General features: G+C 47.0%; 1 protein-coding gene and 2 long non-coding RNA genes across 4 annotated transcripts in view; 1 reads left to right on the top strand and 2 right to left on the bottom strand.

Annotated features, from left to right (window-relative positions):
* Nucleotides 1-33,375: 33,375 nt before the first annotated feature.
* Nucleotides 33,376-102,694, bottom strand: Rgs9 (regulator of G protein signaling 9). 2 transcript variants are annotated; one of them, XM_048446077.3, is made up of 19 exons: nt 102,483-102,694; nt 87,941-88,037; nt 83,527-83,577; nt 82,258-82,364; nt 82,040-82,091; nt 81,739-81,797; nt 79,441-79,517; nt 75,881-75,962; nt 67,734-67,805; nt 59,810-59,839; nt 58,829-58,890; nt 57,938-58,051; nt 56,332-56,447; nt 50,847-50,934; nt 48,422-48,560; nt 46,322-46,407; nt 43,533-43,650; nt 35,082-35,566; nt 33,376-33,785 (listed from the first exon to the last, which is right to left on the bottom strand). In XM_048446077.3, exons 1-19 carry the CDS (start codon nt 102,537-102,539, stop codon nt 33,635-33,637), a joined length of 2,043 nt encoding a protein of 680 aa, XP_048302034.1. In that variant the 5' UTR covers nt 102,540-102,694; the 3' UTR covers nt 33,376-33,634. The 2 variants fall into 2 exon arrangements, with proteins under 2 accessions (XP_048302034.1, XP_048302035.1); XM_048446078.3 differs by having other exon boundaries at nt 67,743-67,805; nt 102,483-102,693.
* Nucleotides 102,695-116,352: 13,658 nt separating this feature from the next.
* Nucleotides 116,353-132,157, bottom strand: LOC125408044 (uncharacterized). Its single transcript, XR_007234345.3, has 4 exons — nt 128,761-132,157; nt 119,903-120,045; nt 119,667-119,789; nt 116,353-116,978 (listed from the first exon to the last, which is right to left on the bottom strand). It is a non-coding gene; the product is annotated as an uncharacterized LOC125408044 (long non-coding RNA).
* Nucleotides 132,158-142,165: 10,008 nt separating this feature from the next.
* LOC125407848 (uncharacterized) overlaps nt 142,166-144,179 on the top strand; it is a 2,556-nt gene continuing 542 nt past the window's right edge. The window contains exon 1 of the long non-coding RNA XR_015003871.1: nt 142,166-142,448. This is a non-coding gene — a long non-coding RNA (uncharacterized LOC125407848). The remainder of the gene's footprint in view (nt 142,449-144,179) is intronic.

The raw sequence follows: 144,179 nt of genomic DNA, 5'->3' as shown, positions 1-144,179 counted from the left end.
CCTCAGGGTCGTCACGACAAATCAGAGCAGTGTTGTATAAAGTTCCCCAAGTCAACCAAAGCCGGTGTTCTGTCCCCAGCATCTGCTCAGGACCTCCCAGGCCCACTAGCTGGTGGATGACAGGCAGGTAGCATACTTCCCTACAGACCACTCCAAGGACTGACCTGTCAACCCTCAAAACCAGGGAGGGGGCTCTTTACTGGGAGGGTGGTCTGAGAGGGGTTAGCGGACACCTGCTCAGAGTGCCAGGATGCAGGCATCTGTGTAAACGTGCCTCCGTCCTATGCCCATGGCCCGGCAGGGCGATGAGTGAAGCCATTACAAGACATCTCACAGTTCGGCTGACTTCTAAGTCAAAAAGACCTGGGTGGCGCAGCGTAGGGCAGAGTTGATTATTGTGGCAAGCTGATCTGTGGGTTGTCAGGGAGCAAATGCTACACATTTGTCAGTCCGACCAAGAGAAGACAGGAGAGTCGCTAAGAAGACAAGCTACCCAACTGCACCGACTTCTGCAGCACAAGACACCCCCCTCCTGGTGTCTGGAGGGACTGCGCCCTACGCAGCAGCCTCAGAGCTCCCTGGCCTGAAGGGGTCCCTGGCGAACGTCCCTTCATAGATGCCCTGACTCTATTGCAAATGGAATGAGAAGACAGAGCTCGGGGCCAAGTACCTTAACCATTATCCATTGCATTTGCGATTTCTGCTTTGCCTGTGAAGGGGTCCATTCACCACTCCTTTGTAGCTAAGAGCAGAGACTCCTCATTCTTGTAAGATTTACGGGACCTGGCTGTAATGAGGTTCCCTTCTGGTGGGAGCTGGAGTGAGACAACGCTGGCCTACTAAGTTGCATGGGAGAGATGGAGAGAGACAAGAAAAGCCCTCCTTGGGGATGCTTTTGTGTTAGGAAATGAAGAACCCTTAGTCTTCGTTCAGGGAGTGTGAGGGTCCTTCGTGTTGGAGCGAGAGATGGTTTTGGGTAAAATGCTTTCTGTGCAGCAGTGAGGATCCGAGTTCAAGCCCCAAGAGCCCGCTTAAAGTTGGTGTGGCTCACCCGAAATCACAAAGCTGGGTGTGATACCCTGCAACTAGAATTCCAATATTTCTATGGTAATGTGGGGACAAGTTTAGGGGACTCCCCAGAAGCATGGAAGCCCCCTAGCCTGTCATACAGTGACAAACTGTTTCAAAGTGGACTGACCCCCAAAATTATCCTCTGACCTCCATGGTTTCATGGTGGTATGTACATGCCCACATTCACACACACACACACACACACACACACACACTTCATTTGGATCTGCTTAGGTAAAGCAGAAATCACTTGGCCCTGAACTACATCTTCCCATTCCATTTGCAATAGAGTCCAGGCATCTATGGAGTTCGCTTTCTTCTCTCTCAATACAGTGACATTGTCACGTGACACTTCATTGAAAATCTTAAAACCCAGAGGTCACCCGAACCCGGCTTAAAAGCAGAAGACATTACTTTGTCTCCGAACAGGGCATATTTGGAATATTAACATGAATTATTGGGTGACAGACTTGCCTTCTTGGCAAGGGCAGACAGAGTGTTTGAAGGGAGGTCTCACTTTAACTTTTGACGAGTGTTAGGAAGGGTTACTCTGCATTTGAGAGACCAAAAGAATAAAAGTCAGCTTCTATGTCAGAGCAAGGAGAGAGGACAAAGAGACAACACTGGATTCTGAAAGAAAGTGTCTCACTTGATCTCTGCCTCTGCTGAGGGCTCTCTCTCTCTCTCTCTCTCTCTCTCTCTCTCTCTCTCTCTCAAAACAAGGAAGGAGTGTCAGGGAAGTCCCTAGATAATTTAGTGATACCCACACCTTGATGAAGGTACCCACGAGTCTTGCAAGCAATTCTCATTTCAATGAGAAGGAAAGGTAAGAGGGCGGGGGATACCTGAACAACTGCCGTTACCTGGCATGAGGGTTGGCTTTTCAGCGTCAACTTGACTCAACCTAAAAGCAATGGAAAAGAAAGCCATGATTGAGGAGCTTTCTAGATCAAGCTGTCAGTAGGGGATCATCTTGATTTTAAATTGATGTGGGAAGACCCAGCCCACTGTGGGCACATCATTCCCTAGGGAGGGGTCCTGAACTGTGTAAGGGAGGAGAGAGCAAGCAAGCAGAGGGCCCTCACACATTTATCTTTGCTTTTGGCGGTTTATATGATGCAATTGGCTGCTTGTGGCTCCTGCCATTGACTTCTCTGCTGTGATAAATGAAAACCTGGAGTTGTTAGCGAGATGTGGTAGTTTGAATGTAACTGATTCCCATAATCTCACAGTGAATGGCACTTTTAGGAGCTGTGGCCTTGTTGAAGTAGGTGTAGCCTGGCTGGAGAAAGTGTGTCACTATGGGGATAGTCTTTGAGGCCTCTTGCTCAAACTTCCCTCATTGTGACTTCCAGACCATTTCCTGTTGCCTGCAATATGTAGGACTCTCGGCTCCAGCTCCAGCACCATGTCTGCTTGCACTCGGCCATGTCCCAACGCGATGATGATGGACCAAACCTCCAAACTGTAAGCAAGCAATCCCAATTAAATGTTTTCCTTTATAAGAGTTGCCATGGTCATGGTGTCTCTCCACAGCAATAGAAACCCTCACTAATACACCAGAGAAGCCCTTTGCTTTCCTAAGTTGCCTTTGCTCTGAGGGTTTTACCACAGCAACAGGATTGAAGCTGGAACAGCTGGCTTGGAAAACCCACAGGGGACTGTCATCAGGTGGAATCTAGACCCACACTCGGAGTGAGCGAGTGGAGGAGAGACATCTTCAAGAAGCTTGCCCTGATACCCGTGTCCACTCATAGACACTGGGCTCTCACCACCCGGAAGAAAAGGAGGAGAGAAAAGCAAGGCACTAACAGTACACAGGTGCCACCTGCCTGAAACTTGGCACTGAGTTCTCCCCCGACCGTTGTCACAGGTGTGGATAGGGGAGTTCAGGGGAGCAAAGTCCTCTGGCGAACAGAGAGGACCTACATCCAGCCAGAGATTCTGGGACTCGCATTCTTTCTCTTCATACAGAAAAAGCAGAATGTGTTCTTCTGGCAAAATGGGGGAAAGAAACAAGAGGCAGTTCATGAGCCTGGGAGCTAGCCTGGCATACACGGTGGTGAACAGGAGACCGTGTCTGTGTCCGGCAAGGTAGAAGACAAGGACTGACACGGGAGGTTGTCCTCTCTGTCACGGCATGTGTGCACCTGCATTCTAACACAAACATGGGCACTGGTGTGTGCATGCGTGTGAGCATGCACACGCACATGCACACACACATGGGGGGATGAGGATTTCTCTATAAGATGTCTAGAAACATGAAAGCCACCCAGCCAGGAAAGAGATGGCAAAGCATAAATCTGGGCCAAGAACATGATTGACAAACCTGGGCAGGTTCTGTCTAAATGGGATGATTAAGGAAGATGCTAGAGCGGCCAAGACTGAGTCTTGATGCTTCTTAGGCCCTGCTGATGGTCTAAAGCCACAACCCAAATCCCTCTCCATGGCTTCTTAAAACCAGTCCATAATTCACATTCCATCTAATTCAGCTGTTGAAAGTGTACAGTTCCCTGTGGAGTGCATTCAGGAGGTTGTGAGATTTCCGATAATGACAGGACCTTTTTATGGCTCCCAAAAGACATCCCATATCTATTAGACGTCAGCATACCTCATCCGCAACCCCACAGTCCTTGGAAACTACCAATCCCCTTTAAGTCCCTAGGGATTTGCTGCTCTTGACCTTCCCTATAACTGTGCATGTTTGCAGTTGATTGTGTCTGTTTTTTTTCTGTTTAACTTTTCATAAGGTTTTCAAGGTTCACCCGAGTAGTACAAAAGTACTCTCTCTCTCTCTCTCTCTCTCTCTCTCTCTCTCTCTCTCCCCCCACCCCCTGTCTGTCTCTTCCCCCCCCCCCGTGTGTGTGTGTGTGTGTGCACGCGCGCGCGCATGTTTGTGCCGGAGTGCTGGCACACGCCTTCCATGGACAGAGGACAACCTCCAGGAGAGCCTCAGTCCTTGCCTTTTTGACACGGGGTCTCTAGTTTACCACTCTTTACACCAGTCTAGCTTACAGGCTCATGAGCTTCGAGGGGTTCCCCCGGCTCCTCCCCCACTCCCCATAGAGGCACATGCAGTTTTATGTAAGCTCTGGGGATCTAAACCCAGGACCTCACATTCGAATGGCATGCATTTTACCCGCTGAGCCATCTCCTCAGCCCCATTTGCGTTTTCTTTCTAGGACTTAAATATATCTCATTATAGACATTACTACATCTTTTTAATTCCGCAGATGATGGATATTTGAAATTCAATTGTTCTTCGAGGCAGTGGTCTCACAGAGGCTAATGAACACCAGTCGGGCCCTGACTCACAGAGACTGGTGAATGGCAGAAGGGCCTCTAGGTGAGTCAACACAGTAGGTGAGCATTTTGTGCTGGTCTGACTTTATTACATAAGCACACGATGGTTTTCAAGTACATGTAGATATAGTAATAAGTAAGTCCATTTACCAATCTGTAAGATGCCATAGGAACCTTCTGGTAATTCAAAACCTGTTCTCATGTGGAAAAATTCAGAAGATCACTGCATTAGAGTCTTCCCATAGGAAAAGAATGGGAGAGAAAGGTATTAAATGTGGTCACCAGATACTGGTTTGATATAAATCAAGCCTGCAGACAGAGGTGCTGTATGCTGCATACTGGTTGGCATTCTGAGGTGGGATTCCCCTCTGTATGCTGTGAATATGTTTTATTACCATTGGCTAATAAAGAAGTTTCTTTGACCTATGTCAGGACAGAATATAGCAAAACGGAAAATCCAAGCAGAGATAGAAGAGGAAAGAAGGCAGAGTCAGGGAGACTCCAGGTAGCTGCCAAAGGAGAAAGACGCTGGACCCTTGCCAGTAGGCCACAACCTTGTGGTGATACACAGATGAATAGAGATGGGTTAATTTAAGATGTAAGAGCTAGCTAGAAATACGCCTTGGTCATCATCCAAGCAGTGTTGTAGTGAATACAGTTTCCGTGTAATTATTTGGGTCTGAGCGCCTGGGAACAAGAGAGCAGTCTCCATTTACAATGTTCAGGTCTTCTGCAACCAGGCAGACCTACTGCAGCTGCCTTGGTGCATTCCTAGTGCAGCAGTTTAACCTGATCCTATGCTCATGGACCCCCAGACATGAAGGGACAACCTCCACTCTGACCTTAATTTCTTTTCCAGTGTGGCGATAAAAGACCCAAGCGAGAGCAACTTAAAGGAGAAAGGGTTTATTTGGTCAACAGCTCCAGGTTACAGTCCTTCGCTGCAGGAAGGCAGGAACTTGAAGGCGCTAGTCGCATTACGTCCACAGTCAGCAGCAGAGTGCAATGCAGTCATCCATGCTTGCTTGAGCTCACCTCACTTTCTTCTTTTCCGTACAGTTCAGGATACCCTGCCTAGGGAATGTGCCGCCTACAGGGATGAGTGTTCCCATCCCAATAAACACAATCAAGTTAATCCCCCAAAGACACGTCCACAGGCCAACCTGGTCTATACAATCCCTCATGGAGAATTTCTTTGCAGGTGATTCTAGACTGTTAAGCTGACAGTCAAAACTAACCATCATAGCTGCCGCCTCTTCTGAACATGTAGAGAGTCAACACCCCTCAAAATATCTACTTTACTGATTGTGTTGATAGCAATTATTTTATGTATTATATATAAATGGTATGCATGTGTGCTTGCATATGTGGAGTTGTGTGTGTGTGTGTGTGTGTGTGTGTGTGTACATGTGTATGGAGGCCAGAGGTTGGTATCAGGTTTCTTTCTAGACTGTTCCCCATTTCACTCATTAAGGCAAGGTCTTCAGTTGAGGCTGGAGCTCACTAATACAGCTAATCTGGCTAGCCCATCTTCTCTGGGGAACCCCATCTCCAATTCCTGAGTGTTGGGATTACAGATAGGCCACCACACCCACTTGGCATTATGTGAACGACAAAACAAGAAAATAATCAATGGTTGCAACTTGGGGAACAACAGGTGAGTGACCTGACACCTGCCTGTTGGACAACTGAAGGGTCTGGCTGATGAGCAGTCCCAAAGACAAGGTCTGGCGGTGTCTCAGATCCAAGACCCCATGGCCACCTTGATCATGTGGGATCAGAAAACCAATACTTGTACCCCCCAACCCCAACTGCAAAGCAAATCCTATACATCTGCCCTGGCAAAGCCCTGACAAGCAGCTGGTAACAGCAAAAATAAAAATTAGCTGAGCAGTTACATTAGCCTGCTCTGATTTGAGCCTCAATGGGGTTTGGTCCCCAAACCTGGTTTTGAATGTCTGTGTATTGTATGTTTTTAAGCAAGAAAGGAAAAGGGTTAGGGGTGGTATGGAAACACACACACACACACACACACACACACACACACACGACATCTCATTACCTCATCTGTAGATGCCATCCTCAGAGTAAAAGTCACCCAGGGATATTCCCCTCTGCCTCCTTTCCTTCACTCCCTTTCTCCTCTCTCCCCTCTTTCCCACCACTTTGTCTTCTCCATGCGCCCCTTGAGTCCACCTGGCCTGGGTCCCGCCCCTGCAGTCTGGGCCTACAGCTGCCTGCAGAGCAGAGAGGGCCAACTCCATCCCATGTCACCCCCTGGGCAGTCCCTTGGCAAAGATTTGAAACATTTCTATTTAAATGACATTTGAACAAACGCGGAGGGGTTCAGCTCTACTTCAATCAAATGCCGTGGGATCCAGTTGGGAGCCTGGTCCCTGTGGACAGTGTGCGGGGAGTTCCTTGTGTTTTCTGATTTGAATTGCTTTGTTCTCCTTCCAGCAAGGGGGAAAGAGGGGGATACATTTGGCCGAAAATGAAACATTTCCCTTTTAAGTCACAAACTTGAACATGGCTTGGAGGAAAGAGTTTAAGATCCGTAATCCCTAGTCCTGAGCAGAGCAGAAACACGCCTGCCATTTCCTCTCTGGAAGGGAGAAGCCAGGGAAACAGCTCCTGGGTAGAGCAGCCTGGAGCCCTCAGGGAAGCTGTATTTCACAAGCTTGGGTGGGGGGGGAGCATTGCTCGGAAACCACATTCTGCAAAGCAGCTGGACCCGGTTCCTTTGGAAGTTCACGCAGAGCTGTGTTGTCTTCCAACCGCTGGGAAATGGAAGAGAGGAAGAGGGAGGAAGCAGGAGAGGCTGGGGCGGGGGGGGGGGGAGAGAGAAAGAAACGGAAAGGAGGAGGGAGGGAGAAAAAGGAAGAGGAACAACAGAGGCAGAGGAGGAAGCCAGAGTGAGTCAGAGCGGCAGAGACTGGATACTTTCTCATTATTACGTGAGCGGCAGAGACTGGATACTTTCTCATTATTATGTCACATTCCTGACAAAAGTCAGCTTGAAGGAAGTGTAGGCTTGGGCTCATAGTTTGAGGGGATTCTGTCAATCCTGGCATCCTGGTGGGAAGGCATGGCTGCAGGGGCAGTTGGCAGCTGGTCGCATTGCCTCTGCAGTCAGGAAACAGCCAGAGAGGAACGCTGGTGCTCTGTTTCCCCTTCCCCCTCCCCTCCCCTCCCTTTATTCAGCACCAGGACCCCAGCCTATGAGGTGGTGCAGCACACACTCAGGCGCCATCTTCCCTCTTCAGTTAAGCCTCTCTGGAAATAGTCTAGCGGGCACACCCCCAGGTGTGTCTCCTAAATTTATGCAAGTTGTTGAAGATTAGCTGTTGAGGAAGGAAATCCCAGGCAGCTGTCCTGTGCCCTGTCACCTCTCTCCCTACTTCCCGCACCCCAGTGGGCACCCAGAGTGCTCATTACTACGCCGCCGGCTCCTTCTGGTCTCAGTTGCATCAGCTGCCTATACCTGGAGGCTCTGCCCATGATCCTCTTGGTCCAGGACCATCAGCCACCACAGCGCTAGTGATTCAGGTACCACCTCAGGAGTGAAGAGAATGGCAGGTCTTTAAGAAAAATCCCAAAGTTTGGATTTTTAGGAGAAAATTGAACCAGGTCACCCTCTGCGGTTTTCGCCATGCTGAAACTGATTTGAATCATCAAGTAATGGTGTCCAAAGGAATATGCTTCAGTAACTCAGCTGGATCCCATCACTTTGCAAACGATAAAGGGGGCACCTGGATGGACCTGATCTTCTACACAGAAAAGTGACCTTTTAGTTTGACCTTGTAGCCTAACCCTGTCTCTTAGGAAACCTTATATTTAGCCCTTAAATGGATGTATGTATGTATGTATGGATGGATGGATGGATGATGCATGGATGGATGTATGGATGTATGGATGGATGGATGATGCATGAATGGATGTATGGATGTATGGATGGATGCATGAGTGGATACATGGATGCATGGATGGATGCATGGATGCATGGAAGAAAACACCATTCAACTAGACAACTATTTTCTGTCCTTCTCAGGCTCCAAATCTGCTAGCCCTACCTTCCCCTTCCTATGGTGAATCTACCTACCAGTATGCCTTAGTAGGAAGGGCCTTTGCAAAATGATTAGTGTTGAAGGAAGCTGCTAGTTAGTTCCTGGCCACCTAGCCCCGAAATAATCACACAGAAACTGTATTAATTAAATCACTGCTTGGCTCATTCGCTCTAGCTTCTTATTGGCTAACTCTTATATATTAATTTAACCCATTTCTATTAAATGTGTGTATTGCCACGTGGCTGTGGCTTACCAGCTAAAGTTCTGGCATCTGTCTCTGGTGGGGCTACATGGTTCTCTCTCGTCTCTGCCTCCTTTCTCCTAGCATTCAGTTTAGTTTTCCCCACCTACCTAAGTTCTGCCCTACTATAGGTACAAAGTAGTTTCTTTATTCATTAATGGTAGTCACAGCATAAAGAGGGGTATCCTACATCAGATTAGATCATGAGCAGGGAGCCCTGATGAATCCTCAAAGAACAACTCTGCCCCTTCTGCTTCCACCATTGAAGGACAAACTTGAGACCACCATCCAGGAAGCAGACAGTAGGGTTGACACCTAATCTTCTGGTGCTACAACTTGCATAGCATCCAGAAGTGTGGAACATAGTGGTATTCACAAGCCACACAGTGTGCAGTATTTTCTTGTAGCAGCCTGAAATGCTCTAAGACAAGGGGATGATAGAGTTGGCCAGAATTTGTGGTAGTGAGGATCAGGCTGTGTCCCACCGCCTGGCTAGATTAGCCCTGACATAATTACACAGAAACTGTATTGATTTAAACACTGCCTGGCCCATTATATCTAGCCTCTTCTTGGCTAATTCTCATATCTTGATTAACCTCTTTCCATTAATGTGTATTGCTACTTGACTGTGGCTTACCAGCATGAGTCTAACCAGGGTCCGTCTTGGGCAGGAGAATCATGGCATCTGCCACACTTCCCTTCTTCCCAGCATTCTGTTCTGTCTACTCTACCCACCTAAGGGGTGCCCTATCAAAAAGCCAAGGTAGTATCTTTATTCAACTAATGAAATCAACACATAGAAAGAAGACCCTCCTACACCAAGAATTAACTGTCAGAAATGAAACAGAATCAACTCAGGATGCCCCATCTAAAATCTCACTAAACCATAACTCTCTTTCTTTAGGGCCCAGTCTTGATTCACTTTGTGCACTCAGAGGAGGAACATACAGTTTCTGCAAGGATTTCACGTGCTTAGAACCTTGGAAAAATTTCCAAGGAGAACTTTGCAACTTCTGATTAGGTGTCTTCACATTCATGTTTATGTGTGCAACAAGGTGTATTAATCAGAACACTTATGTTTATCAGAGACTTACAGCTTACCTGAAGCCCCGTAAGAATTTGTTGCTATACATAACCCAAAAGTCCAGGGGTAAATTTGGATCTGTGTATAGCTGAAATCAAATCTATGAATAGCACAGAAGCTAACTCTCAGGGATGGGTAGAAAAAGAGAGTTTGACCAGCGCCCGGCCTTTTTCAAGTGTGGAACTATCCCACTGAAGTTGATTGGTATGTAAAACAAATGCATGCTAATAAAAAATTAAACAGCAAACTCTGAGGACTGGAGAAGCAGTCCATTGGATAAAGATACTGACTGCTCAGCCAGGGGAATTGGGTCTGATTCTCAGCACCCACATAGTGACCACAGTTGCCTGTAATTCCAATTCTAGGGGATTCAATACCTTCAGTATTCTGACCTCCTTGGGCTCCAGACCTCCAAGGGCTACACAGATTTACATGCAGGCAAAACACATGCATACACAAAATAAAATACAGTTTTTAAAAAACTTAAAGAGAAAACTCTGTCTGCCCCTCCACCAAGTTTGCTCCTCTCAGCTTGGGGTATTAAGCACACAGCCCTGAAAAGATGCTGCATAGCAAATAGCACTGAGCATTTGGTCCTCTCAGCCAATGGCTGCAGTGAAAAGTATAGAAGTCTTTCCCAGTGGCTCTCAGCTGAAGTCTCACCACTGACTCTATAGGCCTGGCTTGTGTCAGGTGCCTATTCCTGAACCAATAACTACAAGGGGGAAAGTGGAAGGAGTATTCTGATTGGTTAGGTCAGATCAGTGGCAATGGTTGATCAAGAATGAACAGGGAGTAATTATAAGATTGAGAAAGGGAAGATGCATCATCCAGAAGGGAACACTTTCTGGCTGCTGCAGCCACTTACGTGTTCTACAAATTCTCCCTGTGTATGTTCGCCTTCACAAAAACCATCAGGACTTAGGAACACCATGAGTGAAGAGAGCTGAGGCTCTAACTCAGTGGTAAAATAATTCCTTAGCACACATGTGGCTTTGGCTTCAAATGCACACACACCATCTACCAGGAAGGTGAAAAGTTCTACATACTGAAAATTGACAGAGGATGTTAAAGATAACACAAGAAATAGAAAAATTGTTCATGTTGACAGCCTGGAACACTTAATATTGTTGACATGTCCACACTGCCACTCCCTGTCAAAATTCCAATAGCATCTTCCATAGAAGTAAAAAAAAAAAAAGGCAACTGTAGGATTTGATCATAACCGGAAAAATCCTGACTAGTCACAGCAATCTAGATTAAAAAGAACAAAGCTGATAATTCCATACTAACTGATCTCAGAATCTACTAGAAAACTATAGTAAGCAAAGATCACGCTTAGTGGCCCACCATCACTAGGTGACAATGCCCTGTTGCTGAAGATAACGCACATTTTGGATTGCAGGACATAGGGGAATCAAGCTGGAACTGACGTGGAGACTTCTTCCCCACAGTGCCAGAGGTGCGATAAAGCCTGGTAGGAGCTAAGTTATCGATGGTCGCGTCCAGGGGTAGACCATTCTAGTTTTCTATATGTTGCTGCAGTAAACACTGTGAGCAGAAGCAACCCGGACAGGAAAAGAGAAATTACAGTCTATCACTAAGGAATATCGTGGCGGGAACCCGGGCAGAGTCAGGAACTGAAGTAGAGATATCTTGGTTACGTTTTCGTTGCTGTGATAAAATACTATGACTTCGTAGAAGGAAAAGTTTATTCCAGCTTACATTTCCCAGAGAAAGACAAGGAGAGAGGAAGAGAGACGGGGCAGGGGGGAGGGAGAGGGACAGGGTCAGGGAGAGGGAGAAAGAGAATAAAGGAAGGGAGGGTGTGGCAGCAGGCAGCTGGAGCAGGAAGCTGAGAGATAACATCTTCACTGTATATGAGAAACAGAGAGGAGATATAGAAGTAGAGTGATGTTATAAACTTTCCAAGCTCTCCTGTGGTGATATGCTTCCTCTAGCAAGACTGGACTTCTAAAGGTTCCATAACACCCCCCCCCCCCCACCAAGAGCATCACCAACCTGATGTTCAAAGCCTGAGCCTATGGGTCACATTCCTCATCCAAACCACTAGAAGAGACTGTGGAGGAACACTGCTTACTGGTTTGCTAGCTCTAGCTCAATCTTAGCTAGATTTTTATAGATATTTAACTCAGAACTACTTGCCTGTGGAATAGTTCCACCCATAGTGTGCTGGGCCTTCCCACATTAATTATCTGATATTTCTCCACAGACCTGGCCACAAGCAATTCTGTAATTGAGAGTTCCTCTTCCTAAATGGTGCTAGGTTGTATCAAGATGACAATAAAAATAAGTGCATGGACCTTGCATGCTACAATATCAACCTTCCAAGCAATATGTGGCCAATTGATGCAATAATGGTGAGGTTGTTATGGGGATAACAAATGGCTTCTGATTGACTCTGAGGCCTGTTAGATAAGATAGGTGAGGCCTAATACTGTAAACCTGGCCAATCAACCACGACTAGGGAGGCCATAGCCCCAAGGGGAACACTTATTACTGTTGTTCTTATAAACAAGCTTGTCAAACTGATTTTTAAATATGTATGTTCACAGGCTAGAGAAATGGCTCATTCATTAAGAGAATTTCCTTTTTCTTCCAAAGGACCCAAGTTTTCTTTTCAGTAAGCACATTGATCGGGTCACAAACACCTGTAACTCCAGCTCCCTCCTCTGGCCTGCACAGGAATGTACACATATGTGGCATACACTCCTAGAGACAAACATATGAATGAAGAAGCTAAGTAAGCAAACATGTATGGTCATACCAATATATTAGTGCTGCACTCAGTCTTGGAGAGAGGAATTTCCTTTTGCTGCAGACAACAGCTAAAACAGACTTGTAAATGGGCAAAGTTCTGAGAATAAGTGACTGTCGAGTACTCAGTCCTAAACGAAACACATCAATACTCCCACTGCACCCCCAATACTCAGGGAACATCTTAGAAGAGGGGACAGAAAGAACGTAAGAGTCATAAGAGCCAGAGGATGGGAGGGTGCTGGGGAGTGCACTCTTTTAAACAGGGCAAGGCTGATGCACTTCATGAACTCGCAGCAGCTGTGGATACCTGCATAAGACCTGTCTAAGATTAAGTCATCCACAGAAGACAACTTCCTAAATATAACCCCAGCAGCACAGACACTGAGAGAAACAATTAATAAATAGAACCTCCTGAAACTGAAAAGCTTCTGTAAAGCAAAGGACATGGTCAACAAGACAAAAACTACAGCCTACAGAATGGGAAAAGATCTTCGCCGACCCCACATCAGACAGAGGTCTGATCTCCAAAATATACAAAGAACTCAAGAAATTGGTCATCAAACGAACAAATAATCCAATTTAAAAAGTGGAATACAGACCTAAACAGAGAACTCTCAACAGAAGAATCTAAAATGGATGAAAGACACTTAAGGAAATGCTCAACATCCTTAGTCATCAGAGGAATGCAAATCAAAACAACTCTGAGATTCCATTGTACACCTGTAAGAATGGCCAAGATCAAAAACACTGATGACAACTTATGCTGGAGAGGTTGTGGGGTAAAAGGAACACTCCTGCATTGCTGGTGGGAGTGCAAGCTGGTACAGCACCTTTGAATGTCAGTGTGGCGATATTTCTCAGAAAATTAGGAAACAACCTTCCTCAAGACCCAGTAATACCACTTTTGGGTATATATCCAAAGGATGTTCAATCGTGCCACAAGGACATGTGCTCAACTATGTTCATAGCAGCATTGTTTGTCATAGCCAGAACCTAGAAACAACCTAAATGCCCCTCGACCAAAGAATGGATAAGGAAACTGTGTTACATTTACACAATGGAGTACTTACTACACAGCATAAAAAAAATAATGACAACTTGAATTTTGCAGGCAAATGGATGGAGCTAGAAAACATCATTTTGAGTGAGGTAACCCAGACCCAGAAAGACAATTATCGTATGTACTCACTCACAAGTGGTTTTTAAACATAAAGAAAATAAACAGCCTATAATTCACAATCCCAGAGAACCTAGATAACAATGAGGACTCTAAGAGAGACAGACATGGATCTAACCTACATGGGAAGTAGAAAAAGACAAGATCTCCTGAGTAGATTGGGAGCATGGGGACCTTGGGAGAGGGCTGAAGGGGAGGAGAGACAGGGAAAGGAGCAGAGAAAACTGTAGAGTTAAATAAAAATCAATTAAAAATATATTTAAAAAGGTTAAGCCATCAACATCCTAGCATGGATGGAAGAGGGGCTCTTGAGGCTGCCCTCTACATGAGGAGATATTGGCAGCTGGTAGCTACCGAGGAAGGGAGAATAACCCCTCAGTTAGGTTTTCCTAGGGGAATGCCTCTGGTAGGTTATCCATGCCTTCATAGAGAGTTCCAGAGAGTTCCAGACCTACATGCAGGCAGGCAGCACTCACTGCAAAAGAGCACGTGAAGGTGGGAAGTTTGTCAGGGCATCTAGAGGGAGGGGGCTTAGGAGTGGGTACGATAAAGATACATGACACACATGAAGGAATTGTCAAAAATAGATGAAAAAGGAAACTTTAAACAAAGCAGCATGGTATTGACATAGAAAAAGATGCATGAACTAATGGAACAGAACAGGGACACAGGAGCCAGTTCATGCATATATGATTAACTGATTTTTTTCTTCATAGGTTCTGGAGAGCATTTTGTTGTCTTCTTTCTGAAACAGGGTCTCACACTGCAGCTCAGGCTGATCTGGAACTCACTATGTAGTCTAGGCTGACCTTGAACTCATGATGATATGCTTGTCTCGGCCTTCCAACTGATTTTTGACAAGTCTGCCAAGAACATACAGTGATAAAGGATAATATGCTGATTGATTGGATATGCACATACTCATTTAAGGTTTTATACACTTGCTGAAATCGAGGCTTAAGAGAGAAATAGAAAGGTGTGACCAATGGGATGGGGGCAGCCATGGAAAGACACACAATGAGAGTGCTTGCCTCTTGCAAGCAGAGCAGATCCGAGAAATTGCTGCTACCAAGAAACCTTCCGTAATGCTGTTATTTTGTTCTAGAATTACTTCCCAAGCTGTCTCAGGCTTTATGTGGATGCAGTTGTCCACACCTTGGTGCCATTCTGTAACATGAGGGCCAGACTTGTTGGGGTTTATGTTCTACCCAGTTCCCACAGCCAGTAAGCCCCCAAAGAAAATCACACAGAGAGTCTACATTAATGATAAACTGATTGACCCATTAGCTCAAGCTTCTTATTAACTCTTGTAACTTATATTAACCCATTGTTCTTATCTATGTTAGCCACATGGCTCAGTACCTTCTTCAGCAGGGCAGGTTACAACCTGCTTCTTCAATGATCTGGGCAGAACTGGGAGGAATGGGCTTCCTTCTTCCCAGAATTATCCTGTTCTCATCGCCCCACCTCTACTTCCTGTCTGGTTGACCTGCCTATACTTCCTGCCTGGCCAATCAGTGTTTATTTAAAACATGATTGACAGAATACAAACAATTCTCCCGCACCACTAATCTAAAGTATTAGACGTCAGGGTCATGGCTACTTTTTAAAGAGAAACATTATTGGCTGAGGACCCAAAAGAGCTGGGAACCCTTTACAAGAAAGAATTCTCTTTGTAGCAAACCCACCAAGCTGTACCCCGGTTGCTCTGTGCTCTTTTTTTTTTTAATCTATGTCAGACTTCAATTCAAATGTCCCTTTAAAAAATACTGCCTGTTCAGAAAGTACACTGAGCACATCAATGTTGCTGTGGTTTGTGTGCCTTTGCCTTTTAACGACACTTCCGTTCTTTCAGAAAACGGTCCTTTCATTGTGACATCAATGTCATCCATCAGGCACGGCTGTCTTTCCCGCCCTACAGACAGCTGTATCCTCCAGCCCCATGCTGACCAGCCCTTTGTGTGCATTCTGTTGTTTACCGGCAGGGCCAGCTCTGCTCATTTGCAGCCGCTAACCCCTTCCCCAGTTGCTCCAGCTAGTTTGTGCTTAGCAGATAAAGTTCGGCTGATAAACAGTGGATGAAACAGAAAGATCACAGGACTCCAAATCTCACACCTCCTGACTCTCCACCCTGGATCGGTTGTTTGACTTTTTTGAGTCTCCAATTTTTTTTTTCTCTATAGAATACAGTAACGACCTTACCTATCCCATCTGACGAGTCCTTAATAAACATGAGTTAGCGTTGCTACTGCCATTGTTAACAGAGTTGGAAGAGGAGAAAGATCTCAAATGAGCCGTTTTCCTCCAACTTCAAAATTAGTGTTTTATTGAGAATAAATAAATAAACAAACAACAAACAAACAACCCTAAATACACATGAAAGAAACCAGAGCCAAGGAAACTGCTCAGTTAATAAAGTGTTTGCCTCACAAACATAGAGGTTTGAGCCCAATCCCTAGGACCTATGGACATATTGAGGAAGGTGGTCCACACTCCTAGCCCGGGTGCTCGGGAAGTAGAGGCAGGAAGATCCACGGAGGACACTGAGCAGCCATACCTGCCAAATGATGAGCTTCGAGGTCATGAGAGCGACCTTGTCTCAAAAGAGGTGGATGGAGGCTGGAGAGATGGTTCAGCCACTAAAAACATTTGCTGCTCTTCCAAAGAACTTTGGTTTGGTTTCGAGCTCCTGGCTCACAACCATCTGTGTCTATAATTCCAGGTAAACAATACCCTCTTCTGACCTGCAAGCCCCAGGCACATAAAATATTAAAAAAAAAAAAGAGTGAGCAATGTTCTAGTATAGCACCCAAGGTTGTCCTCAGGCCTACACACATATGTGCATTCACACTTCACACACATGTGCGCCTGCATGTATACACATTTGTACACACACACACACACACACCATTGGTTACTTTTTTTCTCTCACGTATGTATGTGGCAAGAAAATAAATCCTGGAGAAAAGTTGCATGACATTAACATATGAAAGGAACCAGTTGGTGGAGAAAGGCTGGATGCCCTTCCCCACAAGGGCTTCATATGACAAACAGAGCATGCCTAGACAAGCAGATGCTATGCAAATGAGGGAACGGCGGATACTATGCCAATGTCCAATAACTGATCGTGTGGTTCATGACCCAATGCCTTTGGGGCTTTCCCACTTACCTACTCTCAATCTCAGGTTTCCCTTTTTTGATAAACTGTCTCTCTTCCTACTCCTAACCATGGGTCCCTGGGGCAGTTCTTCACTGTGGGACACAAAACCCTGCATATTTCAGCATCCAGAACTCACAGCCACACTTCTAACAAGTATGTATGTGTGTGGCATGCATATATGAACGAGTGCATTTGCACATATGTGGGAGCACATCAACACATACGTACAGGTGTTTCTCGAGGCCCCAGGCTGACATGGGGAGTTTTCCTCCATGGTTCTACACCTTACTCTTTGAGGCAGGGTCTCTCAGTTGAACCAGAGCTCACTCACACTGACTTAAGTAGCTAGACCATTTGCCCTGAGCTTTCTCTTCCTCTGCCATCCAAGAAGCAGAATTATAGGCTGCCGCACACCCACCCGGCATTATGTGGGGGCCTGGGAGCCAAACTCAGGTCCTCACGCTTGCTCAGGAAGCACCTTATCCACTCAGCCACACTGTCATCACAAAGCTCCTGGGCCTACTTTTTTCATCCAGTAATGCATTATGGGTCCATCCCTGTGTCATCCCAGAATCTTTATTAACTGCATATCCATGCCCTTTCGCTGTGCACGAGAAATACTTGTTCCCAAAGCTCTGTGGCTATAAACAGCACAGCAACACACATCCCTGCTCCAGCCATCCAGAATGTCACTGGGCTTCGCTTTGAAAGAACTCAGCAAGATTGTATATGGAAAGTGTCCAGAAAGGACACGACAGACCCGATGATGGAGACGGCTAAGATGGAGAATAAAAACAACAGGACCTGTTTTATTTCGTTCTTGAGCCAGAATTAGACCAGGTTAGAGCCTGCAATTCACCACATCGCTGAGACTAGTTTTGATTGATTTCTTTATTCTACTGCCTCTACCTCCTGAATTCTGGGACAGCAGGAGCGTACCACTGTTCCCAGGCGACAGCAGAACGTCTTAGAAATGCATGCTTTCCTCGAGATAAAACTTCAGGTTTACACTTTGCAAATTTCTAGTCATCTGGTAAATAATTCACTTTGCCCTCAGCACCACCCTGCCCAGATCCCTTCTGCGGGCTGACACGCCATCTCCCAGCTGCTGTATGTGCTGTCTGCAAAAGGCTCAGGGCTGCCCGACTGTTGTGTTTAAAACTGGCATTGGCCTAAAGAACCACTTAGGTAGGACATATCTGAAATGTTACACATGTGTGCACGCACAGGCACGCACACGCGCGCACACACACACACACACAAAGCTCCAGTAGCCACAGGCATCAGATGATTGGTATAGAGTACATAAGACAGCCCCCTTCCAAGGGGATCACTATTCATTGTAAAACTCCCATGCAGCCGGGGAAGGATCTGACATCACTGGATGCCTCTCTTAGTTGGGTCCTCTGTTTATCCCACTTCTTTCGTGTCTATAGAGGTTTCTTGCCCAGAGTTGCTCTCAAACCATTTGCATGAAAGTCCCTGTTTTGAGTGAGTGACTCCACCCTCAGAATATGAAGTGTATGAGGCTACAATGATGCCCCTTGTTCCTCGTGTCAAGCAATACAGACCAGTAGCTTGGGGGTGAGATGCTATAACATGGAGTTATCAGTCCCACCACACCCTGCTTAAAACACCCTCGGACGTACATGCTTCAGATTTCTTCCTCCAGCAAAATCGGAGCTTGGGAGGGAGCCACACAATCACCGATAGTAATCCAACGCTGAAAGGGAAGTGTGCCACTCCATGACCCAGCACAGAGAGGAGCCAAGCCACCTAAAGAGGCCCCAGGGAAGCCGGGGTGACTTGCAGGGCTGGCAGGTTAGAGGCAAACCAATATCATCAGGACAAAGTCCAGAGCAGGGCCAAGGAGAAAAGCGAATGGCCTGACCTGGTTCACGGGCATCGGCTGGACAAGGACACTCATTGATACGAGAGCCACCTGATGCTTGCCCGGTACAAATCATAATAATCAAAACACCTGGTACCGCCTTTGGGCGGAGACGCCAATGTCTTTAATCTCTCCCCTTTCTTCCTCTCGCTTCTCCCCTTGATGACTGAAGTACCCACTCTGTGGGGCCTTCTGCTAGAGCCACACGGGTAATAGTGACAAGACTTTGATGTCCCCCTCATTCAACAGAATGTTGTTTAGTTCAAAGTGAGGAACAGAGGCGATTCTTTGCTTTTAAATTATTAGCTCCCTAAGTCTTCTGTAATGATATAGTTTGACTGAAGTGTACAGTTTATTAACTACATAAAGACGACATTATCAGAGCAGAGGAAGGCCGCTGCGAGTTTTGCCTTTCAGCCTAGCAGCAGGGGTTCCTGATACTTTGATCTCAATCAATGCTAAATGTCTTTGTGAGATAGAGGGAGCAGGCTGAAATTATCTTTGGCAGGGCGGCAGCATCAATTATTCAAGCCCTTTTCCTTATGAATTAAAGTGTTCTTCAACTTCTACCCCACTTGTAGGCTTGGGTGGTTTTTTTTTTTTTTTCCTTTTTATTGTTGTTTTTCCAGTTAGGAAAGGCACTTGGAATAAATCTCCGGGCAATCGCTAATCATACTCCGGCTGACCTTTGAAAGCCCACATCTCCTCCTCCTCCCTAATTGCTCTCTCCGCCCTCAATCCCCGGCCCTGATCTTCTCCGAGGTGACCCAAAGGACTGTTCAGAGAAAAGAGCACCATTGTTTCCGTTGGGCTTCGTGCCAAAATGGTCAGCGGAGACCAATGAAGCAGCCCCTTGACAAGAAGTGTCAGTATGAAACTCAATGAAGCAGCGGCGCCCACACGCCATGCCGCTGGAAGGCTTTCCGGCTGCCCCCAGCAGCTCGCTGTGGATCCCCGTCAACGGCTCCGCTCTCAGATTGTCCGTGTGGTCCTGAGCGTGGTACCTTCTAGGTTGTCGTCTTGAAACTACAAACACCCTAGAGTGAATCTTTAAAACAAACTAGGAGGTTATATTAGGGAAAGGAAGAAGCGGGGCGGAGGTGGTAGGAGAGGAGGGGAGGGGGGAAAGGGGAAAGGAAAGAGAGACCAGAGTGCATTTGATGCTTAGCCATTCCTAGGAGCAGGGACCTGCTCCTAGAACCCTCTGGGATATCCAAATCTACGAATGTTTGAGTCCCATATATACTTGATATGATTCCAATTTTGTTTTAGATTTGTAAGGACTCGTTCTGAGCTGTGTTCCCTAAATGAAGTAGTGAATTGTCAGAGCCTGCATACATCCTTCCAAAACCTCAAGCAAGCCTAACCCATCTCTAGGTAACTTGGTAAAATAATGACTTTATTTATTCTTTATAAATTTCAGACAATGTACTTTGATCATATTTATTTCCCTCCCCAACTCTTTCCAGATCTTTTCCCACTCCTCTATCAGCCTAAGTTTATTTGCTGTCCTCTTTTCACAGAATCATCATCATCATCATCATCATCATCATCATCATCATCCATAGGGTCCAGTGTGTGTTGCCTGACTCCTCCAGAGAGCATGAGGCCTGCCCAGGGTCACTGTATTCCCTCTCCAATGAAGAGAACTGATTTTTTTCCCCTCTCCCAGCAGGTGTCAGTTGTGAACAGCTTCATGACTAAGGGTGGGATTTCACAAGTCCCCACCTTTCCCCATGCTGGGATCTCATCTGTCTTCAGCTAGTTCAGGTCTTGTGCATGCTGTCATGGTCTCTGTGAGTTCATCTGCCCTGTTATATCTGGAAAGCAATGTTTTCACCCATGCTTCTGGCTCTTACATCTTGGTTGCTTCTAATATCCAGTACCATATAAACACAGCATGCATAGCTTGTCCTCCACATTGTTTAGGGTGTAATGACCAGGAGGGAAATTCTGTACGTGTTCAATACAGGCACAGCTGTCTTCCGAGTGGTCTCCAGTTTGGGAGCAGTTGAATCTACAGACGCAACATTGGCAGACAGAGTTGCCTGAGCTGGGCTAAGAACGGGTCACTGACGTTTTCACTCTGGATCACGAATCTTATCCTGTCCCTTGCCCTTACATGTGTGGGGAGCAGCCCGAGAAGATACTAAAGTGTGGGTGTGGCACGGGACTGGAGGAGATGAAGCAAGAAGGGAGGAAAGGCAGCAGAGAGGGTACTGTTAGAGACGAGGCTCACCAGGGACTCTTTCTGAGACTGTGGGACGCATGTCAGGACTGTCTTGTTGGAGGCGAGAATGTCGAAGTATTGCTCCTCAAACTCCATCATCTGTCGAGTCTAATCTAGTCTAGGTTCCAATGCTTGACATCGCAAGAACCAAATGCACACACATGGCCAGAGACTGCCCTTGGGCGGGAAGACAGGGTCCAAAGCATCCCTGCCACAGTGCAGGGGAGTGTCTACTGAGGGGACACAGATGGGACACCTACAGCACTGTTGCTGTCACATGATTTCATACCAAAGGCAGCAAACAATAAACTCTCCCTCCCCTCTGAACTGTGGATGTGACTAGCTGCTTCAAGTTCCTTCCACAGTGACTGCCCCGCCAAGATGCACTGTAACCTCGAACTTGGGACTAAAATAAGCCCTTTCTTTCCCTTGCTCGCTTTCGTTGGGGCATTTTATCACCAGCGGCTGATAAGACAACTGGGACACTACCTGTCAGTCACTTAGAAGCCATCCCAGTAATCACATGTGATGTCTTGTTTTTCCCGGTGCACGTAATTAAAACACATTTCTATGTTTACTTTATAATTACCCCAGCCTGTAAGCATAGTGACGCTCATCCACATGGGGAGCCATTTGTTGAGAGTTCATGTTAGGTGTATGTAGCATGTACAGAATCAAAAAGAGCGTATTGGGGGTGGGGGGGTCCTGTCCCTGATTGCCAGTATCTACTGATGATCTTGGAGCGTATCCTCTGCTGCTAAGTGAGGTTTGCTGCAGTTGCCAAGGAGTTTGCTTATGGAAGTTTGTCACACACGTTTTCGAACCCCAAGTGAATCTCAGATGCCCCCAAGCGGCCCTCACACTCACCTTGTTCACTCTGGCTCCTGCTCAACTACAAGACTCTACTTATCTCCTCTCTCCCCACGCCATCAGCCATTCTTCCTTTACACCTCCTCCCCGAGGAAATAGAACACCGGAAGAGAGTTCTCCCGGGATACTGCTATAGCATCATGTGGCTCTCTGCAGAGGTGCCTGTGAGTTCTGCCTCCTCGATTCTCACTGAGAACAGTCTCTCTGGGCTCCAGCAAGGCCCACTTCCCCTGCTGCAGCAGGTCTCATTCCCCTCCTGTATCTTCTTCTTATGCCTAATTATTGGATCTTTCCCACCAAATTAGAAGCTTCTTGAACGTTTTCTTGATGCACCATCTTCTGTTTCTCCCTCACTCTCTTAAGAACAAAAGTCCTCTGGGCTATTTCATGTCTCTTCTGCTGCCACTGAATTGCCATTATCAAGGTCACCAATGCCCTCTTTGTCGCCAACCCATGGTGAATGGGTCCATACCTTACCTGACCAAGCAAAAGCACTGGACAGGCCTGATGGCATAGCTCAGTTGGTAGAATACCTATCCATAATGAAGAGAGCCCTGGGCCAATCCCTAACTGTGGTGGTTGCACACTTATAACCCCAACACACAGGAGGTCAGAAGATCAGAAGTTCAAAGTCAGTGGTTATGGAGTGAGTTGGAGGCCAACCTGGGATATATGAGACCCTGCCTTAAAAAAATGAAAATAATTTTTTAAAAAAGGAAGCGCATTGAACACAACCATCACTACCTCCTCTATGAAACACTACCTTCGGGAACTTCCAGCACACTGTTCTTGTGGCTCTGCTCCTCATCTACCAATGTCCCTTGTCAATATTCTTTGCTAGTGATCCCTGGTCTCTGCAGAGTGTCTCAGGGCATCCTTGGAGACCCTTTGTCCAATCAATACTCGCTTGGTGATCCTGTCCACGTGTGGGAAATTCCCAGACTTTTAATTCAAGTGCAAAGCACACCTCTGAGCCCTGGCCTGACACTAACTCCCCTCCTGAGTGTCTACTACAGACCCACGTGTGACACAAAACTCCTGATCTTACCTTTCCAATAAGTGCTCTTTCTGACGCACCCCCACATGTCAAAAAGGGCCAAGTCATCACGAGTTTGCTTCTCTGATCCTCCCCAAACTGTGAAGTTACTCTTCAGCCTTCCTTGTGCTCATATCCCATAGACAACTCACCAAGGGATAGCTTTGGATTTAACAACAAAACAAAGATCTGGGGCACCAACTCAGTTGGGAAACTGACCCAGCACATGCATGAAGAGTTCAATGTTGAGTTCAATACCCTATAACCCGTGTAAAAAGCCCAGTGTGGTGAAGCATGCTTGTAATCCCAGTGCATGAGTAGAGGAGATAAGCGGATCCTTAGGGAGCCTAGACAGGCAACCTGGCCTATTTAGCAAACTTCAAGCTGATGAGAGACCCTCTCTTGAAGAACAAGATGGGGAACAACTGAGAATTGAGCACATGTACACACGCGTGCCCCCCTCCCACACACACCCTGCCCCTTCACTTACCTGGCTGCCACCTCTCAGTTCTAACACACCATCGTTTCCCATTCTGGTATTTGGTTTGATCCCTGTTTCCACTCTGTCTTCACAATCCAGGTCAGCTTGCATGACTTTCTCCATGGCTTCCCTCTCCTCAGATCCAGAATATCTTTCCTCAAACGGGTCATCTAGGAGATGTCTTCCCAGGTCCGTCAACCAGAATCATCATGCACACCCCTAGCTCTCTCAGATCCCCTTCTGATATTTACTTTAAGTCAGTACTTGGTGTTCTGGAAATTGCAGAGGGGTCTTTTTTCTTGCCATGCCCATGTCTAATAGATCGAACGCATCCCAGGAAGGGGTACCATTTTTCACTTTGTACAAAGGCTGTGGGAGGAGACAGCAAGTTAAGTGACAGGAAGACTGAGTGTGCACAACCAGCCGCCTTTCCCACCTTTGCTCCCCTTGACTCCCCTCCCCACTGGAGATGAGTGTCCGTGCAGGAAGGGGGCAGTTCTTGGAGGAATCTTTATGAGTTTCTAGAGTTCATCTCTTGCGTTCTTCACCATGGCCTTCCCCTTCAGCTTCTTCTAGGTCTGATTTCTATGCGTGGTCTCCTCTTTCCTATTACTCAACTCCCCTATAACCTTCCAAGACTTCTCTATTCCTTATGTCCTTCAGTGTCCCTCAAGGCCCTCCCGTCTCCAGCCCAGTGTTCCTTCCTGGGAACCAACTCAGTGTTTCCCAGCACAAGACCATGAATGTGTCTCCCTAACTTTTTTCTCTTCTATAGTGATATTTACTTGTATTTAGTACATAAAGTTTGTCTGAAGATCAGATAGTACAACACCCACCCTGGTCAGCCTTACAGACCAGGCAGTGGTGGCACACGCCTTTAATCCCAGTAGCCATACTAGTTTTCCACAGAAACTGGGCAGCAGTGGTGCACGCCTTTAATCCCAGCCCTAGAGAGGAATATAAAACTGGAGGAGACAGCTCTCAGACACAGTCTCATTCTGAGATTCCTGGAGGCAGGATGGCCATTTTGGACTGAGGTAGAGGTAAGAGCCAGTGGCTGACTGTTTTGCTTCTCTGACCTTCAGGTTGAATCCCGATATCTGTCTCTGGGTTTTTATTAACCGTGCTACATTCCCCTTCATTTTCTTCATCCCTTGGAATGGCAGTGCCACACTCCCTAATGGACCAGACCTCAGTCTTCCCTCCCACTGACATCTCTCTCTTTCCTGTGAGTCCTGTTGGCACAGCCCACACTGTGGTCCCTAATCGCTGGCCTCTTTTCTTTCCAATTCCAGAGCTGTCAAGTCTTCCTAGTCCCTTCTGTCTTTGGTTCTATGGGGGGCTTTGAGTCTACTGCCTCTTCATGTCTCCGTCCAGCCCTCATTCTCATTCCCCTAAAGTCTGGCTCCAAAGCCCCCTTGTGGCTCCTTGTCATCTGTCAAACTCAGCCTCTTCAGTTCTGAGATCACCTCAATGATTGCATTCTCTCCTACCATCCTGGTAATGCGCCGGCTTCCTCATGTTCTCGAATACACTCTGCCCTGTAGCTGACCACAGCCACACCACACCTACTTATTCTAGGTAACTGGAATGCCTCCCTCTCTTCTCGATGTCATTTATGTTTCGACCTAAATGTGCCTATGAAGACTCAGCCACACCGGAGCATTGGATCCTCACTCCGAGTTGTTATATTTTCCAGCAAATGATCACAGTCTGCACTGTATCATTCCAGAACACACTTTAGTTCCCTTGGCGACTGGGGAAGTCCTTGAGAGTTGGGTTGGGGTCATGAGAGCCGTTTGCATCTCCCACCATGATCACACAGTGTGCCCTTAACTAATGGGTATTGAATGGATGGATGAATCAGTGTGTGTGTGTGTGTGTGTGTGTGTGTGTGTGTGTGTGTGAGAGAGAGAGAGAGAGAGAGAGAGAGAGAGAGAGAGAGAGAGAGAGATGTGTACTTGTGTATGCACATGTTCATTATGTAGAAACCAGAGGCTGACACTGGTTAGCTTCCTCAGTCTCTCCACTTCCCCTTTGCCTCTTTTATTCAGCATGTAATGCAATTCACTGATTCTTCCAGACTGGCAGGCTAGCAAGCACCAGGGTCATACCTGTCTCTGCCTCCCCCGTGTCTGTATTACGGATGCCATCTCACCCAGCTTTTTACCTTGGTGCTGTGACTCTGAACTCGGTGACTGAGCCTTCTCTCCATGGCGGGTCAACAATTAGTGATTCTGAGACTTGCTGAGCCAACCCACACGCATTATAAACCCCTCGTTTCCTTCACACTGCTCCGCACAACCCACACAGACATCTCATCGGAGCTTGTCTCTCGTCTGTGTGTGCACATCTCATTACAGAGCCATCTGACCTCCCTTTCTTCACCCCTGATTTGCTTGCCCTCAAGGGTTTTGAGCTAACTCCTTCAGACTAGAATCTCAGGGCTGAGACACTTCTGAGGGTCTCCTCTGTCTGCCCGTCCTCAGCTTTCTGCTTCTGGGACCGATCCTCAGGCCCTGGAGCAAAGGCAAAAAGCTTGGTCCCAAGGCAGTGTCCCCTCAGAAGCAGCCAGAGAGCAAAAGAAACCCCTCCTTTCCTGAGATCAAAGCTTCCTACGACAGGATCACCATGGCCGAATGCCATGCTGCCATGGCAACATGAATTTTAAGCAGTAACCAAAGGAACAGGTCCCTTCTATCTCAGCAGCCCTCAGAACCAGCCTCTCCAGGTGGGACTCCCCACAAGAAGGGACAGGGTGGGCCCGAGGCATCTGAAGCATTTTCTGAGGGCAGGCCAGCTCACCTCATGGCTGACATCTGAAGCCTGACTGGATAGGGGAAAGGTTTCTTCTTTATGTCTCCAGAGACACACTATTACTAGGGACAAGACAGGGACACCAACAGTCTCAGAGGCAGGACCCCAATAAGGAGACTGATGGTAGAGGTCCCACCTCTCTCCCCTCAGAAACAGGCTCTCCTGTGTCCGTGGGGTCTTCAAAGTCTCTCACCTCAAGGAGTCCACACTCTCTCGAGGAGCTGGACAATGTAACTGGCATAACAAAGGTTCTCTGCCTGGCTGTGGAGTTGGGTACTGGGATCAACGATGACAGTGACTCCTAACACTCACCCAGAGCCTTGGTGGGCTCAGATGCCCTTGTGATCCGAGTGTAAAATGCCCCCCACAGGCTCATGTGTTTGAACACTTGGCCCCCTGATGGCAGCACCATAAGAAGCTGATGTAAGCTTGAGGAGGCGGAGCCTTGCTGGAGGAAGTACGTCACTAGGAGTAGGTAGGCTGGGAGATTTTGTAGCCTGGCCCCCGTTCTTGTTCACGCCATTTCCCTGGGGGAATGAAATACAACCAGCCAGCTCCCTGCTGCAGCTGCCATACCTGGCCTGCCTGTTACCACGTCTTCCATCCGTGATGGAACTCTCTGTAAACCAATGAAACGCCCTACTCCCCACCCCACCCCCACCTCACCCTCACTCTACCCCCACCCCTGCTAAGTCGCTTCTTGTATTTTGCCATCGTAACAAAGAAGAAACTAACGCAGAGGCCCAGAGGATACACACAGAGTCATATGGCCAAAAGTCTCTCTGGTTGTCTGCACCCTCCATGTCCTCCTAAGGCTAAGAATTGACAGGGGACCAGGATTCTAACGTTGTTGGCTTCTACAGGGGCATGCCCAAGCCCGGGTTTTTGCATGCTACAGTAGATGCTGGTGCATTGTCAATGTTGTAGTGACAGTTCTGACCAAGCTGTAAGATACCAGTTACCCTCACATCTGTCTTTGGGAGAATGTTAGTATAGATTTCCAAAGAGGCAATTTGCCGTGGTGGCTTGGTTAAAACAAGCAGGACTTTTGATAACTCTTGATCCTTTTTTCTTAGTTTCTGTCCTGGGAAGATAAAGAAGCATGCACGGAGATGTTCACTGCTGCATTATTAGTTTCCATGAAAATTTGGGAGCAATTCAGCACTCGCCTTCGAGAGGATGATGAATTGGTGCCACGTGAACATTGTGTTCATTTCCCAGAAGCGCCCTAAGAAAGTGCCACATAGGAGGTGGCATAAAACAACAGGAAGTTATTCTGGAAGATGAGAGAAATCAAAGTGTCCATTGTGCACAGCCTCCTGGCCAGTGTGTGTCTCTGTCTTCCTCCCTCCTAACAAGGCTGCTGGCCTTAGTCTGATGACCCGCCCTAAACCAGAATGGCTCAGGGCTCACAACAGACCTTGGTCTGTTGGCTCACCCTAGTCTAATATGACTCTTGGCTCACTACAATCACTTGTAGGAATTTTATTTTTTGAGATAGTGTTTTGCCCATGTAGCCCCGGCTGGCTTGGTACTTGTTAGGTAACCCAGACTGGCCTCAAATTCATGGCAACCCTTCTGCCTCAGTTTCCCAAGTACTAGGAATACAGCCATGAATCGCGGTTAGAGGAAAGATTTCAGTGGAGCCCTCTGAAACGTTTCAGGGATTAGACAGGGGCGGGGGTGTCCACAGAGAGCAGTAGAACCAGAGGTGATTTAGGAAGGGGAGAGCGCGTCCAATTGAAGGAAATGGCTTAAAGCTCAGAGAGAAAGTTCGAGGCTCAAGAGCACCCTTGCCTCTCAGACTGTGCCCTTTATGGCTCATGTGTATAGTGCCCCAGCCATTTCTGCACCAACTCTATTACATGCCAGTCTTGGGAGGGGAGGGTTTTCCAGTTTTGTTTCTTTTATATGAGAGTTTTACCCTCACTTGACAGCCTGTTTTTCTGTCATACCGCCATGATCAGTTTAGGAAATCGTTTTTTAAAAAAAGATTTGTTTTTATTTTATTTCTCTCTCCCCACCTCTGTGTGAGTGTGTGTGTGTGTGTGTGTGTGTGTGTGTGTGTGTGTACTCTATGTGTGCACATAGCCTGAGAAGCCATCAGAGGGTGTTGGATCCCCCGGAGCTGGGGTTACAGGTAGTTATAAACTTCCATTGGAGAATTTCTACTATTGGTGAGTAGAGGGGTCATGGCTGCAGCATAAGACCATAGGGTGGTGATGCTGTTGTCCCACACTATAGTGAGAAATAAACACATCTGCATAGGAATTCATGAGGGGTTCTTGCAATGAGCTTACAGGCTGTTTGGTCAGCTCCCTAACTCCCCGAGATCGAGTCCCGCAAGACAAGATTGCTTGGTAATTCCCCACCGGCAGAGATGAGGGACTAGAAGCCAGAAGGTGGACTACTAACAACTGTTCTTTCCTACACATTCTGTGCAGACAGATGCTGTCATCTGCCCAGGACTAGACCACATAACGTCATGGTCACATCAGCTGAATCCCAGGTCACCTCATCTCCCATGTCATCAGTGAGTTTCTAGACTCCTATCTCGGGATCACCAAGTGCATGTAGGAGCCCAGCATCATCACCGAGAGTGACTGCTATCTTTCAGGATACTCTTGTCTCTCTAGGGAATATATGAATCTTTCTCCTTTTACTGCTGCCTAGGGCTCTGCACAGCGTCACTGCTGAAGCCAATACCAGCTAGGCTCACAGCCATAGCCTCCCACACATGAGACACATCGGCACTCCATGTGTGCACAGACAAGAAAGCCTATGTACACAAGCCTCCCCTGTGTAGGGGCTTGGCAGGGGCTCTGAATTCTCCTCCTTAAGAACAGAATAAACCTGTGCTCCCCAACCCTCTCTTATACAGGGAGTTCCTCCCATCAGCTGAAAAGCATGTTTTTCCACTCTTATTGCCCTATGCCGGCCTGGCTGCCTGGTTATCCCAGTCCCCCAGCTTCCCTTCCCAATAGAAGAGCTTGTAAAACCCTCAGGCTTGGAAGTCAACCATGAAGGAGACTCTGTAGGTCTTCAGTCCAAGGCATTCAGGCTGGACACAAAGAAATGTTACCCATCTCTCCAAGGCTGGGCTGCTACCGGGGAAAGATGGAGGGAGTTTTCTTTCTGCTGGAGATTTTCCAGCCCTCAACTCTCATCCAGTGCCACTAGGGATGGAATCTCTTCCCCCGATACTCTATGTCCCAGCGGTAAGGAAGCCCTGCCGGGGCTGGACCAAACCCAATGAACAGCTTCCTCTAATGGATTTCCCTCTGCAGCTGGTGGCAAGGGCTCTAGTGAGAGAGGACAAAGGTGGCAGGGTACACAGCAGAGGCCATTCCTCTCATTGTCCCTCCTCTGAAGAGGACAGACAACTCTTCATCCCTCACCCTCCATTTCCAGCACAGAGCTCTGAACAGGAGAGAGAAAAATCCCAGCTACCTCTCTTCGGGAATCTGTGAGCCAGAGACTCCCTCTTCTGGTGAGCTGTGAAGACGGACACCACTATGGCAGGCTGGGCTTCTGAGTCAAAAGTATTCAAGTGTCCCCAATCCCCTCACCCTCCCCAGACAACCCAGAGAGCCCAAAATATAGCCACCACAGGCTCCCTGAATTCCGCTTATTTCTAGCGAACAAGCACACCATCCACTCAACTCAAGGAATTCACAGTTTTATATGGACCATCCAAAGGTCCCATTCCCAGAAGGCAAAGGGACAATTGCTTTAGGGCCCCCTTGAGAAACTTGCTGTGTTTGTAAGTTGTCAAGAGAGGGACAACAAGCATCTCTCTAGGGCTCTGGCACATGGGGTTACATACTGAGCTCTGCCTCTGCCTCTCCTGCTGGGACCTGAAAACTAAGCACACACAGGAGGTGCCAGCAGACACCTGTCCCCTAATGGCAGTAGCCACTTGTCCCCTAATGAGCAGGCCTAGCCACGACAGAAGTCTAGAGTTACGCACAAACTCATTCATGGAGAAAGGTGAATCACCCTCTCTTACGTTTGCTGAGAAGACCATTTATATACCTCCCAGCAATCTTCTACACCTCCAAGCAACCCAGTGACACACCACAGCTCACGGATGAGCAAGGTGAAGCAATGTCCCAAGCTGGGAAGAAGTCAGACCTTGTGCTCCATCAGAGACTCACAGGTCCCACATCCCCAGCTGGCTCCAGAGCAAGAACAGCGACTGGGAGGACCCAGGTGCATGCTCTCTGCGCGATTCCCGCCGGACACAGAGGAAGTTGGACTCCCCCATTCTTGTGGTGTGAGTTTCCCATTACAACCATTAAAAATATAATTGCTATTCTTAGGCTGGCCTGGTTATTTACCATATCAAGCTAACTCGCTACAAGCAATTCCAAGAGGGATCAGGGGGAGACCCTCACTTGGGGTTTGGCATCTGACAGGTTTTTATGCAAACAAAGTTAGTGAAAACCCAGGTATGCTGGTCAGAATTTTGTTAACTTGACACAAGCTAGCAGTCCCCGAGTTTCTTCCCTTCCTTTGACTCTACTTGCCCTCAAACTCCTGTCTTTGGGTCGCTACATGTGTGAGATGGAAACTCTTTATACTTGAACCACCTCCTACTTCCTAAGGTCTGTTTATGACTGAACTCTAGATCAGTCTATACCGGCACAATCAGTAGATTCTGGAGCCTTCTGTCATTGGTTCTGGGAATCCGGATGAGCTTAGTTCTTTTCGGGATCATGAGGCCTTAAAAGTGTTGCCCTATGCGCACAGATATCCAAACCCAAACTCGAGATTTCCCTTGTTTCTGGACACACTGGTTGGTGGTAGACTACGGGTCTGGATTGGCCTCACCGGTAATCTCATTTTAAGGTAGTCCTGCAAATAAAGGCATCAAATAAACCAGCCCTCACCCCCTTTACCTTCAGAGGGACACCCAGACTATTTCAGAGACAGTAGATGATAAGTAACTGCCGCGTGGGCCCGGTGGTGTAGATTTAGCAGAATCTAAAAAGAGAAACACTCCCGAAGAGATGAAGCATTGATGGTTGCCCTACAAGGACTGGCAAGCCCAAGTTTTGCTCACATGCGGGCCCAATATTCATCTTTAAAAGTGTATGCATGGAGAGATTACTGAGCATTCCCACCAGTATTTATGCCCTATATATAGTAAACTGTCAGAGGCTAAAAGCAAGTCAGGGGTGCGTCTCTGCTAACTGAATTCTGAGGCCCTTAAGAGTTAAAAGAGAAGACTATAAGAAGTGATTTGATAAACCACAGACAGTTTCTTCTCCTTCAAGGACTTTCTATGTGAGGTCAAGAGCTGCTCTATTCAGCACTTAGTTCTCAGTCTCTGTCCGGCCCCCAAGTTTCTTTCTTTTCATTTTTTTCTTTTCTGTTGGTGAAAATCAGAAAAAGGAGATATATTCAATATGGACACACTGGGAAGAGGGACAAAGAGATTGTGCTGTGGTGTCCCCTCCTCACTTCCCAACAAGAACCAAGATGTGTCAGTAGTGGTGCCCCTGGTAATTTGGACAGATAGTCTTTTGTTATGAGCGCTGAGCATTATGGGATATTAAGCAGCATCCCTGGCCTTTTCTTTGCCTATTAGCTGTCAGTAGCAACGCCCACTCCCCACTCCAATCTTGACCTTCAGAATTGTTTCTAGGCACTGTCCAACATCCAATGGAGCGGGGAGCAAAACGGATCTGATTGGGCACCATTAGATGAATCCACAGAGCTGGTACGGTGCCAGATACCTAGTAGGAACTTAGTTAATAAGTACCTGCTGGGCGAGTACATGGAGGGAGAGGTAGGCAGAGCAATCTAAGAGTCACACCTCTGGTCTGGTGCAGTAGAAGAGAAAAACTGAGTGTTTCGCACTCCTGCTACAAGGAATGGATGGTTGAGACCTGTTGCTGCAGCTCAGAACCCTCCAGCCACCCTGCAGCTTCCAGCCAAGAACCACGCACAGGTGAGGACTCATACAGGACCATTCTTCGGCCCTATATGACTTCTCTAACAACGATTTTGACTCGAGGGTGCCCTACAGATGACCTATCCAAAACATTTTTTTTTCTTTTGGTTTTTCAAGAGAGAGAGAGTTTCTTTGTCTAATATCCCTGGCTTTCCTGAAACTAACTCTTGTAGACCAGGCTAGCCTCGAACTCACAGAGATCCACCTGTCTCTGCCTCCTGAGTGCTGGGATTAAAGGTGTGCACCACCACCACCCAGCCCCAAAAACATTCTTGAAATTGACCTATCCCCCACATCAGGACCAGTAGCCCCAGATCCATTCTGGGATGGTTAACCTGCAATATCAACCTGAGGGAAAGATGGGAGTATCCATGAGAGGAGTTCATGTTCAATAAATAAATAGTTAAAGAAAGTTTAACTGAATGAGGAAGAGCAAGGGCAATGCTGCTCCATAGTTTGGGATCCCGGACTAAATAAAGAATGTGAGCTGAATACTGCCATCCAGACCTCTCTGCTCTCTGGTTTCCGACTATAGACACAATGTGACCAGTTGCCTTAAACTCTTGCCACCACGATCTCTCCACCACGACCAGCTGCATCCACAAACTATGAGGCAAAATAACCCCTTCCTTCCTTAAGTTGCTTTGATCGGGTGTTTAGTCGATAATAAGAACAGCAATTATGGGCTAGGGAGAAGGATGGCTCAATGGTAAGAGGCCTTGCTGCTCTTTCAGAGGACCTAAGTCTGATTCCCAGCACTCATGTCAGATGGCTCACCAACACCCATAACTCCAGATACAGTGGATCCAGCACTCTCTTCTGGGCTCCTCAGGCATGTGCACTCATGTCCCACACACATATACACACATAATTTTAAGAAAGGAAGGGAGGAAGGGAGGGAGGGAGGACTGATTTATTACATCTGCTTCAACCTCCCTAAACAAACCCTATATTGTGAACAGAATTCAGTGTTCCACGTGACCCTTGTTCTTATTTATTGTCCTTTCTATGCAGGGCCCCTCTGGGGGACTGCCACGCACATTGATTAATGAAATCGTCATGTTCAAGCCAGTTTAGACAGAGGGAAACCCTATGAAGGGGCTCAGTGCCCCCTTGGCCCCCAAAACTAAGGACACGAGTTTAACTCACAAGTAATAGTTAGGAATAGTAACAAGCCCAGGCACACGCCAGTACCACAACCCAAGAGAATCTTTCAAATGACCCTTTTATTGGTTTTAAGGCAGCAAGGGATATCTTCTGGCCCACATGCCTTTCTGGCCAAGCAAGGGAAAGTCAGGAAAGGGGAAAGGTGGCCATTGGGAGTTGGTCAGAGCACATGTCCCTGCACTCCGCCCTGTCTGCTCCTTCCAGTCCTCCAATACCACTCTAATGCACTTGGGTCGGAGCAAGTGTGCCCCAGGTCTGATGGTCTATGCCAGGACTGTCTTTCCAGCCCCAGGATCTGCTCAGCCTGCCTTTCCCTCAGCCAGGCTCTCCCAAGGGCAAATGACTTCCTTTTCCGTGGTCTGGTCACCAGACTCTCCTGCCCCGGTGTCATCGGAGTCCATCAGGCAGGGCCCACTGTCAGTAGGCATTTCCATTTTGATCTGGAAGAAGCTGTGGACACAAATGCAAGTGAAGAGAAAGAAAGGGTGGGCAATCCCCACATGATCCCAACAGTCTCAAAACTAGCATGCCTGGGGCACTGGCCCACAGTGACAGGCACAGCCACAGGCTCTGGAGACTCCTTTGACTGGGACCTAGCTTTTTCTGTGGAGTGAAAGACGATCCCAAATATGCTTTATTTTTGATTTTAAGTCTTTATCTGGATGAACTCAGCCTGTCCCTGTAGTGTGTTGGCACACCAGTATTTAATCCTCAGCCCCTTTAAACTGTTTACTGAGGACACTGGAAAGGCAACCTTTTAGAGGTCTCATTCCCACACGTGAAGTGGGACCATGGCTGAAGAACTAGAACACTCTCTCAGCAGAACCAGTTGAGGAGAATCAAGAGACTCACACCAAATCCTCATCGTTTTCCAAAGCAACAGAGCCAATCTCCTTCTCTTCCTCCAAGCCACACAGGCAAGAAGGGAATAGTAGTCAATGCTCCCTGCTGTCCCCCCACTCACTGCGCTGACCACACACTCTGGGTCTCCACGGCAGTCTAAGGCTTCTGCCTGGTGCAACTTTCTCCAAGCTCAGGCAGGGCCAAATGGAGGACTATGTCAATTGTGTGGAGGTGACTCTGACTGTCCCCTCCAAATCCCAGGAAAGATGAAGCTGCAGTGGGCTCCCTGCTGTGGGCCCAGGCACTCTCGAGCACTCCAGCCTCTGCTCTGCACGTAGCGTAGCGGCTGTCTCGGGGCACTTGGGGTTCTCAGATTTCAGACTCTTAGAGCTACCTAAAATGGAGTTTAGAGGAGCCACTGTAGCTTGGGTGGAAGTTGATACTCATTATCTCAGACCACCACAGGAACAAGTATCTTTTGGGGGCCCTTTAGGATAGCAAACAGGTATCTGTGAGGACCAAGGAGACCATGGCACTTAGGGTATGGGATGGAGAAGGGCGGGAGCCCCTGGGGATCATGTCTTAGGGACATCATAGCCTGTGGTTACTGCTGAGGCCCTTCACAAATGCAGTGACTTGTAATCTTGGAGTAGGGCAAGTGTATGGAGGAGAGTGGGCAAGAAAGAAAAAAAGAAACTGCCCTTTTACCATCTCTGGAAGGGTGAGAGATGATGGAACTGAGCGTCTGGGGCATTTGCTGACTTGGAGATGTGTCTGGTCTCCACAGTTCCAAGGCTCCACCAACATCACAAAGACACAGCCCACACCCACACCATTGTCCATGCCCACACCCACACAGCCACTGTCCACGTGCACACAACACCAGCCCCTGCGGCTTCTTACTTGGCTACTTTCTTGGCTTTCAGCCTGGGTAGCTGTTGTCCCATGTCCCCCAGAGGCTGCACCTTCCCATGTGAAACAGCAGGGCACTTGGGTGAGAACCTGGCAAAAACCGGGGATGCCAAACAGCCCCGTCTCAGGAACCTTCCAAGGGACAGAGCCGCACGGGTCTTGGGAGGGGCCCTGGGCTGGCCATGCGGTCTTGAGTGGTCAACAGAGGACTCGCTGCTCTCAGTGACTGAGGGCCCACAGTTGGCACCAGACCAGCTGGTCTCCCCCTTGGGCTCCAGGCCTGAAGAACTCTCCAAGGCCACTCGGATGGGCGAGGGGCAGATGGCAATGCTGGGCCGTCGGATGAAGCGACTTGGTGAGGGAAAGGGCTTCCTGGGGGAGCGACAGGCCGGGGAGAAGGGACCAGAAGGAGAGGGAGGCACGCAGGTCCCTGTATACACGGCCAGGTGAGGGCTGGGAGCCAAGTGCTGACCTGGCTGTGGAGAAGGAAAAGAGAAAGTTCAATGAGGAGTCTCCAGCCACCAGGGCTGAGGGGCCATCCTCAGCTTGTTTAACCTTCCAACGGCAACAGTGCCAGCCTGTTCTAGCTGCCTTCTGGAGGGACTGACTTAAAAGGTTACCCCGAGGTTCCTGTGATAATGGTATAGCCAAACAATGGCCTCTCGCCAGGACTCATTTGTCACAAACCAACCTTCTTCCCGTCCTGGGATGCTGGAGTGTGGCCATGCTGAACTTGGTTACCCCTCAACTCAAGTCTCCAAATGCCTGTGTCTGTTCTACCCTATGTCACCTCTTCTTCATCGTGGACCACAGCTTTAGACCTGGAGGCATTTGGCACAGTTTTGCTGTTGTTTGGTATATGCGAGCATACATGTGCGTGCGTGTGTGTGTGTGTGTGTGTGTGTGTGTGTGTGTGTGTACTTTGCTGGGAATCTAACCCATAATGTTGCCCATGCTGGGAAAGTGCTATGTCGTTGAGCCATATACCCACCCAAAAGGCATTTAACGGTTTAACACAGCGCTGCACAGAGAGAGACCTGCAATGGTGCCCTGCAGAGCTTCCATGCCTGACACCACAACCCCCACCCTGACATTCCTGTGTTCACCCTGACAATGCTTTAGGGGCTGCAATCCTAGGACCTGCTCAGACCTCTCCTCAGACTGGGCAAGGCAAGCTGGGGCGGGGGCTGAGTGTAGAACCTGGGACGTTTGCGGTAGAGAGACAGGCAATTCTAGAAGAGGCTGTTTTGTGATTCTCAGAGAAAAAGGGAGTATCTCATTGCCTTGGCCACCACAGGCCCAGAATCCAACGTGTTGGGGCAGAAGGGGAGGGTCTGGTATTTACTCAGCTCAAGACACCCGAAGGAGCTTTGTCCAAGTTGAGCAACGAGATTAAAGCTGAGAGCTCCACTTGGGTTCTTCACTGTCACCTCTTCCTTTGCAGGCCGCAAGAGTCAAAGGGTAGGGGCAGCTGGCTTCCTCCTGAGAACCTGCTACAATTGTATACTATGTGAAAGCTAGGCATGGACAGAAGTTCTGAGGAGAGGTGGGTGGTGTCTTAGGGACTGCTGAACCACTACTGCTTCCAAGAGAGGCCTAGAACGGACCACAATGAGAAATAAACCTTCTCTGCAATAACCACATAGCTCAGCCCTCAGACCCTCAGACTGAAGGAAGCTGCCCTGGGCAGCCTTCGGCAGGAGGCTACTGACTTCAGAGTGAGGCCTTGTCTCAAGGTCACTCAAACGATCCAGGTCCAGTGTAAAGTGCGGTACAATCAAGGACCACTGGGAGGAATGAGCTCATTTGTTATGCAGCAATAGCAAGTTAAGACAAAGACTAAATGTGCTTCTGAGCCTAGGGGGTCTGACCCCAAAGTCCCTGGGGTTCCACTAACATGTGCCCCCATCCTATTGCCTGTGTGGGTCTTATGTTCTAGAAAGCGGAAATAAGCTGGGGGGGGGGGCTACCAGTGAGGTACCTACTAAGTTCACATCAACCTCACTGCCTTGGAAAGTGTCACAAACTCCTGAGATCACCTGATCTTTAAGATAAGAAGCTTGAGGCTCCTGGAGATAAAGGGACTTAACCAAGACCATATGGCTTGGCCATCCCTTTCTCCTCCCTTTTCCCTCCTCCCTACTTACCCATCCCACTCTTTCCCCAGAACCTTCTCCTTTTCAGGATGAATGAAGGCCGTTGCCTTCCCTTCTCGCTTACTTAGGCAGAGATGTTTCCTTCTGGGCAAACAGCCACTCTCCCAGTTGCTTTGGTTTCATTTGGTTTTTTGCTTTTTGCGTTTTGTTTTTCTAGTTCCTTCTCACAAGGAAGCCATGAGTTCCCCCACTCTGTTCCTGCCACAGAGGCCCGGGCTTGTGCTCTGTAACCCAGCCCTCTACCAATGACATGAGCAGCAAAGCAAGTGGCATGCAGGACACGTGGTGAAGAAATGCGACAGGAAACAGATGAGGAGAACCAGATTCAGATTTGTTGTGAGCAGCTTGTTTTATTGTGCAAGGGAGCCCAAAGGGGGAGGGCGGGAGCCATGAAATGAGATGGTACATTAACAGGCAGACACCATCACAGGATGGTACATTAACAGGCAGACACAATCACAGGATCTTTAATGGAAAGCAAAGCAGATGGTGCAGCATCTCAACTCATTTTGTTCCATCAGACACCGGCCGAGAAATCAAAGACCTGTGGCCACATTCAGCATGCAAGGACCCAGGCCCCCTAACGTCCCTTCCTGTTGCACCCTCTCCCTCTTCCCCAAAAGCAAGTAAAGTTGGTCTCATAAGGAAAAGTCAGCTTAGGTGAGGACATCATTTCTCTATTTAGTCACCCCACTGAACACAGTTGGGCACAAGACCTTCCTAGCTGGAAATGACCCACACTTCAGCCATAAAACTTGGGGCCACGGGTTCTGCTGGTCACTATCCTGTTACTAACCAGCCTTCTCTTAGAAGCTAGAGGACATAGAAATATACTATATACCTCAAATATAACCTAAAGCTGTCTAGAGAGCACAGAGGATGTAGAGAAGTGAGATGGTTTGGGACAATCATGATTTAACTATTGCTAAGGTAACACCTAGACAAGAAAGAATAATGGGTGATTGTGTCGAACGACACTGACGAAGAAAGCAGGTGCCAACTTCAAGATGATGAAGGTCTAGGGAGTTCAACGATAATGGTGGTGATGGTGGTGGTGGTGGTGGTGATGACCGTGGTGATGGTGGTGGTGGTGGAAGTGATGGTGGTGTTGATACTGACAGTGAGAATGATGGGGATGGTGGAGAAGGGTGATGGTGATAAGGATTGCTATAAAGGTGGTGATGATGCCTATAATAATGATGACAGCGATGGTGCTGGTGACGATAGTGATAACGATGACATAACGGTGGTGCTGATAATGATGGGGATGAGGCTTATGGTGATGCCGATGGTAAAGATGATGGTGATCCGTGGTGGTGGCACTGGTGATGGAAATGGTACCGATAACAGTAAAGATGATGAGATGATGGTGGTTGGGATGTGATGATGATGGGGACTGGTGATGATGGTGGTGACAGCAATGATGATTATGAGAGCAGGGATGGTAAAGATGAGGATTGTGATAATGAGAAGGTGGCAGGGGCCAGCATTTGTTGAGCATCTATGATGCGCTGGGCATGGTTCTAAGTGCTTTACTCTTATTTTCCTGCCCTTGGTTCTTGTATCTTTCTCCTACTACCCATCACAAAAGTAATGATTTCTATAACAATCTAACAGGAAAATAGAATTCTACAAAGGAAATCCTAGAGCCTTATAAAATAATATAATCTAGCATAGTTAAACTCCATGGGCAGAGAAGCTTGTTATGTGGTTAAATCCTAGTTCTAAGAAACGGAGATGGTGTCTGAGAACGATTTAAATATAGCACTAATATTATCTCAATATGCACTATTTTGATGCCACATGAGATACAAATGGGCCCCGAGGGGCTACTGTTATGTTTGCTCCTGGTAACAAGTTGACGGGAGCCTCTGCCCCCATTAGAGCTGGGACAGCAACCACAGATGCTCTTTCAACACCTCAGAATTGGAAAGAGCCCTCTGGCCCCTTTGCTCCCAAACCTGTGAATCTCCCTGTAGCTCGCAGGACTTGAGCCGGCACTGTCAGACTCTGACACTAGGGAAGGCAGGAGTGAGAGAGGAAAAGAGCTGGCGTCTGGTGCTGAGGTACAGTGATGCCACAGACATGTGAAGTCCTACAAGCTGAATGATGAATAGAACCTTCCAGGTTGGGTGGTCCAGGTTGCCCTCTGGTCTTAATCATGTACACCAACTACCGAACCCAGGACCCCTCTGGTCTCCTTAGAGTCTCCACCCTTCCGTAAGCTTACTATCACCTCCCAAAGCATCATGGGACTTTCCTATAATTCAACCGGCCACATTCTTGTCTTTCCTGTTAACTGTAAGTAGCTAATGGGGGGTCTTTCTCCTCTCTTCTCCCCTGCCCCCTCCACCCCAGTCCTGGACTGCAGTACCTGGATGATGCTCTACAGGTAATGGAGGCTGACTATCACTGTGGAATGCTGAGTGGTCGTGACACACAGAAGAAGAAATGTGCCGACGCCTGACCCTTCTTTTTGTTTGTTGTCTATTGAGAAAGGGTCTCACTATGTAGCTCTGGCTGTCCTGGAACTCATATGTAGACCAGGCTGGCCTCAAACTCCTAGAAATCTGCCTGCCTCTGCCTCTGCCTCTTGAGTGCTGAGTTTAAAGGTGTGCACACCATGCTTGGCCTAAGCCTTACGCTTCTAACCACACATCTTCCAAAAGCTTCTCTCAAGACAAACTATTCTCTCCCAATCTTGGCAGCTTTCACATGTTTCACTGGTAGTTCCCTAACGACACTCTGCCTCATGGTACAGCCATTTGCACCCACATCTTCATGAACCCCATGAGGGAAAAGACCACTTTGCATATTTTTATCCCCCACGCTTCTTCTACTGATTCTTGTAAAAATCAGCATTTTGAGAACATATGTGGTAGTATGTCTTTAGTCCCAGCACTTGGGAGGCAAAAGCAGGCATATCTCTGTGAGTTCAAGGTCACACTAGTAGATATACTCAGTTCTAATCCAGCCAGGACTACATATTAAGACCTTGCAAATATCTATATCTATATCTAGATAGATAGATAGATAGATAGATAGATAGATAGATAGATAGATAGATAGATAGATACACTTCTCTGGCCTCTACTTGCGCGCGCGCACACACACACACACACACACACGTCATGATTTGTTATAGCAATCCAGAGTGAAGCCATTTCTCTTGTACCTTCCTTTGTGTGGAAAATGCTCAGATCTTTATTTCTTCATTCACATAAGCGAATGTTCACCTACTGTCTATTGCCTGTGGCTCTCACTGAGGGCAGGACCTAGTGTCTCAGACACACCCATGTATGAGGGAAAGAACCAGAAACAGTATACTGTGGTCTTCCAGAGAATGAAGGACTCAAGCACAAGCCTGGGGAGTGGGGTGGCGGATGGACAGACCAAAGATGAACCCGATCTAGGCATGGGTGCCCTGAAGAACTCTAACACTCTAGCCACCAAGCTACTGGCATGATCTCGGCTCACGTGAGGTGATCAGAAGGGGCAACAAACATTCTCCAGTTTCAAGCTTCTCAAACTTTCCCCTAAAGTAGGCCACACAGCAGGAGAGCCGGGTAAACACACATCCCCCAGGAGTCTTAGGAGGGCAATGCCTGAACCTGCATAGCAGAGCATGAAATGACTTTGATGTCTCCAATGTCAGCTTTAAAAATTCATGCGCATTTTGCATTCCATTTCATAATATATTTATGGTTGTTTTAACGTAAATTTTTAAAAAATTACCTAAATCGCCTCCAATTCTAAATATTCAAGTAAAATTGGCATCTTAGTTCTGGAACTGGTCTTCTGACAGCCCCTGTTCTCACAAGTAACTAAGCAGAGGGGGCCTGTGAGCTGCCCAAGACAACATGGCTTCTGTTAGAACTGGACCAAGGTCTAAAAGGCTTCCTCCGAATCCAGAGTTCTTCCATTCATTCATTCATTCATTCATTCATTCACTCATTAGCTCATTTGTTCATTCATTCAGTCATATAACACACATGTACAGAACTTACTAAGTTTGGGAATTAGATTCCAAGTAGGAAGCTAGATTTTGCCCTTCCCCACCTTCTACTCAGTTTATAATGGCTCACAACCTGAAGCTTCTGCCTGGGGACTCCAAAACTCTTCAAAAGAAAATTTAAAAACCATATCTGTGGTGCCATCTCAGAGGAACTCATGAAACTGGGAAGTGTTTGTTCCCCCTTGGGGATGGGATTTTCTTGCTAGCAGGAAAGCAATGACCACAAGCTACTTATATTGGCTTAGACGGTCTTCAGTGACGTAGCCCTGCCCACCTCTCTCACCCTGCCTTGCACCATGTCCTCCTCACCCACCAGGCTCCATATACCTGGCTTTTCAGTTCATTTCCCACATCTGGGGCTTTGTCCTTAGAATTTCCTCTCTCTATGGGGCATTCTCCTTGCTTGGTCCACATCCCATGATGGATATTTCTCATCCTCTATTCCTCTATCACTGCTTCAAAGAGGTGCTAAGTCTACACAGAACACAACTTCCTTATCATGATGTCAGATTCATTTCCCTTATAACTTATTCAATAGGCTTTTAATCCTATTTTTAGTTAGCAATTACTACAATTAACTCAATTCTATACCCTTCCCTGTATCCACATATTTTTAAATGGACTCGGACATATTTTTACTAAAACAAATAGAGTCTATTTCCTTACTTCTTTCCCCCTCATGGACACGGGGTCTTATGTCGTCCAGGCTGGCCTCAAATCCATTATGTATGTAAGCATGACCTTAATTCATAACGCTCCTGCTTTTGCCTCCCAAGATGTGGGATTGCAGGTCTGCAGCACCCCATTTGTTTCTATGTAGTGGTTGGGATTGAACCCATGACTCCATGCATACAAGGCAAGCGCCCTACACACTGATCCCCAGCCCTGTTTCTTCACTCCCTAATCTAGGAGGAATCTGTGACTTTCTCTGGCCAAGAAAAGATGAATGAGACCATGGAAAGCCATATGCACTTCTACCTTCTCCCTTGCAATTCTGCCACCACCCTAAGGCCATGCATGCCTGGGCAGGGCTGCTGGAAGAGAAGAGACACATAAATCAGAGCAGACATGTCCCATTTATCCCAGCCCAAGCTTCTGTAAGCCAAACTCCAGACACAGGAGGCAACCAAGCGAAGAACAACAGAACCACCGAGATGATCCCCTGTGTATGAACAATAAATGCTTACTATTGCATATCACTCTGGCTTGTGGCCAGTGCTGCACCATCATGGCTATCTAATTGTATAATTGCCTTGGTCAGTCCTGGACCACAAGCTCTATTAGAGAAGAACAATTTCCTTTTTGTTCATCCAAGCCCTGCACATAGAAGGAACACAGTAAATTTGTGGAATGTGCTAGTTCCTGCTTAAGACTGCTCTCCTACACTTTTCTCTTTTGCATACAGGTATGTGGGGTTATTTATCCTCAAGAATAACCTTGTTGGCCTCAAAGTCATAGGTCGAGCTGTCTTCTCCCCTGAACACTGAGAGAGCCTACTCTATAGTGACAGTAGCATCAAAGTCTATTGCCCAAAGGATATCTGATGTCCACAATCCTTCTTCCTGCATACAAACACCAGTGCCTTTGTTCTTTAACCAAAGAGATAATCTCAACAGGACATTTCTCCTTGCCTCTAAGTCTTTCATTCCCACAAGCTATTTATCCATAAATTATACATAAGAGGATGGGAAAATAAGTAACCGTGGCTAAGAACAAGCTCACTAGGAACTGTGTCCCGCAATGCCTTTTTAGGCGGGTGTAACAGAGGAGACGAGGGATGGGCGTTGTATACAGGGGCCCTGTAGAGGGATCTCAAGTTGCTTTGGAAGTAGCATCTGAATTGGAGAGATGGGTTTGAGAAGTCTCACAAAGCTATTCTAAACAGATAGTCCTCAGAGAAGTAGCCTTGGAAGATGGGTGGTCAGTTTCTTAATAAGGAAGCGTACAATATGGCCCCTTTTTCCTATGCTTCCAACCATACGAGCTGCATAGAGCAATGTTGATGAGCATGGCTATTCACTCATGTGACAACCTTCTACCATCACCAGCCCTGCTCCTTGGTGACTTGAAATAGGAAAACAAAGCCATATAACTCTTGGTCTAGAAGTCCACTCGACCCTACATTTTGCTGACGGAGAATGAACTTTCTAAAGACTAATCCTTTACATTGTTCCCTCTCCCAAGCACACGTGCCCCACCCCAGGCATCAGAAACTCATTTAGGAGGCAGCTCCTTTTTGAGTAGGCTCCTGCGGTCCAGCTTGCTCATGACCTGGGTGATGTCCACTGTGTTGGCCGCTTCGCGAGCTTTCTCTTCCTCTTCCAACTGCCTCAGGATGACAGGGCTCGGGCTGGAGCGCAGGTGACGCCTCATAAATGGGAGGGTGGAGCTACAAGGAAAGAGAGATGAGTGCTTAATAGAAAAATAGACACGCCTGGTGACATTGACACGCCTGGGGACACCAACACGCCAGATGAGATGCCTGGTCAAGGTTGGAGCAGCAAGATCAGAATTGGGACATGATCCCTCACTTTGCCAGTGAACTTCAAGAGGACCTTCAGAACCATGCCCAACTTTCGTTCTTTCCCCTCATGGAGGATGGGGCCACACTGAGTGAGTTCAGCTGCCACCAGACTTCAGGTGAGGCCCTAGGAAGACTATTTGGATGATGGTGGTGGTGGTGACAGACTCGCCTTCTACAGTGTTTAGAATTCAGTATGTAGTGTCAACGCAAGGTCGTCAAGATCTCAATGCTCTCTCTGCAAGATCTTCAAAGAAGAGGGCATGGTGGGGGTTGGATGGTGGGCACAGTAGGGTTGGATGGTGGGTACAGCGGGGATGGATGGTTGGCATAGTGGGCACATTGGGGTTGGATGGTGGGCATGGCAGGGTTTGATGGTGGGCACTGCGGGGTTGAATGGTGGGCACAGTGGGACTGGATGGTGGGCACTGCGGGGTTGAATGGTGGGCACAGTGGGGCTGGATGATGGGCACAGCGGGGTTGAATGGTGGGCACAGTGGGGTTGGCCCGTGGGCCCCTGAGAGCTTGAGTCTTGAGGAAGAGTCATGCCTCAGACTATGTGTTTAAAAAGGCAGGTGTAAGGGTGTGGAGATAGCTCCCTTGACAGCATACAGATCAGAACTTGATCCCCAGGAGCGTGTAAAAAAACCCAATATGGTGGTACACAATTGTAATCCCAGAGCTGGGAAGAGAGACAATGGGGAAAGTGGGTGCTTGTTGGCCATTCAGCCTGACCAAGTTGATTAGCTCCAGCCAAAGAGAGGCCCTGTCTCAAAAAAGAAAGAGAGAGAGAGAGAGAGAGAGAGAGAGAGAGAGAGAGAGAGAGAGAAGAGCTGAAAAGGGCGGAATAATACCTAAATTTGTCCTCTGGCTTTCACATATATGTATACAGAGAGAAAGAGAGGAGCTAGCATTTCTGAAGCAGCAACAGACTAAAGACAGAGGACCAACCCCTAATTTCTGGACTGTGTGAGACACCCCCCCTACCCAGCCCTTGTCTCTATGCAGAGACGTAGTATTCTCTCCGACCAAAACAAACAAACAAAAACAAACAAACAAAAAACCTGGGTACCAACTAATGCCACCAACTCTATCAAAGGGAAGGCTTGCATGCACCTTAACTTTTAAAAGATTCGCTTCTACCTGTGAGCCAAGGAATAGGCTCCTCCCACTGCGTCCCCTCCTGGGTACAAGTCCAGTGGCACGCACCATGCATGCAAGCATTCACACCTGTTCTCACCCACAACAGGGTGACTGCACTCCCAGACTGTGACGTCCCTTGCCAAAGTCAAGTGCAACCAGCAGAGGTCTCTGCCATCTGCAAGGCACTCCATGCCCCAGCTGTACCAAGAAGGAGCCTCTCTGAACTCCAGTGCCTGCCCTAACTCATAAAACGTTAGGACGGAAGTGTGAGATGATCTATCTCCTAGCCCACCCCCACCCTTTCTGAATCTCTGGGCTCATTGGAGTTCCCAGGGCCACTGGAATCCGTGCTTTACTCAGTAACCTGTCAACAGTGCCACAAGCCTGCTTCCTCTCACAGGACTGCTGCCCTCAAGGACAAGGTGGCACATTCTTCCATTAACTCCTTTGATAAAGGATGCCCACCTCCCTCCACCCTTTGAACTGACTGAATATGCTAAAGACAGCCCAGCACCACGGGGGCACGGAGCACAGGGACAGCTCTGTTTCAGAATTCGCAGTTTTGTTTAAGCTGTTATTTCTTTTAAATCTTTTTTTTTTTTTTGAGACAAGGTTTCTCTGTAGCTTTGGAGCCTGGAGCCTGTCCTAGAACTAGCTCTTGTAGACCAGGCTGGCCTCCAACTCACAGAGATCTACCTGCTCCTGCCCCCTCACCACCACCCGAGTGTTAGGATTAAAGGCGTGTGCCACCACCACCCAGTTGTATTCTTAAATCGTTAAATAATCTTTATGGTTCGTGTACCCCTCCCCATCTCCACCAAAGGGAAAAAAATGTTTAGTTTGTTCCTTGGAGTATGACATCTTCCATTATCCCAATGTCTCTGTAAGACACTGCATGAGAGAAATTACCAACTAGTTAATGGACTTCTAGAAAGTCGTCTCCAGAGGCACCAAGAACAGTTGGGGTGTTGCTGTTTGCCTCTCCCAACCATCTAGCCTTTTCTCTTGGTGTGCAATCCCCCCTCAGGACTTGGAACAACAGAGATATGAAGGGTGTGCCTTAATTAACTCCTATTCATCAGTTTGGAGGTAGAGAGGGAGGGTGATTTAAAAAAAAAATGAGATGTTTCCATTTGTGATACTCATAATTACCGGTCTGATAATCAGGGCCCTTTAGAGCTGGAATCAAGGAAACAAAACTTACCGGAGGCAATTACTAAGGGAATCTTGCTGGAGGGCATTTCTAAGCAAATGAGGCCCACGTTCACTGCACACCACTTTCCAGCCCCCAACAATGCCATCAAGCAAATCTCCACTCCAGCCATTTGGCTACATGGGGCCCTCACGTTTCTAAAGTAAACAGCAGGCGGCCAGCGATTAAAGGTACTCCACTTGCCTTCTCTTGGTGGTTTCCTGCGGCTCGATAGCTTTGGCCAGCATTTCTTTATAGATGGGAGATTTTAAATAGCGAGCATAAGAATCCTGGGGGGAACAAAAAGAAAACAGTAGTGATGAGCCAGGGAGAGGGGATGCATCCGATAGAGTGGAATACGGCTGTCACTTCCGAGCACTGTCCCCTGGCAGGACAGCAAGACAAGAGAAATCTGCTTCCCTGCATGAGGCATGCTCAGGAGATGCTGCGAGCCCTGGGTCTCTGGTGTGGAGCTCAAAACCAGGCAGGGCCAAGTTGTCCCAGAGAACTCAAAAATGTACGTCCTTGGGGTCAGCCCAGTCCTACCTAATCATGACCTCCAAGGGTGGGACAACCACCAGGGTCTATAGGACCACAATTCATAGGTCCCAACACTAAAATCCTCAGAGCTGTGAGCCTGTAAAGCCAACAAGAGATAAGAAGACATTAAACTCTCACCCTTGGTGGTCATGGAGATGAATCCCACTTCTAACCCCATCTGCCACCCACTTCTCCCTGGAGTTCAGGGTAGAAAGGTGAGAGGACAATGCAAGTTACTGAAAGGACCGAGATTTAAGCCTCTCTTACGGGGGTGCTTCCTAGGAGTTGAGCAGGGTAGGAAGTTGCTACCTGAAAACTCCACTCACAGCTAATACAGGCAATGCTCACCATGGTAACCCAGCAATGGAGACAGTCTCAAAGGTTTGTTAAATCCTAGAGACTAGTTGGTAGTAGTAACAGCTATGAGAAACAGGGTGGAACCTGGGAATGGGGATAACGAAGCCATCGGGTCATGTGGAACTTGTCACCACAAGATATGGCTTCTAAGAGACGTAGAGTCAACTCCAGACACACAGCATTCTTTCGTAAAGAACCCACACAGACATACACCACATCACGAGAGGCCTCCACCTCATCCTGGCCAGTGTGCATGTGTGGCGAGAAGGTGTGTGAATCTGTGCACATGCATGCAGTAGTCAACACCAAGCGTCTTTCTCGATCATTCTCCACTTTACTTTGGCAACAGGTCTCTTGCTGAGCCCGGTGCTCATCTGCCTTGGCTAGGGGCAAGCAAGCCCCTGGGATTCTCCTGTCTCTGTCTCCCAGCTTTTGACATGGGTGCTGGCCACCGGAACTCAGGTGGGAGCTTTTGTGCAGCCAGCAGAATAGGACATTGAGTAACAGTGATTGCCACCAAGCTTGGAGACCTGAGTCTGATCCTAAGATTCACATGGTGGAAGGAGAGAACAAATGGACACATACACACACAGTCAATTAGTTTAAAAATTTTTTAAAATAATTAGGTATGTCTGGACCAGGATGATGGCTCAGTGGATAAGGGTACTTGCCAACAAGCCTGATGACCTGGAAACTCATACTGTGGAAAGAGGGAACACAAAGTTGCCTTCTGACCTGCACACACACACACACACACACACACACACATGTATGTGAACATGTGCGCATGCACGCACACACATATATACACACACATACTCACAGGAATGGGAAAAATTAATTTCTCGAAATTTCTTTCAGAAAGTTATTTTCTCTCAGATTCATGACAATTCCTTGGAAGTTTCCACCCTGCTACCATCTCACTAATGATCCAGGAGCTACCTGAATTCTCACAAGGTTTACCTGCCGGACCCCTGGCTCTGTCAGAGCAGAAGCTGGTGTCCTATCTCCATGCCCACTGAGAGCTTAGGCAAGCCCATACTCTGGAGGAACCCCCCACCCAGGGGGATCTTTTTGGAGACAAATTGTCTTGCTCTACACAGAGACTGTGCCTTACAAGTTTTCAAGAGCTCACAGCAATTATTTTCATCTGTCTGGCTGCCGCTGATACTGCTTGCATCCTAACCGCAGCACAAGAAGCCCATAGACACACACCACTTCTATGGCAATGTCCAAGGCCAGAGGCTAGGGGTTCAAGCAAGGTCTAGCCCGTGGATAAGAGAAAGAACCAACAGGCCATTCTACCTCACAGGATCGGCAAAGCAGTATCCACGTCCACTCCCCCGCCCTTCCCACCTCCGAGGATCTTTCCTGGTCTCTGAGCATCCTCGGCACAGGCCTGCCTACCTTCTTCATGAGCATGTAGATGTGTGTCTGCGCTGCATCCAGCACGTAGCGGTGGGGATGCCTCAGCCCCTTCACGGTGATGTCCATGGTTTTGCCATCTATGTTGATCCAACGTCTTGCACCTGGCGCCAGGAACAGCCTGGGAGGAGAGGGAAATATCCATCAAAGGAGCTAACTCGGGTGCTCACGTACAAAGGGTAAATAAGGGCCCACACAACAGGCTCAGGTTAGCTAAGAAACGCTGAAGAGTCTGAAATTTGCCCATCAGTTTTTCCCAGAAGCCAGAATAAGGTCATGGCCGCCTTGGGAATGGACTATTTAACCTTGGCATTCTAGGAGAGCAAGTCAGGAGCTGGTGGAGTAGACCTAGGTGGGTGAGGCCTTTGCAATTTGGGGGGAAAGTCAACTTCGAGAGGGGCTAGAGAAACAGCTCAACAGTTAAGAGCACTTGCTTCTCTTGCAGAGCACCGAGCATTCAATTCCCAGAACCCATATCAGGTGGCTCAAAATTACCTGTAACTCCAACTCCAGGGAAGTCTAGAACCCCATTCTGGATCCTGCAGACATTTAAACACACACACGCACACATGCACTCATGCACACACACGCGCGCATGAGCACACACACACACACACACACACACACACACTTAAAAATAAAATCTTTAAAAAAAATCCACCTCCAGCTTAACCTTCCTCCTTACTCACTGACATCCTAGGGCCAACCTGAGGCCAGGTAAAGAGACCTCCAAAATGGCATTCTGAAACCTCTGCTCTTCCATGGCCCGGACTAGACAAGTTTGATGATGAATCTCAAATGCTGAGTAGCAAGGGAGGATAGCCATAACCCCGGTTCCCAAGGCGTGACTGTCTCAGCATCCAGACCAGCAGCCCTAAGATTGACCACGTTTTTCACGTCCTAATAGCTCGGTCTAGGATTTGGCACAGGGGCATCCCCCAGGCTATAGATTAGAAAGACTCAGGTGGCTTTTGCCCACACTCCTAAGCTATACTTCCAAATTTTGTCAATCAAACTAACATTTATGTAAGTGGAGGCCTGGGTGGTGGGAGGCAGACATGGCTGTGAGGCTAGCGAGCCACCTCCTGGCCTAGTTTTAACCTTAGGAGCTGTGGGATGTCATGAACCAGGCACGTGCCTGCTGCTCTACAGAAAGTGGCCATAGGTCCCCACCCTTGCTAGCCAGCTAGGAGAGCACACGCGTCTCCAAGGAGAAACAAAATATCTGCTCATCTCTGGAAATCTCACTCCTTTCTGAAATGTGGGCTGGTCCATCTGAGTCATGAGAAGGGAGGATGCGGAGGAGAATATTGGGTCCTTGGGTGGAAAGGGCTGGCTGAGCTGATGCCTAAGGATCAGTAACAGAGGCCAGGGCTGCCAAGGGCTGCTTCCCACCCCATGGGGAGAAACCTGGGGGACCAGTGGTGCATGTGAGTGGGAACAAAAAACACTGTGCCCTTGGAGCCCTAGACTGGTGGGACTGTTAGGGAAAGGACCACAGCAAGACAAGGGTACACACAAGCTTCTAGGACGAAGGCCAACAAGGGTAGGACTGTCGCGTTCCACAGCCTCCCCATCCTCTCCGCCTGGCCCTTGGGAGCAGATCTACCACACTGAACCACCCTCGGCTCTGGGCGACTTAGAAGAAGGGCAGGGCTAGACAGGGACGTACTGTTCCTAGAACCATGAGTGGGGAATAAGGTCTGTGCACACTCACAGCCCAGACTGGCCTCACAGCCTCACACACGGGAGATGTACCATTCCCTTATTGTCGATGGCTTGTGGAGTAGACTCTCCATACCTCCCCTCCTCTCTCTCTCTCTCTCTCTCTCTCTCTCTCTCTCTCTCTCTCTCTCCCTCCTCCTCCTCCTCTTCCTCTTCCTCCTCCTCCTCTTTCCACTCCCCTACACACACATATGCATGCACACATACACAAAAACAAACAAACAAACAAAAACAAGAAAAGTCAAACACCAAACACAAAATTTTGCACTGGGGTAGCACACGCCTTTAATCCCAGCACTTGTGAAGCAGAGGCAGGTGGATCTCTGCAAGTTTGAGGTCAGCCTGGCCTACAGAGCAAGTTCCAGGACAGGCTCCAAAGCTACACAGAGAAACCCTGTCTCAGAAAACGAAAAACATTGCACTGTGGTTCTGGGTTGCTCACTTTCATTCATGGACACAACCCCATAGGAACACAAGACTGTCACTGTCCATCTATCTCACTTGGGTTCCTCCAGGGGAACCATCAAATCTTCCAAACCTCAGGGAGGAGTTTATGGAATGGCAGGGCCAGTGGTTGGTGCTAGCCTGGGCCCAGGCAGCCACCGGATGTAGGAGCCAACCCTCAGCCCCGTTCCACCCTCACCCACACAGAGGCTTTTCCTCAAACACAGCTAATCCTCACTTGTAAATCTCCTCGGCTTTCTCCTTGACCTTGGACTGATCTCCGTACTTCAGGTCCTCACAGGCTTCCCAGAATCCCAGGTTCTCCCCTGCACAGGGAAGGCAGGTCCACGCAGATGAAAACCAGGCAGGAAGTGAGTGGAGAGAAGAGGAGATAAAGATAAAGGTCAGGTGGTCTCAACTCACTTGTTGAGCATCTTCCCGCAAGATGAGACACTGAGCACCGGCCCATCAAATACCAGTGTCTCTCAAGACAGGGAGCCACTTCTGGGGTGTGGGAGGATTTAGGACCCAGCAATGGTTCATTTTATGAGTATCCTCTGTCAAAAACCGAACTGGTCTCCACCACGCTTGAAGCGATTATCCATTCACGGAGTGGATGCTATCCTGCCCTTCAATAATACACAGGGCAGAGCTTCTACTAACCCACTCCCATGGCTGTCATGCTCTTCTTCTAAATGGACATTTGTTTGTTTACTGGGGAGGGCACACGTGTGGGGGTTGAAGAACAAAATTGTGCAGTACGTTATCACCATCATGTGGGGGTCCCAGGGACTGACGTCACCAGGCTTAGCCCCAAGAACCATCTCACCAGCAGCTCCCATACTCTTCCTGGCTGAGAGTTTATCGTTAGCAAACCCTTCCTAAACAGTTCACATGGGCTCATAATTATCTATGACTCCACTCTCGAGCTTCCTGCCCTCTGCCGTGTTTCACGGCCGTGTGACTCCTGCCTGCTTTATTTGACTGTGCACAGGGACCCCCACGTTCTGTATTCATTCCCACGCATCTTCCAGGCAAAAAGTCCTTGGAGTCTTTGACAGCTGATGGCATGGGATGCTTACAGGATACATGGGTACAGGGGGAACCCAGTGTCACAAGAACCAGAGGGATTTTGTTCCTCTAGACTGAGAGAGCGAAGAAAAAAAACAAACCCTTGAATTCTTTAATCTTTTCCCAGTTTCACAATCATTCCCCAGTAATTCAAATACATTGGTATAGTGGTTCCAAGTACCTGAGAAATTTTACCTGAGAAAATAACAATAGTGTCATCAATGAGCGAGTGTGTGTGTGTGTGTGTGTGTGTGTGTGAGAGAGAGAGAGAGAGAGAGAGAGAGAGAGAGAGAGAGAGAGAGAGAGAGAATGTGTGTACACACATGCACATACACACTCTAAAGTGCTGTGGTGCTATTTAATGAACAAGAGAACCCTTCCTCTGCATCCACAGCATTTCCTGAGAGTGCCCAGTTAGGTCAGACTGGCAGAGGCTGCACAATTCTACACTAGCTAGAATTTGCCCCGTAACTCCTGAGGTGGATCAGTCTTCAGACAGAAGTCACAGGCCAATGATTTTCTTCAATAGCCAATTGGTCTGACATCAAGACCTCTTGATTATGATAAGAAGAAAAAAAAACAGTCATTGCTTAGGACTAAAATTATATGAGCAATTCTTCACAAAAGACAAAAATTGCAAACAACTCAAAATTGCCCACGGAGGAAAAATGGGCAAACAAATGTGGTATACGTTTGCGACAGGATACCTTCAGCAGTAAAAAGGGACAGAGAATCTCTTCGTTAGTTTCAGCTACCAACTGCTTATCTGAGGGAGTCTCAACTGGGGGATTGCCTTGATCAGACTGGCCAGCCGTGGGCCAGTGGGATATTTTCTTGACTGATTATTGATAGAGGGTGGCTCAGTCCACGTGACTGGTGCCATCCGTGGTTGGATCAGCCCTGACTAAGAAATGTAACAGGACAATGGCCTAGTCAGTTAAGCAGCATTCCTCCATGGTTTCTGTTTCAGTTTGTTCTTGAGTCCATGCCCCAACTTTCCTCAGTGCTGGGCTGTGACCTTGAGATGTGAACTCAGTAAACCCTCCCTTCCCCAAGTTGCTGTTGGAGGTAGTTTTTACCGCAGCAACAGCAAGAAGCCTGGAATACGATTCGGCATGAACGAACCTTGAAGACACTGTGGTGGTCTTAACAAAAATGGCCCCCAGGGAGAGGCACTATTTGAAAGGATTAGAAGGTCTAGCCTTGTTAGAGCAAGTGTCAGTGAGTGTGGGCTTTGAGGTTTCAGAAAGCCCACTGCAAGCCCAGAGTTCTTTCTTTCTTCCTGTTGTCTGTGGATCCAGACATCAAACACTCACTACCTCTCCAGCCTGCGGGCCTGTGCGCCACCAGGCTTCCCACCATGATGACAATGGACTAAACTTCTGAAACTGTAAGCCATCCTCAATTAAATGTCTCCTTCATAAGAGTTGCTGTGGTCATGGTGTCTCTTTAAAGCGACAGAACACTAAGACAGAAGTTATATGAAACAGGTCAGCTACAGCAGGACTAATTCTGTGTTTACACTTGCAGGAGGTGCCTAGAGCAATCAATCTCACAGAGATGTGCAGAGAAATGGGGGAAACTGTGGGGTGGGAAGATGGGGAGTTCATATTTCACTGAATTTCATATTCAACTTGGCATGATGGAAAGGTTCAAAAACTGTGGACACACTTCTTAGTCACCAAACTATGTGCTTAGATTGTTAATATGGTAAATTTTATGTTATAGATTTTTCCTAAGAAAAAAATTAAGCAAGGAGTTGGGGAAATAGCTCAGTCTGTAAAGCAACTGTCTTAGAAAGGTGAGAAATGGGATTTGAATCTCTAGAACCCATCTAACGCTGAGTGGCCAAGGCAGCCTGCCGGTAATCCCACTGTTTGGGATGTAGAGAGAGCTGGATAGCCAGGTTAGCCATACACATGAGACCTGGGTTCAATTGAGAGCCCCTGCCTTGATGAATAAGATGGAGAGAGATCAAGGAAGAATCCTGAGGCCACCCTCTCAGGCCTCAACACTCAAGGGCAGACATGTGTATAAGCACTCACATATACATATGTTCAGGAACACAAGTACACACTCATTTAAAAGCATTAAACGAACACATTAAAACAATACAAGAATGTTCACTGCGGTATTCATGAACCCAAAGGTCAATACAATTAAAATTCAGAAGTTGAAGAGATGATTCTGCAGTTAAGAGCATATTTGCTCTTTCAGAGGTCCCAAGTTCGATTCTCAACACCCACATGGCAGATCACAATCATCTGTAACTCCAGTTCCAGGGGATCTTATGCCCTCTTCTGGCCTCTGTGAGCCCCAGGCATGAACATGGAATACATATATACTTGCAGGCAAAACACCCATAGTCACAGAATTTTTAAAAATGAATAAATCTTTAAAAAGCAAAACCTAAACTCCCCATAAACCGATGGGGGGGATGAGTAAAAGTGGTATTAAGTTCATACAGTGGAATCTGTTGCAGCCATACAGAAGTGTGTAGCATGCTAAACAGGAAATGGTCACATATTGTAAGATCCCCAACGTAAAAATCATACAGAACACTCAGACTGATTTGGACCGAAGGAAAGTAAAGGGTGGCAGGCTGGCCAGGGAGAGAACAGGAAATTGTGTACAGGGGGATGAGCTGTTTCTCCCAGAACTGTTCTAGATTAACTAGGGCTGGCAGTTGTAGCTCCATGAATGCATAAAACAAAACCAAACAGCAACAAAACCACTGAATTGAGTTCAGGGTGGTGGGGAACATAACTCTAACACTTCAAAGGCCGAGGCAAAAGAATCATGAATTCAGGGCCAGCCTGGACTACACAGAGACATGCTGTCTCAAAACAAAACAGAAAGAAAAATTAAGAACACTTGGAAGACAGAGGCAGGAGGATTTGGATAGCAGGATCATCCTCAGCAACTCAGCGAATTTGAGGTCAGCCTGGGTATGTGAAACAATATTTTAAGATGGGAGGGAATAAATTTCACACTGGCCATACCTAAACTTTAAGCTTTTAATTGAAAAAATAAATTACTGGTTTATACTGCACATTCACACATGAATCCTTATGAATCTCCTGCGGAGACTGTCGATAATATGGTTTCAAAGATGCAAGGAAATTTTTCTGAATGTTTTCTTATTATGAGAGAATGGTGAAGCTCAGAATGCAGTTTATATATTGGCCACTAGATGGCACTATTTCCCCTTGGTCACCGGGCGCTAGCCACACTCACACACTCCTTTCCACTCTTTTCTAAGGGTTATTAGATTAAGCAATTAGGATTGATTACAGAGAATGATCTACAGCGATCCATGTTCTAATGCAATGTTTTGTGTGGAGCCGGCATCCAGACTAAAGGCACGTCCAGTAAGATTTCCTTCAGGAACAGGTCCATAGTCCTGGAGTACAAACCCAATCAAGGCGCTCCCAGGGGCGGGACTGCATAAACAGACAAATGAATCCCATAAAAGCCAGTATTTCAGAAAAGGTGGTGAAGGAGTTCAATGTGTAATTGTTTCTAATCTGGCCCCATCGTGTTTCCAGATGTTTCTCAGTAGATGAGGCATTCAGAGACAGACCTCCACTAAAGTCCACACCCTCCGAAGGCCTGGAAGAAACCATGGCAGGGTACACTGTGTGTCTCAACCACTGTGAGTCACCTGCAGAACTTTCTAGACCACAGGGATTGCAACTCAATCCGATTTAAAAAGGCGTCCCTGGGCTGGGTCCAGGTAAACACAAGTTTAAAGACATCCCCGCAGGGTGAGAGACGGCTCAGGGGTGAAGAGCATTTATAGCTCTTCCAGAGAACCCGGGTTCAATTTCCAGCACCCATATGACCGCTCACAACCCTCTGTAACTCCAGTTCCAGGGAAACATGACAACCTCTCCGACCTCCTTGGGAACGGCATGCACACGGTATACAGACACACATGACAAAACACTCACTCATATAAAGTAAAAATAAAAGAAATCTTTTAAAAAAAATAATGTTGGGTTGAATCTGAAGAACCTCTAAGATGAAGGCAGTAGGCCTGGGAGAGAATCTGGGGAAGCTAGCTCACCCACCTTCCTGACCTCTGAGTTGTATTGACAAGAGGGTAGAGGGTCAGAGGTCAGGAAGTGGGTAAAAGGGACTCTGAGCAAAGAAATGAGGGAGCTCTGGGAACTGTGAATGAGACTAATGCAGATTTTAGAAATGTGACTTCTGTCCCCTCCGGACTGAATGTCCTTCTGAACCTATGGAGAAGGAAAGGTGTTGAACCCAAGTAGGACTCTTATACCTGGAAAAGCAAGAAGCCCTGTTTAAAAGCCTTCACGAGGCATGGGAGCACCCACTGGGAAACCCTAGATTGGACATTAAAAGGACAGTTGCCTTAAAAATTAAAAACAAAAAACAACAACTTCAGGTTGGAGAGGCAGCTCAGTTAAGAGTGTTGACCCAGTGTGCACGGGACCCTCAGGACCTTCGCGTCTCAGGACCCTATTAAACCAAGCAGAGTGTCTCATGCCTGTAACACCAGCACCTGGGAGGAAGTCAGGAGACTCAAGAATTAAAGGCCACCCTCAGCTCCATAGAGAACTCCAGCTAGCTGGGCTATCTGGAATCCCGTGGGGGTGGGGGAAAGGAAAGAAAAGAGAGCTCACCACTGAATTCCTTCTTGAGAAAGTACTGGAAGCTCTGTCGACCCTTGGGATCCCGAATCAGCTCGCTGAAGTTGAAGGCCCACCGCTCGACCCGCATCTTAGTTGGGACTTCCACCCTGCAAGGATGGTGAGATGTAAACCAACAACCCTCCTTGGGAGACAGGAGCTGCGTTCGGGGCTGGCCTGGGTGGGAGCAATGGCCATCAGCCTCCACCAACCGGCGTGAGGTCCTTAGCCAACGTCGCCACCTGCTCTCAGTTTTGCTTTGCCCTTCAACCTCTGCACAAACACAACCCAAGTAGCCACTTGCCAGGGAGATGCAGCCTCTAACAAGTCTCCTGGAGGTCACATCCAAGATGTGGCCTCCCAGAAGTGAAGGAGGGCCACCCTGGGGAGCCCTGTGCCAGAAACCTTCAGGGGCAAAGAACTCAGACTGGAGACAACCTGTGAGGGGTCAGGCTGCCACCTTCAAGCCAGGATAGAATTCCACTGGCATGCTGGTGAGCGGTGCCGTGGTCACAGGCAGCAGCCAGGCACCTGTCAATCACCAAGACTTCCCGTTCACCCCGAAAGTACATGAAGTTTGTGGCAGTGCTACTCCTGGTCGTTGCAAAGATAGGAAAGCCCGAATGTCCTTCCGCGGACAAACGGACGCACAAACATCCACACAGGGAACATCCCTTATCTGTAATTGAAGCAAAACGCTGATGCATGTTACGACGTGGATAAACTTTGAAAGTCTAGCATGGAGCGAAAAATGCCTAACGACAGACCCCATAACCTATGAGTTCATCTCCAGGAAAAACAGGGGAACACAGATAACCAGGATATAGACTGACTAGGGATCATCCAAGGAGGCGCTTGAGGGAGGGGAAGGGGTTGACACCTAAGGGGAACAGATTTCTTTTTAAAATAATTGTAGGAGTGATTACACTACTCTGCCAATATAACAAAATTTAATTGTATGCTCTAAATGGATAAATTGTATGACATATGAGTTACAACTCAAAATGAAAAAGAAATTGAGACAGGGCTTCATGCATACCAAGTTGGCTTCAAACTTGCCATATAGTTTAGGAACCTTGAATGTCGGATCCTCCGGCCTTCCAAAGGCTGGGGTTACAGGCATGCACCACCATGCCTGGTTTATACTGTGTGTGGGTTGAACCCAGGGCTTTGTGAATTCTGGGTACTCTACCATCTGGACTACAGACCACCCTAAAAAGGAAGCACATTATGGGCTGGGGAGATGGCTCAACATGGAAGTGTGAAGACCCCACTTTGGATCTCCAGAACCCATGTAAAAATGAGGCGACTATGGTAGCCACCTGTAACGACCTCTCTTCGGAGACAGAGATGGGATCCCCAGGGAAGGCGAGCGAGCTAGAGAGGCCAAAATTGGAGCCCGTGCCCCAGTGACTAAAGTGTCGATGGGTCAAGGGAAACACCTGACTCAACTTAAGGCCTCCATACACATGAACATATGTACCCATGCACATAGAAACACTCCTCCACACATGCAAGCACACACCACACACACACACACACACACACACACACAAAAATAAACAGATCCATTAAAAATCCCAACATTTGAAATACGTACAGTTTGGCATTCAAATCCCAAAACTGGGTATCGTCTGTTATCCAAGGATTGCTTGGGAGGCAGCCTGACATGATGGCGTCGTTGGATGAGAACTGCTCGCTGTACTTGACAATTCTGAAAAGCAGACAGAAAAGGGCTCCTAGCAACGCAACCCAGAGGGACCAGATAACCCCGGCCTAGTTGTCCAGCATGGCATCTCTTCTGGCACTGATTTAGTCTCTGAAAAAAATGTCCAGCAGCTCCTGGGACAGGCAGTTGTTTGGAAAGGCCTGCTCTGTTACACTTGGGAAGTAATGCTGTTGTCTCCCAATCCTGTTCCTCTGTCAATTTTCTGTCCCCAGTTCAAGCACGGCCTTCTCACATGTCATCAGAAGATTTTACATTCCAAAGTTGACTTGGTTTGTCCGTGTCTTGGTGGCCATCTTGGAAGCTGTAATTGCCACAGAAAAACCGAGTCCACCGTCCCTTTGGATTCTACCTCTAGCAGGATAACCCTGTGCTTGGGAACTTCAAGCCACTACCCAAACCCTTTGAGCCCTCAGTGGGTCCTTAAGTAGGACCTTCTGAGTTAATGCGTTTCCTGATGTCTTATCTGTGTGTGAGGAAGGACCATGGGTTCCTGCCACAAACTCTGTCCGCAGCCACAGTCACGCTTTCAGGGAGGATGTCGCACTATTTTTAAAACTGTGAAGTGGGGAGGTGTGAAACCTATTTGGAGATTCTTTCAAGAACCTGACCCCTGGCCTAGAACTGGAAGTAAGCACGGACAAAACACGGTTCATCGGAACCTAAAGTCCTTCCAACCACGGCTCATCACATTCGACTTAAGCAGACATCCTCTCGCACACCTGTTGCTCACGCTTCAGCAAGGCCAACAAATCGGGGACATACCCTCCAAGGGACACTGAAGACTTCACTGTGGACCTCATTAGGGCCTGTTGGTAATACATGATCTGGAAGAGAGACGGTTGTTAGATGTCTGCGGCTATTGGTCAAGACTGTCCTCTTGACAGGACCTGCAATCCCCCGGAAGACACACTGGGCATGTCTATGAGGGGGTTTCTAGATTGGATTGAGATGGGACCTGTAGGGCCAGGATGGAGGAAAAGGGGAAAAGTCAGCTGGGCAGTCACATGCATCTCTCTGTTTCTTGACTGTGGATGTCATATGACCATCACCTCATGCTCTTGCGGCTGTGCCTCCCCGACCCATGATGGGCTGTATCCCCTAAAACTGTGAACCCAAGTAAACCCTTCCTTCCCTAAGTGACTTTTATCATAGCAATGAAAAAGATGACTAATGTGATCTCCAACTCCCCGCCCTTGAAGGCCATTAACCACGGCATTGCACACGGATCCAAGAACACAGGTCATTTGTCTCCATCAGCAGTGTGCTCTACCCCTTCAAGTCAGCCACCAGCGACAACAGGGCTCAGGCTCACATCTCAGACTCCCACTTAGAATCTTTCTTAACCCATCACTAGTTGACAGCTGGAAAAAATGTCCCAAGGAACACTGAAGTGAGATACGGAGGTATATGCTTAAGTCCTGCAGAGACCAGCCAAAATGGGGAGCCCAGGACAGATTCCAAATGGATTTGTGAGAGCAGGGTCCAGCTTAGGGATGTGGACACTCCTCCCTGGCCATCCCTCGGATGTATGGCCTCAAGGGACATTTCACATCCTGAGAGTCGGCACTTGCCCCATTCCCCCCTTTCCTAGGATCCTTTGCTGTCCATTAATTTGGAAACAGTTGTCTGAACATTATAGATGGATTCCACTTCATGACTGAGTGTGGAGCATAAAGGCAAAGTGCCCATAATTTGTTAGAAGATTTTAAAGTCAAGCCCCACTGGCAGTGGGAGACTAATTACCTCTTTTCTGACAGCAGTGATCGTTTGTTTCTGGAAAACAAAGAAGAAAACCTATTAAATCGGCGCCATTAAATCCACACAGTTCAAATGTCCATTTGAAAAATAAAAACACTCTTCATGAGAAAACTACTCATCTTCTCATACTCAGAAAGTAGCACCTCCTCATCAGCCCCCTCCACCCCCCCTCCATAAAGCCACTAGAGATGTGTGGGCCAAGGGAAGGAATTTGCCACTGTATCTTCCTTCCTAAAAACCGATGTGAATTAAGGACCATGTTTGGGGCTGGCCTGGCTCTCCCACTGTATCTACAGAAACAGCTGAAAAGTGGGAGACAGCGAGGGAAACTCCGTGCTAAGATGGCTCAGTAGATAACAGTATTTACCATCCCAAGACTGACAACCTAGAACCTACGCAAAGACCAAAGACGGAAGGACAGAACTGACTCCACCAAGTTACCCTTGGCCATGTGTCCTGGTTGGCTGGTTTGTCACCTAGACACTAGCTAGAGTTATCTGAACGGAGGGAACCACAACTGAGAAAAGGCGTTTATCAGATTGGCAAGCCTTGTAGACAAGCCTGCGGGATATTTTCTTGATTAATGATTGATGTGGGAGGGCCCAGTCCGTTGTGGGCAGTGCCACCCCTGGGGTGGTGATCTTGGGGTGTATCAGAAAGCAGGTTGAACCAGCCATAAAGGCAAGCACTCCTCCATGGCTTCACTCCAGCACTCCTGCCTTGAGCTGCTGCCTTGACTCCCCTCAGGGACGGACTGTGACCTGAGAGTGTTAAGCTAAAATAAACTCTCTTCTCCCCATGCTGCTTTTGGTCACAGTGTTTCAACGCAGTAACAGAAACCCTAAGACACCATGGAAAGTATGTATCTACACACACACACACACACACACACACACACACGATAAAAATAAATAAATAGATGGATGGATGGATGGATATTGTTAATAAAGGAAAGCCGCCTCTCACTGAGACATAGGAGGAGGGATTGATACGGAAGATGGAGAGACTAGCATGGCCCTTGGACATTTGTTTTTCTCATTAGGAGGAGTTTTTGAATGAATTGCGAGATTCACTCTCAGGCATTCCTGACAATTTGACTGACACCAAAACTGAAAACCACATAGACATGTTTCTAAAAATCAAAGCACATAGTTATAAAAAAAAAAAGCAATAAAACACACAGCCAAGTCTCAGAGCTGTAATGTGGGAGAGCACATTGGGCCCTGTGCTCTTGTGGAAAGCAAGTTCACATTCACACTGGGGATCATCCACAGGGCGTTCCCTGGACCTTCTGAATAAACACAGAGAAGGATGGGTCCACAGCAGGCTTCTCATTAGACTCTGAGACATTCAGATCAGTCTCCAGCTGAAAGCCCCCAGGAACAGGCTATCTTTCTACCCCGTGCAATCCTTTGAAGTTGGGCACTGTGGGAATCCCAGTCTTGGTTTTCTTACATGTGGTTATGTCCAGGGCTGTTTGGTGCTGACTCTAAACCTGCAAGATGAGCCTCGTAATTCCTGGCTGCCTAATGTTGATGCTGCTAAATCAAATCAAATCTTCATTAGAAATAGGGTGAGGCTGGTCGGTGGTGGTGCATGCCTTTAATCCCAGCACTCGGGAGGCAGAGGCAGGAGGATCTCTGTGAGTTCGAGGCCAGCCTGGTCTACAAGAGCTAGTTCCAGGATAGGCTCTAGAACTACAGAGAAACCCTGTCTCAAAAAACAAAAACAACAAAAAGAAATAAGATGAGAAGGACCCTACTTCTCCTTAGCCATTGCAAAAAGAGCCACTGGTCCATTGACTCAGAGGAACAGGAGGGCCCAGGGCCCAAGATGGAGTGTCAAGAACACAGTTCTCTCTCCTTCATGCAGGGTATCATTTCCCCTCATTGGATTGCTTTCAATCACTGCTTTCCACAGGAAATCTATGGATTGTTCCTGAGGCAGTGCAAGGGGGGCATCTCAAGTAAAGGTTAGAGAGGCCTCTCAGTTTCTAATTCCACATTTGATCTCCTCTCTCATAGGTCATCACAAGTTTTATTTATGTAACTATTTTATAGTGCGCACGCCACCATCAGAGCACAGCTGTTTCCTTTAGAATCCTGCCTCACACAGGGTAGATCCTTGACAAACACCCAATCAAGGCTGGCTTTGGTGTGCTTAGGGGCTTAGAAAGATAAAGACCTTTTGTAAATGTCCTCTTATTAAAAAAAAATCTGAAAACACTCAGCAACCCTAGAAACTCTAGAACAGTGGTTCTCAACCTTCCTAATGCTGCAACCCTTTAATATAGTTTCTCATGTCATGGTGACTCCCCCACACACACCACAAATTGCGATTTTGCTATGTTATGAATTAGAGTGTAAATATCTGATATGCAGGACATCTGATGAGTGACCCCTGAGAAAGGGTCATTCGACCCACAGGTTGAGAATCGCTGATCCAGCATCTTGGCAATCAGGGTAAGCACGTCTGTCCTTGCTCCCATTCTTCCTCCACATGGGGCTTTGTTTTAAAAGACAAGCACTCTAGACAGAAAGGCAGAAAGGGACCAGGGGATGCGGATAGACTTGCATTCAAATTACTATAATCAAATGTGTCTGTTAGAGTTTTCTTGAAGTGTTACTCAGAATAGTATCTAACAGCTTAGGACCTCTGCTAAAGGAGGAGCTAGGCTCTTGCACGTGGTTATCCCTCTGCAAAGGCAAAGCAATCTACACTTCTCTGAACTATTAAAAAGCTCAAAGGAGAAACAGTTTATGACTGACTTTGTGCTGAGAAGATAAAGGCTCTGGATGGTCGTCAGCATTAATACCTGCCGCAGTCACTTCTGGGCAATCGTTGACCAAAATTCGAAGCCACCTCTGCGATATGCAAGGCTGAGGAGTGAGCCATGGGAAACATGGGCCTGCAGCCTCTCTCCGCCTCGCCTGCTCTCTCCACCACAGCCTCCCTTTGCCTTGCGCTAGGAACGCTGCTGCAGAATGGAACGCTGTCCAGACTTCCCATTTACAATAGAAACAAACAGAGCAAAATCCCCAACCAGGAGATGAGATATAAGGACAGGGAATACGATTCATCCCACTAATGACGTAAAGACCAATCCACAGCTAGTTCAATGCCCAGCAGCCAGTATCTTAGACGCCCTCTTTCAGAGACCCTAGGACCCCCATCAGACTTCCCATCATCTAGTGCCCCACGGCCAGTCCTGTGGCTCAGGGATCCTCAGTGCACACACCCAGAAGAAAGGAGTAGGACTCTGGCTGTCCTGTCAATCTCTACGTCCCACAGGGAGCATCGCTGGAAGTGACAGCCGCATGCACACATTCCATTTCTACCTCTGCTGATCTCTCTGCGGCCTCACATGTTTGCCTGTGGAGCCACTGTCTCCATATTCAGAATTTTAATGATTTTTACACGTCATTCACTTTCTTTGTTTTTAGCATCTTTTCAGAACGCTTCCCCTGGTGTGGTTTCTAGTCTTTCTTTTGGTTCCTAGAATTACGAGTGGTTTTCTGGGGTCCAGCCTTCGTTGTGCATTCCAGCATGGGGGAGGGACTGCATGCTCCAAATAACGCAAGCTGTAAGCAATTCTGATTTCAGATTTTTTTTTTCAGATTTTTGGAAGTTTACCCATACCTGATGAGGAATCTTGGGGATGAGGCTCAAGTCTAACCAGAAAATCAATTTATACTTTGTCTATACCTTCTATACATGACCTAAGCATAATTTTATAAGATATTCCCCAAAATTTTATATATAAAATAAACTTTGTGTTTTGAGACAGGGTCTCGTGATATCTCCCTGGTTGGCCTGGAACTTGCTATGGAGACCAGACTGGCCTTGAACTCACGGGGTGCTGGAATTAAAGGCACATAACACCACATCCAGCCCAAACAACATTTCACAATGTAAGCTTTCCCACCTGTGACATTGTCTTAGTGCGCTAAGTTTCAGACTTGACAGAATTTTGAGTCGGGGATGCTCAGCCAATGACGGGACCCAGCTGAATCCCAAGCACCCTCATTTCTATCTTGGCTTATCCATGCGAATCTCAGCTTTTAGTTCTAGCTCCTCCCACATCTGTCCATGATCAGTTGCCTCAGGAATGACACACATGTATCCTGTGTGCAGACTGAGATTTGTGCGTAATGAAATGTGTGCAGAACGAGGCAGTGCAGGGAAAAGGTTCAGGACTTTTCTAAGGGGTGGAGTGACATCTGACCTATGAGATGGGGGTGACTCAGGGAAACATATGAGCTTTGGGTCTAGACAAAAGTTACCATCTTGGTTTTGCGTGTTACTGGTTGTCTGATCTTGGACAATTCTTTGGCATCGCCAAGCCTTTGGCTTCTCATTTATAAAAGGAAAATATGGGGGGGGGAGGTAAATAGATTAATATAGGCAGTTGGCACATTGCAGAGACTCAATATATAACGGCCATTAATTAGGGTTAACATTACTGTTGCTAAAACATGGCACATGCAGGGTATGACATCTTCTCTTGTTACAAGACAGAATATTGTCCCAGGCAATAGTCAGGACATAGTTATAATGAAAGACATTATCATTGTTTATCTGAAATCCAAATTTAACAAGGAATCATGTGTGTGTGTGTGTGTGTGTGTGTGTGTGTGTGTGTGTGTGAATATTGTCCCAGGCAATAGTCAGGACATAGTTATAATAAAAGACATTATCACTGTTTATCTGAAATCCAAATTTAACTAGGAATCATGTGTGTGGGGGGGGGGTTGTTTGCTAAATCTTGCAAACCCAATTATCAATATTATTATTATTATTTAGGCAAAAGGACATAAAAACATCATGCTAAAGTTATTAAAAATACACACCCACACACACACTGTGCAGTTCAGAGACAACCACCTGGTGACAGAGCAGGCTAACCGCAAGCTCTTTTTTTAACCCTGGAATTCTCACGCATGTCCCCTCCTCTTGGATGTGGTCTCTTCTGGAGCGAAGCCACTTCGATACTCCCACTTAAAGGACTACCCTTCCCCACACTGAGACTCTGCTGCCTGGGGAATCTGACGGATCTCCATTCCTGACATTCTAACAACTTGTTATCTTCTTATGGGATTTCCCAAATAGCGACAGACTTGTTTATACATCTTGTGGCCCTCAGAGGCTAGGGACAATTTGTCAGGGAAGGTTAGAGGGGTCAGAGCTATGCCTGAGAAGCCCTGGGATCCCTGCCAGACAGAAGAAAGGGAGCCAGAAGACCATCAAGCAGAGAGCTGGGGATGAGGCAGCCTGGTAGGAGTCTATTAGGAGAAGTGAGGGAACACTAGCTGGGAAGACAGCGAGGACGCGAGCAGAGAGAGGGGGGCAGAGGCTGCAAATAAGGAAATCCAGAAACTGAAATTGCTAGTACAATGTACACAAAAAAGAGAGCAAGGGCAGCTGTCGGGGGAGCCAGAATTTGAGGCTGGGACATCTGAGCAGATACTTGTCTGTCTAATACTTCCTGAGCAAGGAGAGGCAGCATCACCCACTCACAGCCTGCAGGGCCCCAGTGCAAAATGAAAGTGCCCTTGCTCCAGAGAAAGAGAATCAAGAACGTGTGTGTGTGTGTGTGTGCGTGTGTGTGTGTGTGTGTGTGTGTGTGTGTGAAAATGGCATCCTAAAACTCATCACTTTGTAAGCTACCTTTAAAACTTAACTGAAACTAAACAGAATAATCGCAAAGACATAAGTAAAGATGATACCTCATAACCCATCTCCTTCACGATATAATAACGTTATGATGGTAAGAATAACACCTATTCTTAGATACCTCACATGTTGTATATTGCTCTAGACACTTGTACAAATGATCCTGCTCAATCTCCTAAAGAACTAACGTTAGGCATATTTTATAGATTAGGAAACTCAAGTTCTGAATGGCCCAGGAGTTTGACCAAAACTGGAAGAGCTGGGTCCCTTCCTAGGGCCGCTGTGTGTCCGCTCATGGCTGGGTAACAGTGTGACCCGGTCGTGAGCAGCACTAGATGGCAGTGTGACCCCTCCTGGGGCAGAGGAGGACCAGGGACAGAAGGGTTAGTCCAGAACACAACAGGGCCCAGAGGCAGACTCAGTCTCTACCCAGGGTTCTCCCTGTAGGGCCAAATGTTCTTTGGAATGAAAGAGGGAGGGGGGAGACATCCAGTTGACCTTTTGTATATCCTAAGGTATAGGAACTGAAAAGAGATAGAGGGGGTGGAGGGAGGGAGGGAGAGAGAGAGAGAGAGAGAGACCAGATTCTCCCAGGGCTGGGAAGCCTTACCACCCAGTGTTCAGGTCTGATGAAGCTGACTACCCAAGGCCCTGGACACCTGCCAGCCTAACAGCCTCCATTCTCACGCTCAATGGGCTTTTGCCTCCGTTGAGGGGAAACAGATGTCAAGAATTTCCTCGTTCTTGGAAACGACCCCGTTCTTCATTGTAAGTTCCCTGAACTGAGACGAAAAGCAAACCTTTGCCTTCCTCAGGCCTCGCAGAAGATGCTCCAAGCTCTCTGTGTGACCCTCTCCTCTCAGTGCAGGTAAAAGAAGAGGAGGAAACAGGGTCACCTGCTCATGAGAAAGCCACAACACTCATCCCCGGCCCCAGCCCCGCCCTCCACAAGGGATTTGATGGGCCCTGCGCTGCTGGAGAGGGAAGGGCAGCCCCTGTGATGTTTCTTCTTACTGCTTCATAACGGTCAGGGTGCACACACAGGAGAAAGAGAGCTGGAGAGAGAGAGAGAGAGAGAGAGAGAGAGAGAGAGAGAGAGAGAGAGAGAAGAGGTGAGTACACAGCAAAAAAGACACATCCCATGCAGAACCCGCCACCATGAGCCTGTGCTATGCCATGCACCCAGTCTGGCCTCTATTTCCCTGCTCAGAGCATTGCCAATGGCTGGCACACCCAGGTTTATAAAAGCTGGAAGACACAGCTCTTCCACTCCCAGGTAGCCTGGGGGCATGGAGATGCTTCCTCGGGGAGAAGGCCACTGGTCACACTCCCCAGAAGTCCTCTAGCTATGGCATTTACAATGGGCTAGCACAGCTCCAAGGCCACCCTCCCCAAACAGACAGTGTGAAGGTCCTGTTCTCACCTCCCCACACCCCACATCCACACAGCTGAGCCCCAGCCAGTCCCCACACCCCACCCACGTCAGAGCCCGAGAAGGGCATGCTGCTTCCATCCTCCTCCTCCACGGGAGAGAGGTTTCCAGAGCAGTACATTATCCATTAAAAAAAAAAAAAAAAAAAAAAAAAAAAAAAAAAAAAAAGCTCTCCCACCCGGGTTCTGTATTTTACTAGATGGTTCTGTCTCCATAGCAACTGAGCCTACAAGACCTTGGCAGTGATCTGCTATCTGACAAGAAAACATGGAAGAGGCTGCTGGGAGAATGGTAGCCGAAAGCTGGCTGATGTGCCCCAAAAGTATCAAAGGAAGGGTCAATTTGGACAAGAGTCCTAACGATGTCCCCAGGTGATGCTCTCTGGGGACTCTAAGTCCCTCTCCACACACTGCAGTGTTATTTCAGCTACGTCACAGCTGCATCTTGCTCTTTTCTCTTCCCCACTGTGCACTTGCACCTCCCCCACCACCCAGCCACACCCTTCCAGGTCCCTTCTCATGTCTGGAGGCCAAATCTTAGCAATGACACACTGGGTTGAAAATCTCATTGTCAAGTGGCCTGCTCTACAGCCTTCATTCATTCACTGTGACCACCCTCTACCCAGGACCCTGGCAATGGCCTCCTCTTCCCTTGACCACCGAGGTCATAGAGTCATAAATCAGACCCTGACACCATCATCAGTCTCCAAGGAGAGATAACATTGCCTCACAGACAGATAGACTGGGGATCCCCTCCCAACCTCAGAACCTCCCCCAGACCCTGGCCAGAATGCATCAAACTTACCTGGTTTACCTTAACTTCGTTTGGATTGGTCACGCGGTCCAGGCCATAGTCTAGCACATTGTTCATCCCAGGCTGAATGGAAGGAAAACAATAAAGGGTCACCGCAGGAAGAGTCTCTAGTTTCTGATCAACTTTGGATCTTTGCCAAGCTGCCAATTGAGAGGCAACGCTGAGAAGGGCTAGTGGTCTAGCCCAGAAGGAAATGTAAGGGTATATAAACCCCCAAATGAGCTAAAGAGCTTTCCCAGGGCTATTTGTCTGTTAGTACAGATACCCAGCACTCAACACAGTGGGAAGGAGGGAGAGAGGAGAGAGGAGAGAGGGAGAAGAGGACAGATAGATGTTTGTGCATCACCGTAGGAGAATGGATAGATGGGTGGACGACAGATGGGATATAATCACAGACAGACAGATGGATAGAAGGATGGATGGACGACAGGTGGGCTACATCGTAGACAGACAGATGATGGATAGATGACAGATGGTATAGATTATGGATAGATGGAGAGCCCTGAAACTCAGTGAGACTTCACTGAAACTGGTACATGAGACTCCCGGTTCCTCCTATGGATCTCCTTCACCACACTCTGCAGCTGCCGCCTGGGCTGGGTTAGAAGGAAGCAAGAAGTGTGTGAGCCGTGCACTACCCCACTCCAGCTCCTAGTTTGCTGCTTCCCAGACGTGCCGAACCTCTAGAGCTGTGGTTCTCAAGCCACTGGAGGGTCAAACGACCCTTTCACAGGGGTTGCTAAAGATCAACAGAAAACACGGATGTTTACATTAGGACTCATAACGGTAGCAAGATTACAGTTACGAGGTAGCAACAAAAATAATGTTATGGTTGGGGATCAGCACAACATGAGGAACTGCATTAAAGGGGTGCAGCATTAGGACGGTTGAGAACCACTGTCCTAGAAGGTACTTCATCCGGTATTCACTGGCCCAGCCATCTGAGAAGCAGAGATCATGCCTCCTACCTGAAAGGTACTTCTAGGATTTATCAAGATAGAATATGACATAGAATATGACACCATCAACAGAGAACAACTGTCCTTGAATAAAGGCCCGGACTGCCGTTTAAGGTCACGCATGCGAAGGTGGAACCAAACCTGCGTCAGCAATCTGTCAGTTCCCACTTCCTCTGGTTAACCCCCCGCCTGGTACCCAGTCTTTCTTGGCCTCTCTCGTGTACTTGAGGCCAGCAATTGAGGTTTTTCACTTCCTTCTGTACAAGCAAGTGTCGGCACATATTATGAACGAGGCTGACTTCATGCGGCAGCGAGAAGGCGTTCTCGTCATCAGGTCTTATCCCCTCAGCAGAACTGAGCATTTTCAGTCAGAGGTCAGGCTGCTAGATTACAATCTAGGACATCTGGTTAACTTCAGATAAATATAAATAATTTAGATCCCAGCCATCTTGGAGGAGTTGAGACATAAATTGCTTGCATGGTTGTTATTTTTTTTGGTTTTGGTTTTGGTTTTGGTTTGGTTTTTGGAGCATGGGAAACAGTCTTTATGTACCAGACTTGCCTGAACTCACAACGCAGCACAAATCAGCCTAGAACTCACAATCCTCCTGCCTCAGCCTGAGCTTACAGGCTCATATCACCATGCCTAGGTCCAATAATTTTACACTTATTGTATGTCTATATTAAAAACATAAAATAGATTTTGATAGAAAATAAATTCTAATATCAACTATTTTATACAAAATAATTGTCGCTGAGGCCAGGGAAGTGGGTAAAAGTGCTTGCCGCACAAGTCTGAAAACCCAAGCTCACTCCCTAGGACACATGTGGAAAGTCCGATGGTGTGGTGCACATCTGTAACCACAGCCCTCCTCCAGCATGATGGGTGGCAAGCACCGAAGAACCAGCCCAAAGCTCACAGCAGGAAACCCAGGTTGCACAACACAGGTATGGGAAGAGAAACCCTGCCTCAACACAAGATAGAAGGAGAAATCCAGCTCCAAATGCTGTCCTCTGACCTCCATGCCCCTTCTGGGGCAAGTGTGTGTGTGTATGTCTATGCTCACACACACAATGTGAATCATTTAAAAAAAATGGATATCCTGTATTTGGCTTGCTAAATACGACATCCTAGCTCAGCAGGTTACCAAAGAGGCAAATATGGGGCCTACAGACTATACAAGGAAGAGGTGAGAAGCAAAACTGAAGATGTGTGAGAGGAGGGTGAGGAAATGGAGTTCCCACCCTCACTCTGTTATCCGTGGACTCTGATCAATACTACCTACGTGCTAGATACTGGGCTAAACCTTGAGAGGATAGTGAGTATGACCCGAGACTCTGCTTCGAGGGTACTCCCCCACCCCCGAAAATATACAGGAACATTTCCAGTCTTGGAATGGGGAAATCCCTTAGTCGTCATAACAAAATAAAGGACAATAATGATAAACGTCACAAAGGGACACCACGGAAGTCCCAATCAACTCTCGAGAAGATCTAACCTCATATGAAGGAGAAGGGAAGGATGTGGCCATCCCACGAATGCTTTCACCTAAAATGGCCTCCAGGGATTTCCCCCTATGTCTGCTACAGAGACACCCCCACCGGTGTCACTGAAGATGGAGTTCACATACATACACACTTTCACAGTGTTTGGTCTAACACACCGACACACCCCCTCAACTTACACATTGACAATCATCTACACACGTTCTCACACATGTACCCATATTCATACATGCTCAGTGCACACTCATAGCTCACCCCACAGTGACCTACAGCCATGGTCCAGCCCCTTTCTCCGGCACCAGCTGCCTCAGTAGCCCCACGGGGTCTTCTGCTCCAGGTTTGAGGTGGCTGTTTAACTGTTCCTTTAAACTGGCCCCACAGACGGCAGCAAACAGGCAGTTGGGGCCTCAGTTGTATTAAGTGCATAGCTGAAACCAGTTCCAAGGCCACCTCTGCTGCCCAGACTCATGGCCACATCTGGCCTTTATTGCTCTGCCATCCTCTCCAGTTCCTACTCACCACCATCCCCCACCCCTGCAGATTTCTTCACCAGCTCTACCAACCAGCCAGACACCTTCCTCGGGTTGTACTCTTCCCTTGGCCTCTCTGTGGGCAGCAAGTCCCAGTTGAAGAAGCTGTAATCCCAACCACTGTCTGTCCAAGCTCCCCCAGATGTTTACAAGTAAGAAAGCCTCTGAGGCTCATTCACTCATTCATTCATTCATTCATTCATCCATTCATCTATCAGGCACTTAGTATAGCCTCTGTCCTACTGAAATGACTACCAGGGCTTCTGCAGATACACATTCTGGTCCATGGGTGGATACTTAATTTAAGGTTATTCAGAGCTCATTGCCCACGTGCAAGAACTAAAGGCATCTGGTTGAGGTGCTGCCCACAGATGCCTTCTGCCCTGGTGTCTCCCCACAGAAAGTCCTCCAGGCATGCTTGAGCTGTGAGCTTCCCTCCTTCACTGGGAGGAGCTGTGAGCACCAGATGCGAAGGCTCAATTAGATCCCTTGGGCATAAACAAAAGAGGCCTTTTGCTAAATGCCTGGTAATCCGACAATGACATCAGCAGGAATCAGCATGCCAGGGTGGCACCAGGACAAGGGCCTTCTACCTGGTCACCCATGAGCACCCTCTAGTTCTCTCTCACAGGCCAACCCTCGCCTCCCTAAAGCCTCAGGCCCTTTTGGCCCCTGGGTCAGAGAGGATCAACAAAACACTACTTGTTTTATAAACAGAGTAAAGCAAGGAATGAGGGGAAGAAAAATGAGCCTGAATGGGGAGATGGCTTGAGGCTGGAGAGCTAGAAAAGTCTGTTCCAAGCACAGCTGGTCTCGGACATCACTTCCATGCAGAGGTGTCTCCTGGTGCCTGGGCTGATGAGAGATTCCTTTCTTCTACAAGCTTATTCATTCATCTGCATAATAGATGTAGTCACGTTTTCCTTCACTGTCCTTGAGACCATGAACCATGTCTATGCCAGCTCATGAGCCAGATAGCCCCATTGGTTCAAGAACACCTAACATAAAATAAACATTCAAAAGTTGTGTTGCTTTTTCTTAAATTGCCGCCAGCATCTATCAAGTGTTCTATATAGTTTTATGATGCAGTACTGTATTTCAGACTATTTCCCTAGGTTAATGAATGACCTTTGACCCTATTATTTAAATAGTTTCACAATGTCCCATCACATTGGATATATCTTAAATAATTTTGTTGCTCTCCGCTGCGGGTCATTTAGCTCAACCTCAGCAGGAAGTGGAGAGCAGACACGTTCTTAGTTGGTAGCTATGTATGTAGCAGTAATGAAGACTGCTTTGTTGAATGTTTATTCACGTGACAACTTGCCCTAGAACACAAGGCCACAAAAAGGCCTCTCCCCAGAAAACCGGGCCTGAGTAATGGGCTGTACCCTCAGAAGAGACTGATGGTGCTCGGGTGGCTCAGTGAAGACACAGGGAAACCTCAAAACAGTTTGTGCAAGAAATCATGTCTCGGGCTGGAGCTGTAGCTCAGTTGGTAGAGTGCTTGCCTAACATACATGAAGCTCTGGGTTCCATCCCTAGCAATACATAAACTGGGTAAGAAAGGCAGGCAGAGCAGTTCAAGGTTGTCCTTAACTACGTAGGGAAACCACCTCTCCCTGTGCTCACTTGCACTGTGTGTATCGTACTCAGGTCTGCATTTTGAATCCAAGTGCAATCTCACCCTCTGCTAGGGATGTGTTTCTGGGGACACCATCGAAGAGATGCTCTTTCTTCACAAGTACGCAGTACGGACTCAGTGATGTCTGGCTGGTATCACATGCCCATCACTCCTTTCCCGGTGGTTGAAGCCCAATAAGGAATTTAAGGCTTGAGAAAGAGACGAATGAGGGGCTGGGGAGATGCCTCAGTAGTTAAAGCTCGTGCTGCGCACACATAAGGGCTCAGCTCTCTAGAACCACATAAGTGATGGATGGGTAGCAGCCGGCCTATAATTCCAGCTTTAGAAGACAGAGAGGGGATCCCTAGAGCAAGCTGGATAGTGAGACCAGCTACATGAGTGAGCCCTGGATTTGACCCAGGCCTCAATGAATGAGGTAGGAAAGCAGAGGATGATTCTGACGTCTGCCTCGGGCCTCTACATGTGTACATACACCCGTGTGCCCCCACACCTGCAAACAACAAACATATACACAATTGTGCGCGCACACACACACACGAACAATATAAGCATACAAGAAATTGGAAAGAATAGGAAAAAGGTTATAGACTAATGCACAAGTAAGCAGCTCATGTGCTAACTGTGGCCATGTCACACTCTAATCTACCAGGTGGCTACATCGGGTTCCCCAGAACTCCTGCTCAGTGTCTATGGAGCCAAATGCTCGGCTTGCTACGGCTGGCTCTTTTCCCATAGCGCTGAGGGTTTGTTTAGGTCTCCTGGAGACAGTCTGGCAGTCTGCAGGCTCCAGGGCTCCCAAAGCTTGTCAGACAGATTGCTCTATTCCAGGCAGAGATGTCCCTTGGACAGAACACCATCTTCCCTGGGCTGGCCAGCAAAAGGTGAAGAATATTCTAAGGGTGTCAGGGACAACAGGCTCCAGATACAGTCCTATCTCGTTCCTGAGAAGCCAGCAGTGAAAGGGACCAGACAGGAGGAGCGTTTTGTGTCCTCCACATTTTTTTAAAGATCTATTTATTTATTTTATGTCTATGAGTGCTCTGTCTGCATGTACAACTTTACGCCAAAAGAGGGCATCAGATCCCATTAGAGATGGTTGTGAACCACTGTGTGGGTGATGGGAACTGAACTCAGAACCCCTGGAAGAGCAGTCAGTGCTCTTAACCTCTGACCCATCTCTCCAGTCCTGTCCTCTGTATTTTAAGACTGCCCCCAAGCATATCAAACTTAGCTAGAATTCCCCCACACTAACAAAGTGGCCAGGCTTGTTTGAACACAAAAGTTTACATTTATGGAGCATCGGTGACTCAGAAAGTTACAAGCAAACTAAAATACACAAGGACATCAAGCGACATTGTCACAGGAGGCAAATGGGAGCACAGGGACTAAGAGACAGCACTTGTAGTTAACTAAGTGTGTGGATTCAGATCCTCTAGCACATATGGAGGCATAGGTGGACCGAGCACAACATCCCTGAGCCTCAGTTTGTTTATCAGTAAAAGGGGAATAACACTCCTTTCCACACAGGATTGCAGAGAGTAGATAAAGGAATGAGAACGGAATGCTTGGTGAGATGTGAGTTTTCAACTCAGGTCTGCTATGTTGGTGGCAACAGGGATGATGGTAAAGGTGGTGGCGATGCTGGCAGAAGTATTGGTAATGGCGGTGGTGATGACGGTGATGGTAGTGGGCACTGTGGGGGGTGGGAGTGGCAACGCTGGTGGTAGTGGTGACGGTGGTCATGGTATTAGTCGTGGAAATGTGAGGTGGAGAAAGTCATGGAGACAAGATATATCATGTTGATAGGGATGGGAGGAGGCAGGGAAGGGGCTTATGCAGAGACCACATCCCATGGACTCCTGGATTTGGATTTGGCTGTGAAGAACCCCTCAGACACTTCCCCAGTGGAGGCTGAGAGCTTACATCAGGAAAATTAAGGAGGACCTAGATGATCTATTATGCATTTCTTTCCTCTGGCCTTCTGGGTGAGGAGACCAAGGCAAGGGGAGGGGTCCTGTGCAGCTCAGTGAGCAGCGTTTTGTAAGGGCTTCAGCCACAGTGGCCTCCTCCTACCCATGGAGGAGCACACAGGGAGCACACAGGAAGTCATTCTCCACATTGAAAGGGAGAGGGTTCCCTCAGGTTTGGTGCCACAAGGCACAGGGCCAGCTCATCCCCCTCATCCTCAGCAAGCTGCTTTAGAACACACGAGCAATGTGAAGGTCACAAAACAATCCCACTCCAAAGCCTCCGATGGGGAGGACACTGAGGATCCGGAACTCTGTGTGCTATCATCCACACCCAACCCCCAGGCACCTGCGACAGGCACCTAAGATTTGGTTTTTTTCCTTGAAGCAAAGATAATCCAAATAAGCTACTTGAGAATTAAGCCCAGAACCTTCGGTTCAGCCACACAACATCCAAACCACGCACCACAGCGGCAACACCTTAAGAAAAATCTGTGGGTGACACACAAAGGTAAGTAAATAATCAGATTCTGGTGGGTTGGTGGCAGGTTTTAGCACCATCCCTGGCTCCATTCACTTCCTGTTCTGAGCATCTCTGGCCATTTCAGGAGGCAAGGTCAGTAAAGGAGGAGGAGAAAGGATGTTTGTTCTGACTGCTCCGCTTTCTTGAATCTCTGTCACCTCTCCCACTTTCTGTAATCTCACGGAAAGTGCATATGACCTTGACACAGGAGGAAACTGAGGCAGCAGAGATAACTCTAGCGGGATGCTGGAGAATGAGACTGTCATTTCCTAATACTGAGCTGGGACAGGTTACATCCATAACAGATAGCCTATCTCTTAGAACTATTAGAAGTCCCAAAGTAGGGTTAGAGAGATGGCTCAGTGGTCCAGAACACTGGCAGATCTTGCAGAGGACCCAGGTTCTACTTCCAACACCACAGGTTGCTCAGAAACATCTGTAACTCCGGTACCACAGGATTCGACACTCTTTTTTGACCTATGAGGGCACCAGGCATGCTCCTGGTACACATACATACAAGGTGGTAAAACATTCATACACATAAAATAAAAAGAAGTCCCAATGCCAAAGAAGCAAAGTGCTCCAAGCAATGAGATGCTTGAAAGCCTGCTCAGTCCATCCATCTTCTCCCATTCCAGCTGCTGACCTGAACCAGGGGAGGAAAAGCTAGAGCTGCAGTTTGGGCTCTGCAGACCATCTGTTCTCACAGATTTTCTTCTTATATTCTTTTCCCAAGGAAGAAACGACAACAATGAAGATGTCCAAGCCCTCGTGAATGAGTTGATTCCCGTGACTCGGGCCAGGGCAACACTTAACCCTGACAGACAAGCCGCAAGCACCCCACCAAGACACAGCACAAGGCCTCTTCATCCACGTCGCCCACACTGAACAGATCCTCCGGCTAATTCAGTTCTAACCCTAGTGAGCCAGGCAGCCAGAGGTAGCTGGGGTAAAGTGGGGAGACAGGAGAGTGGGGAAGCTCAGAAGGGAAGGGGAACCCGTACTCACAGGGCTTCGGTGCACCAGCCAGTACGCCTTCTCCTGGCAATCCAGCGCGTACCTGTCGGCTTTGTTCCTTTCCTTGCCAGTCCTAAAAAACAAAAATCCAAACAAATTTTTTAAAAAAGCTATGTTCAAGGCCAGGAGTTACTTCATATCTTTTGGTCTAAGATAGCATCCGTTCCTGATGCCCTAAACCACCTTCTCCATCTGCTCAGACAACTCCCAAGAGCCATAATGACAATAGGCAGCAAGCACTGCCAACACCACACTTCTGCTCCGGGTACCACCGTCACCAACTTCACTACTGCGGGAAGCAGAGATGATGACCACGTAGGCCAATATTTGACCTCCCCGGCTTCAGACTGGGTTCCTTGCTTTGACCAACAACATGATCAACATGGGGACAGGCAGATGCCAGTCCACACCAGAGATGGGGTACAGCAGTGGTGGTCTCAGAGTGTCCTAGTTTTCTCCCTACCTGTTTGTCCTTCTCTGTCCCTCCAGTGAGCTGGAGACAACTCAGCCTATTTTCAGCCTTGCTGAGGACTTAAAGGTTACCCTGTTTTGTCTAACCATCTCCTCATGACCGCTGCAGGAGGAAATAATGTGGGCCTCCTTCTCTCCAAGGGAAGAAGCACTCATTACCACACCAAGTGCGCCATTCAGTCCCACTCCCAGGACTAGCCTTGCTCACATTGATTAACGTCTGCTTTACCAGGCAACGGGCAACGTGAGATGACGCACGCACCCTCCTCTCGGCAGAGCAGGTGGATTTATTTCCCCATTAATGTTCTGTGAATAACGTAATAGCATCCAGAGAGCCAGAGGGGTGAACACTGCCATTTCAGCAGGGTATTTGACCAACCTCCTCTGGAAACGAAATTGAAACACGGTTGCCCCCATTCTCCCATAACAACCTAATGGGTTTTCCTCCAGGTTAACCAGGCTGACTCCTCAGGAGGATGGACCACGAGAAGCCTCAGGCTTGCACAGTTTCTATAATGCTAGCCGGTCTTGTAAATAGAGCCAGTCTCTAATGCCCCCAGCAGGCCTTTCTGGCTTTGCTCAACAGCATCTATGTGATACATACGATGGCAGGAGAGCTGTGACAGACGCAATTCAAAATAGCCAGTAAATGAGGACTTCGTTTAGGGGATCACGTGACGTCTCTCCACAACAGCATTTGTTCACCTTTCATTCATTCATCAATTTATTGATCTCCCACTGTGTTCCAATTACTGGGAGTCAAAACAGCCCCAGACTTTGAGGTTTTTTTTTCAGTCTAAGCATTACATGAACACTCAAGAAGTAAATAAAGACTTGCCTACCGCATTTGTACTATGAGAAACTATAAAGCAGAAACAAGGATGGTCTCCGTAGTGGTTCTGAACTATGTCTCCATGCCATTTCAACTGATGGAAGGGTCTATTTCCCCTCCCCTGAGAACCAGGTGGGATTTGTGTTGGCCTTCACCAACAGAGGGTCAGGCACAGCATGAGCAATGGCTGGGTCACAAAAGGAAGAGCTGCCACACTGCCACAAGAGGAAGAGAAGAGGAGGAGGAGGGCAGAAGGAGGGGCTCAGCATAACAAAAACTACCCCATGGGTCAACCCACATGGCCCATCTAGCTTTGTGGCAGGGTCCTAAGTCTGAAATCAGTGGTAGTCTTTGAGTTAAGCCGTGGAGTCAAGGGGAGGCCGGTGTCTCAGAAGAAACAAGCCTTTCGGGAATTCCCCATCCCACTGCACCTGGAAGTGAAGAGAGGAGAGAATTTCCCAGGAGTCTGGGTACTCGGAGATTTATCTAGAGCTGGTGGAGGAGGAAGTGGGAGCCGCTGAGAACTGCCCTGAGCTGCAGTGCCTGCAAGGGTTATGTCAGGGTGTGTGGGTGGCTGGGATTATCCCACTTGGAATACAGAAGTAGAGGGGAGGGCACGGAGGGCTGGGGAGATAAACACAATTCCATCTCTGTATTCCTGGGACCAGCTTAGGAACCAGATTGGAACCCACTGGGAATGCAAAACTGTACACTGAATAGAATTTAATCATTCTAGCCCAACCGAGTAAGCTTGATCAAATAAATTTAACCTCTTCAAGCCTCCGTTTCCTGACTTAAAGAGAGAAGATAACCATGGCAGACACATTCATGCCAGGCACATCTTCTATAAAATAATAGGGCACCTGTGAACACCAAAGGAAGCCTGGCAAGCAAATATCAATGGCGTGCTAGCAAGTTCCCTCAGTGTTGTTTTGTCTCAAACATGTCAGGCAGGAACACACTGGTGGCTGAAGGAAGAGTGAGATCTCTCATCAGTGCCCCATGGGGGCACGGTGGTGAATCTTTCATCGCCAACGCCACTGGATTAGATTACCTAGGAGGCACATACCTGGGCATGACCGTGAGGGCGTTTCTAGAAAGGTTTAATTGAGGTGGGAAAACCCATCTTGACTGTAGGCTGCACCATCACATGGGCTAGACCGAACAAAGAGGCAAAAGCAAGCCAAGTACTAGCATTCATCTCTACGCTTCCTGCGTGTGGGTGCAATGTGACCAGTTGCCTTGGGCCCCTGTCGTCATGGACTAGACCCCCCAAACTGTGGGCCCAAATCCTTCACTCTTGTGTACTGTGGTCTCACTTCAGCTCCTAGATTTGCCGTCCTGGGTCCTGAGGTCAGAGAAGGCATGACAAAGCAGCAGATGGCCTACAGCAGGCCCAACGGTGAGCGAGAAACAAACCCTGTGGGGCCTGTGAATTGTCGTGGGGAGCAGGCACTGCCAATTCGACACTCCACACTCTCCCGTCTTCTGCCTGCTTAGAACACCCCCTCCATCCACCACCAACATCCCTCAGAGTTGAAGGATTCTACTTCCACAGCTCCCTCTACAGACCCTGTCACATGACCCTCATCTCACGGTACTGCACTCTACTGTATCAGGGCTGTGTCCTCTGTTCCCTAACTCTAGCCTGGACTTTATCACAGACAGGCTCACTGTGGGCTGGTTTTAATCAAAAGAAACGGTGGGATGCGACGATGCGTTCATTGGTGAGGTGCTCGCCTCCCAAGCATGGGGACCTGAGTCTGACCCTCCAGAACCCACATAAATAGATAGATAAATATTTTTTAAACTACACATGGTTTTATATCCTTGTAATTCTAGCCCTGGAGAGAGAGACAGGCAGATTCCTGGAATTCTCAGGCCAGACAGCCTGGATCACTTAGAACTGCAGAGTCCCAAGCCAGTGAGAGGCTCAGTTTCAAGGGAAAAGGGGGCTGACACCCGTGCATCAGCAAGGTTATCTTCTAACCGGAGCACACAGACCCACACATCACACATACCACACATGCACACACACACATACACACTACACACACACACACATACACCACACATACCACACACGCACATACACACACATACACAACACACACACACATTTACCACACATACCACATACACACACACACCACATACTGCCCCCAAATTTAAGTTAAATAGCACAAAAGAAAAGAAGGAGAGAGGAGAGACAGCCCAAAGACAACACCTGGGACCACATTTCACTCACCGGTACTGCTCTTTGGCCTGCATAATGACAAAATCCCACTTGTAATTAATTTTTTTGTTCAGGAAATCATAATTTTCCTAGAAGAGAAAAACAAAATGAGGACAGTCTGCCTCCCAGAATGGACCACAAATAGCAAGGCACAGTGCATCAAGTCAGCAAAGGATACCCTGGCTCCGCACAGTCCAGTGTCTCCCATAGCATCACTATCCTTGGCTTCATTTGCTTTGTTTAAAATAAATGTATCCCACACACACACCAAAAAAAGAAACAAATCTAAGCAGTAGTGGCTCATGCCTTTAATCTCAGCACTTAAGAAGCAGAGGCAGGCAAATCTCTGAGTTTGAGGCCAGCCTGGTCTACAGAGTAAATTCCAGGACAGCCAGAGCTACACAGAGAAACTCTGTGTCAAAAATAAATAAGTTAAAATAAGAGAAATGTATCCTAAATCTTATTATGGAGAGAAAAGGTGGAGGGTGGCAGTAGAAACTATATTCAACAACAGAATCTAGAAAGCGAGATTGGCCCGGTGACACAGGCAGTGATCCCAGCTTCTCAAGGGGCTGAGACAGAAAGATCGCAAGTTCAAGTCCAGACCAAGTAGTACAGTGGAATACTGTCTCAAAACAAAAACAACAACAGCAAAAACTCTTAAAAGAGCTGAGAGTACAGCTCAGGACTTTGCTTACTATAAAGAGAGAGAGAAGGAAGGAAGGAAGGCCTGCAAACTGTGTCTGAAACTATCACAATGAAATCCAATATTTTGTGCTATTAATATATGCTAATAAAGAATTCTCAAAGATTAATCCTGACTTGATGTGATGGATGAATATAGATGGGTAAGGACAAGTTTTTAAAGAATTAAAACCCATAAAGATCATTGCCCTCTACCGGATATGTCAGTCTTATGCACTGAGTTAGCTTTTGTGGTCAGCTTTACACCACTTAGAGTCACCTGGGAAGAGGGACTCTCAACTGAAGAACTGCCTTGATCAGATTGGCTGTGGCACATAATCTGTGGGACACTGTCTTATGGGACTGTTAATTGATGTATGAATCCCAGCCCACTTCGGGCAGTATTATTCCTAGGCCGGTGGTCCTAGACTATGTAAGAAAACCAGCTGAGCATAAGTGAGTGAGAAAGAGAGTAAACAGCATTGTTCCTCCACGGTTTCTACTTCAGTCTCTGCCTCAGTTTCTCTCAGTAAGGGACTGTAATCTGAAAATATAAACCTAAATAAACCCTTTCTTCCCAGAGTTGATTTTTTTTGGTCATGGTACTTATCACAGCAACAGAATAAAACTAAGATACCTTCCGACGTTTCAGACATGTTCTTTGGGAAATCTGACCCACTCAGCCAAAATTTAAGTCTTTCCTATTGTTTTGACACCATAAATTTAAGTTCGAATTTGTTAATCAGGGCTTGTGTTATCATGTATATTAAGTTACATCATCTGAGAAAAACAAAAGAAACAGAGTAGCCTCAGTATCCCCAGTAATCACCAAGGCAAGGGCTTAAATTACAGCAGGAGAAAACAGAAGCGACACATGGAAAAGAATGTTTCAGTAAGCTGTAATCAAATCAATGGATGGGCAGATAAATGGACGATAGGTGGAAGATGGATGGATGGATGGCAGATGATGGATGGATGGATGGATGGATGCATGGATGGATGGGTGGATGGATGGATGGATGGATGGATGGGTGGATAGATGGATGGATGGATGGATGGGTGGATGGATGGGTGGATGGGTGGATGGATGGGTGGATGGATGGATAGGTGGTGGATGGATGGCAGATGATGGATGGATGAAAGGATGGATGGATGGATGGATGGATGGATGGATGGATGGATGGATGGACGGGTGGATGGATGGATGGGCGGACAGGTGGATGGATGGCAGATGATGGGTGGATGATGGCAGATGATGGATGGATGGATGGATGGATGGATGGGTGGATGGATGGATGATAGATGATGGGTGGATGGATGGATGGACGGACGGGTGGATGGATGAGTGGCAGATGATGGATGGATGGGTGGATGGATGAGTGGCAGATGATGGATGGATGGGTGGATGGATGGATGGACGGGTGGATGGATGGATGGCAGAAGATGGATGAATAGATGGATGGATGGATAATGGTGGATGATGGATGGATGGTGGAAGGATAGAGGACAGATGGGTAGATAAACGAATGATGGATAGACAGATGTAGTAATGTAGGGAAGAGAGAAAAATAGCTCAGGACTACATTCCATTCCATTATAAAACTCTAGTTGAATATGTCTCTGTACCTTTTCATATTCTTCTAAAATCCCTTTCTTCTTGATATTCCGCTTAGCTAGATAGATGGCTAGAAAAGAAAGCAATGGTATTTTCCATCGTTGTCATATTCCAAACCCCCCAGGTAGTCAAAAAAGATGTTTAGCCAACTAGGTCCCTTCCCCTTTCCCCATCCCAGCCTCCAGAGATACTTCTAATACAGATGTGAACTGACATAAAGGTCATGATGACAGCTAGACAAATGTCACCAATGCAGCATGCAAATAAGCAGTGTGTTAGGCAAGGGCAGAAGCATACAAGTGATGTATTTACCGTAATCTGTGTCTTCAGCTGGCCATTGCTGAGTGGGCCAGAAATAGGGTGTCTACAAAAGATGGCAGAAAACCATGGTTACCCACAGGGCTGGGACCTCATGGATCCTCAGCCCCAGAATGAGAAAGATAGCACCATTTCTAAATCCCTGATCTGTGAGAATATAAGGACAACTGGTCTACCCCACATTAGCATCTAAGGTCAAGGTCAAAGCTCACCTGAAACCGGTAGAGACTGCTGTCGGGCTTGAGAATAAGATTCTTGGGATCTTGCAAGGGATAGATGTAGCCGTACTTGACAATAAAGTTGCCCAAGTTCTGTGCCTCTGGGGAGAAGGAGTTTCCAGATAAAAGTTAGGAGTGGGGCCAAAACTCGAATCTCATGGCTCAGCCCGCCCCCAAGAGAGTACCCTATCCTTACAACATAAGACCTGAAGACTGAAAAAGAGGTTCTTTTTTTAAGGATTTGTTTGATTTTTTTTTATGTGCATGTATGTATATGTAGTACATGAGTGTGTGAGCATGAGCGTGTACATATGTATAAGTATGATCAGAAGCCAACATCAGGTCTCTTCCTCTATTTCTCTCCTCCTTACTGTTTTCAGACAGGGCCTCTCACAGAACACGAGCTCATCATTTCAGCTGGAGTAGTGGCCAGTGAACCCACAAGGCCTCTCCTGCCCCACTTCCAGCTCCCAGGGCAGGTTTTACAGACTTGGGCTGCTTTTTGCATGAGTGCTAGGAGCCTGAATTCAGGTCCTCATTCTTGTACAGCAAGCACTTTACCCACTGAGTCAGCCCAGCCCTTGCCTTTGCTTTTGACTCTAGTTCTTTTATTCTTGAAGGTCCTGTCTCTCCGATTAAAATGCAAATTTCTTAGTGACTCCTGTAACACCAGCTCTGTTGTGGAATATTAGTTTAGGCTGTGTTACAGCCATTTATGCTGTGGAATATTTGTCTAATGACGCAAAGATGTGTTGCATTCTTTTATGTTGCATGGGTTTTATGCTGTAAAGCTGTGTTACTTTGCCTGTCTAAAACACCTGGTTGACTTGATGAAGATCAAACAGTCAACAGTTAGGCAGGAGAAGGGATAGGTGGAGCTGCCAGGCAGAGAGAATAAATAGAAGGAGAAAGCTAGGCTCAAGGAAGAGAGAAGAGGAAGGAGAGGAGGACACCAGGAGCAAGCCACCCAGACACACAGCCAGTCATGAATAAGTAAGAAAAAAAGATATAAAGAATAAAGAAGGGTAAAAAGCCCAGAGGCAAATGCAGTTAAAGAGAAACGGGATAATTTAAGCTTGGCTTGACTAGAAACAAGCCAAGCTAAGGCTGGGCATTCATAAGTAAGAAAAAGTCTCCATGTATTTATTTGGGAGTTAGGTAGTGGGTCCCCAAAGAGTTAAAAAAAAACCCTACACTCCTTTTTGGTTTCCCCTCTAGTACCACATGTATAGCAATCAGTAATTGCATAGGCCAAGGCCTCACCCAGGTTAGAGATCCAAAGGCGCTGGATGATCCACTGTAGAACATCACCTCCTGCAAAACAGAGATGTAATTGATCTATGTCAAGACCTCCCAACATATGTAGCCCAGGACCACAAACTCTCCTCCACGCTGTGCCTCCTCACTAGTAGGCAATCCTATTCCTACTCAAATAACTCAGAACAATTCAGACCCACTGTGACCAGACCCCACCAGATCTGCAGCTTAACCTCCACTAGACATGGTCTTTTATTCATTCATTTGCTTGTTTTTATTGTGAGGCAGTCTTACTAAGTTGCCCAGGCTGAGAGTTAAATCGCTCGATTTAGCCAATGTCGTCTTGAACTCATAATTCCTATTTCTATCTCCCGCTCAGTCTTTACCTCATTCGCTATCTTTATCTTCTTACCACAAAATCATTTAAAGACCACCACTCATCAATTAAACAGCAAACACACTGAGTCTTCCTACTTGGGAAAAAAAAAAGTAGATCCAAGGTCAGCTAGGGTTCTGAACGGAGTTTGCACACACAAGAGTGAACCAGAACCTGGGATTGGAATTGAAGAAAGGTTGAGAGCAGGGATGGTCCTCCTACATCCAAGCCTCCAGGTATAACACTTAGGAGCCAGAGAACTCTAAATTCAAACCTTAAAGTTTGTGCAAAGGTACTTTTATCACAGTGGAGGAGGGAACCTATTTTAGTAACGTTTTGTAGGTTGATATGAAACTTTGGAAAGTAGAATGTGGGCTCCCTTTGTACTCTTTCCTCGGGCCCTGCAAGTCTCGGGTTATGGAGGGGCGCTGCACAGAGCTAGGACTGTGTAAAACAAAAGGCAGGAGAGAAAGAGGCAGGCAGAGATGAGTCAAGAGAGACGACAGACCCATTTACACATCCCTGAGCATTTAGGTTTATCTAAGGATGGAGACAAAAATAAGTGTGGAGAAGTCTGGAGCGACTGGAGGACCTGTGGGAGCTCTGAGCTCATTTCTCAGCCTGAGGCCTCTAGCCTCATGGCCAGATGCTCCTTGTACAAGAGCAGTGGCAACTTCAAAAAAAAACAAGGTGCCCAGAACCAACCCCCCCCCCAACAACTCAGACACTATCTGGTAAATGGCAATGGGCACATTCTCCACATCCTCAGCCAAAAGTGAAGAGTCTGGTCCCTACCCGCATAGGCAATGGCCCACAAAGCATGCCAAAGGTCGGAGCTCGAGGTCCTGTCATTGGCATCTTTGCGGCTGGCCGTCATAACTGATACTTCCCTTTTCAGGTAGCGAAAGAACATTTCTTTCATAGCCCTCCAAAGAGGTCCATTATGACCTACTTGTCTGAACCTAATTATCTGGCACCGTTGTGGTTAAGTATGAACAACCTGTACCTCTTCCTTAAATATTCCGTAGGCTGCGATGGATAACCAACCATTGTCTCTGTCGGTACCCACACGCCACCACTGCTGCTTCCAACATGTTCACCTCCTGTGGCTCTAAGCTTTGACTCAACCCCAGTCGGCGGTTCCCAAGCAAGATGCTTCACCTAAAATCCTAGGCCTCCGTGTGTCAGCCAACATTCCGCTCCATTCCTCTCTTTAAAGGCATGCAGCTTGCCAGTCTGCCTCAGGCAGCCATCAGCCTGGTTAGCACTCTCCACTGAGGAGCCCAGGGCTTTCTCATCCACTTAACTGCTTCCTGAAATAGACCAAACGAATTTACAGCGCCACTAGCATCTGCACCTCAGGGACTGTGCTGGCAGCCCGGCAGGCTGGCTGTGCAGGCTCCACAGCCAACGGTTCCCAGAAGCCGTGCGTCCTGCCGTGGAAGAACCTGGATGCACATTTGCCATCACTGGCTCTACCTTGGCAGGGAGGGGGCTCCCCCCTCATGATCCGTTTCTACAGAAGGTGGAACTCAAGAGAAGACAGGGCAGATAGGTAGCCTCCCCCAGATCTAGAAACCACGCATAACCCGTGTTTTCCTTATAGAAGGAAAGCAAAACACACGTTGATACAGGATAAGATGGAGGCGATTCTCAAAGCCAGACTCAAATTCAAGGTCCCTCATGAAAGGGCTCAGTGCTATGGGGCTCAGTTCTTAGCCTCGTCCTTGTTTCAATACTGGGGATTGAACCCAGGACACAAGAGCTGTACCACTGAACCACAGCTACAGCCTTCTCGGATTTCTTTATATATCTGTAGCCCCTTCTATAAAACAGGGGTTATCATACCCACTCCTAACTTTATCCTGGTTGTTGGCAGACACAGAGAAGGAAACTGCCAACTTTCCCAAGCTGTGAATCAGCTGCCACATGCTGGGCCCTTGAGCATCAGGGTCCCTTTTATCCCTGCACCTTGCCTCAGACAGGGCTTTCTGTAGCCACTCCAAAGTGAGAAAGCCCGAGAAGGGCTAGGAAAGGTGTAACTGAAGGATTAAGCCTCAGGCGTCCCACTCACGTCTAGGGCTCTCTGCAACACTAACTCGGAACTAATCCACATACTCAGTGAGCTTTTGTTAGACATCCTTATACAGACAGCCATGCCAAGTACCAGCCAGCAAGCCAAGAACTTCCCACTGAAGGGTCTTCTAGTCCAGAATTAGCAAATTCAAGGCAGAAATGACCGACAGTAGCCGGGATGCCTTCAAGGACAGCTGCCTCTTAAAACAATGTGAAGAACAGAGATACCCAACAAAATCCTACCCCGAGGTCTCCACTCTTTAGATGCCCAGGGCCACTCTAGTCCCACTCTCCCACGTGTCCCTGAACTGCTCCAAAGCACTCCAATCAATTCCAATTTTGCCCCAACAAGCCATAGTGGGTCTTTGGTTACTTGCGCAGGAGAAACCCTTGCCAATACATTGCCCCCATCCTGGGTTTCTCACTGAAACGCATGAATGGCAACCCCTGCCTGAGAGATGGCTAGGACGTGAATGGGCTTGTGCTGCCCTGGGGTCCTGCAGGCAGTAGGTGCCTGGTGAGTAGTAAGATCGCCCGCCAGTGCTCTGTCCCTCCCTGTGTCTCTTAGCACCCATAAGGTAGGACAGGCATGGTGGTTTTTTTAGTTTGTTTGTTTTGCTTTTAATCAGGGACACATTCAAAGCCACTAGAAGGGTGATGGAGACAGCATATCTCTACAACATGAAGGCATCTTATATGAAGAATACACAGTTAAGGTGCTGGGGACCGCTCAGCTGTTTCACACACAAACATGTGGACCCGAGTTTGATTTGCAACACCCATTTTGGGGTGGTTGTTTGTTTTGTTTTGTTTTTAAAGCCAAGTGTGATAACAAGAAGGCTGGGGAGACAGACAGGCAAGTTCAAGGCCAGTTAGGGACCCTGTCTCAACAAACAAGGTGGATGATCCCTGAGGAACAATAACTAAGGTTGATCCTTTTCATGTATGTGCAGAGAGAGAAGGGGATGGAAGGGGAGAGAGAGAAAAATACACTCAGATCATGGGTAGGGTCAAGAGTGCAGGTCCACAAATCCCTGGCTCAGAGACACAGTCGACTTCTGCAGGCACCAGGCCCTGCCATGACGTCTTCTCTGATACAAAACCTGATCTTAAAACATGGGTAACAGAGAAAGCAAAATGCATTCTCATGCTCAGACCCAGCACCCCCACCACACTACTCTCCCCAGGTGATGCTCTGGACTACCCTTAAAACTCCTATAAGGAGGAACTAGGGACTCCATCCCCGTGGGAAAGCTCCGAAGGGTCTGAGTGTGAATTAGAAGGAAGACAAAAGCCTTGGTTTCCCAGACAAACAGTAGTAAATACTTAGTTTTTTAAACCTAATGCGGCCTGAGCACAGCCATGTATCACACTTTTGCCGCTGGAACAACAACACAGCTGTCAATCACACACAACAGAAACGAAGCCTTACTTATAAACACAGGCTATGGGCAGTTTGGCAGGTGCCTTAGGTTTCTATTGCGGTGACAAAAAAAAAAAAAAAAACACCTTAACCAAAAGCAGCTTAGGATGGAAAGGGTTTATTTGGTTTATACATCTCAGGTCATAGTCCACGGAGCAAAGCCAAGACAGGAACCTGGAGGCAGGAACTGAAGCAGAGGCCATGGAGAAGTGCTGCTTATTGGCTTGCTCCTCATGGCTTGCTCAGCTTGTTCTCCTATGCAACTCAGGACCCAGGGGTGGCACTGTCCCCGCTCCACGGGCCAGGCATGCCCACATCAATCACTTAACAAGAAGACACCTTACAGCCTTGTCTACAGGCAATCTAATGGGGGTATTTTGCTACCTGAGTCTCCTCTTTCTAGATAACTCTAGCTTAAGTCAAATTGACAAAAACAAGCAAACAAAAACATAATAAACCAACCAGGACAGCATGTGGGCTCAAGGTTGCCCATCCCCTTGCGGGTTTTGTTTCAAATCACGACCTAAGCCACAAAGCCACATCACCTGTCATGGCGTGAGGGACACTGGTGACCAAGACCCTCTGGTTCTGCATTCTGACTCCTGTCTCTGGGTTCTGCATGTCCTTCACCAGCGCTTCAATCTGCAAGACAGAACAGAAAGAGCCTCTTGAATGGAAAAGTCATTCCAGAAGCTTCCCACAGTGCAAGCAGGATCCGAAGATGCAAAGGAGACCCAGGAGTTTCCAACCTGGCCCAGGAGCCAAATGGACTCCAAGCAGCTATAGGACAACCGAAACCACAAATGAGTGCTGCAAACAGACACCTCCCTGGCTGGAAGGCCTCAAAGGGATAAATTCTGACACAGGAAACGTGCAAAGGCTCAAGATCACGCTGCCCTCAACAAAAAAGATTCCGGGAGACAGAAAGTGAGGGAGGCATGGGTGGGAGGCAACGCCCAGGGACTTTGGGAGACAGAGAACCAAGGGAGATGAAGTGCTGTTTGAAGTGGGAATGGCGGGCGGAGGTTGGGTCACAATCGGTTTTACACGCCTGAGTTAGGTTTTAGTCTAGCAGTTGTTTCTGGGGGAGCATTTTGGAAATGTGCCCATAATAAAGATAAGAACATGGAGGCAGAAAGAGGTTTTTTCCAAGGTAGAAAAAGACGAGGTGGTCCATGGTCTATTCAGAGTGACTGCAACCATCTAGGAAAGATTCCGTGAGGCTCCTTCCTCTGTCACCACACCCTCAAGTCACCTCAGCGTGAGAGCTGATGAACCGTGGATTCCACTAGAACGCTTTCTAGGATCCATTTCTCACTTTTCCCTCTTAATATTTCAGGAGGTCTACTCTCGCCATCCTACTCAACGTTACAACTTTACGCCCTCAGATCTCCTGGTCCCCAGTTGCTTTTTCTGTAGCATTCAACTTCTAACACACAAGGCAATTGGCTTCCGTATAGTGTTTACATGGTGTCTCCCTTTGCACCTGGAAATTCAGCTCTGTTTTCCTGTCAGAGGCTGGTCTTTTTCTGCTGATGTCTCCTGCTGTATTCCACATCCCAGGAGGAGTGTCTTACATGGAGGCCATGCAAAACGCATCAGATGCATAAATTAATAAGCAAATGAAAGCAGTGTGGGGATGTGTCGGGATAACGGTTAGAAGACAGGGCTCTGAACACTCTGGTAAAGTGAGAAATGGCCGTACTTGTAAGAGATTGGGGAGCTGGGTGAGAGAGGCAGACATGATGCCAAGGTTTGTGACCTATCTGACCAGGGTGGGTCAGTTACCAGAAAAGAAAAATCCCAAATAATGTTTAGGAATGTAGCTCTGTGTTAGAGCCCTGCCTAGCGCTATGGAGGTCCAGGGTTCAGCCCCCAGTAACTTGAGGGGAAGTAGAGGAAGGAAGGGTGAGGAGAGGAGAGGTTAAGAGGAGAGAAGGGGAAGAGGGAAAGACAGAAGCAGGCACACCGCTCCTGCTCTGGCACGCTTGGAAAGCGCTGCTGAGAGCCACACTATCTGGAGAGGACTGCCCTGAGTACAGAAAAAGCAAGAGTCAGGAGACAGATTAAAAAGCAATGAATATCCAAGAGAATGCTGAAGCCAAAGAAAGTGAACAAACAATCCGAGGGAACTTGAAGCATAGGAAGACGTCACAAGACTTTTCATTGTTAAGACTGTTTTATCTTCTGCCGAGCGTGTTAGCACATGCCCGTAATGTCAGCATTCAGGGGAGAGAGGCAAGAGGGTCACAGCAAGTTCCAGGCCTGCCAAGGCTATACTGTGAGATCCTGTCTCAATAAAACCAAAACAGGGGGCCAGGAAAATGGCTTAGCAAGCAAGGGTATTTGCTGCGCAAGGGTGGAGACCTAGCTTTGATCCTCGGAGCCCCCATCGAGGTGGAAGGAAAGAGCTAGCCGCACAGGGCTGTCCTCTGACTTGCATGTGTGCACTGTAGCACATGACCACCCAGCACTCATACACAAATATTTAGCTTAGTTTTGTAAAATAATATTTTCTGCAGAATATGATGGCAAATGACAGTAACCCCAGCACTTGGAAGCTGAAGGTGGTAAGATTGTTGCAAGTTCGAGACCAGCCTGGTCTACATAGTGAGTTCCAGGCCAACCACAATTACATAGTGAGACTTTGTCTCAAAAAAAAAATAACAACAACAACAACGAATATTGCCACTTGAAAAAAAACTAAATGAAAATAAAACAAAAAAATGTTTTATATGCTCAAAAGAAATTACTTAGATGTTTCTATTGGCATTTGTGGTTGATACTGACTAAAGGTTCCAAACTTCACCTCCCTCAAGAAGTCCCTGATAGTAGGGAGACTACTCAGTCCCTCTCTAGAACCAGTGCTTCAGCAAGCAGGTATGGCCCTGGGCAATGCTAGGAAACCAAAGAACGACAGTGGGGCCATAAGCCTAAAAACTTTGCGTCTAGTGTAATCATCTCCCCCGCCCTCTGTGAAGATATTCCAAGATCCCAGTGGATGTTAAAGCCACAGACAGCGGGGCTGAAAAGATGGCTCAATGGTTAAGAGCACTGACTGCTCTGCCAAAGGACCCAGGTTCAATTCCCAGCATCCACACGGTAGCTTACAACTGTCTGTAACTCCAGTTCCAGGAGATCTAATGCCCTTATGCAGACATATGTGCAGAAAAAACACAAATGAAAATTTAAAAACTCACAGACAGTACTAAATCCAGGATATATTCATTTGCCCTAAACATGTACAGGAATAATAAAGTTTAATTTATATATAATGTACAGAAAGTATTATGGTATGGATCTGAAAAGTCCCTCCAAAGACACATATGTTGAAGGCTTAGTTGCCAAAGCTGTATAGGAAGGGGAGCTTGGAGAAAGTGATTGGATCATGGGGATTCTAACCAATGGGTTAATCAATCCATCTATGAGTTCATAATCTAACCGACTATTAGGGGTGATGGAAACTTAGGAGGTAGAAAGGAGTTGGAGGGTAGGGTCCTTGGAGACATATCCTTGCAAGTTATATCCTATCTTATCTAGACCCTCTTCCCCACTCTCTCCTCTCTCCCTCCCCAATGAGTTCATTTGGGCTGAGGTTGATCCCAAGGCAACAATAGGAGATAAGGAAATGCAATGAAGACCGTGTCCAAAAGATCATACACCGCGCTCCCAGGGTGAATCTTACAAGACAGGAAGAAGGTGAGCAGGAGGAAGGTCAGATCGTACATACAGGTCTCCCGGCTAAAAAGCTGCTGGAGCCACAAGCTCGTGAAGGGAACCAACTCATGAGACTAAAGAAGCCCCTCTGCCTTTCCCTGGTCCACAGCTCTGTCCTGAGGCCTGGGAGCTGCTCACACCTGGACATACCCTAGGACCAGCCTGCACACATCCTCACTAACGCCCAAAGCAAGCTGCTCCTCAGTTCACTTGCTTCTTCTCAATTTAACAAACTTGATTCTATCATCATTGCCTTCCTGTGACTTAGCCTGACGACTTCTCCTCCAACATTGAGCAGCCGCTATGATAAACAGGGCTTTTTGCAACTTGAAGGTGCTTGTGGTCGGAAGCAAAATGAATCCCAAGTTCTCACTCCCCCCACCCTGGGAATCCTTTCTCTCTTAACTGAAGAACTACAGTCCATTTAAGAGCATGGGATTCCTTTCTCTTCTCTAAAATGGGACCACGGCAATTTATGCCTCCATGATGCATGTGGTTTGATAATAGTATGGTATCTAATGAAGCAACTATGTTAGAATGATCTAGAGAAACATGTATGTGGATATGCACATGGTCTATAAAAAGAAAGACATACAGGGTGAATATCCCTTATCCAAAATGCTTGATACCAGAAGCACTTTGAATTTCAGATCTGGGATATTTACATATACACAGCACATCTCAGAGATGGAAACCTGTTATGTCTAAACATAAAATTCATTTTTATTGCATGTACTGTTTCTGACATGTAACCATAAGAATTTTTTATATTATTTTTTCACATGAACTGTTTTTTGTGGTTATTTTTTTATTTTGATTGTTATTTTGTTTTGTTGTTGGTAGTGGTGGTATTTGCTTTTTGTTTTGTTCTGTTTGTTTGGTTTGGTTTTGGGTTTGTTTAGGGGGTTTTTTTTGGTGTGAACTTTTTTGATTGTGGCACCACACTGATACTCAAAAAGCTCCTAATTCTGGAGTGTTTGGTTTCATATTTCTAGATTGTTTTGATTGGGGTGCTGGGAGCATAAGCTGCCATGCTTATATTCATTTACATTAATAGCATGTATGCAATTAATACATCTTTGGAACTTAGCAACAGGTCTATGCTTAGATAACCCAGGAACAAAAATCCAACTTTATAGTCAGAGACCAGTCATTTGTTTCCTGGCCACCCAGACCTGAAATAATCACACAGAAACTATGTTATTACTCATATTTGGCCAATCACTTAAACATATTGCTAGCTAGCTCTAGTATCTTAAACTAACCCATTTCTATTCATCTGCGTATCGCCTCCCTGCAAGGTTCCATTCGTCCAGTGTCTGTCTCCTGCAGCGGCTACCTGGCCTCTCATTGACTCCGCCTACTCTCTCCTCCTCTATCTGCATGGAACTCCTGCCTTGCCCTGCTCTGTGCTGCAATAGGCCCAAAGCAGCTTCTTTTTTAACCAATGGGATTCACAGCAAATAGAGGAGAATCCCACACCACAACTCCACCACTGAAACAAATTCAGGTATTTATTGAGCTCTGGGAGGGTACAAAAAAAAAAAAGCGAAAGCTATACCCTTAGGCAGTAGAGATACTATACCCTTAGGCAGCAGAGATACTATACCCTTAGGCAGCAGAGATACTATACCCTTAGGCAGCATAGATGCACCATTAGTCCTCAGTGAGTGACAGAGACAGTAACATGGAAATGAGTTTACTAGCACCAAAGCAAAAGCTCTGGGTGCTGCGAGAGCCCAGTTCAAAGCTTTGCTCCAGTCTAGAAGTGAGAAGTTTTAAGTAATTGCTAAATCTGGGGGTCAGTGGTAGAGCACACACTCATCCTAAGTTTGACACCCAGAATCCAAAACAAACACATGCAAAGCTGACGTCGAACATTTTCTTGATTTATTTGATTCTCCATAAACTAAAGCCTACCTACCATCTACATCACCACGGGGATACCGCAAAGATTCAATGTGGTTACGCATCGAAAGCCTTAGCATACACTGTAGTATTTACGAGGTCAAAATTACACACTGAATCACAAACCAAAAAAATCGGGACAATGCTAGTGGTTTAAGAGCTGGGAGAGGAAGGTGACTACCAAAACTCTGCAAAGAGGGCGGGCAGAATCGCCCTTAGTCATGAAGACCAGGCTGCACTCCAACAGGCTCACGGCAATGAAGAGCACGGAGCCTCTACATGACATGGGGAGGCTGACGCTTGTTCTCTGGTGATCACAAGGCTGCTTCAGACAGTGGTAGAGGCATTGCTCAACAAAATTAAAAATCGACTTTAAGGACCTCTGTGATCCAGCCATTCCAACCCCAGACAATCATGTAAAGGAAATGAAATCAGGATCTTGAGAGGAAGTCTGCACCCCACCCCCAAGTTTACCCCTTCATTATTCACAAGGGCCAAGATGAGGAAAGAACATAGGTAGCTATCAATAAGTTAAAAGATGAGTAATATGTGATGTACACATGCCAGAAGACAAGGCTGCAATAGTTAAAGATTCGGGTGAGCACTGGGCATTAATTCATCTTGGTAAATGTAAATGAAAGAAGTCGGACACAAAAGTAGACAGGGCACTCATATGAAGAACCGTTTCAAGGCAAAGGCGGCCTATAGACTTCTGGATGCCAGGCACTAAGAGAAGAAATGGGGATTTGCTAATTGATGGCCATAAAATTTCAGCTAAGAAGAGGAAGTCCTAGAAACATGCTGTCCAATATTGGGATCATTTGTTGTTAACACTGCACTGTGCACATAAAAATTTAAGGCAGATTTCATGTAAAGTCTTACCACAATAAAATAAAATTAAAAATAAAATAAAGAGAGACTAACCCAGCCACCGTGGAGGTTAGAGATCATCCAGGGAAGCCCTGAACTGCAAAGTTCTCCCTGCTACCACCCCCTCAGCCACCTTGCTCTGAAGCTGGAGGGCCCCCACCTTCTCAAGAGCGTGGGCCTATGACCTCATTCAGCACTCAGGGGTGCTTTTCATCTTTGTTGCAAAATTAGCAATTGCAGCTCAACGACCATCTCAAGACACAGGCTGGGATCTGGTGTGCAGCCAAGGTCAAAGCTCAACCTGAAGGCGAGAGCCAGCAGCATCAGGGTCTGCCCCTGTACGACACATTTCTGTCTGCAAAGACATTTGCCAAGCTCACAGTACCATCAGGAACAAAATTGCATTCCAGGGACTGGGTAGATGACTCAGCCTATAAAGTACTAACCCACAAAACCACGAGGACCCAAGTTCAATCCCCAGAACCACCATCCATGTAAAACTCTGGGCATGCAATCCCAGAGCTGGAAGTCAGATTCCCCAGCCTATCCTAACGTGTGAGCCCCGAGTCCTAGTGAGAGACCTTGTCTCAAAAGCAAGATGAATGGGTCCTGAGGAGCAATACCCAAGGTTGACTTCCAGTTTCTATACACACATTCATATATACCAACACACACACAGAAATGTATCTGTACACACGCACACACAAACGCATCTGCACATGCATGCACGCGCGCACACACACACACACACACACACACACCTACATTTCAGATCCACCCAGAGCTTCAGTATTTGGCCTTCAGTGAGGTAAGACCTCGGCAGTGTCTCAGGACAGAGGGGTCAAGTAGCAGAGACGAAGAGAATCAGAGGCCCCGGTAGAGGTTTTGGATGGGGATGGGGCATAGCGGCACCCAGCAGAGCTGGTCAGGGAACCAAGGAAACTATACGAACAGAAAGGTAGAAACGTGGGAGGGATCATAACATGTGACGCAATGTTCTTACTAGTGTGACTTCCCAGGGTCCTGAGCTGTGCGTCTCAGAAACTCAGAGTTCTCTTCAGTTTTCTGAAGTCAAAGCCCAAGACTCCTTTCTCTCATGTTAGCTGCAAAACTGAAAGGCCAGATTCACTTAAAGTGTGTGTGTGTACGTTTGTGTGCATGCGTGCGTGCACACATGTATGTTTATGTGTGTAGGTATACATTGTGAGGCTATAGGACAACCTTGGTTGTCGCCCCTCAGACACACCCACCTTGTCTTTGAGGTCCCCTCGCTCACCAAGCATGCTGAGTACAGAGTCCCGGGGATCCACCTGGCTATGCCTCCCCTTACAAATTACAACTGTGCGTCTCCACACCTGGCTTTTTTTTTTTAAAGGTGGGTTTTGGGTATGGAACTCAGGTCCTCACGCTTGCAAACCAAGCATTTTACTGACTGAGTTATCTTCCCCACCCTCAAAATCATTTTGTTAAATGAAACAAAGTTGTTTCGTGCAAACGTGGGCCCATAAACTGGAGAAGGGGCCAGATTCCCACCTTAAAAGTTAGAACCCGAGAGTCGCCGGCAGCCTTTGCATTAAAAAAAAAACCAAAAAAACACTAGTTATTAAGAATTTGAAAATAACCTTCAGAGGAGGAATAATGAGAGCTATTTTAAAAGCCACAATGAGGGAGTCAGATTTCTTTCTAGCAGGTGTGACACTCTTCACAAAAAGGAGAAGCCCGTGGGAGGGGGCTCATCACACTCGCCTCAGGGAACATTGTGAGGAAGTCAGCACACTGGGATTCCGATCAATTTCTCTCACTTTCCCCCTCAGAAATCCCTCTGAGGGGCTCTCCCCCATCACTTAAAACTGACAGAGTTTTTCAGCTGGTGGTGCCAACTCTGAGAGACTGTTAGAAGTTGAAGACTATTCCCCAAATTCATATATTGAAGTCTTCACCCTCACCATCTCTGAATAGAGTTGATTTGAGAAGTGGGGTCTTTTAAAGAGATGGTAAGGGCCGGGTGTGGGAGGACATACACGCAGTTCCACCCAGTGCTCGACAGGCAGAGGCAGGAGAATCAAGCAGCTGGAGTCAGCCTACATTACACAGCAAGACCCTGTATTAAAAAACCAAGGGCTGGGTCTGGCCAAAGGGCTCAGTGGGTAGAGGTGCTTGCAGCCAAGTCTTACAGCCCAAGTTCAATTCCTGGGAGCCACACGCTGTGAAGAGGGAACTCTCTCCCAAAAGTTGTCCTTCTGCTTCTACACGTGCGTGGAGCAAAGGTGCACCTCCACAAATAAACTAAAAAATGTAATAAAAAGAATATTTTTAATGGAAAGAACAAACCAAGGACTAGTGGAAGAGCATGACCTAGCTTTCATAAAACCTTGGATTCAGCCCCAATGACCACCACACAAGCGTGCACGCGCGCGCGTGCGCGCACACACACACACAGAGAGAGAGAGAGAGAGAGAGAGAGAGAGAGAGCACAAATGTGGTCATACACATAGGTACTCCTCCAAGACAATTGGTGTCCTTAGGAGAAGAGGATTATGCCCTAGCTGAGAAGAAGGTATGAGGACAGAGAACAGCTATCTACAAATCAAGAGGAGGGACGTCAGAGGAACCCACCCCTGCTGTGGCTGAGCTCAGATTTCTAATCTCAAGGACTATGAGAAAGTGCGTTTCTGTTATTTAAACCACTCAGCCTGCATGGGGCTTCCACTGTACACTTTCACACTGCCGGACGTCTCTCTAGACCCTGCTCCCCGGAAGATCAGTTTCCAGCGCCTCTCAAGATAACAAGAAACATCAGCCTGGTCTCGTTCCCAGGCAACACAGAAACATCATAAAACCAGGCCACTACTAGGCCCCTGAATGACCCTGAGTTGGCCTCCGAGATGCACATGTTTCAGGCTGAAACTTGGCTGCGGGTGAGCCAGGGACCCACGACATTATAAAGGGATCCGAAACGATGGCTTTGATGGCTCTGACATCCCACCTACCACACCCACGCTGCTCCTCAAATTAAGGAGCTGTCACTCACAGTGGAGGATCTCAGGGGCAGGAATTTTCCTTTGCACTGGAGAGTGCTCCCAAGGGGGCAGTCATAATCAGTTCTTTCCTTTATTGAGATGGGGAAAGTGACCCAAAACCACAGGGTTGTTTTTCTAACTGAGGAGCATGTGACCTTGCAAATAAGCCATGGTCAGCTCAACTCAGTAGATTAAAGACATATACCAGCACCCCGTGCCTGGCCACTACATGGTGGTCTTGACCCCAAATCTGCTCTGTCTACCTTCCTCTTAGATCAGCAAGGCACTGCAGGCAACCCCAGCTAAAGACAGCAGTGGCCAGCTTCTATTGATTCTGCTTTTGTGTCCTGCACATCTCATGCACTAAATCCTGCCCCATTGGAAAGTCCTCCACCCCACTCTGGACTACGGTCTCTGCCTTAGCTGGTCCACAGTCTTCAGGGTGTTCTCCAGATCATCCTCCTAAGTGATGAGATTAGGTATCCACTCATGTCCCTATTGCCCCTTAAACTAAGAAAGAGTGTCCCATGGGCATTTTGAATGGGATCATTATTTGTTGGTGGTGTGTCCAGTGCATGGTGGAGTACTAATTAGTATTCCATGCTAGTAAAATCCCAAATTGGGTACCCACAATATATCCAATTGCTGTCCAGTGTCCTTCAGGGGCCACTATTTCAAATGTATGTTCAATCCACCTAAAAAGCTCTTCTAGAAAGACCAATGCTTGGGCTGGGGATAGATCTTAGTTGGTAGGGTACCTGGATAAAACCCTGGGTTTGAGTCCCAGCAGCACACGAGCTGGGTATGGTGACACACCTCTGTAATACCAACACTTGGGAGATGGAGATAGGAGGATCAGAAGTCTGAGGTCATTCTCCACTGCTTAGGGATTCTGAGGCTAGTCTGGGATCCATCAGCCCCTGGCTTGGTGTCAGCGTTTCCTGAGGCGCAGCCAGTATCAAGACACACTCAAGCTCTCTCATCAGAATCACCCCCGTAGCATGTAAACTAACCCGCCGTATTCATCTCTGGTTTTAAAGACATCAAACGGCATCTCATTAAACACAGGAAGCATCAGATCTTCACCATGTCACGTGACGCTCCCCAGCTGTGAGCCTTTCTTACCTCCCACCTTCCCATCCACCCACCGCAACACCCACCCCATGCCCTCTCTGGCCTGGTGATCCGGCCTCAAGGAGTCTTTCACACTGACAGGTTATCCTACATGTCTGTATTTTATACCAGCCTAAGATGTTGCTCATCTTCCTCTCTTCCTGGAAAAAAAAAAAAGCACTGATAATTTTTCCTAACTTGCTTATGAGCTTCCTTAGGAAACCTGACTCCCCTGGTCCCAGGCACAGCGGTGCATCCTCCAGCAGCGTCTGTCACAGCCATGCATGCACCACATGTCTCCTTGTTTATTCAATATGTCTTTCTCACTGGACCCAAAGCTCCTTGGTGTCCCTGGCGCCTGGCACTCGGTGCTGCATTTTGTATACCAGACACAAAGGATGGCATGAGACAGTGATACCTTCCTCTGCCTCGGTCTCCTTGATGCCTCTGCTTCTCAGTCCCTGCTAAGTAGAAGGGAGATTCTAGAAGGCACAGAGAAAAGCTAAGTCACCTGACAGAGGGCTCCGTGCCATGGCATCGAGGAATCCCCAGGCCACTGGCAAGTGGAAATGGCCAGGAGAGTGACTATAGCAACACTGAGGTATGTGGGCCAGAACCACAGGAAGGGTCCACGGGGCCACAGCGACTCACTGATGCTCACTACATGCTGTCAGCTAATCCCCCGGTAAAGGCCTGGCACGGGGGTCTCCACCTTCCTGTCACGCTTATCTTTTTGAGCCAAGGTCTCGCACTCACTATGTGGCTGTGATAGCTAGTTTTTATGTCAACTAGACACGAGTTAGTGTCACTTTGGAAAAAGGAATCTTAATGAAGAAAGTATGTCAATAGGATTGGCCTGTAGGCCAGTGTATACGGAATTTCATGATTAAGGGTTAATGTGGGAAGGTGCAGCTCACTGTGGGCAGTGCTTGCCCTGAGCCGTGGTCCTGGATGTGATAAGACATCAGGCTGAGCAAGCCCTGGGAAGCAACCCCGGGTGCAGCGCTCTCTATGGCCTCTAATTCAGTTCTTGCCTCCAGGTTTCTGGCCCTGACGTCCCTCAGTGATGAACTGCTACCTGGAAGAGTTAAGATAAAGCAAACCCCTACCTCCCCACGTTTCTTTTGGTCATGGTGTTTTATCACGACAATAAGAACCCTAAGACAGTGGCCAAGACTGGCTTTGAGCTTCCAATCCTCCTGCCTCCACCTCCCAAGCTCTGTGAGTCCAAGCATGCACCACCATAACCAGTGCACATGGTGCGGAGGAGTAAGTCCAGGGCTTCATGACACTGAACAAACATGCTACTGACTGAGCCACGTACCCAGACCTCAACACACCTTGAACAAGATCTGATATCCCAGACGAGCAGCGACTGGGCTAAAGGGCACTCTCTGTAGACACTGCGTTGAGCTTGAGGTGGAAATGGAGGATAGAAACCCTTGGACTCACAGGAGGAGAAAAGGTCCCCCTGAAAAGCATTGCTTTCCTTGCCATTTCCAGGGTGTCTGGAGTTATGAGGGGTTACAGAGACCCTTAAATTACTTGCTTAACTCAGGGGAAAAAAATAGCTCATTACTCATCTGGCTCACCTCAGTGGTCATCTTAATTACCCATCAGCCATGTCACTTGTCTGTTCCAAATGTTGCCATGGTTCCTTGATGTAGGAAGGGAATCAAACTGCCTTCAAGGCATCCTAAGGGCTCATCATTGTCCCCTCTACCTCCTTCTACCTTTCTGTCCCCTCCTGTGCTTTAAAATATGTCTGCTACAGAGCAACATACCCTCAAACTCACCAGCTTCCCTATGTCTTTTTGCCTCCGCACCTTGAGAAAATGTTCTCTGTACCTGCTCTCTCTCTCTCTCTCTCTCTCTCTCTCTCACTCTCACTCTGTCTCTCTGTGTCTCTCTCTCTGTCTTGCTTTCTGACTCTGTCTCTCTGTGTGTGTGTCTCTCTGTGTCTCTGTCTCTCCTCTCCTCTTCTCTCTCTCTCTCTCTCTCTCTCTCTCTCTCTCTCTCTCTCTCTCTCTCTCTGCCTGCCTGTCTAGACTCTCCCATTTATCCTTCCGTTCTCAGCTCGGTGTCCCTCTAGCACACAGGCCTTCTCACAAGCTCCTCACCTGTCCTACACCATGGGAAAACTCTGTCCCCTGTATCACACCTGCACAGACAGGCCCACTCCTGTATTGTTTCCAAGTTCTACCTGTGGTTATATGACTGACAAGTTGCCTAACCTTTCTGCGCCTCAGTATCCTTCTCTGTAAGGGAGAGTAGCCACTGTCTGACAAAATAAACGAGATAATGTGTGGGAAGCTTCAGCCACCTTGGACATAGCACACTTCACAACACACAGTGAATGGGTGGGCAATGGTACCTGCACCTGGGTCCACATTCTGCTGGTCTGGGCCTTCCTCTAAAAGTCTGATTGTCTAACTCAGGGGGAAATGGATCTGAGGATCTCCTACTACAGGCTCTGTTCTGTCTGCTGACCTAAGGGGTTCTGTGATCCAACCCAGGACCCAAGTGTACACAGACAGGATGTAGACAGGATCCTTGCCAGCACAAGGCATGCAGGAAGCAATGTTGCGGGTGAGGAGGACAGAATCCGTAGACCCAGAGAGGGAAATCACTCTCGCTGGAATCAGAAGAGCCTGCTTCACAGAGGGGTGGGAGTTTGGCAGAGGGGGAAAGGGATGTTCCCATGGATGTCTGGAAGGGTATGGGGTTCCTACAGAAATGAGAACATTCATGAGTGGCCACTCTGAGTGCCTGGGCTGCTTTGCTCTTACTCGGGGAGGGTAGGAATGGGAATTGGGTGAGAGGCAGAGCCAGAGAGATAGTGGATGCAGGACCTTGAGAAGCCGGGCTGCAAAGCAGGTACAGCATCCCATGAGCCCGGGAAGCCAACAGGGAGGATCACGTGAAAGAGGTCACTCAGTTTGGGAGAAAAAAGCAATGTGTATAAAGGACGTCATAGAAGAGTGGGGAGGCAATGAGGTACATACAGCTGGCTGAGAGCAGAGGCTGTGTGGAAGATCAGGCTTGGCCAGGGGGTAGGGTAGAGGTAAACGAGAGATGAAATAGAGGGGAGGGGGTTTGAGATAGAGGTGAGGGAGGTAGAATGGAAGGGAGAAGAAGACAGACTGGAAAGGAGGTGAGGGGACTGGGGATGGGGGCAAGGAAGGCTGGGTGGAGGTAAAATATGCTAAGATTGGGGGCATGGCAGTGGAGAGCAAGACTCTGCTCAGAAAGCCGAGGGAAAGGATGCTTGGGATTCAATGAGCGTTAGTGCTCCGGACAGGTACTCTGAGCCTTCAAGCCAGGCCGTCTTGTATGGGAGGATAAGACAGTCCTGGGGCACAATCTAAAGGTGATGCTTTACTTTTGAATGGCAGACTTCTTGTCCTTTTAGGAGCTGGAAGCTGACTGACTGTTTATGTGTCCGAGTGAGACAGTATTCCTTTCTGTCCTCAGCATGACCCTCACATCTACCTACCTCTGCTACCTGGCCTCCTGCAGACAACTAGGTGTGACGAATGTCCTGATGTTCCCAGGACTGTCCTGCTTTTACCATCTTGTAGATTAGGACAGTTAGTCACCAACTGCACCCAGATGCTAAGCCCCAGGGGCTTAAGGCAGGACCTAGCTTGTCACAAAGCATTGGGCTAATTCTGCTCATTAGGATAATCCTATTTCACACTGCACCGTGAAAAGTGGTGTGAGCCAGAGGGGGGGATAGACAAGTGACCTGGGACCTAAGCCCCTGCATGTCCCTTCCCACGCTTTCTAACTCAAAAGCCCAGAACAAAATGAACCACTTTGTCCCCAGACACATCACCCCATAGGTGCGTTCCACCTCCCCCATGTCCATCGTGAACGAACACCCTGTGCTGTTCATTTGCCATTTGCCATCCACAGGAAAAGGTTCAGACTGTACAGAAAATACACCCTCAAAGTGGCGGGGGGGGGGGCCTCTCAAACCCTCAGATCACAACATATCCCTAGTCTTTTACACACACACACACACACACACACACACACACACACACACACACACACACCACGGGGAGGGGGGAATCCTGCTGTTTAGTATTGGGGAAAATGCTCGAAATATTCATTTAGTAGCTGATACCTTGTAACAATATCAGCTCTCTCAAATCCCCGCGCAGCCACAAGCACCCTCCTCTGAGTAACAGGTTGTTTTCGGCCTCCAGCCGACCATCACGGCTGCATTCAAATTCTCTACTATAAACAGTTTACGCGAAAATCATTATAGTTTTTAAATGCAACCACATATAGCAAAAAAAAAAAAAAAAAAAAAAAAAGTCATGTAGTACAATTGAGCAGCGTGAACCCACCTAGAGGGACGCCCTCTGCCCCTGCCCAATCTTCTCTTGGACACTCCACATACTGGGTCCCCGCCCACCTTCCAGGGTCCAGATGGGGACACCCGGGGTACCTTTTGGAGAAAAGCCATCCTCGGCCTGTACTGCTGGCCTTGGTGTCGGATCGTCATTCTGGACCCTGGAAAAATTCACGACCACAACACGACTGGGAGCGGAAAGGGAAAACCCCCAAGTTCACAAGCCAGCCTGGGCGTGGACCTGGAGGCGCCGAGAGCTAAGCGCGCAGGGCCCAGGATGCTCGCCGCCCCTCGACTCTACCCTCGCACCCGCCGACATGCAAAGCAGCTGGAATTCGCGCCAACCAATCAGTGAGCAGCGCCACGCACTCATTAGCATGCACTGCGCGGGCTCCCACTTGCCACCAGGGGGCGGCGTCCCACTCCACCTGGACCAAGCATCAGGTAGGAAGGGCCAATTAGGGATGCTGAAACTAGAGCATCTGTCCCAAGGTGTGTGAGCCTGCTAACCTAAGAGGAGTCTATACAGAACTGAGATGAAGCACTCACCAACAAACCACACCGGAAACGGGACTTTCCCGTGTCGGCTTGCAGAAGAGTTGGGCATCTTTGGATAAGTTAGCGTTAACAATTTCTTCATAGGAGAAGTAACATTTTAAACAGGTTCGTGATATCTGGTATAAGCGTCCATCGAGCTTTTAATAGATAGATGAGTAACGCTGTGGTTGACCTTAAGTAAATATTTAAGAAAAAAAATATCAGATGTGGACTTTTATTTATTGACCCAAAAAGTAGACTAATTGGTAAGACGTTGATTACAAGAGGGGTGGTAGCACATGTCTTTAATCCCAGCAAGTGTCTGAGGCCAGTTTGGTCTACAGACCAAGTTCCAGGACAGCCAGCGCCACATGGAGAAACCCTGCCTCTAAGTAAATAAATAAATAAATAAATAAATAAATAAATAAATAAATAAATACTTGGGACAGGAGGTGAGGAAGGCAAAGGAAATCTGTATACACTGTGTATCCTTGGGAAAAATCACATTTTACTTCTCATTCCTGCTGCCTGCATTTGTTTGTCCTTAATAGACTTTTAAGAGTACTTTTAAATTAAGCTAAAAATTGAGCAGAGGAAGCAGAATAGAGGCCTCCAGAGTATCCGTTCACTACACACATTCATAGCCTCCCCGATGTGCGGCCAATTGATGGGCCTATACTGACACGTATCTAGAAAAATGAAAGGACAAAGCCCCTGATTAGTCATCAGGACCTTTTCAGCTTGGTCATGTCAAGTACTTCCTCCTGTCCACACAAGCAGGATGGACATCCAGTGTTTAACATGGAAGAGAACAAAGAGGTTTGCCCTAATGGGACTCAGTCAACTGCCTTTAGCATAGAAGTCCTTATCCACTATTTTTTTTTCTTTCTGTCCAGATTAATTTGTAAGAATTTGTTGAAAGCTATGAACAGTCTTGGAAAACACGCTCACACACATATTCACATAACACCGACTCAAGTTTGCAAACAATGTCAAAGAGATCATGGCTGGTTGCCCTTGGAGCCCTTTCAGGAACCCCTTCAATGGAGAGGATTTGAGCTCTCCAGGGGTGGGTTGGTGCAGAGGACCAGAGTGCCTGCCAATCAAAGCAGACCTCCAAGAATTGTGTTCCTTCTATGGGCCGGGATCCCAGGGAAGAGATGGACTATCTTGGCTTTTCTTCATGGACCGTCTTCTGGGGTTAACGTCACACAGAACACACATAAGCAAACAAAATCTGAGGTGCCTCCTGGCACCAGCATGCCTTAATTCTGTAATTTCCGAGTAGAGAAAATAGAAGTGACTTCCTGGAATGAAGGATTGGGAACTTAAATTGTTCAGGAATAAAGAAAGGCAAAAACACAAGGAATTGTGCCCAGTTCTAGAATAGAAGAGGTCTTAGACAGTCTGTCCCCGTCATTTCTTCTTCTATCAGGGTTTCCTCTCAAGAAATCACATTTTAGAGTCCCTTCCCTAGCTCCCTGGACCAGAGATGCTCAGAAGTTCTGCCAGAGGCCAAGCCCCAACCTGTGATGTGCTTCCGCAAAGTTTAAATTGAGCTTATTAGATTATTACCTTTGCAAATGTCAACTAAGGTCAGATAAAAATCAAGACAAGAAGAATCTGAGGTGAACTGCAAGCTGAATTTAGAAGGAGGTAGAAAGGAAAGACGAGCAGAGGAAGCCAACAACAACAAAGATGAGAAGATGCACAGTATGGACAGAGAGCAACAGAGGGGCCGTGGGGCACAGCTGGGATGGAGCCTTCCCGAGGGCAAGGGTGTCTTTGTGAATCTCCCACATAGCTGCATCTCTGTGCCTTGCAATCAAAATGATTCAATATGTAATTTGATAGTAAAGGTTTAGGTAATGTCCTGGAAAAGAAATAGACGCCATTAACCTATTTAAACAGCAATTATATCGTGTGCCAGGCATTGCACTGAAAAGTCTGGTATTCAAAGCAGACCATGATGCCATTTCTATCTCGAGGAGCTTCTAGTTTCATGAAGGAAAAGAATTGCATAAAACCAGTTTGAAACGCAGTATAGACATGTCAGAAACCAGATGACACGAAACGGGGCTTAGGAAAGACCTTGTATCTAGTCTCGTGGAAGGCAATTGTAATCAGTGAGGCAGTCTAGAGAAGGGGTCTTAAAGGAAAAGGGGGAGTCACCCATGACACAGGCAAACAAAGACACCAAAAGAAAACACGAAAGGATACAGAAGCAAGAGTCAGCATTATTGGGATGTGGCAGCAAGAAGTTTGCTGAACCCCAAATCACAGTGCTGATGCAGTTTGGAAGGGCTGGGGCTGGGGTGGAATGGGAAAGGAAAGAAAGGGAGATACTAAATGATAAAAGTGTTCTGTACTGGGGATAGCACCATGGGTAAAGCACTTTCTATGCAGTCTTCTTGTGGCCTCTCCCACACATCCAGATCTGCTTTCTGTTGCCATGGATGAGTTTCTGGGTGACTTTGATCCAGTTATCTAACCTCCTTCTCTCACCAGTAACAAGGAGGATCAAGGCTTGAATTAAAAGTAACCTTCAGTTTTAAAGTCTATGATGTCAATATTTCAAGTCAAATTCCTTTTTGAAATAAGCCAGACCCAAAGGATTGAGGGTGACAATTAGTCCCCCCTACAAAGTGAGCCTCTCTGAACTCAGACCACATAGAATGCTACAAGTCAGACCCTCAAGAACTGAGCAGCAATCCAGGTGGTGGTGGAGCACATTTTTAATATCAGTGCTCTGGAAGCAGAGACAGTTGGATCTCTGTGCATTCATGAACAGCTTAGTCTGCACAGTGAGTTCCAGAACAACCAGAGCTATATAGTAATACACTGTTCCAAAAGCCAGAGAGAGAGAGAGAAAAAAAAAACTAATACTGACATGGTGCGGGAGAATTATCTGTATTCTGTCAATCATATTTTAAATAAACACTGATTGGCCAGGCAGAAAGTATAGGTGGGTCAAACAGACAGGAAGTAGAGGCAGGGCGATGAGTACAGGAGTATTCTAGGAAGCAGGAAGTTCCCTCCGCAGTTCTGCCCAGACCACCAGAGAGGCAAGATGTAAACTGCCCCGCTGAGAAAGGTACTGAGCCGTGTGGCTAACATAGATAAAAATAATGGGCTAACAAAAGTTATAAGAGCTAATAAGTAGCCACAATAGAAACAGAAGGAACATTGCCAAATTCTTTTTATGAGGCTATAATTACCCTAATACCCAAACCACACGAAGACATTACTAAGAAAGAGAATTACAGACCAATCTCACTCATGAACATTGATGCTAAAATACTAGCAAACCAAATCCAAGAACACATCAGAAAAATAATCCACCATGATCAAGTCAGTTTCATCCCAGAAATGCAGGGATGGTTCAACATACAAAAATTTGTCAATGAAATCCACCATATAAACAAACTGAAAAAAAACAAATGATCACCTCATTAGATGCTGAAAAAGCCTTTGATAAAATACATCTCTTCATGACAAAGGTCTTGAAGAGAGCAGGGATACAAGGAACATACCTAAACATAATAAAGGCAATATCCAGCAAGCCAACAGTCAACATCAAACTAAATGGAGAGAAACTCAAAGCGACCTCACTGAAATCAGGAACAAGACAAGGTTGTCCACTCTCTCCATATCTATTCAATATAGTACTTGATGTTCTAGATAGAGCAATAAGACAAAAGGAGATCAAGGGATACAAATCGGAAAAAGAAGTCTAACTCTCACTATATGCTGAGGATATGATTCTTTACATAAGTGATCCCAAAACTTCTACCAAGGAATTTCTACAACTCATAAACACCTTCAGTAATGTATCAGGATACAAGATTAACTCGAAAAAAATCAGTAGCCCTCCTTTACACAGATGATAAATGGACTGAGAAAGAAATCAGAGAAACATTAGCCTTCACAATAGCCACAAATAGCATAATATATCTTGGTGTAAATCTAACCAAACAAGTGGAAGACCTATATGACAAGAACTTTAAATATTTAAAGAAAGAAATTGAAAAAGACACCAGAAATGGAACGATCTCCCATGCTCTTGGGTAGGTAGAATTAACATAGTAAAAATGGCAATGATACCCAAAGCAATCTACAGATTCAATGCAATGCTCAGTAAAATTCTTCACAGACCTCAAAAGAACAATACTCAACTTCATATGGAAAAGCAAAATACCCAGAGTAGTCAAAACTGTCCTGTACAATAAAAGAACTTCTGGAGGCATCACAATCCCTGACTTCAAACTACTACAGAGCTACAGTACTGAAAACAGCCTGGTATTGGCATAAAAGCAGTCAGGAGGACCAATGGCACCTGTTCAAAGACCCAAATATCAATCCACACACTTATGAACACCTGATTTTTGACAAAGAAGCAAAAAATATCAAATAAAAAAGCATATTCAACAAATGGTGCTGGCATAACTGGATATCAATATGTAGAAGAATGAAAATAGATCCAGTTGAGTCACACACAACTCAAGCCCAAATTGATCAAAGACCTCAACATAAAATCAATCACACTGGACCTCATAGAAGGGAAAGTGGGAAGCACACTTGAACGCATTGGCACAGGAGACCACTTCCTAAATAGAACCCCAGAGGCACAAACACTGAGAGAAACAATTAATAAATGAGAAGATTCTGTAAAGAAAAGGACATGGTCAACAAGATAAAGAGGCAGTTTATACGATGGGAAAAGATCTTCACCAACCCCAAATCAGACAGAGGGCTGATCTCCAAAATATACAAAGAACTTAAGAAACTGGTCATTAGAAGAACAAATAATCCAATAAAAAATGAGGTACAGACATAAGCTGAAAACTCTCAACAAAGGAATCTAAAATGGCTGAAAGACACTTAAAGAAATGCTCAACATCCTTAGCCATCAGAGAAATGCAAATCAAAACAACTCTGAGATTCCATCTTATACCTGTCAGAATGGCCAAGATCAAAAACACTGATGACAACTTATGCTGGAGAAGATGTGGGCTAAAGGGAACAAACACTCCTGCATTGCTGGTGGGAGTGCAAACTGATACAACTGCTTTGGATATCAGTGTGGTGATTTCTTGGAAAATTAGGAAACAGTCTACCTCAAGACCCAGCAATACCATTTTTGGGTGTATACCCAAAGGATACTCAATTGTACCACAAGGACATGTGCTCAACTATGTTCATAGCAACATTGCTTGTTATAACCAGGACCTGGAAACAACCTAAATGCGCTTCGACCAAAGAATGGATAAGGAAAATGTGATACATTTATACAATGGAGTACTACACAGCAGAAAAAAATAATGACATCTTGAAATCTGCAGACAAATGGATGGATCTAGAAAACATCATATTGAGTGAGGCAACCCAGACCCAGAAAGACAATTATCATATGTACTCACTCATAAGTGGCATTTAGACATAAAGCAGAGAAAACCAGCCTACGGTTCATAATCCCAGAGAACCCAGACAACAAAGAGGACCCTAAGAGACACATACATTTATCTAATCTACATGCAAAATAGAAAAAGACAAGATCTCCTGAGTAAATTGGGGGCATGGGGACCATGGGAGAGGGTAGAAGGGGAGGGGGGAAGCGAGGGGAATGGAGAAAAATATATGGCTCAATAAAAACAATTTTTAAAAATTTAAGAAAAAAAGAAACCCCTTTCTCTGATCAAAAGTGCTCAATCTGAAAAGCATATATAAACGGGATGTATACCAGCCTGTGATGCCTAATTTAAAATGTCAACTTAATCAGAACAAATGAGACCCGGAGATTAGCACAGCATCTGTCGGAAGATATATATGATGGCATTTCTAAGAGAGGACTAGATCATAAGATGTAACTGGAGGTTTCTCTCCCACGTACCAGTTCCCAAACAAACATTCAGAAGCCTAGTTACAAATTGTTTGGCCTATTAGCTCAGACTTATTATTAACTAACTTTTACAATCTAAATGAACCCATTTCTAATATTCTATATTTTACCAAGAGACTTGTGACTTGTTACTGCACATCTTGCTTCTCTGGTGGCAGCCAGCATCTCCATCAACTCTGCCTTCTTTTTCCCTTTATCTTTGCTTGGATTTTCTGCCTGACTCTATTCTGCCTGGATGTTGGCCAAATCAGCTTCATTATTAGTCAATGGTAATAAAACATATTCACAGCATACAGAAGGGCATTCCACATCAATAAAGGCTCTGTCCTAATGTAAGAATGACTGTGATAGATTCATAGTACGATAGTATTGAGGCTGGGGAGATGGCTTATTCAGTACAGTGCTTGATGTGCAAGCATCATGACCTGAGCTTGCTCTCTCAGAACCCACATTACAAAGAGAAAAATGAGGAGGAGGAAGAGGATGATGGGGAGGAGAAAGAAAAGCCTTGTGATGTACATCTATAATCCCTCTGAAAGGGGGACTAGAGGATCTAAGGGTTTGCAAGCCAGCCATTCTACTGAACCATCAAGCTCCACGTTTGAAAAGAGATCCTGCCTCAAAAAATAAGATGAAGAATAATTAAGGAATACATTGCATGTTGACTTATGTTTTGCTCCACATCATAAATGATATGGCAGGATTATTGGAAGGTGATGAAAGAAAGTAGGTGGGGCCTCATTAGAAAAGTAGGTCACTGGGGCATGTCCTTGGGGCTATTTCTTGTCCTGATCACTTCTGATGTCACGTTCTTCTCTCTACTTCTTAGCCTCCATACTGTAAACATCTCTTCTCTGTCCATACACTGCCCCTGCTATGATTTTCTGCCCAAGTGTATGGAGGCAAATGAACACAGCTAGAGCCCCCTGAATTCATGACACAAAATAAATTCTTCCTTCTTTTAAAAGCTGTTTATGGGTCAACGAAATGGTGCAGTGGTGCCTGCTGCCAAGCCTAACAACCTGAGTTGGATCTCTGGGACATACATGGTGAAGTGGAAGAACTGACTCCCACAAACTGACTTCTGACCTGCAAGTGTTTGCCATGCCACGCTTGAGTGTGCACGCACTTGCACACACACATACACATGCTAAATAAATTTCTTAAAATGTTTTTTAAAACTATGTCAGGTATTGTCACACCTATGCAAAAGTAGCTATTGCAATGTCCTCTGATAGACTGACCCCAAGATCTTCCTGGTGTCCTCGGCATCTCTGTGACTCACACGGACTCCTTTAAGCCACTGTTTCCTTTGTAAGGAGCTGTGGTGGTTTTGATGAGAATGGCCCCCCCTAGGCTCATATGTTTGGTCATGAGTACCTGTGCTTATGTTGGTGGCTGTTTGGGGAGGATTAGGAGATTTGGGAACTTGCTGAAGGAAGACTACCACTAGGGACTGGATTTGAGGTTTCAATAGACTTGTACCATTTTAAGTTCCCTCTCTGCCTCCTACTTGCAGATCAAAATGTGAGCTATCCACTGTTCTGCAACCTTTGCTCCACCATCATGGACTCTAACCCTCTGAAACTGTAAGCACAATCAAATGCTTTCTTTTATGAGCTGCCTTGGTCATCACATTTTGTCACAGCAATAGAAAAGTAACTAAAACAGGAGACAATAGTTTTAAGTAACAAGTGTCATTCTGATAGCTTCCCAGAGTGAAGTCCCTGCTCCTTCTGCTCCTTTTTCCTTGGTTTCTCGGGGCGGGGGGGGGGGGGGTGAGGGAAGATTATGTATCAGCAAAATAAAAAAAATTAAATTACTATAACCTACAATAGTTGTCCTTTTGAGGGAAGGGAAGGGTTGGATTTTGATATGGGGTCTCATATAGCTCAGGAGATCATCTTAAACTCTGACTAGCCACCTTCTGATTCAAGTGCTGAGATTGCAGGCATACGCCACCGTACTGACTTTTCAAAACTGGTGTCTTAGTCAGTGCTCTGAAGAGACACCATGACCAAGGCAAGTCTTATAAAAAGAGAGCATTTCGCTGAGGGCTTACTTAATGTTTCAAAGGTTTAATCCATTATCATCGTGGCTGAAAACATGGTGGCACACAGGCAGACATGATGCTGGAGAAGTAGCTGAGAGCCACATCCTGGTCCACTAATGGAAAGGGAGACTTGGTGTGGGGCTTTAGATACCTCAAAGCTCACACCCAGTGACACACTTCCTCCAACAAGGCCATATCTCCCGTTCCTTCTCAAGTATTGCCACTCTTGATGCTAAGCATTCAAATTATATGAGCCTATGGGGCCATCTTATTCTAACTACCACAATTGTCTTGTTTCTAGAGACAGAGTCTCACTCTTCAATATAAGCTTCCCTGAAACCCCCTATGTAGCCCAGGCTGATCTGAAGCTCATAGCAATTCTCCTGTCTCAGTCTCCCAAGGACTAGGAATATAGCCCTAAGCCACCCCACCCAAAGTCCTGCAAGAATAATGTTTGACATCTATTGCTGTGTGATCCTGAATGCTGTGAATATGTGTTGTTTTCATTGGTTGATAAATAAAAATGCTTTGGCCTATGGTAAGGCAGGATAGAACCTGGTGGGAAATCCAAACAGAGATACAGATGAAGAAGGGCCAAGTCTGGGGGATGCCAGTCAGCAGCCAAGGAAGCAAGACATATAGAAAATGAAGTAACACCACAGCCATAGGCAATAGGCAGATTAATAGAAATGGATTGATTTAAATGCAAGAGCTAGCTAATAATAAGCCTGAGCCTCTGGCCAAACATTTATAAGTAATATTAAGTCTTGGGAATTGGCAGGTGGGAGAGAAGCCTCTGCTACAATCTATTGCTTACACTTGAGTTAGATGTTGAGGTACTCTGTGGCTAGACAATCTATTGGGCCAGACTCAAAAAGAATGAACTATATTAGAGGTTCAAGTGAGAGACACTGAAGATACTTGAAGAAGAGACAGGCATAATGACAACAATCCTCCAAGGAAAGTCGGTTCTCTGGGATTATGCTTTTAGTCTGCTTGGTCACACCACCTCTGGGAGTTTACTTTCTCCTTCTCATCTTTGATAGCCTGTTGATCTCAAAATTCAAATCATTCTGCAAACATTAAATTGAACCTTTTGTGGAGCAAGTGGTCTTAACTGCTGAGACATTTCACCAGTCCCACATCAACCCTCATGAGAGAAGATAATGGGTAGCCAAAACCTAACTGAAGATAGTTAATAAAGACCAGTTACAACTCTGTAACTTCAGACTCTTTCTATCGACTCTAATTGTTCCGTAAACTGAACAGGTTATCTCAGGACCAGGGAACTGGTCTTGATAGTTGTGATCTGAGCATTCAAAATGAGATTTGTAGAGATGTTTTGTCTTATGTTTTAACAAATAAAGCTTGTCTGAAGATCAGAGTGCAGAGCTAAGCCACTAGAGACCAGGGAGTGGTGGCACACACCTTTAATCCCAGAACTTGGGAGACAGAGGCAGAGGGGTCTCTGTTAGTTCAAGGCCACCCTGGGCTACACAAGATAGAATCTGTCTAAAAGAGAAACAGAACCCACACAAAGGTGATCCCAACACTAGGGAGGTGGAGACAGGAGTGATATGGTTGGGTGGAGAGAGGAATATAAGGTGGAAGGAGACAGTTGCAGTCTGAGGTGTGGTGGAGACAGTTGCAGTCTGAGGTGTAGTGGAGACAGTTGCAGTCTGAGGTGTGGTGGATACAGTTGCAGTCTGAGGTGTGGTGGATACAGTTGCAGTCTGAGGTTTGGTGAGACAGTTGCAGTCTGAGGTTTGGTGAGACAGTTGCAGTCTGAGGTTTGGTGAGACAGTTGCAGTCTGAGGTTTGGTGAGACAGTTGCAGTCTGAGGTTTGATGGAGACAGTTGCAGTCTGAGGTTTGGTGAGACAGTTGCAGTCTGAGGTTTGGTGGAGACAGATGTAGTCTGAGAGTTGGTAGAGACAGATGTAGTCTGAGGGTTGGTAGACAGTTGCAGTCTGACAAGGCAATCTGAGGACAGGATTACCCCTTTGGTCTGAGCATTAATAGAGGCAAAAGAACTCTCTAGTGACTGGCCTCTCTGCTTCTCTGATCTTAAGCATTAACACCCATATCTGACTCTGGGTTTATTGTTAATATAAATTCAAATTCATACTACAGAGATTTACACTATGTGTGTTTTTAAATTCATATTCTAATCCATCTTTTCCAAGTATAAGACTTTTTGAGTTTCAGACAGACATGTTTCCAAGGAAGTTTTGTGTGGAGGAGAAATGAATACCAATGTCATTTGTCCAACATCAGCCTCAGAAGATAATCATTACCCACTAGAAAGGGCTTATTCACGTCTCAGAGCACCTAATGAGGAAACTGTCTTGCTGCATCTTAAGATCCCCCTTAGGCTGGGAAGATGGTTCAGTAGGCAAAGTGATCACCATACAAGCTTAGGACCTGAATTTGGATTCCCCATACCTGTATAAAAGCCAGGCATGGTGGTACATCTGTAATCCCAGAACTTCAAGGAAGGGTAGAGATAGGCAAACCCCAGAGCTCACTAGACCTGGCATTGACTCCTGGCCTCCACACATATGTGTGTATGCATGCACACATGCACAGACACACACACAGAGGGGGAAGGAGAGGGAGGGAAGAGGGAAGAAGGGAGCCCTCTCTACTTTGTCTCATATGTATAAATTTCTGGACTGGAATTATTGGGCTCGTAGAATGATAACTGTTATCTTGAGGGAAAATTTGATCTGTATGGAAAGAATGGCTATTTTCATAACAATGTTCTAATCTGCTCGGGAAGAGAAGCTACAAACAGGAAAAGCACACGGAAATTCAGAAAACAAGTCTAAAGACTCTCTGCCACGTGTGGTCACATGATTTCTAGGAACAGATTCATCTTCAGCCTTGTTTTCTGAATTTCTAATAATGCTTTTTCAGTTACTTCAGAAATGTAGCTTTTCCTTTCTCTTGTATTGTTTGCTTCCAATAAATTTCCCACAAGTGGGAAGCCATGAGTAAGAATGATGTGCACATTAATTGATTTTGCTCCAAAATGTCAAGCAGCTCCTCAAGACGTTTAGACATATTGACAACCCACTGCCCAGATAAACTAGATTCACTACACTCTTTCTTGTATGGGATGTCACACATTCTTAAACTCAGACAGTTCTATCTTCTCTGGATTTGGCAGTTACAGTTGCATCAACTGTCCCTATTTTTAGATTAGAAAATACAGATAACATACAAAAGTTGGCTAACCTGAAACTGAACCAACAGATGAGCCACTGGGTGGGGTCAGGGAAGGAAGCAGAAGGACAGCTGTACCGGTTCATGCCCAGGATGTGAGGGGACAAAGAGGCTGGTTCTATTAGAAGAGTCCAGAGCAGAAGCGCAGCACCAGCCTGGGTTCAAATCCAAGAGGCTTCACAGATGAAATTATTACTATTATTATTATGCTCTTATGATTATTATGACTATGAGTGTTTTCCTCCGGGTGTCGCATGAAAAATAGACTCCCTTCCCCTTACAGAAGATCTGAGTTTCATTCCAGCACCCACACCACGTGGCCACAAACCACATATAACTCTTGCTCTCCAGCTCCAGGGGTCCTCTTCTGGCCTCCTAGAGTACCAGCACGTGCACACACACACACACACACACACACACACTTAAAAATAAAATTTAAACATGTGTGCACACACACAAACACATAATAAAATATAAAAATTTTAAAATACGTGTACACATACATAAACACATAATTTAAAATAAAATTATGTGTCTGTGTGTATATATATTCAGGGAATGAAGGGTACGGAACTGTTGTCGAGTTAGCCCTACTGTGCTCCGGTATCGTCGATGTTTTTGTTTTGCTTTGTTTTGTTTTGAGCAGTAATGACACTAGTCCCCCATCCTCTCCGGGTAGGTCAGACAGGAGTGCACCGGCACCAAACGTAGGGAGTCCCAGGAGCTTCTCTAGCGCTTCTTTTCCGCCACGGAACCAAGAAGATGCTGAGACCTCCACACTCCTAGAGAGGACGCTTAAGCTCCTGCGGAGGATTTCCGCCCGCCGCTCACTTCCGGTCCCGCTTTCCCTTCGCTGGTGCTGTGCGTTCCGTGGCGTCTAATCCTCGTACTGTCTAACTCTTCGCTAGGCTCTGTCTTGGGACTGTGGGTCGCGCCTTTTCTGGGGAATCTGCACCTTCGGGATTGGGGGTGCAGCAAGGGGGCGCCACACCAGCCTCCCTTTCCCTCGCGGTTGTCTTCTCGGTACCCCAAGATGTGGCCCTCTTCCCTTTCCGCTCACCTCCTGATGGAATATAAAGAACAATCATACACTCAAATTTAAAAGGATGTGCCTTGGGGCCTGTTTGGCTTGTCCTTAAGTAAATAAAAGCCAAGAAACTAGCAGTGTACTTTAGTTGGACTGGACATGAGAGAGGGGACGTGGGTCGATGATGAATTAGGAGCCCAGAAGTATTGTGCAGACAGTGCGATCTACAAGGGCTGAAGGCAATGAGTGAGAGTCACAGTACCCTAGGTATGGGAGAGGAGAGTGATGATGTTAAATCCACGGTCTCGCCAAGGAAAAACGCAACTGCCATCAGGTTGGGTTATTTAGCCAGAAGGATTGCCTCGGTTCTATGTTTCCCAAAGCAGCCGCTTACCACAGGTGCTAACTGCCTACCTAACCTTTTGTGAACCCGAGTGTCTTCAGTTTGAAATGAGGTGACCCGCTTTCATGCCCCACTGTGCGTGATCAGATGGGGTTACATGTTTATTTGGTTGATAGGCCTTCCAGTAGTTTGTGAAGACGCTGTGGAATGCTTTACATGAAGAAGCTGTGCTGCAGCGTGGCCCTGAGAGGGAAATGAGGGATGGACAAGAAGGTTTGAAGTGTGAACTAGAGTCCCCACACAAGGATAGGAAGTCACTCCTGGAAGACCTGGTGTAATTAGAACTCACTCAACTCTGTTTAGTCTGCTGTTCCCCAAGTTTTCTCACCTCAAGCCTTTGAGTAATACCTCAGTAATATGGCTCCAGGTTTTATTTTGTTTTGTTTTCCAGGAACAGATCTTGGAAGACGTTGGTATATAGAAGTCAGTCGCCTGGGCACTGCCCTGTGCGGAAGGCATCCTCCTTTCCCAGAAAGCATTTTACATCTACTTTTGGGAAGTCATGAGACTGGGTTTCAGTAAAGATAGCTCCCGTTTTATAAACGTTCAGGAGGAAGTACCACAAGCCATAAAACAGAAGGGGACATGAGGGGCTGAAGAGAGGGCTCAGTGCTTAAGAGCACTTGCTGCTCTTGCAGAGGACCTAGGTTCGGTTCCCTACTCGTGGTGGTTCACAATCACAAACACGTATAACTCCAGTTTCAGGGGATCTGATGTTCTGAAAGGACCTCCTCGGGCACTGCATGCACAGTGTGTGTGTGTGTGTGTGTGTAGCCACACACACTCATATCATACATCTACAAAAAAAGAAAAGGAATGAAAAAAAAATATCTATGATTTCTTCCTCTTTGTCATTCCTTCTAAGTACATCACAGGCAGTAAATATCCGGTGTTATTGAGAAATACATAATTATCTGCAGAAAGGATGGAAATAATCCCTGGGGGTGGGGGAGGGACTGCAAGCCTGACCAAGTGGAAATGTTGGGTTTGTAAATGAATCAACACGGGATTGTGCTGGGAAAGAAATTAGAATAAATCCCACTACCTCCAATGATACAGGAAAAAAGAAAATGAGCCGGGTGATGTCACACGCTTTTCATCCCAGCACTCAAGAGGCAGAAGCAGGTGGATCTCTGTGAGCTGGAGGACACCTAGGGCCACATAAGACTATCCTGCTTCAGAGAGAAGGGGGGGAGGAGAATGAAGCCATTCGCAAGTTACAGAGCAGCCCTGAGAAAATAAAGTCAGAGAGATGAAAATGTTTGGTCCAGGCCAGTTAGGGCTATGTTCCTCTGAAGGCTTTGACGGAACTGAAGACTTCACTTTCAAGGTAGTGTTATCTATCACATGACTGCTTGGCCGTACTCCTACAACTGCTGGCAGGAGATCTCGGTTTCCAACCACATGGTCCTCTTACACGTCCTCACCACACAGCAGCTGGCTCGCCTGGAGTAAGAGAGGGAAACAGAAGCTGTCACAGACTTTGTAAGCTAGCCTCAGAAGTCATAATCACCTCCATAGCCTAGTGAGGAGGCATGAACATGGGACTCAGGGATCACTGGGAGCTGTCATGGAGTTTGGTTATGTTAAGATCATATGTCAAGCCAGGCAGTGGTGGTGCATACCTTTAGTCCCAGCACCCGGGAGGCCGAGGCAAGCAGATCTCTGTTAGTTCAAGACCAGCCTGGTCTACAAGAGCTAATTCAAGGATAGGCTCCAAAACTACAGAGAAATCCTGTCTCATAAAAAAAATCATATGACAATTTGTAAGTTTTCAAAATGTATTTATTCTCCGCCCCCCCGCAAGACATGGTTTCTCTGTGTAACATCTCTGACTGTCCTGGACCTTGTTTTGTAGACCAGGTTGGCCTAGAACTCACAGAGAACTGCCTGTCTCTGCCTCCTGAGTGCTGGGATTACAGGGGTGTGCCACCAACGCCAGGCTTTAAAATGTATCTATCATTAAAGAATTATATATATGATACAATGTATTTTGGTTACATTCATCCCTCACTACTCCTACATGTCCCCCACCTACCCCATCTTAACTTCATCTCCTTCTCTTCTTCCTCCTCCTCAACTCAATTAAGACCAGTTAATGCTCAATGTATACACATGGTTGTAAAGCAATAGATGCATGCCAACTTTGTTGCCAAACATACTAGTCATAGCACAAGTAACCTCTAATTAATCAACTTCATCTCACTGGGAGCACTATACTCTCTGGTAAGAATACCATCTGGGGCAGCAGGACAGCTCAGTGGATAAAGGCACCTGTCATTAAGTATGATAATCTCAGTCCAATCCCAGGAAGCCATGTGATACGAACAAAGAAATTCTCACAAGTTGCCCTGTGACAACATGGATGCTGTGGCATGTGTGCATGCATGTTGCATACATATATGCCACACACACACAAGTATCACCCCAAAAAAAGTCACAGGTTTGGCCATCTTGATAGGGGTCACTCTTGTAAACATATGTGATCTGTGAGAGCTATGTTCACATGGTAGTTACCAAAAAAGTATGAATGACTGGGGGTAGCGGCACAATGCCTTTAATTCCAGCATTTGACAGACGAAGACAGGCATAACTCTGTGCGTTTAAGGCCTCAAAAAGGAAAAAGAAAGTGAGGAGTGGGGGATGAGACTTTTAAGCTAGGCTGATTTCCAAATATGCCTGATATGGATCTCATTGTACCTGAGGTATCACCCGGAGAAAAGATAACTGGATAAGCAACTACTGAAGCAAAGGGATATCCAAGTCTGCCCTGACACCAGTTTCGTGTCCTAACATCCTTCCGGGGCAATGGGTGGCAACGCTGGCTTCTGGAGGTGATGTCTGACATCTGGAAATAGAAGACTACCCTCTGCTGGGCAGCAGAACTCAATGTCCTGGTAACTGAGGAGTGACAAGGTAGATGGGACAGACTCACCCTTTGTGACAAACTGAGTGTCATAAACGAGACTACCGGAAAGTATGAGGTTATAATGCAAGGAATCTGCGAGAGGCATGTGTTATGTGTGGCGAAGAGTCCCAAGACAACTCATCCTCAGTGGAAGATTCAGTACCTCCTCATCTGTGTAGCTATGCTGTGTTACAATGTGGCACAAACAAAATTAACAGTGAGAAAAGTCACATCTTGAAGCCAGTAGGTACAAGCTTCCAAGAGTCTTTGCTCAGTGGAATCAGGCAGGATACAGTTCACACCTCAGGCAATGGGTCCTAGCAGTGTGAAATGTCTACCTGAAAGCTTTTCAGCATCTTGGGACTCAGACTCACAGAGGGTGGAGGGAGGATGACCATAAAGGCACTATTCACATGGCATGAGCCAAGACTACAGACTCCCAGAAGAAAAGCAAGTGTTCAACCTTGCACTAATAGTCTACACAGCAGTAAACACTTGTTAGGAACCCCCCGCTAAAATTCCTTCCTCTAAAGTGCAGCCTACCTCCCATACACAGTGGGAATGGTGGACTCTTAACAGAAGCAGCTCAGCAAAGGCTGAAGACAAATGATGCTTGGGACCAGTCTTGAAAACCAGAGCTAGCTGTACATGCTAGCACACACTGAGAATCACAGCTCAGGAGGAAGAAACGGGGAGTCAGAAGTACAAGCTCAGACTCTACATAGGAGATTCAATACCACCTTGGCCTTTATGAGATCCTGTCAGCAAGAAAAGGGAAGGAAGGAGAGAAGTAGGCAGAGACAAGAAAAGATGAGACATGAGCTTCCAGCAGAGGGAGCCTTAACAGCAAAGTTGGAGAGGTGGAAGTAACCGTGCGGAAGCATTGGTGGTTTGGGAGTGACTGGATAATGGGAATGTGTGAAACAAAGTGAAGAGCCAATTTGATGACGCTTCACTGTCTGCCTGCCTCTTGTTATTTGGTCGTTTACATTGTCTTGCTGTATATTTAATAAATTCGCTCATTCGGGACTGAAGATGTGGCATTGTAGCACCTTCTCCAGATCGTACATAACAATATGTTGAAATAATTTCCTTCCAACTATCTTGACATCCATTCGCCTAGTCAAGTTGGTACATAACCTTAGTCATCATCACAGTAATGCTTTCATCCTGGCACTTTCGTGAACTCTTGTCAAGGCACAGAAGGCATTATTGTGTAGACTCACCTGCTGCATAGATAGCTAAGCTGGGTTGGGTTCTGTCCCCAGGAACAGTTGCTCAGTTGCTGAGTTGTGGCCTCAGCAATGCTGTCTCTGTGAGTGCCGGAGAGTAGGAGAGACATCATCACCCTAAGGGAGGCAAAAAGCAGTGTCCTTCGAGGGAATGGCTTCGGTCTCCCAGGTTCATTCTGAGCCTGAGATAGGCTAGAGTCCAAAGCTGCCGAGTGTCAGAGAAAACCAACCTTCGAGTCAAGGCAGACACTTTCATCCCTTCCTGTCACTGCAGTGATGGAAGTGGGTGGGAGAGAACCGCAGGCTGGATAAAGGAAGGTCATGGTCAGGCGTGAGTGTTCCAGCAAGAAAGTCAAAAGCAGTCACTGGCAATCTGAGGCAAAATAAAATAAAATAAAATAAAATAAACCAAACACCTATCTGTGTAATGTGGGGAAAGTGAGACATGGATTTAAAAACTGGCTAAGCCCACAGGAGAGGCAAAGCTCCATCATGGAAGTGGTCCTCTGATGATAACCCTCAAGAGAAGTACAATAGTTGACAAGAGGAGAATCAGACACAATAGATTATGGACAGGGTCTAGCATTCACTGCAGCAAGACGTTGGTGTGGTCCCTAACCTGCTCCAGGTCTTGGAATCTTTATCAGTCAAATGAGGGATGTGGTCTGAGCAAGCGCCAACTTCCTGTCCAGCTCCTGTTCCTTCAGAGACTATAGCGCCCACTGAGTCACAGAGCATCAGTCACAATGACACTCCTAGAAGATGAGGTTGGTCCTAGAGCAAAGAGCACAACTTAGGCCTGGTCCAGATCTTCTCTGCACTTCCTAGTGGGGTGTTCATGGGCACAATACTTCTTTGTGACTTTCTTCCCTTAAAATTGAAGAGAGGAGGCAGGAAAGATGCATCCAGGAGGAAAGAGCTTGGGGTGAAAGCTGAGGAACTGAGTTCAACTCCTACCTTGCATGTAAGAAGCCAGGCGCAGGGACTGAAGAGATGGCTCAGGGGTTAAGAGCATTTGCTCTTGCAGAGAACCCGGGTCTAGCCCTTGGTACCCACATGATGTTCACAACCATCCTTAACTCCAATTTCAGCCAATCTAACTTCCTATTCTGACTTCCAAGGGCAAAACACATGTGGTACACATACACACATTCAGGCAAAATGGTCACACTCATACACAAAAATAAAATAAATCCTTTTTGTTTTATTTGTTGTTGTTTCAGACAGGGTCTTACTATGTAGCTCTGGCTGTACTGGAACTCACTGTGTAGACCAGTTTGGCCTTGAACTCACAAAGACCTGCCTTCCTCTCCTTCCTAAGTGCTGGGATTAAAAGCATGTGCCACCACACTGAGCAAAAAATATTAAAAAAATAAAATAAATAAGCAACTTTTTAAAAAGCCAGACACAGTGTCATACACCTGTCATTCCAGTTCTGGGGCAGTGTTGGCAGACAGAGCCTTGTGGCCATCTGGCCAGCCAGTCTAACCTAAAGGACAAGTTCCAGGGTCCTGGTGAGAAACCTTGTGTCAAAAACCAAGGTGGGCTGTGCCTGAAGGATTACACCCAAAGTTGTCTTTACACACATGCTTGCAAACACCTTCGTGTGCACACATGTGCATGCATGCATGCATGCTCTCTCTCTCTATCTCTCTCTCTCTCTCTCTCTCTCTCTCTCTCTCTCTCTCTCTCACACACACACACACATACACACACACACACCACTAAATAAGTTAAATGACAAAACAGGAGAATAATAGTGTTTTCTTTGCAGACTTGTGAGGAACAGCGAAACACTCTGTAGAACTCTCCCACAGAGGCTCCAGCAACAACAGGAGCTTCATGAATGCCGAGCTGCTTAGGTTTCATGTCCAGTCTTCCCTCCAAAACAGCTCAAGCCCCAGCTGCCAGATCAGGCAGCCTTGCCAGCCGCTTCCCTTGACCTAGTACAGGACACCAAGGCACAGCTGACAAACGGTGCAATCAGAGGGAGACCCGAATGCCATGCACAGGCCACTGCTCAGAGCAGCCAGACTCCCAGGCTCCGGACCAACTCAGCGAACAACAACGTGTAGAAAGACATGCTAATGAGGGTCACAGAGAAAGGCGCTTTCTCTATGGAGTGCCAGAGTGCCGGTGAAGCCAGAAGGCTGGCTGGAAGCCCCGGCACAGTTTGCCTGAGCAGTGTTGAATTGAATTGAGGTAGGCACCTTGGCAAGATGGAAGAAAGCAAGCCACAGATGGGGCAATCTGGGAGGTCCAGATGAAGAGAGCCACAGAATGAGAAGTCAGAGGCGTCTCTTTAGGAAGCAATCTGCTTGGGTGGTAAATAATTTTGATTCTTTAAATACAATGTAATGTTTAATGTATATGTGCCTCGTTTTGTTTGTGAAAAACTGTTGGCATATATACTTTCTTTTCTGAATGAATCTGACATTTTCACTTTTATATATTGTATATGTTCTATTCTCTATTATATTATAGATTATATGTTTGTTATATTGCATATTACCTAGGCATCCTAATACATGATATGTTCACTCCCTCACCTATGTTCAGTGATTTCAATCAGTGCCTTTTCCAGCTTCTTTGCCTAAGTGAAATGTGATGCTGGTCCTTAATTGAGAATGTGTTGAGCAGCAAAACGAGGAAAGAGAAAGGCACACTATTTTTGTTCAATATATTTTTTCTGCTGATCATGTAAAGTGATAAACAACAGCCTTCAGAATAATCTCTTAGTCACAGACCTTCACGATGAAACTGTGTGACCCTAATCAGAAACATGGAAATGCAAGAAGGAGTGAAGAGAGCCAGAAAGGGCAAATCCACGCATGACATTGATGAGCATGGCATCGAGCCAACAGTTAGGACACTATTATATAGTATATATAATATATATTATATATATATAATAGTTGTAGAGTTTAATATAGGTATAGAAATAGGACCATGTATTGATGGCACAGAAGAAAGCAATAAAGAACACTAAAGTGTTCTACAGCCTTTAACAATACTGCGAAACTAACGATTGTCATCTTCGATATTAGACAGAAATAAGTGTATAAATCAACACTGTTGTAATGCTATGAATGAGAAACAACCCCACAGGCTTGGGTATTTAAACACTTGGTCCCCAGGTGGTGGCACCGTTTGGTAGGTTTAGGAGGTGCAGCCTTGCTGGAGGAAGTACATGACTGAGCATGGGCTTTGAGAGTTTATACCCTGGCCCCGCTTCTATCATGATCTCTCTACGTCAGGCTTGTGGTTGAAGATGTGAGCTCTCAGCTCCAGCCACCATGCCTGCCTGCCTGCCTGCCGTGATGGGCTCTGATCCCTCAGGAACCATACGCCGAGATGAACTCTTCCCTCTGTAAGTCGGTTTTGGTCATGGAATTTTATCAAGCAGCAGACAACTGGCTGATGCAATTATACATTGTCTAATTACCAGGACAATGACTAAAGGGGAAAACACACAACAAAAAATGAGGAGGGAAAAGAATAAAGCAGTAGGAAATGTTGATCCAAATGAAAGGAAGGAAAACTAGAATACAATAGGTGGATGGAAAAGAAAAAACATGAACTGTCAACTGTAGCTTTTTTTTTTTAACTTTATTCATTGGGAGCCCACCACCCAACTCCCAAATAAATACATGGAGATTTATTCTTACTTAAGAATTCCTGGTCTTAGCTTGGGCTTTTTCTAGCCAGCTTTTTCTAACTTAAATTAACCCATTTTTATTGTATGTTTTGCCTTTGGGCTCTCCTTATTCTATATCTTTCTTTGCTTCTTACTCCGTGGTTGGTTATGTAGCTGGGTGGCTGGCTTCTCCTCTTCTCCTTTTCTTGATCCTCATTCTTCTTCCTCCTATTTATTAGCTCTGCCCACCAGTCCTGCCTATTTCTCTATCCTACCTAGCTATTGGCCATTCAGTTCTTTATTAGACTAACCAGATTTTTTAGGCAGGCAAAGTAACACAGCTTCACAGGATTAGACAAATGCAACCTAAGAGAACGCAGCACATCTTTGCATTATCAAATAAACATCCCACAGCAGAAACTAATGTCACATGTCTTAAACTAATATCCTACAACAGTCAACTTTTCAGAAACTAGAATCACCTGGAACCTGAGCCTCTGTACATCTTGGTTGTATTAACCAAAGTAGGAAGATCCACCTACTTGGGTGGCATCTTTCCCTGGCTTGGAGGATGGGGTACCAGGCAGGGTGTGGGAGCTCTGTACACCATCCCCCATACCTTGTGTTCTGCATAGCTTCCACTTGTCTGATTCTAAGTTGTCCCCTTTATAATAAATGAGTAACTGTCAATAAAGTGATTTACTAATTTGTTCTAGGAAATTGTCAAACCTGAAGTGGGCTGTGAAGATCCTGAGATCTTGAGCCAGTTGCTAGAAGTCCTGGACTTGTGAGTGGCATCTGAAATGGGTGGCAGCCACATGGGACTGGGCCCTTATACCTACCATATCTGATGTGAACTCAAGAGCATCAAAACTGGACTGAGGCCAATGGTTTCCTAAGGCAAGAAACGTGTTTTAATTATAAGAACAGATGCAGCCAAGTGGGGTGGGTCATGCATGCAATACCAGCACCCAGGATGGGGTCAGAAGCAAAAGGACCATACTTTTGGGAGAAGAGCTTAGTTAGTCTATATAGTGAGCTTCAAGCCAGCCAGGGTTACATAGTGAGATAGTGTCTCTCTCTCTCTCTCTCTCTCTCTCTCTCTCTCTCTCACACACACACACACACACACACACACACACACACACTATGAGTACAGATGCAAAATTATAAATAAAATATTAGTGACTCAAACCAAGCAAACATGAGAGTCTACGCTTTATTCCAGGAATACAATAGTGATTTAATAATCTAAATTCAATCAAGCTGTGCTGAGGGTGTAGCCCAGCCACAGTGTGCTCACTTGGGCACACTTGAGCCCCAAACTTCAATATCCAGCCCTAGAGAGAAAGAATCACCTGAAATAGCTCATCACACCTGTTGTCTCACCTAGGGTTTTTACTGCTGTGAACAAACACCATGACCTTGGCAACTCCTGTAAAGAAAACCTTTAATTGGGATGGCTCACTTAATGTTTCAGAGGTTTGGTCCATTATAATGATGGGGAGAGTGGCGGTGTGCAGGCAAACATGATGCTGGAGCTGAGAGTGCTACATCTTGTAGGTAACTGGAAGTCAACTGACAGTCACACTGAGGAAAGCTTGAGCAAAAGAGACCTCAGAGCCCACCCCCACAGTGACGCACTTCCTCCAACAAGGCCACGCCTACTTGGACAAGCCAAGTAGGCTTCTAACAGTGTCGCTCTCTTTTGGAGCCATTTTTCTTTCAAACCGTCACACTAGTAGAAAACCAAAATCACAAAATCATCTTGATGGATGCATAAAAACAACGGGGAACAGGGTTCTCAGGAGAGAACCGGCAGCTCCTCTCCCTCCTCAGGGTTCTACCTGTGCAGTGAGAATTAATTTGCAGGAGAAAACTGTTGTCAGGCTACGTTGCAGCCAAATAACCTGTTGTGCTTGCAAGGGCCCCTGATTTCCAGAACCTCTGTCTTTGCACTGACTCCTGGTGCTGGGTACCTTTTCCTGACACCTCATTCACAAGATAAAATATAAGAAAGCTAGCAAGCAGGTATCAGTTATAATAGCATCAGGTGCCCTGGTAAACCCTGGGATGGGGTGGGGGTGTGTAACCAAGGTTACAGAAGACCGAATAGCTCAATGATGATCTCAGTGTTGATAACTGGCAGGGCTGAGGGGTGAACTCAGTCCGTCTGACGCCAGGATTCACATCTCCTGACCATTCTGCCACTGCACACACCCGAGCAATCGTAACGCTAAGCATGAAGTGTCAAATGGACCCAAATCGCACACACTACAAAAGCCCAAAGGAAAGGGATTAATCTTCACTAGGAAAGGGCTGGTTCTGGGAGACTTAGGAAGAGTAGCATCTGGGACCTGGGGAGATTGCTCGGCAGTTAAGAGCTCTTGCTGCTCTCAGTGAGAGGATCTAGGTTTGGTTCCCAGCAACCACATCAGGGGCTCACGCCTACCTGTAATTTCAGTTCCCGAGGATCTGACACCCTCTTCCAACCTCCACTGGCACCTACATGCGTATGGTGCACATAAACACATGCAGACACACATAAATAATAAGTATTTTAAAAGAGACGGAGGGAGGGAGGTGGAGGGATGGCGTTTCAGGTTTGCACCCCACGTCCCACTAAAGGCAGCCATTTTAACGGGCAGAAAATGAGAGTGTTAACCAGGACAGACTAGGTCACGCTGTGGTAACACAGTTGAATACCACAAAGGTAATTTCCCTTTTGTAAACGCTAATCAGGTTCAGCAACATCCAGGACCCGCCCTGGATGTCTTGCATGATTCATACATTCGGGCCAACTACCATCAGTGGTCCCTCGTTCCATCAGGCATCCTCCTGATCATACTGCTAGGGAGAGGGAGAAATATGGAGGATTTGCCCGTCAAAGCATGAGCCTGGAACACACACACACACACACACACACACACACACACACACACACACATACCGTCTGCTCATGGCGCATCTTAGAATAAAGAGAGCATGTGGAGCATTTGGTGAGAATGTTCAGCCTCTGCTGCTGTGGAAGGGGCCCTTCTAAATTGGAGAGGGCATCCCTAGGGCATGAAGGCACAACAGAGCACGGTGTGCAGGGACACAGCAGCATATTATACATGGCAGAGTTCAGTGTTGCTCCATAGGCAGCCGGAAGCTGGAGGAGAAAGGCAGAAACTTCATAATCTGCCTCTGTTGGCGGTGGTTTTGATTTGCCATTTGTTTTATTTTTGAACATTGAGGCAGGATCTCAGAAATCCCAGGCTGGCCTTCAACTTGCTGTAGCCAAGGATGACCTTGAACATCTGACCTTTCTACCTCCACTTCTCAGATGTTGGGAGTACAGGTATGCACCAGCGTGCTCATTGATGCAGTGCTGGAGATGGAACCCAGGGCCTCATGCATGCTAAGTAAGCATTCTACCGTGTAAGATACATTCACAGCCCATGGTTGGCCCTGTTTTAGAAGATTCTAGAAGGTAACAAAAAAGAGGGTGTATAGACGTGGCAGGCCAGAGCAGGTTATAGCAACGACCCACCTAGAAAGTACTGGAAACAGATGAGTGAGGCTGGAGTCTAAGGGCTTGAATTCTGTAGGTGCTGTTAGGCTTGAGGACTAGACATAATCCGTAAAAAGCAAGAGGACACAGCTACAAGATTCACTGCCGCCCTGCCAAACAGACACTGGGAGCAGCAGCCAAAGCAGGTTATGCAAGAGAAATATCCTGTTTGGAAAGAGCCATCAGTGTGTGCCCTGTAGCTGGAACACGCCCACAGAAATGTCTAGGAAATCTCCCTAGCAGCGCTGCTCGAGGTCCTATGAAGGAGGAAGGGACTCCCGGGATGACACAGCATCACAGAAGGATGAAGAAAAGCAAAGGGCTGTTGGAGAACACCCAGTAAGCTAGCAAGAGAAAGGGCTCTCCTTGCTCATGACCTCACTCCTTCCTACTCCTTCCTAACCCCCCAGAGCCACTTCCTGCTGCCTGATACCCTGTGACTACACCTGTGATATGGCCACAGTGGTGGGGAACAGCGCATGCTCTAGGAGCGCATGTGGACATCACTCTGTAGGAAGGAGTCTACACATGCGTGCCGGAAGCATTTTAGCACACGCGCACCGCTTACCATTTTTTCTGAGTTAAGCTTCCATCTAGATGTCACCCAAATGGGTGAGAAGGAACGCAAAGTTAAGTGGCTTTGGTGTTTACAAACCTTCCCCCTGCTACGAGGGAGGGTGTGGATGGATAATGAAAACAAGACCCACCAGACCCGAAGGACAAGACTAAACTTTGAATTGATTTGTTGCCTTTGTCCTGGTTCTCCATTAGCGAGAGATGGGGTGGGGGGATGCCGAGGCAGATTTCATTCTGACTCCCCAGATTGTCAGCACTCTGAATAAAGCCCAGTTTAAAGATCCAATTCTGATGTGTTTTATGCATGTGATGGGCAGAACAGGCTTCTTGTACCAGAGGACCCTTCTAAAGTGGTCCCTGTCAACAAAATCTAGAGCTACCTAGACAAACTGCTCCCTATGATGTCACTGTTGCAAGCTCCCTGTCTCCTTCTGGTTCACCACACTTCCACACACTGCTACATGAACCTTCCAGCTCACCAAGTCCCCTTAACACGCTAGCATGCACCAGTGGTCTGAATGAAATCCATGGTTTCCTAGCCTTGGTGAGCTGAGAAATAGAAAGTGTCAATCACTTGACTTCTCTGAACCTCAGCATTTGCATCCACTGGGGAGGGAGAATTTAACCCATTTTTAAAGAGGTGGCCGTGGAGAGCAAATGAGAATAATAAATGTGGCTGGATATGGTGGCAGGAGGGTGAGATAGGAGTATTGGGGAGTTGGGGCCAGCCTGAGCTACACAGTAATATTCTGTAGGGCAGGGAAAGAGAGAAGGGAGTGATGGAGTGATAAGGATTGAGAGAGGAAGGGGGAGGGAGACAGGGAAGGGATAGACAAAGAGGGAGGAGGGAGAGAAAAGAAAAAAGATTCTCAGCAAGACTACCTCATCCACAAAGACTTAACCCAGTGCTTCTTATGGATCCGGCTCAGGGACGACTGTAAAAAAGCAACCCAATGTCTGTGCCCCCTGAGCTGGGATGGCAAAGAGAAAGGACTGGCACCAGGCACAAGATCAAGTGTACCCCTGGGAGCCATGCAGTTCCGGGTGACACAGGAGACTCCAAGGGGGGCAGGGGACACACAGGATGGTCGAGGAACACTTCGTGGGGGAAGTAGATTTTGAAGACCATTCTGGAACCGAAAGAGAAAGGAATCCATACTGACCCAGTTAGAGGGAAAGAGCGAAGCAAGGCTGCAGAGGGCTCAATGGGACAAATCTCACCCACCCCTCTGCCTCATCCAGCCTGTTCCTGAGGCAGGAAGGAAGCCAAGAGTAGGGGGCCATGCCCTAAGCCAGCCCTGAGAGGTAAGAGTTCCTACCTCAGAATTTCCTGTCAAACCAGCTTTTGCTGCTGACCACAGTCTTGAGAAACCATCTAAAATCACACGTACAGGGAAAGCTGCAAAGGACAGCCACCCACTCAGGCTCTCCGACTCAGCGCCAGCCCCTCGGATGACACGCAAGCCCTGGCTGGCCTCTTCATGCAAGACTAACTGCATGCTTATCTGCAGGAACACTTTCTTGGCTCGCAGAATTGTTTGGAACAGAGGCTACTCACTGTGCCTCCGTGTGGCGCTGTGGTCCTTGGCCTTCTGTAGCATCAGGGCTCATCTCAGGCCACAGACACAGCCATGGGATCCACAGCAAAGAGGCCACCAAGGTTGTTGGAGAGGGCCTGCACAGTGGCCACTGTGCCTGGAATGTCCAGGGGAAGCCAACAGCTATGAGGTCCCTCCTTCCAACGCAGCCATCTGTCCCTGCCTCCCCAAGACAGACAGAAAGACAAACAGACACGCACACACAATAAACAACACACACAATAAACAGATATAATAAATAATGTTGCACATGGTAGCTCATGCTGCAATCCTAACACTTAGATGGTGAAGGCATTGAAGGATCAAGAGTTCGCGGTCTGGGAAAGAGAGGGACGGCTCCGATGTGAAGATTTATGTGTTGCTCTTCTAGAAGCCCAAGATTTGATTCCCAACGCCCACATGGAGGCTCACAATTATCTGTAACTCCAACCCCAGGGGATCTGCCACCCTCTCTGGCTTCTGTGGACACTGCCCATGCATGTATATAGTACACAGATATACATGCAGGCAAGACACTCATACACATAAAATACAAATAAATATTTTTTTTAAAAAAAAGCATTTAAGTTCAACGTTAGCCCTATGTGGAACTCATATAATCTGGGGTAGGTGAAACACTGTTTATCAGAAGAAAGAGAAAAAAAGGAGAAGGAAGAAGAGGGCATGGAGGAGGAGAATATTGTTGGGGGTGGGACAAAGACCAACCAAATTACAATAAATCAAAAATGCAGAAAGTATAACTGCCCCCTTGGGTCTGAAATGACCTTGGCAAGGTGACCTTGGTCGTGCCCTCTGTTTCAATAACAGGAGACCCAGCGTGGTTTTAAAGCTCCCTAAAGAGGGCGCTGCTGGGGGCTTCCGCGAGGCACGTGGCGCTTTCCGCCCTTCTCCATAGGCTGTGCCACATCCCCATACCGCCTCATCCACTGAGTGGATCGCAGCTCCCTGGTTCTCCCAGAAGCATGACCTATCCACAATTCTTTCCAGAAGCCACAATACATGCAGCAAGAGCCCCTGTGAGTCTATGCTAGGCCTAGGGTGTCCCCTTTCAGTCTCCAGCTAACCAAGACACAACACTGAGTGTATATAAGGGCCCAGGCAGTAAACAAAAGCCTCCTTGCTCTTCCATGCTCACAGCTGCTTTCTGAGTAGCTGTCACTCTCCAAAAGACCCCAAAGACCAGAATTTTCCTATAAACCGGAGAGGACTCCCTAGGGGACCATCATAACCTTGTACTTGGCAGTGGAAAGATGCAAAGAATGATCCAAAACCACGGGACTCCGTTCTTCAGCAGACACACAGCCCACCACCATTCATGGCTCACATGCCTGAGTCCACGAGAGCCCAGTAGCTGGATCCAGAAACATCTGGCATTCCTATCACAGTCTCAGTACCAGGCTAATGTGTGTCTCAAATCCCCCAGAACCTTCACCTAGAAACAGAACTGGCCCACTGGACATAGCTATGTGGTGCCTAGTAAGAACCGGCCTGGAAAACAGGCTCCTCAGAACGTTCATGGTTCTCCTTCATGCCACCTTCCCTGCATCCAGAACACTCCCACACCCTTTAGGACCCGTGGAAGCCACGTCCCGCTCTTTCCGAATCCATTATTGGCACTCCATGCAAGATAAAGTAAATATCTACTCTTAAGCACTTCCTTTATCCTAAAGGCGTCCACTTTGGCACCTCACGTTGCTTGTGTTGCCAGCTCGACCCAAAGTAAAATTGCCTAAGAAGAGAGAACTTCAGCTGAGACTGGCCTGGGAACATATTGGTGGCGCGTTTTCTTGATTGTTGATTGCTGCGGGAGCCACCCCGGGGCAGGTGGTACTAGTTAGGATTAAACAGGTAAGCGAAACAAACCGTGGGAACAGACCAGTAAACAATTGGAAATTCAGTGCAAACTCTTTCCTCAGACAGGCCACCTAACAGGGAAGGAAGCCTTATATTTCTCCCATTGCTCCCTTCTAGGTCATTTGCAGGGTGACCCTCTCAGCGTTCACTTCTTGGCACTCAGGACAATTGTATCACAGTACTGTCTTAGGGACCAAGTCAGCCCTCTTTGGGCAGGGAAGCTCAGGCCAGATGCTAACACTAGCTACACTGCCTACAGCCAGCTCTGCCACTGGCTGCCCCAAAGAGCCCGTCTCAGCCAGGAAACGGGCACATCTGACAAGGGACCCCTGAGGGTCTTTGTGGTGGGACCCAGTCCACAGTAAGTCTACGACACTCAAGCTGGGCTCTGTTAAACTGCCTTAGATGGACCACTTTAGCCTGGGACATCTTTAAGAAAGCCGGTAACACGTCTTTAGCTCCTCACCCGCTGCCTCACTGGTCCATGAGCACACTGGTTAACTATCTAAGAGCAAAGAACACCGGATGAGGTTGGAGGATCTGACCTTTCGACTCAAATCCAAATAAGTTGAGGCAGCGAGTGGAAGATGGTGACCACGGCCTTCCGAGCTGTGCGGGTATTGCGGCCAACATGTGAAAACTGTTTTTACTCTCGAACATCACATGGTCAGAAACGGCAACTTATGAGGGCAATGAAATTAACACGTGGGTGTCTATTTACCAGTCTCTGAGTCTGTGGCTGGTGACAGGCGCTGCCTTTCTGACATTTTGCCCAGCAGGTCCCGATGATTCAGGACCAAGAGGCAGCTCTGGACACCTACACAATCAGGGAGGATCGACCTGGAGGAATTCCGTCTGCCTTGTGCAGTCTTCCTTGGACACTCCACAGACTGAATCCCTGCTCACTCGTCAGAAAGGCCAGGTGAGGACCTCGCAGGACAGTCACCCTCAGGCTGTACTGCTGTACTGCTGGCCTTGGTGTCGGATCGCCATCCTGAGTCCAGGAGGAATTCACGACCACAACAAAAATGGGAGAGAAACGGGAAACTCCCCAGGTTCACAAGTCAGCTTTGCTGGTCCCAGTCTGGACTTGAATCCCGAGGGGCAGGGCCGGGGCTGCAGTCTGAGGACCACCAGCATCAGCCGACTTGCAAAGCACCTGGAAACCCTGCCGGCCAATCAGCTAGCGGCGCCGCAAGGTCTTTACCAAGCCCTGAGCGCAGACTCGCACTGCCACCAGGGGGCGGCGTCCGGCTCCACCTGGACCCTGTAAAGAAGAAGAAAAAAACAAGGGTCTGTCTGGAGGATAATTGAGCATTGAGCCACACCACTGAAGTCTGGGAAAGTGAAAGCAATGTGGGAACCGACTTTGGATCCCTGACTAGCCTGTCCCCAAGTCACTGAATGGCATTTAACTGTTGCTTAAACTAGTCTGTATCTTCCTGTAAATTGAGAAAAGCCAGGTTTTGGAAATGACGCCTAACTGCCATGGTGGCTCACCTGCCCACTGGCCCTGAACTTTGGTTTTACTACCTGGGCGTAGGAGCTCCAGCTGTGATCATTGATCCTAGCTGCGACCTCTGGAGGAGACCTTGTTTGGTCCTGTTTTGGAAGCTCACTGAGCTAATGCATTCCTAAACAGAAGTATGCCTGGCACGTGCTGAATGCCTGGTAATATTTGTCTTTCGGCTCTTGGAACTTCTACCCCTCACCGCAGCCCCACCCTACTCTCCTACAGCCTTCCGTCTTACCTGGTGCTGGGGGCTGAGCCTAGAGTCTCTTGCGGCCTAAGTTCATGCTTATCCACAAAAGCCACAAAGCCACACTCCCAAGCCTATTTTGGGGACCACTCTCTGTTATCATGCCTAATGATTCCATGTCACACACATACAGAGAAAGAGAAAGAGAGAGAGAGAGAGAGAGAGAAAGAGAGAGAGAGAGAAGGGTGGGAGGGAGAGGGAGAGAGACTATTATGAGGACAGCTGGAGTTATAACTGAAACAGGCTTCAGGTTCCTCCATCAGACAACCTGAGGTTCAATCTCAGCTGTTTACTATCTGTCCATGAGATCTGGGCCAATTGCTTAACATCTCTGTGCCCTCTCATTCTACCCCCCTCCGTCTTACCTGGTGCTGGGGACATATTCCAATAAGGGTCAGCTGGGCATATCGGTGCACGCCTGTGTCCCAGCACTTGGGAGTTGGAGCCGGGAAGATCAGGAGTCGAAGGTCAACTTCAGCTACCTATAGAATTTAGATCCAACATGGGCCACACAAGACCCTGTCTCAAACAAAAAACTAAAATAAAATAGAGGGAGTTAATGACAGACTTATAGCATTATTATGGAAAAATAAGTAGGCAATGATTCAGTAAACATGAGTTGTTACTCTTATTAAAAGTGGCATAATAGAGCACACAATTTGGAAAACTAGCTAAGTCTCAGCTATGATGAGATTCCCCTAGGTGTAAGGTTAGGATTCTCAAGGCCAAGCATATGCCTGCTTTTTATTTCCAGGCCTGGGTACCTAAGTAGGGCAGACACAGCTGATGTGAGAAGAGGGTTGGTGGGCATTTGTCCTGGGAAGGGGCTACCTTTCAGATCACATGGATCCCACTGAAATACAAGAGTCAAGTTCCTGCCCAGCCCCAGTCCTCTTTGCTCTTCATTACAGCGCTGGAATAACAGTCTAGAAAGCCGACTCAGAAGCCAGGTTGACTCATAGGGAGATGACTTGGCAGGCAGTCATGAGATGGAGCTTCCAGCTCAGCCGCTGACCAGCTGTCCCACGCCTGGGGAAATACCGTTTTATCCAGGTTTTCAAATGCACTTGAATTCAAAGTTGAACTCCATTGGCTCGGTTAAGCAATGTCATTTCAAAATCACTTTAAATTTACATATCTCTCTATCTCTCTCTCTCTCTCTCTCTCTCTCTCTCTCTCTCTCTCACACACACACACACACACACACACAGAGAGAGAGAGAGAGAGAGAGAGAGAGAGAGAGAGAGAGAGAGAGACTGCAAGGTCCCCCATTCTTTTACTTTTACTCTCACTCCCCCCCCAGGATTTGTTTAGTGTTTTGTTGATTTCTTTAGTTAGTGTTTTCTACTTATAATGAGGCCCTCTGAGCTTTGTTGTTTGTTTGTTTGATAACTTTTGAAACAGGATCTCACTACATAGCCCAGGATGAATTCCAATTTATAACCCTCCTCCCAAGTATTGGGAGTACAGGTTTTGGTTGTTTTGGTTGTTGTTGTTTTGTTGTGGAAACTTTTTTAGAACTTTTAGATTATCCTGCTGTTGAATATTAATGCTATGTAAATTGCTAAACAAGCAGGGCATGGTAACAGCTACTTGTAATCCCAGTTACTCTGGAAATTGAAGAGAATCAATGAGACCTGGGACAGCCTGGGCAACATATCAAGACCCCATCTTTAAATAAATAAATAAATAAATAAAGTGAGGACTATCCAAGAAATGGCTTTAGGTATACCGTAGAAATAAGCAGTTGTGTCAGGGGGCACCTATGGTGCTGAGTAGCTGATATGGTGGCAGGGCATACCTGTAACCCCAACACTTGGAGGTAGAGGCAAGAGTAACAAGAGTTCAAGATTATCTACTACATAGGGAGTTCAAGGCCAGCGTGGACTATGTGAGATCCTGTCTCAAAAATAAAAAGGTAAGCATGGCCTTTTGTCCTCTCAAGAGTGACTGTGTTTGCATGATAAATCACATGCTTTCTTTTTTTTTTTTTTTGTCTTTTCTTTTTATATTTGTTTTGCTTTTGTGACAAGGCCTTGGTATATTGTCCAGGCTAGCCTTACACTCATCTGATTTTGATCCTTCTGCCTCAGCTTCCTAAGTGCTGGAATTATAGGTATTCCCTGCCATGAACACTACCACCTTCTCTCCCCCAAATATGATCCCACTGCCCACATCCCACTCACCTCACAGAGCCTCAAGACCCTCCCTAAGTAACCGACTTTCTCTAGTAAGGCTCCATCTCCTAAAGGTTCCACCATCTACCCGGAGATCATGTATTCAAACACACGAACCCCTGGGGGAACATTTCACATCCAAAGCAGAACACTGAGCAAGCAACAGAAGCCTGGGGGAGAAGCAAGCCGGGAACAGAAGCTTGGAACACAGCAAAGACACCCCAAGAACTCTTAGATATGGCTGTGGGGCCCTAAGGAGCAGACTGTGTCCTGAGATAGCTTTTCCTAGTGGTAATGAACTATAGATTAGAAAAATGCCATAGCAACAGTGTGGTTTTGTCTCAGTGAGCCATTTGTGGATGAGAGAGAGGAGAGAGAGAGAGAGAGAGAGAGAGAGAGAGAGAGAGAGAGAGAGAGAGAGAAATGAACTGTCACCTCCCCGCCAGGAAACGTAATACCAAATTCTAACTAACTTGAAAACAATAGAGCTGAAGTACAGTTATATCTTCATTCTGCATAGCATAGCCCTATATTCACTCTGTTCTTGGTTCCATATTTAATTCATTTATTTATTGTCTTTGTTTTTTTTAATGTCTGTGTGAGGGTGCCAGATCCCCTGGAACTGAGGTCACAGACAGTTAGGAGCTGCCGTGTGGGTACTGGGAACTGAACCCAGATCCTCCAGAGGGGCAGCCAGTACCCTTGACCAATGAGCCATTTCTCCTTTGTTCTGGGTTTTTAAAAACGAAACTTGTTTGGTGTATGTGTGTGTTTGTCTCTGTGTGTGTATATGTGAATATATGTGCCTCCAGCCGTGCGGGTACCTGCACACTTGTGTGGTTACCCACACATAGACATACAGACATATAATTTAAAATAACACAAACTGTAAACAAGAAGAAAGGAACTGATCAAATGTACACGCTGATTCAGCATTTCTGGGCTAACCTTCAATGGTAGGGGATTTCCAACTATTTTTATAAGCATTATTATTAAGACCAGTTTTGTAAAAAAAAAAATGGAAAAAAACTTATTTGACCCAAAATTTCTATCAAAACATTATCGTTCTAACTTTCTATCATAGGAAAATTTTGTTCAAAATTAAGTATCAAGGGTGGAGAAGGTGGTTCCGTGAGTTAAGGCACCTGCCACCAGGCCTGAAGACAGGGGCTGTATGCCTTGGACCCACAGTGTAAGAGAGAAGCAAGTCCTGCAGGTTGTTCTCTGACTGCTGCACACATGCTGTCACGTGCAAGTGTGTACACATCTGCTCGGCAATAAGTAAATAAATGTAATTTTTAAGATAATTAATACTGAGAACAACTCAGTATTCCCTTCTAAAACCCACAGTTATCTTTTGCTTTCTAATCAATGAAAGTGTGTGCCCCATTTCTGTTTTCATCTAGACCATCAGAACCCCGCAAAGCTAGCCCTGGACTCCTGGAGCAACCAGGATGAACACTTGGTTTTTAAATTCTTTTCTACAGTGTTTTCCCAGTTTTCTCATATCCCCTAGGTTTCCTTGTCTGGACTTTTCTTGCTTGCTTGATTTCTTTTTTTTTTCTTTTTTTCTTTTTTTTTTTTTGTTAAGTCACAACAACTTCTTTTTAAAATTACTTTGGGATATAAATAAGTTGCACACTCTATTCGAGTGATGAGCAGCAGATGGCTTGTGAATTGGACACAACGGAGAGGATGAGGACGCTCAGCACCATTTGAGGTAAGTCGCACTATTTTCTTGGGCCGCTTGGTTTTAACTATGAACTTGACACCCCCAGCAATCACCTGACAAGAGAGTCTGAATGAGGAATTTTCTAGATCAGCTTGGCCCATGGGCTTGTCTGCGGGGAGTGTCTCGACTGTTAATTGATGTAGGAAGATACAGACCAGTGTGAGAGGTCTATTCTTTCAACAGAGGACCCTGAATGGTATCAGAGAGGAAAAGGCCAGCTGAAAGCGAGGGAGCAAGGACAGGTTCATTCTCTCTTTGCTCTTGACTACGGATGCTGCGGATGCGTTGTGACTGACTGCTTGGATCCTTGCCTTGCCTTTCCTGAAATGATGGGCTATGATCTGAAACTGAAAGCCAAACGAACTCTTTCTCCCCCAAACTGCCTTTTGTCAGCATATTTTATCATGGCAAACAAACTGACCTGGTTTTGTTTTGGTGTGTATGTGTGTGTACATCTGTGTCTGTATTTTGTTTGACACTGCATTGTTTATACTTTGGTCCTCAGTAGCTGTTAGAAAGAGAACAGCCTGGTGAAATATGTTCAAGTTTGATAGACTCCCTTTATCTTGTTATCTTTACAAGACAATTATTTAGAGCACCCTGGTCCCTCTGCCCCAATGTCTCTCAACCTTTTTAATGCCGCAACCCTGTAATACAGTTCCTCATGTTGTGGTGACCCCCAACCATAAAATTATTTTGTTGCTACTTCACAACTGTCATCTCGCTCCTGTTATGAATTGTAATATAAATATCTGATATGGGAGATACCTGGTATGTATCTGTGAAGGGGTCCTTCCACCCTCAAAGGAGCTGTGACCCCTAAGTTGAGAACCATTCCTCTCAATTGACTAGCTCTGCCTAGCAGGATGAGAAGGTCTTGTTGCTGCAAAACCCCCTGCACCTCCATCATGTCCGGGCAAAGTGGACAAGATGGGAAGGGGAGGAGCAGGCAAGACACCGAATGGGTGACAGGACTTCAAAGGTTCCTTGAAGAATTATCTAACCTAAGACCTCTGACCACTCCCTATAAGAAGGGCTGCTTTGTTCTAAGTAGTGGAGTGTCTGCAGTGAGGCCAGAGCGTAGATTGCCAAGAAATGCTGGTTAGGAAGTACCGAAGGCAGACATGGTCACACTTTTTATTTTCTGGTCCTTTGTCTGATGAAATGTCACAGGTTGCCTCCTTTAAGCCGCAGCCACATGGATATTACTCAGTAATGCTGAATGTGTCTCTGCTTTTGCAAGTTTCCTGTGCCCTCTACAAATGCTATGTATGTTTCCTACTGAAAATTTAGAAAATAGATACAAGCAGATGTTAAAGGCTAATAGCATCCGCTGTGGGGAATGGAGCTGAAACCCTTGTCCTTGGGCAGTTAATGGGAAAGGATGAATGAGAGCCAGAGACTTGGAGTATTGTTTTGTCTGTCCTACAACCGTCTGGGACATCCTTGATGGTGGTTACTTAGATGTGAAAGGAAAGGTTAGAGCAGGCACGCCCACTCTGCTGGCACGCTGGGATCACAGCATGGTTAAAGCCTGTCATGGTGGTGCACACCTCTCATCCCAGCACTCAAGAAGCAGAGGCATGTGAATCTTTATGAGGTCTAGGCCAGCCTGGCCTACATAGTGAGTTCAGGACAGCCAAGCCTACACAGGGGCACTTTGTCTCAAAAAACAAAAGAGAAAAGAAAGAAACAGCTAGGAGGTGGTGGCGCACATCTTTAATCCCAGCAATTAGAAGGCAGAGGCAGGTGGATTTTTGTGAGTTTGAGGCCAGCCTGATCTACAAAGTGAGTTCCAAGACAGGTAGGGCTGTTACACAGAGAAACCCTGTCTCAAGGGGAAAAAAAAAAAAACAACAGCAACAACAACAAAAAATCATCGTTAAGCGAGAGACAGCAGCTAAGCCTAGCATTCATATGTAGTGTAGGATGACCTCAAATTTCTGTGAATTCTCCTCAAGCACCTGGATTATAAGCTTGTACCACCACACCCAGCTTTTTTGTTGCTATTGTTTTGAAAAAGAGTCTTGCTCAGTAGCCCAGGCTGGTCTCCAACTCACAGTCCTACTGCCTCGGTCTCCTGAGTGCAGGGATTACGTGTGTGCCATTTTTGAGTTGTCTGATCACGGTAAATTTCACAGCTGATCTACGTTTCAGTGTCCCCAGTCTTTAAACTAATATGATCTCAACTCTCACAATCTGATGGGGGCTCTCAGATACTTCCTCCTTTACTCCTAAACCAAGCAATCACTAAATTGCTATTTCTCTGATGGCTAGTTTGTTGTCTTGTTTCATTTTGTTTGTTTGAGACAGGGTCTAGCCTCGCCTATTCTTCCCGCCTCCACCTCTCAAATACTAGGATTACAGGCGTACACCACTATCACCAGCCTGTGTTTCTTTACTTCATCTATTTCCAGGAAGAATTTCCAATGAGTTATAATTGTGCCTCCGATAAACCTCACTGGCTATGATACTCCCTCTGCACAAAGCCATGGTCCTTTCTCTCTTCTTTTGTGTCCTATTCCTTTTCTCTTTTCTTTGAGTAGTGCCGAGAGTCTTGTGCATGCTTAGCAAGCATTCTCTCTTTGAGCTCCATCCCCAGTTCCTTCTGCTATCCACACTGGTATTAACTGTACCAGCTTAATTCAACCAACCAGCACCTCCTGCCTAGGTAACTATTGTAGTACCTCCCTGGACTCTCTGCCCTTCACTTTTGCCCTTCATCCCTTTCCAGAGTCTAAATCATTCATCCCACTGTGGCTAGGATGGTTTGTTTTTTTTTAATGATAGACTTTAGGAACTGTCAAGATGGTTTAACTGTTAAAGTTCCTTCCATGCGGGCCTGAGGATCTGAGTATGAATCTCCTGCACCCACATAAAATAATGCCTATAGTAAGGCGTGTGTACTTGTGTGTGTGTGTGTGTGTGTGTGTGTGTGTGTGTGTAGACAGGCAGATCTTTGGAGTTCATTGACGAGCCAGCCTAGCTGAATCAATGAACTCCAAGTTCAATGCCAAGCCCTGTTTCAAAATAAATAAATAGAGAGGTATAGTGCCACATGCCTTGAATCCCAGCACTCAGGAGACAGAGGCAGGAGGATCTCTATGAGTTCGAGGCCAGTGTGATCTATATACCAAGCTCCAGGGCAGCCAGAGCTACATAGCGGGGAGAGCCTGCCTATAAATAAATAAATAAAGTGGAGAGTGATAGACACCGACCGGACATGGACCTCTGGCCTCCATAGGCATGTACAACCACACACACTCTCTCTCTCGCTTTCTCTCTGAGAGAAAGAGAGAAGCGTGAACCTCTATATTTAGACATTCACTCTTGCCAACTGCTCTCTAATTGCCTATCATAACTTTAGGGGAAGGCCCATTTGTAACTGGTGCGCCATCGGTAGGGGTGCAGCCCGCCCTGCCAGCTCACCCATGTCCGTCTCCGCCTTACTCTCCAGGCCTTAGTCATATCATTCCCATTCCCAGTGCTGAAAGAACCCAGCACTCTTACAGCCTCAAGATGTCACGTGCGACGGACACTCATCCTCACGCTTACATTTAACTCAGCTGATTTCTCATCCTCTCAGTTCCGGAAGAGAGAAGAAAAAGGGCTGCTTCCTCCCGGGGAATCCTCTCCAAACCCCCTTTTCACGGCTAGCTGAGATCCTTCCATTTTGCCTCTTTGGGGGTCCTCTTTCCTTGACTGGGTGTTTTTTTTCACTTGTAAAAGGAAAAGGTCTGTGCACCCAAGTTCGCAGCAGCTCTTCACACTAGGACAAAGGCGGAAGCAGCAGCAAAGTCCATCATGATTGACAGAATAAGCAATATGTGCCGTCCATTCATACAGTGAAGTGTCATTCCACCTTCGAAGAAAACTCTGGTGGAAAACTCCGCCGCAATGAACTTCGTTACAATGGGTTGTCTCTGTGCTCTCTTCTCCACTGCCCACCGCCTCCTGAGAGGCCAGGCATTTGATTCCCCTTGGGTATGTCTTCTCAGGATTTGGCTCTGTGCCTGGGATAGGACAGTCTCTCAGTATAGAGGAGCAGGGAATCTTGGAAGATGGAGAGAGCTCAGATTGGGGTCAAGGGGCCCCAGGAGCCTGGGTTTCTGCCTGTTTAGTGCTGGCCCCTGAGAAGCCCAGCTGTCTCTCCACTTTGTTGCCTAACCCGACATAGATTTAGGATTAAGATTCCTTTACTTGCTGTGCCCTGAGCCTTCCTTTGTCTGGAGGGCTGCAGTTCTGGCTTCTCCTTCCTCAAATCCTCCTTGAAGCCTTTTGGACAACCATAGCACACACTCTTAGAGCCAACCTTCTGAGCTAGCCTCTGCTTTAAGAGTGTTTAGAGACCCTATACAATCTGCGTTACGGTTTCCAGAGTAGATCAGGTGGCACTGTTGCTTACCAAGAAGGTAAGCCTTCTTGGGGATTTAGTACTGAACTGGAAGACAGTGACGATCAGGTTCAAATGGAGGCCACCTGGCTTCAAGATTCAACGACAGAGCTACCGCTACTTGCCACTCCTTGGGGTAAGCATCACCTAAGGGCTTGTGACGTAAAGATAGAAGAGGCTTGGTGGAGCTGAACACACCCTCTCCTGGCCAGCTGTGAGCCTCCAGGTGCTGCCCTCCCGGAGGGGGACTGACTCACCTGTTTAGCAGATTTGGAAAGTGCTTCCATTTGCTTTCCTCTCAGGCTCTGAGCTACCTGAAGCTGCATCGGCTAGTCATTACCCACCCTAAAACTCTCTGTCTTGGGCCCACCGTGGATCCATCAGTCCAACCTGGAAGAAATGCGTTCTCTTGACTGACGGGTCAGAGGCTCTAGAACCTTCTGAGAGGCCTGGGTATTCAAAGCAGAGGAGTACATTTAGTTCTAGGCTCCTTTGACCCAAGGCAGCCCAGGCTCCATTCCTAATAGCGCCCACCCAAAATAGGCCCCCCTTCTATCCTCATGAGACCTCCCTGTCAAGACATGCCTCCCCTTGAGTTGGAAGTGTAGCTCAATGATCAAATATTCTCATACACGTGTGTGTGTGTGTGTGTGTGTGTGTGTGTGTGTGTGTGTGCGCAACTAGGAGCCACCCCCAGGACTGTCACTCACGTTCCAAGTAAAGCAGGCCTTGATAATGCTCCCAGGGTAAGTTTCAACATCTAAGCCATAAAACTCAGCTGTCTCAGCTGCTGCTGTCTTGAGCCCAAGGACTACCTACCACCAGGTCTCACTGCATACATGCTGTGGGAGGACAGCACCCCCTTACCTGAGTGTACTGAGCCCCCTCACACTTTCCAACCTATTGACTTCTCACAGCATCCCCATGAGGGAGCTACAGTTAGGAGACAAAGAGAGTTGGAATCTTTTGGCCCAGGATCTTAGCCTTGAAGGGAAAGCGGAAGGACTGAGGATCTAGTCCCAGGCTGGCTGGTTCAAAAGTCACTCTAAGCTCAAAAGGGGACCGGCTGATGACCATCTCAAGCGCTCTCCTGGGGGCTTCAGTGCCCTAGTGTTCTAATGACAATGCCCACATCCTCCACAAGACCCAAGTAAAGAGGCCCTTGGGGCAATGCCAGGGTGGAGCCCAGCGTGAACTCAAGCCACACCACAAACCCTGGCTGGTTTCAACCACAGCTCCCCTGTACCCAAGGCTTCCCTGCTTCCAGGTCTCCTATGGACTCATGGGTAGGACTCGGCCTTCCAGAACTCCTGGCCCCCTCTGTTGCTCTCTCGCAAGCACAGAACAGAAGTAGGTCAAGTGTGTCCAACCTTGACCTTCCAAAGTGAGGGACTTTCCAAAGCTCCTGGCCCACTCCCTTCAGCTCTGATTTCCTGAGAAGAGGAAGGTACAGAAAGATGCCATTCAGGAGAAAACAAAGACATGACCATCTGGTAAGACTTTGCTGAATGTCCCCAAGTTCCACTTTTTTTTTTTTATTTAGACTGGGAGTTTGGAATTCCTTCTCATTCAGTCTTGGAGTTCTCCCTCTCTGGCGGAGTCCTCCCACTCTGGTGACTCTGATGACTCACCCCCAAGTCCCCTACAACTACAAGCACTCTAGAACAACCCCAAGGCTTACCGAGATCTGATAGGAGTCCTCAGGCTAGGCACCCCGTTTTGGAATTCTGGCTGTTCTCACATTATCTTTCTTCTCGAGTCCACAACCTAGCCTCCATCCTTACTCCATCCTTGGCCAACAGGCAACAAGGCATGGTGTCCACTGGGCTGAAACACACCACACACACACACACACACACACACACACACACAGAGAGAGAGAGAGAGGGGGGGGGTATGTTCCTATCCAGGGCATCACCCTCTCCAGTTGTGGGTGTGCACTTGAGATGCTGATCTCTCTCTCTCTCTCTCTCTCTCTCTCTCTCTCTCTCTCTCTCTCTCTCTTCCTCCATCCCTCCCTATTTCTCCCTCTCCCCCTTTCCTACTCTTTTCCCTCCCTCTCTCACCTTCCTATCTTTACCTCTCTCCACCCCCCTGCTTTCCTTCCTCCCCTCCCTTTTCTACCTCTCTCTCACCTTCCTTCTTTCCTTTCCGCTCTCCTTCTTTACCCCACTTCTATCTTTCTTTTAAAAATGTGGATCTTCCTCCTTTCAACTGCTTTTCTATCCTTCCTGGCCCTTTCCTTCTGGGCTTTCTCCTCCCATCTCCTCACTAACTTCCTGCTGTATGAGCTTGCCCTGACCATTTCAACTTCTTAAAGCTAATTCCAAGCCATATGTTCTCTCTCTCTCTCTCTCTCTCTCTCTCTCTCTCTCTCTCTCTCTCTCTCTCATACCTCAGGCTGACCTTAGACTCACTACATAGCTAAAAGGATCTTGAACTTCTAATCTCCCTGCCTTTGTCTCCTGAGTGATGGTGTCACAGGCCTATGGCACCATGCCTGCTTTGTGTGGTGCTGGGATTGAACCCAGGACCTCATGCATGCCAAGCAAGCATTTTACCAACTGAGTTCCAGCTCCAGCTCCCCAGTTCCATCTCCTGATCATTTCCCATCTTTCCCTTCCTGAGGCCCCCTCCCTGCTTTCTGGGTCATGGCCCTATTCTGCTACTTATCCTTTCTCTCACGAGAGTGTCTTGGTTTCCTTTGAGAATTCAGCAAGCTGTCCAGTCAGTGTGTATGTCTTGTAAAGGGTCCGTATTGACTCTACTTCCTCTTCATTCCCTATTCACTGGGCAGCTTGTCAATGACCATCACCAGTTCCAAGAGATCCAAGGACGTCTGGCCTCCACAGACACCCACACACACTCACACAGGCACGCACACATAAATAAAAATAATACATCTTTTAAAATGTGTTCCTGGTGTTTTACATCGCTCAGGTTTGGGTGCTCTGGTATGGCAGCCCTGGGAAGCACAGGCAGCAGCAGAGGCTGTGGACCCTGAGGATGGCTTAAATACCCCCTGAGTGGGACAAGAGTGCCTTGGAATACTGAGTGAATTGCTAGTCCCCAGAGGCTCTGCTGAGAATGCTGAGTAGACACTGACCCTCCTTGATTCAAACTTGTTCTTCCCTCTAGATCACAGCATCCCAGGCATTTTGTGACATGGGGTGCTCTGTGAACCCGAGACACCCTGAGGACATACTGGAAAGCATGCTCAGACC

This window comes from Myodes glareolus, chromosome 9 (assembly GCF_982192425.1).
Source record: "Myodes glareolus chromosome 9, mMyoGla1.1, whole genome shotgun sequence".
Taxonomy (NCBI): Eukaryota; Metazoa; Chordata; class Mammalia; order Rodentia; family Cricetidae; genus Myodes; species Myodes glareolus.
Note: the sequence above shows the minus strand (reverse complement) of the source record. Positions and strands in the feature narration are given on the sequence as shown.

What these genes read in the sequence shown, in the direction of transcription:
- Rgs9 (XM_048446077.3), bottom strand. Translation starts at nt 102,539, where the DNA reads ATGACGATCCGACACCAAGGCCAGCAGTACAGGCCGAGGATGGCTTTT. An exon ending in GGCTGGTGCACCGAAGCCCT is followed by an intron (nt 67,806 to 75,880) that starts GTGAGTACGGGT and finishes CCTTCCATTCAG; the next exon opens with CCTGGGATGAACAATGTGCT. An exon ending in TCTACATGCTCATGAAGAAG is followed by an intron (nt 46,408 to 48,421) that starts GTAGGCAGGCCT and finishes TGTTCCCCCCAG; the next exon opens with GATTCTTATGCTCGCTATTT.